At 36.5% G+C, this 144,179-nt stretch overlaps 3 protein-coding genes across 6 annotated transcripts; 1 reads left to right on the top strand and 2 right to left on the bottom strand.

Annotated features, from left to right (window-relative positions):
* Positions 1-29,081: 29,081 nt before the first annotated feature.
* On the bottom strand, positions 29,082-38,987 carry MAPK1IP1L (mitogen-activated protein kinase 1 interacting protein 1 like). 2 transcript variants are annotated; one of them, XM_063089784.1, is made up of 5 exons: positions 38,836-38,987; positions 32,903-32,924; positions 31,834-32,131; positions 31,427-31,635; positions 29,082-30,396 (listed from the first exon to the last, which is right to left on the bottom strand). In XM_063089784.1, exons 2-5 carry the CDS (start codon positions 32,918-32,920, stop codon positions 30,385-30,387), a joined length of 537 nt encoding a protein of 178 aa, XP_062945854.1. In that variant the 5' UTR covers positions 32,921-32,924; positions 38,836-38,987; the 3' UTR covers positions 29,082-30,384. The 2 variants fall into 2 exon arrangements, with proteins under 2 accessions (XP_062945854.1, XP_062945853.1); XM_063089783.1 differs by having other exon boundaries at positions 31,427-32,131.
* A 6,363-nt stretch (positions 38,988-45,350) lies between these two features.
* Positions 45,351-58,644, bottom strand: SOCS4 (suppressor of cytokine signaling 4). Of its 2 annotated transcripts, none has more exons than XM_063091220.1 (2): positions 58,393-58,644; positions 45,351-46,966 (listed from the first exon to the last, which is right to left on the bottom strand). In XM_063091220.1, the coding sequence occupies exon 2, from the start codon at positions 46,872-46,874 to the stop codon at positions 45,549-45,551; it is 1,326 nt and encodes a 441-aa protein (XP_062947290.1). In that variant the 5' UTR covers positions 46,875-46,966; positions 58,393-58,644; the 3' UTR covers positions 45,351-45,548. The 2 variants fall into 2 exon arrangements, with proteins under 2 accessions (XP_062947290.1, XP_062947291.1); XM_063091221.1 differs by lacking the exon at positions 58,393-58,644 and adding an exon at positions 47,337-47,383.
* Positions 58,645-58,761: 117 nt separating this feature from the next.
* Positions 58,762-113,970, top strand: WDHD1 (WD repeat and HMG-box DNA binding protein 1). 2 transcript variants are annotated; one of them, XM_063089899.1, is made up of 26 exons: positions 58,762-58,844; positions 59,067-59,159; positions 67,796-67,907; positions 70,481-70,632; positions 71,530-71,641; positions 71,811-71,861; positions 72,925-73,020; positions 75,976-76,068; positions 77,053-77,159; positions 77,392-77,533; positions 80,320-80,530; positions 83,060-83,247; positions 84,803-84,987; positions 87,198-87,439; positions 89,616-89,753; positions 91,423-91,579; positions 100,553-100,667; positions 101,325-101,456; positions 103,782-104,002; positions 104,100-104,236; positions 104,409-104,462; positions 106,625-106,662; positions 107,092-107,262; positions 107,842-107,972; positions 110,756-110,894; positions 113,230-113,970. In XM_063089899.1, the coding sequence occupies exons 2-26, from the start codon at positions 59,083-59,085 to the stop codon at positions 113,428-113,430; spliced, it is 3,402 nt and encodes a 1,133-aa protein (XP_062945969.1). In that variant the 5' UTR covers positions 58,762-58,844; positions 59,067-59,082; the 3' UTR covers positions 113,431-113,970. The 2 variants fall into 2 exon arrangements, with proteins under 2 accessions (XP_062945969.1, XP_062945968.1); XM_063089898.1 differs by having other exon boundaries at positions 106,619-106,662.
* The last annotated feature ends 30,209 nt before the right edge of the window (positions 113,971-144,179 follow it).

Raw genomic sequence — 144,179 nt, 5'->3', positions numbered from 1 at the left:
GCTCCTGATCATAGGTTTATTTATTTTGTTTTGTGTTGTTTTGGAGAGAATCGTTTAATTTGGTTTTTTGTTTGTTTGTTTGTTTGTTTGTTTAAAAAGATGACTGGTAAGGGGATCTTAACCCTTGACTTGGTGTTGTCAGCACCACGCTCTCCGAAGTGAGCTAACCAGCCATCCCTATATAGGGATTTGAACCCGTGGCCTTGGTGTTATCAGCACCACGTTCTCCCAAGTGAGCCACGGGCTGGCCCCGAGAATCGTTTAATTTGATATCATTTCAATCGGACAGAAGAATTGCACAAACAGCACGAGGAGCTCCTGTAACCCTTTATCCAGAGTCACCGATGGTTTGCATTTTTCCCTCATTTGCTTTTTCATTCTCACCCTCCACCCCACCCCTCCTACCCCAGAACCATCTAAGGATAAGTTGGAGACACGTTGTCCCCTTTACCCTTAAATACTTCAGTGTGCATTTTCAAAGAACAAAGACCTTCTCTGACATCCCCACAGTAGAATTAACACAATCAGGGAAGTACGCGCTGACACGGTACTACTAGCTATGTCATCATTTGCCCAAACAGTGTTCGGGCTCAGGATCAACTCCAAGATCACACACAGCATTTAGCTGCCAGGATCATTTATTTTCCTTTATTCTGAAACAGTTCCTCAGTCTTTCTTTGTGTTTATTGACCCTGACATTTTTAAAGAGTACAGGCTACTTATTTTGTAGAATATCTTTGTCTGGCTTAGCCTCATGTTTCCTCATGATTAGATTCGGGTTGTGCATTTTGGCAGGAATATCATAGCATTGATGGCATGCCCTTCTCCAAGCATCTTAATGGGAAGCACGTGATATTGGATATTGGTTTATACCAATATAGTGATGTTAGGTTTGATGACTTCATTAAGGTGGTATCTGGCACTGTGAAGTTATTATTTTTTCCTTTGTAGTTAATAAGTAACTTATGGGAGCATACTTTGAAATTCCGTAATTATTCCATTTCTTATCAAACTTTTACTTACCACTTTTAGCATCCATTGATAACTTTCTCCTCCCTCTTTCCTTCTATATTTATTAGTTGGCATTCTTCTGTAATGACGAGGTTTCCCTTCACCTCTGTTTATTTATTTATTAATTCATTTATTTATATCAGTATGGATTATTATTTTATTCAGTGGGGTATGATCCGTTGCAAACATTATTTATTTTAAGGCTTAAATTGTTGCCGATTTGGCCAGTGGGAGCCCCTTCAAGCTAGCTTCTGAGTCCTTTCAACGTATCCTTTTATTCTTTGAGTGCTTCCTTACTTTTTGGCACAAGATGTTTCAGAGTCATCCTCTACTTCACCTGCTCCAGCTGTGGAATAACTCATTCCTTAAAGATCCCTGGTTCCTTTAGTGGGGAATGGTATTTAAAAACCAAGATCTGGGCACTAAATATGCTGATTTCTACTAGTGTGTCTTGGCTTCTAGGTCCTCCCAGCAGACAGAATTAAGTAATACTGTATACACACACACCCGGAAGTAGATATATAGAGATGTATATATTAGAAAGCACAAATTCAGGCTGATAATGCCAGTTCCAATGCAAAAACATCCTTTCTATATTTTTAACTTATTTCTCCAGCAGTTAGAAATCTGGCTCTCATTAGCCTCAAGCTCAAGAATACACAAAATATAGTTTCAGAATTGCTAGTCCATAGCACTGCTAAAAGTAACTCAATTTGTTTACACTTTTTTAAAGGTAAAACTTACATACATTGAAATGTACAAATCCTAAGTATATAATTCAATGACTTTTTTTTTTTTTTTTTTTTTTTTTAAAAGATGACCGGTAAGGGGATCTTAACCCTTGACTTGGTGTTGTGAGCACCACGCTCAGCCAGTGAGCTAACCGGCCATCCGTATATGGGATCCGAACCCGGGGCCTTGGTGTTATCAGCACCGCACTCTCCCGAGTGAGCCACGGGCCGGCCCCATAATTCAATGACTTTTGACAAATAAATTTACCCTTGTAATGCATGCTTTTCTCAAGATAGAGGACATTTATTCTGCATGTTCTCAGAAAGACACCCTTGTGTTTCTTCCCAGTCAGTCCCCCCAACACCAGAGGCAACTGCTGTTCTACTATTGTGCTTACTCTATATATGTCAATCGACTCCCCAGTTTTGAACCCCCATCTTCATTTCATGCCCTACTTTGTGCTCCCTGCTCTGAGGCTCATCCCACCTCAGTGCCTGGCCTTATATTTTGTTTTGTCTGCTCTTCCCTGGCTTTCCCAGATTTGATGTCCAGTTCTGCCTCCACAGTCTTTTCCAATCCCTGCTGCCAACATGAGTCTGACCCTCCAGGCTAATTGTTGAGTTGGTTCCTGCGATAGTCTACCTTCCTCCACCCTCCTGAGCTTGGAACCCAGCTCCAAAGGATCTCTATCCTGGAATATGCTTCCAGTATAACATAATTTACTGAGGACAATTTCATAAAAAGGCATAACTCCTTATGATTTGGCAAATCTTGCCCTGTCTGGCCCTGCTTGATGCTTGGGTTCTGGCATACTCTTCTGCTCCTAAATCTTGCTTCTTTACTCCAGTTTGGTGATGGTGACAGTCCTCCTTTCTAGGGACAGTCTGAGCCAGGAGCTGGTGAGTTTTTCTCACAAGGGTAACCTTGTGAGTATGACTATGATAGACAGGAGCCATGTGTCTTGTGGGTGTTTAGTAAATGTGAAACCACTTAGCCCACCACCAAGACATGGCAAGTGACCAGAATTGGAAGGATAAGCAGAGAAATTGGGTGGGCCACTATGCACATTTAACTACTTATGAATAACTCCCTTTCAGTATTGCTAAGCTCTAGCAAGAACTATAATGGTATAGGGTAAGAAACTAAGGTGAGGCCTTGCAGCCAGGAAGTTATACTCATGTTAATATTTAGAAAATAGCAGGGTTGTAATAGCGTATTTTCCAGGCTCCCTAGTGAAAAGGGTTAGTGTGATTCAATCATGAGAGCTGAAAAGGCTCTTTGACATGGAGGCACTTAGCTCCATTCTTCATGGAGGCCCTTGAGTATATTAGCAGTCTAATAAGCAGTTGCTTGTTCTGTGTCCTTGCGTACTTGGATTGCCCCCAACAAGGCTAAAACCTCCTTGAAGGAGGTGTCGGTGTCATGCATTTTTCTGTTTTCCTCCTGTCTCAGCACTGGCTCCAGTAGATACTCCTGAATTGAATTGCATCTTCTCAATCACCTTTCTAAGTCTTGTTTCCATTGTATCTGAGTTCTTGTAAGCACTCAGATTGGCTGAATAAATAAACAAATTCCACTAAATTGTTGCTGAGTCAAAGTGTTATCCCTTCCAGGAGTCTGCATTTTAGAAGAAGACAACAATGAATGGGCAATGCTTAATAACCCAATGAAATTAACCTAATAGTGGAATTACAGGCAATAAGGAGCCTGATGAGAAGAACGTTTATGAGCAGGAGGCTCTTGGCATCCCACCAGTCACATCACCTATATTATTCCTCCCCTGAGGTCCTCAGAATACTGGGCCATGAAGGGATCATTATATTCTTCTGATGGGCCTCTTCTATTGTCTGCGTTTCCTAACTTTTTTCTTTCCTATTCAATTCTTGTTTGTTTCCTTTAGCCTAACAGCAAATTGGCTATAGCACCTTCTCTTCTAAGGAGCTCTTGAGATACCAGCATCTCTTATCAAGACATCTTAGTGGCAAGCCCTCTAACCTTTTGGCTTTTATGCCCTCCTAGTGAGATCGACTAGGCACCAGCAGGCAGGCAACCATGGGCTCTGTAGGGCTGGATCCCTTCCAAGACAGGTAAGGTACATCCCAGGATTTGGTTCCAACTTGTTAGCCTCCTTCATTTTCTCAGGTGCCCAGCTGCCTAGGTCCTGCCTCTGCCCGCCTTCCACTGCTGGCCTGACCCAATTCTAGCCCTCACTGCCTCTTACCTAGATTATCTTAACCATCTACTTCCCAGTAAGTCTACCTGCTGCTGGTTGTGGTAAGATGTAAAACTATTTGGCCATGATCCCAAATTTGTGGTCAGCCTTCTACTGGGGCCACCACCTGACCACCAATCCTAGAGAGATACATGCAGAGGACAAGGCCAGGGAAACAGATCCTTTATCCAAACCAGCTGGACTGGGCCACTGCTGAATTGGGAGGTCTCATTTGGATCCAAGGCTATTGGAATCTTCGCTTCCATTAGAATCATCTGGGTTGGGCCGGCCCGTGGCTCACTCGGGAGAGTGTGGTGCTGAGAACACCAAGGCCCCGGGTTCGGATCCCATATACGGATGGCCGGTTCGCTCACTGGCTGAGCGTGGTGCTCACAACACCAAGTCAAGGGTTAAGATCCCCTTACCGGTCATCTTTTAAAAAAAAAAAAAAAAAAGAATCATCTGGGGAACTTTAAAAAATACCAATGTCCAGTCTCTGACCCCTGAGCTTCTGACTTAGTTAGACTGGGATGAGGCCGGTGCATGTTTACTCTTTCCTCTAAAATGAACTTTTATATAAGTACAAAAGTACTTAAGTCCACAAAACGTTATAAATTCATTATCAGTACGCTTTTGCATATTATTATGAATTTCCATTACAATTTTAATTGTTGCAAAATGTTCCATAGGGTGAGCACACATATTTAACCATTCACCTGTCATTTGTTGAACATATAGTTTGTTTCCATTTTAGCTGTTATAAAAGGAACAATAATCAGAGCAATTATCATAAACATTTTCCTTATTTGAAGTTCTTTTATGTTTCATTAGGAAAAATTCTTAGAAGTTTTGTTGCTGGACAAAACAGTCTAAAAATATTTTAGACTCTTGATATTGTCAAATTTCTTTTCAAAAGGCTCTTAACCAATTTACACTCATTCCAGAATGGATGAAGTTTTCTATTTATCCAGCATTGGACATTTTCTAACATAAAACATTTATGCTATATTTCAGTGTATATGTCTATATTTGAGGCTTATATGTTTTTATCAGCACCATACTCTCCCGAGTGAGCCACGGGCCGGCCCAGGCTTATATGTTTTTAAAAAGCTTCCTGGGCAATTCTAAGGGAGGGTGAGAGGGTTGGGCGGGTTCGGGGGGTGGGACTGGCCAGTTTTCAGTTGGTTAGAGCACAGTGCTGATAACACCAAGGTCAAGGGTTTGGATCCCCCTACTGGCCAGCTGCCAAAAACGAAAACAAAGCAAGACAAAACAGAGTGTAAGGGGGAGTCTGGGTGGAAAGCGACAGTAGGCTGCACTGGAAGTCGGGGCCCCTTGAGATCTTTTGCTCTGATACCAAAAGGCCCAGGAAGAGAACCCCAAGGAAATGGGCACCAAGGGAGAAAGGGAGTTTCCTCCTAAGTCCCAATGTCACACTGGCCCAACCCATCCTCCCTGGGCCTTCCTAGGGAGGGGCTCTTCTTCTCCTGATGCCTAGGATTGAAATCACCAAAGGGAACCAAGAGCTCATGACTGAAAAGAGGGAAAACACATTTTAAAAAAGGACCTGTCACGTATGATTAGGAGCTGGGAGCTTCTCCCCCAGTTCTCAGAGTCTGCTTCCCAGCCGTTGGTCCTGACTCACAGAAGCCTCTGGCTGTGCTGACACCTGCAGCAAATGCGCCTCCTCCGTACCCCATCCCCATAGCCTTTGAGGGAAAGAACTACAGTGCATCATAAATAATAGAGAAATGAATAAAGCAAAACTGGAAAGTTCTCTCTCACCTCCCACTTCCACTCCCTTGCCCAGAGACAACCTGAAATAGTTTAGTTTGTAGCCTTCTAGACCTTCTTCTATCAGTTTATCAACTATAGCATGTGAGACTGTGCACGTGTGCATATTGTTTTAATCCGTAAGTGGAATCATGCTATATATAGTTTTCTCAAACCTGCCTTTATCATTTAATAATACAGCATAGACTTGTTTCCATGTTAGTTAATATACAGTTGACTCCTTCTTTTTCATGGCTACATGATAACCCGTGGTATAAGATGATATCATATCAGTTGACACTTCATGTTGGTGTGTTATTTCCCAACAAGAAGTGTTAAATATGTCCTGTTATTTAACACTTCAGTTATTTCCCATTTTTCTCTACGACAATGCTATAATGAACACCACTGTGCATATGTTTTTGTGCCATCTACCTGGCTTTAAGTATTGCCACTGTCAGAAACTCCTCATGTTGGCCTCCCGCTATGCAATCAGACCCCAGGGTATCTCAGGACTCCTTTAGACACTGGGAGAACAACAGTCTGGCTCAGTCCCAGCCTCTGCTCCCACTCTGTGGTCCTGCTGTTGTGGTTGCAGCATGCCTTAGGGCCCAGCCTGCCAGAGTTCTTATGACCCCACCATATCATAGAGGGGTGTAAAAAGCACAGGCTATGTCCCTCTGACCACTGAGAGGAAAGAAAGAGGGCCAACTCCTCCATATGCAATCTAGCTGGAGAAAGTGTGAAAGTGGACATCTACCCAGATGTTTTTCAGGATTCTTACTCTTGCCTTTGGGACAGGGTTGAAGCAGCAGTGGGTCATTGACATAGAAGATACTTGTACAGGGAGCTCAAAGGATGGCAAAAGCTCTCCAAAGCAGCAGAGGGAGCAAGAGAATGTGTGTGAGAGTATATGTGTGAGTGTGTGCGTGGTGTGTGTGGTGCATATAGCCCTGGACCAAATGTCTCTGGCCCATGTACAGAGATAGCCAACCCCTGATCTGATATGTTGTATTTTTATCCTTTAAGATTTTCAAGCACCCTGGTCCTGCAAGGAGCAATCAGGGCTAATGAGGAGCAGGTGTAATCTGGGCAACAGAAAATCTGGTTTCATTTATGACTTTACTAGGGCCTACCATGGGATTTTGAGCAGTTTTAGTTTGCTGCTCCGTGCCTCATGTCTGTCTTGTTTGGAGGTACCATCTGTACCTTTGGGATGCAGGAGTTGGGGTTCTTGCTTTTTCTGTAAAATAGTGCTAGTGCATTGGCTCTTAAAAATGGGACAGGCAGGGGAGCTTTGCCATTTGGTTGAGATGTTTTCTGCATTTGGCCTGTCCTGCTTGGATATTTCCTTCTAGGACTTTCTGGACATACAGAAAGAGCATATGTTTGCAGTATGGGAAACAGGGGATGAACTTCCTGTGTGGCAGCTCTCCTGAAATGTATTATTGCACTCACAAAAGCAAAGGCAGATGCTGACCTCCTCTCTCAACCCTTCATACGCTCTTCTGGGAATGGTGGTGTGGTCTCTGTCAGAGCAGAACAATAAACAAATCTACTGCTCCTTTAATCATGGATGAGCTAAGTTTGGGCAGTACTAAAGTTTTCTCATATAAAATAATTTATTTAGACAAATCAGGATTTTAAAAAACTTTTTATCGAAGTGTAACATATCTATAGAAAAGTGCATATATCGTTAGTGTACATCTTGGTGAGTTTTTACAAAGTGAACACACCTATGTTATACAAGTAACCACCACCTAGGTCAAAAAGTAGAATATTAACGGTACCCCAGAAGACCCCCTCACCTCCCTTTCAGTTACTAGTCCCGTGGGTATAACCACTAACCTGACTTCCAACACCTTATATTAATTTTGCCTGTTTTTGAACTTTATATACGATATATATGTGAGATTTATTCACATTGAACATAAATCTTGTTCATTTATTCTCATTACTATATGGTACTCCATTATAGAAAGAGACCACAATGTATTTATCCATTTAATGTTGCTGGAATTTGGGGTTGTCTTCAGTTTTGGCTATTACACATTATACTGCTAGAAACAATCTTGCTATGTCTTTTGGTGCTTGTGTGCATCATTTCTATTGGGCATACTCCTAAAAGTAGATTTTCTGGGTCGCAGTGTATGCAAACATTCAGCTTTAATAGACACTGGAAAGAGCAGTGTACGAGAGTTACAAATGTATTTTTGATAGCGGAAAGAGCACAGGCTAAGATAAATCAGGTCCCAGGCTTCTGGTCCCCTCCCAGACTGCTTACGGAGGAGCCAAAACAAACTACTTATCCTCTGTGTTTGCTCAACTATAAGTTGAAAATAATAAGTAGCCGCTCTATTACTTACTGTGGGATGGGAAAGCCCTCCGCAAAGACTCAACGCTGCATAAATGTAAGCTGTCATTAAAATAGAAGCAGAGGAGGGGGCTTTTAAAATTATTAATGAGAACTAATGAATAACTATACTTATGCAAGTTTCCATTTCCTATGAAGGATCCACAGATAAGATTAACTGCTCTGCTAGGTAGAGTCGTATAGCCAGAGGGGCCTGCAGTATTGGTCTGTCAAACCCAGGCACAGTGAGCCACCTCCCAAACCTGGGTCCCTCCTAGTTTCTTTTCTTGGTTGCCAAAAGCCCCAGCTTCCTCATTCCCCCGACATTAGCCTGAGTTTGCCTGACATGGACAAACTGTTTGATTGGGCACTGCCTGGTTGCACCAGCTATAATGCACCAGGAAAGCCAAAGGACGAAATCATTCACGTCTTCTTGCATTAATGAACGTAAAGTTTAAGTACTGTCAATGAGGTGCTTTGGTGCCACAGTAAAACTAAAAGCTTGCAGGCGTTTTTTTCTACGAAAGGTTGTGCTAAGCTAAACCAGGGGCTATAAAAAATAATAATTAATTGGAAGTAGTGTCAAAATCTCTGCCATCCTATTGGTTCCTGTGCAGACAGTTACATAAGTAGGAGGCAGTGCCCTCTTCTGGCCAATGTCACCCTTACATGGCTGTGGCTAAGGGATTGCCAACTCATGGGACTAGTCGGTTTTTCATCTGGGGCAGGCTCATCTGGGGGATACCACTCCGGAATAAATCACTTTTGGGAATCCATCCTCCCTTTTTTCTTCACAAAAGAAAAATCAAACTTGTGATGGTTAATTTTATGTGTCAACGTGGCTAGGTTATGGTACCCAGTTTTATTTGGTCAAACACCAATGTAAATGTTGCTGTGAAGATACTTTCTGAGATGTGATTAACATTTGAATCAGTAGACTTTGAGGAAAGCAGATTACCCTCCATAATGTGGGTTAGTCTCATTCAATCAGTCGATGGCCTTAAGAATAAACACTGTGATTTCCTAAAGAAGAATCAATTCTGCCTCAAGACTGCAATATAGAAAACCTCCCTGAGTTTCCAGGCTGCAGATTTTGGACTTAAGATGGCAACATTAACTCTTCCCTGAATTTCCAGCATGCTGGCCCGCTCTGCAGATTTCAGACTTACGTGCCCCCACAACTGGGTGAGCCAATTCCTTAAAATAAATGTGTGTGTGTGTGTGTGTGTGTGTGTGTGTGTGTGTGTGTGTGTGTGTACACCCCATTCAGTCTGTTTCTCTGGAGGACCCTGATTAATATAAAACCCAACTACTCCAAAACCTATTTTATATCAGTAACATGGTATTTAAATAAACATAAGGGGACATGCAGAATAGCAGTTGACCTTATGAGTTCTGGTTTAAGTCCCAGACCCACCCCACTTACTAGCTTCATGAATTTTACTTAATGATGCTTAGCCACAATTTCTTCATTTGTGTAAAGGAGAAAATAATAGTATATCAGCCATCAGTATCTGTGGGTTCCACATCAGTAGATTCAACCAAACACAGATCAAAAATATTTAGAAAAAAGAAAAAATGATAGAAAATAATATAGCAATAAAAAATAATACAAACTAAAAAATAAAGTATAACAACGATTTACACAGCATTTACATTGTATGAGGCATTATAAGTGATCTAGAGACGATTTAAAGTATACGGGAGGATGTGCGTAGGTTATATGAAAATACTGTGCTATTTTATATCAGAGACTTGAGCATTTGTGGATTTTGGTATCCATGGGGGTTCGTGGAACCAATTCCTCATAGATACTGAGGGACAATTGTATTTACTAAATAGGCTGTTGTGAAGATTAAATAAGAAAAAACATGCTTTGAATAGTATCATCTGGCTTGGAGTAAGTACTCCATAAATGTTAGTAGTTATTAAAGTTATTGGGGAAGCTGTCACAGAAGAGTAATTTATAGAGTGAAGATGGGTAGCTAGTTTAGTTCACTTTCCTCCCTCACCCCCACACCCCTTTCTCCCTCAAAACTCTCAAGCACAGGCAGTATTTGTTTTTCACCACAACCTGTTCCTGGGGGATGTTATAAAGCCATTTCTTGTAAAGTATCCTGTCTCTTCCCATAGGAACCAATCATGATTAAAAGTTGTGTTCCAAATTAAAGACTAAACCATAGATAAAACCATTATTATGTCACAAAAATAATGTTTAGTAAATCTTGGTAATCATTTCAAACAGTAAAATTATTCTTTAAGTATTAATGTGGGACTTTCATAAAATTTAATCCTCACTCCATAATACAACTTTATTTTTATATGGCACAATACAACTTTTTATCATCAATTTAATTAGCAGTTTTCTTTGCTTTCTAACAATTTAGAAAGACCTTTGTAAGATGATTTGCTTGGTCAAAACCTATTTTTAAAGCTAGCTAAGTGGAGGGATTTTGGTTCATTTCTATTTTCTTCCTTGATATTGTGTTTCATTCAGTGATTCACCAAAAGGACTCACAAGACTTAATAGTAGGTTATATACTCACTGCTAAGATTTATTATACCAAAATATACATAGCAAAAGCAGTAGGAAAACGATATGCATTAACTGGGTCTAGAGAGGTTCAACACAGGCTTTAAATGTCCTTCCTTGACTGAGGCCACACAGGAGTACTCTCTCTAGCACTTAACGACAGGGAAAGGTGTTGCATGTCTTTCCCCACAGAAGCCTGTTTAAGTCTCAGAGTCCAAGGCTTTTATGGGGAGCTGGTCACATAGGTATATGTTGCTATGCAACCAGCCATGGCAATCAAAACTCAGAACCCTAACAATGACACCAGGTGCACATCATTTATCTTGATGTGCACCTGGTGTCATTGGGTTGGGTTGCTTTGTGGACAGCAACCCAACAAAGCAGTGTGGCACGATCCATTGCTCCACGTATATATAACAAAATCATGAATCACTAGCACAAAGAACACTCTAAGGGCCACATTCCCAGAGGTCGGCCAAGGGTTAATCATGGATCCCTTGGAGACACGCAAGGTGTAAGCAACCCAACCTATTGTGTTAACTCTTTCCTCACAGTCAGTATTTTCTAAAATGTCTACGGTTAACTTGTTTTACTTTTATAATTAGAAAAGAAACTATTAATATAAAGCAACCAAAGTTAATGATTCTCTCACTTGGTTATTTAATGATGCTGGTGTGTAATCTCAGTACATTTCCCTGTAGTCAGCAGAGCTGCTGAGGGAAATAGTCACCCTAGACATTTCACAGATGACATTAGTCTTTGGAAAAATCATGAAAATAGAGCATGTGAGACCTAGGAGGAACCACAGTGATGGAGTTTGGATGTATTGTCCTCCCAGAACCCATGTGGAAATCTGATCCCCAATGTGGCAGTGTTGGAAGCTGTTTGAGTCATGGGGGTGGATCCCTCATGAACAGATCAGTGCTGTCCCTAGGTGGGGGAGTAATGAGTGAGTTCTCCCTCTATTAGTTCCCTTGAGAGCTGGTTGTTTAAAAGACCCTGGAAACCTCCCGTCTTGCATCCTCTGGCCATGTGATCTGCTTGTACCTGCCGGCTGCCTGCTGCTTTCCACCAGGAGTAAAAGCAGCCTGAGGCCTACGCCAGATGCAGCTGTCCCAGAATCATAAGCCAAATAAATCTCTGTTCTTTATAAATTACTCAGTCTTAGGTATTCTGTTATAGCAACACAAAACGGACTAACACACACAGCAACACGTAGTTCAACTTCCCCACCTTCAAGATGAGGAAATGGGAATACTGAGTAGTGAAAGAACTCACACAAGGCTCTAAACCTTAGGTTAATCAATTAAAAACTTCTCTTGGAATTGCTGAAATGTCTGTTCATTGTTTTTGAATGTCTTTACCATGGGCAGAAAAAAGAGCCTTGAGTGATGGAGTTACCTGAATCAAGTGTGCATAGCCTGATCTCTTTTATTCTAGGTGGAGATTTCCCTTTCTTCCCCTTCTCCAGCAGCCTGATGGAAGCACCAGGACTGCAGCTAGAGCACTGCCCATGCTATTGGAATCTAGCAAGAGGGTAGGTTCATCTTCACTACATTTTTCCTTCTCTCACCTTCATTTACTCTCTTGTAAGTTGGAGGGAGGAATCTATCTCTCTGCTGGACTGCAAATTCCATTAAGGGTTCCCAGAACCAGGTTATGAATGTGGGTAGTGAAGTCAAATGGTCCAGGGTGTGAATTCCAGCTTCGCACCTCATTGGCTAGTGCGGTTTGTGTGAGTTACTTGGGTAGGTTACTTAATGGAAATAAAAGTTACCTCCCTCATAAGGTTACCAGGAGGATGAAAGGAAATATTAACTCTCACCTAACATAGGTCTCGGCACATGTTCAATAAATATTGGCTATTATTTTAAAAATAGGTGTTCCATTTATTTTGGAAAACTCTATTGTCTGATTTTAAAAACAGTTTTAATGAATTAATTGACATACAACATAAACTGAACATGTTTAAAGTATACAATACTATATATTTTGACATGTACATACCTGTGAAATCATCTCCATAATCGAGTTAATGAACATATTCATCACCCCCAGAAGTTTTGATACCCTTTTAAAATCCTTTTCCTTGTCCTCAGGCAACTGCGATCTACTATCTGTTTCTACAGGTTAGCTTGCATTTTCTAAAATTTTATATAAATGGAATCATATAGTATGTACTCTTTTTTTGGCTTCTTTCATTCAATATTATTGTGATATTCACCCCTGTTGTTGAGTTTATCAATTACTAAATAATATTCCATTGTATGAATATATCATGAGTTTTTAATCCATTTACCTATTGATGGACATTTGGGATGTTTTCAGTTTTGGAACATTTGAAGTAAAACTTCTATGAACATTTGCGTACAAGTCTTTGTATGGACATATACTTCTATTTTTCCTGGGAGTAGAACAGGTGGGTCATAAGGCAGGAATATGTTTTTTAAGAAACTGCTAAATTGTTTTCTAAGTGGTTGTACCATTTTACATTCCTACCAGTAGTGTCTGAGAATCCAGTTGTTCTACATCCTCACCAACAGTTGGTATAGTCTGTTATTAATTTTAGACATTCTAATAAGTGTGTAGTGATATCTCTTTGTGATTTTAATTTGAATTTCCCTCACGATGCTCGTGATGTTGAGTGCTTTTAATGTGCTTATTTGCCATCAATATATCTTTTTGATTAAATGTCTGCTCAAATCATTTGTCCATTTTTTAACTGGGATTTTTTTTTTTTTTTTTTAAGATGACCAGTAAGGGGATCTTAACCCTTGACTTGGTGTTGTCAGCACCATGGTCTCCCAAGTGAGCCACGGGCTGGCCCAACTGGGATTGTTTTTTGTTGTTGAGTTTTGAGACTTCTTTATATATTCTATAGAAGTCCTTTATCAGTGATTTGCAAATACTTTCTCCCAGTCTGTAACTTGTCTATTCTCTTAACAGTGTCTTTTAAAGAAAAAAGAAATTCTTCATTGCAATGAAGTGCAGTTTATCAATTTTTTTTCTTTTATGGATTGTGCTTTTGGTACTCTAATCTAAGTTCACAAAGATTTTTTTCCTATGTTTTCTTCTAGAAGTTTTATAGTTTTAGGTTTTACATTAATGTTTATGTTAGTGAGAAAAAATACAAACAGCCAAAGTGCATTTTTCCTCTATTCTTACTCTGTAACAATCAACACAGAAGACAGACTTCTGTGACCACATGTGTGGGGATCTGTCCCCTCCAGCAAGCAAGCCAGCAATTCCACAGCAAACACCAGCTGGGTGCCCTCTGATTTAATTTGACACTATCTACCTGGAGATAGCATCGGATCCCACAGGTTGGGAGGCTCAGTCCTCAAGACTGCCCCCCGTGCCAATCACAAGCTATAGGTTGCTTTACCTGTGCTTCTGATCGACTGGTTATAAATTGGGGTTCCCACAACATTCTCCTAGGGTTTGATTAATTTTCTGAGCAGCTCTCAGAGCTCAGGGAAACACTTAATGTTTAGCCATTTATTATAAAGGATGTTACAAAGGATACAGATGAAGAGATGCACAGGAAGAAAGAGATATGAGGGAAGGGGAGCAGAGCTTCCATGCTGTCTTTGGGTGTACTGCCCTCTAGGAACCTCCATATGTTCAGCTATCAGGAACCCCCCTAGCCCTGTCCTTTGGGGTTTTTATGGAGGCTTCATTACGTAATGTCGACCTAAGGAGAAACTGAGGCCAAATACATATCGCAAGGATTTATCGAGCCAATATGATGATTGCAACCAGGGAAATGCATAGATCAGGTCACCCTGAGAAATGCATTTCAAAGAAGGCCAGCAGAACTTGGCATTTTATCACAGGGAGGGGGAGAAATCAAAGGAGAGAGGTAGGACAGCCCTCCTAATCACTGCATCAGTTTTTCTACTGGTTGCACATGACCTATAGATTTGGGATTGATCCTGCATGCAAGGATCTAGGGTAAGGATCATAAGAAGCATCTGAGGTTATTTTATGGCTTTCTGGTGCTATTATGGCTGCTTCTAAGTAAAATAGATGGTACTATCTTATGATAGCATTTTTTCAGGAAAGGTGCACATGACTGCTGGCTTATTCCAAATCTCCCAAGGAACTGTAATTTAGATGGCCTGGTCAGAGAAGATTGTTTTGTTATCAGTAGGCATGAGTGACTAAATCCCTGGCCATTGGCAATCAACTTAACCTTCAGTTTCTCTTCCATCCCTGGAGGTTGATGGAGTGGGACTGAAAGTCCTGCCTTGGTTTTTCCTGTGATCAGACCCCATTCTGAAGCTACTTTGGTGCTGCCAGCCATTAGTCAACTTATTAGCATACAAAAGGACAGCACTTTGGAGATTCTAAGAATTTTAGGAGTTGTATGCCAGGAGATGGGGAGAAAAACCAAATATGTACTTCTCAATATCACAGTCTATAATCCATTTTTAGTTAATTTTTGTATATGGTATAACGAATGGATCAAAGTTTGTTTTTATTGTTTTTTGTTTTTTGATTATAGGTAGTCACTATTTTAGCATTGTTAAAAAGACTATCCTGGGGCTGGTCAGTTAGCTCAGTTGGTCAGAGCAAAAAAAAAAAAAAAGACTATCCTTTCTCCACAAAGTCACTTTTACACCTCTTTTGAAAATCAATTTACCATATATATGTGGGTATATTTCCACACTACTGTTTCCAATGATTTATTTGTCTGTCTCCATGCCACTACTATATTGTCTTGATAACTGTAAACTTATAAGTTTTGAAATCAAGAAGTGTATCTCAAAACTTTTTCTTTTTCAATGTTGCTTAGCCCTTCTAGGTCTTGTACATTTCCCATTTTGAATTTTAGAATCAGCTTGTCAATTTTTACACTGAAAAACTGCTGAGGTTTCGATTAGGAGAGCATTGAATCCATATGTAAATTTGGGAAGAACAGACATTTTAACAATGTTGAGACTTACAGAATATCTGTTCATTTATTGAGGTCTTCTTTCATTTCTCACAGCTATGTTTTGTAGTTTTCAGTGTACAGGACTTCCACATTTTTTTTTAGTTTTATCACTACATATTTGACATTTTTGTCAAATAATTTCAATTTCCAATTGTTTGCTAGTATATAGAAATACAATTGATTTCTGTATATTAAATTGGTTTCCAACAATCTTGCTGAACTCACTTCTTAGTTCTAGTAGCTATTTCTGTACCTATACCGTGGGATTTTCTGCATAGACAATAATGTCATCTATGAATAGAAAGTTTTACTACTTCCTTTCCAATCTGGTTGTCTTTTATTTCTTTTCCTTGCCTTACTGCACTGGCTCAAACCGGTACAGTGTGGTATAGAACTGGTGAAAAGCAGACATCCTTGCCTTGTTACTGATTTTAGGGGGAAAGCATTCAATCTCTCACCACTGAGTGTGATGTTAACTATAGATGCCCTGTAACAGGTTGAAAAAGTTCTTTTCTTTTCCTAGTTTGCTATGAGGTTGTTGTTATTGTTGTTTTGTAAATCAGGAATCCATGTTGGATTTTTTTCCAAATGATTTTTTATATCTATTGAGATCATTGGTTAGTCTGTAATTGGTGAATTACATACATGCATTTAATAAAACTTTATTGGGATATAATTCATATAGCACAAAATTCACCCTTTTAAAGTGTACAACTTAGTGGCGTTTACAATATTCAGAGTTGTTCATCCATCACTACTATCAAATCCCATAACATTGTTATTACCCTGAAAAAAAACCCTGAACCCATTAAGAGTCATCCCCCATTTCTCTCTCACCCCTGGCCCTGGCAACCACCAACCTACTTTTGTGGATTTGCCTATTCTCAACAATTTATATAAATAGGATGGTACTATGTGTGGCCTTCCGTGACTGGCTTCTTTCATTTAGCATTATGTTTTCAAGGTACATCTACATATCAGAATTTCATTCTCTTTTATGACTGAATAATATTCCATTGTATGGATATATTACATTTTGGTTTTCCATTCATCAGTCGATGGACATTTGGGTTGTTTCCACTTTTTGGCTGTTATGAATAATGGTGCTATGAACATTCGTGTACAAGTGTTTGTGAGGACATCTATTTTCATTTCTCTAGGGTATATACCTAGGAGTAGAATTGCTGGTCATGTGGTAACTCTTATGTTTAACCTTTTGAGGGTCTTCCAGGTCAAAGGTGAGGTTCAAGCAAGGGGATGCTGACCCAATGATATCTGCTTGCTCTATTGGAGAGATGCAATTGGTTACAGCTGCAACTTGTCAATTAGTCTATTTAACAGCCATGGATTTTTGTTACTTGAGCAGAGGACACACGGAGCCAGACTAGGTATCACCAGTGGGTGGCTGAATTACAGGCTCATGAATATTGATATTTAATGTACCATTGAATATTTAGTGCCCAGGTATGCTCATATATGTTTATTACCACATGTACTCTTGGTTTTTGCAGCTCTTTTCATCTATGTTTAACCCACACACTCTCTACATATTAATTACTGATCTATACTTGATGTATTTTATAAGCTCAGCCTATTTTTTTCTTATCTTCTATAGTGAACCGGATATTTTAAAACTATATATTAAATGCCCATCAAACCCTCCCCCTCTGTTATTCCTTCATCTCTCTGTGACACACCTACTTTGCATAGTACTGAATAAATATAAATAAAAAATAAGCAATACCCTCAGGTAGTCTTGCCGTAGAAATATAGCTATTCAAACAAAGGGTTCCTGTGTGGTTAAGCACTTGTGAAATATTGGGGTTCTTTACTACAGGGCTTGCTAATGCCTTAATACACTTATCTACTGTGAGTGGATAGACTGTCCTCGAACTTGCTGACATATCGAACCCTTTACTCAAGTTGCATCTCTCAGAATTAGTGTTCTGCAGAACACACCTTGGGAAACACTGCCTTGGGAATTGCTCTGTGCAAGGCCTTAAAGGAGGCTGAGAGGGCCGGTCCCGTGGCTCACTCGGGAGAGTGCGGCGCTGGTAGCGCGGAGGCCACGGGTTCGGATCCTATATAGGGATGGCTGGTGCGCTCACTGGCTGAGAGTGGTGCAGACCACACCGTGCCAAGGGTTGCGATCCCCTTACCAGTCAAAAAGAAAAAGGAGGCTGAGAAGTGTAGATGTTTACTATAGCAGCCATAGTCAGAGCAGCTGAACTGAAATTCCCTTGTGTACCTTTTATAAGAGATAAACATTCTGATTTTCTGGGTTGGGGGGAAAAAAAAAACTATAACAAGAAGGAAGATAAGGAAATTGAAGTTACTCAGGGTATGAGGTGACCAAATTATTCAATCTTGAGTTTTCCTAATTTCCCCTTTGGGGTAAATCCAGGAATGATTTCCCATCCCCTAAACAGCATATTGCCGATACTGATTCTTCCACAAATGGCTTACAGACTGCCAAAATATTAAGATTATAAAAAGGAGACTTCCTATTCTACCAGGCTGGGAACATATGCCTAACAGAAGCCCAAGGGACCCAGATCTCTATGCAAAGGATCTCCCCGGTATGGTTACCTTTGAGGGCCAAGGGATTCTAAAGACTTGAAACTGAGTTTATTAGAGCCCTCTGTATTGTGGATGGGAGAACAGCTAACTTAATCTAGCAGAAAGAATATAGAAACAGAAATAGAGCCAATCATAGGTCTCCATCCCTACTGTGCTCCATTTCACAGCCTCTGCCCCAACATCAACGTGTAGGCAGATTCCCCACTCCTGACCCACACCTCCCTGCATGCAAGGATTGTCTCTTCTTTACCCCTCTTGCATTCTCTTTTGCCTAAATCCTGCCCATCCTTCGGATTGCTGCTTAGATGTCCTTTCCTCTGATAAGCTTTCCTTGACTTCCACATACTAGGTTATACATTTTTCCCCCATCATTAATCACAAGTGCAATTTATATTATTTAATGATTGTCTCTTCCACTAGCTTTTAAGCCACACTAGGGCAGAAACTGACTAGTTCACTATTGAATTCCCAGCAGATTGCACAGAGTGAGTGGTCAAAATATACTAGTTGAAAGACTGAAAAATCTAGGTGCTGAAATATTTTTGCTCATTTATCTTGGGGCTGTTCTGTCTTCCTTTGCCCTAGGTCAAAGTCTTCTCAACTCCTTTTGTCCAAGGCTAAGATACTCCTATACTCATTCCAAGAAATGCCTCTCCTGTCTATTCCTGGATCAGATTGATATTTGATATCACTGTACACAGGCTAAAGTCTCTCATGTAATCTGGAGCAAATGTGCCTGGGAAAAGTAGTGCTCTCCTGTAAAATATGAGGTGTTCAGAGTTCCTAGTGAGCCTCAGACTCCATAATGAATGATTCATGTGTATTTCCAAAACCCAGCCAGCAGGAAAGGTGCAGCTGTGGGCAGCTAAGAAACAAGCTGTGCTTGCAGGCATGCTGCTGATGTCATTGGGGATGACGCATGGAAAGCTGTTCCAGGGCAGAGCTGTTCTCTGGAATGCTAGGAACATGGCTACACAGAGGTGGAATTGTTACACTGGACTTGTATCCTCCCCAGGCAGAGCACTTGCCTGCTCCTCATCTCTCCCCAAACACACTCACATAACCAGGTCCTGGGCTTGCGAGTTCCCTAATCCATTCCCAAAGTTAACTGCTTTCAAACAGGTGTTATGAATTTGATTTTGAAAATATGGCCAGGGACAACGTAGCTTGAGGTGAGGACAGACTCTCACTTGGACTCTCTTTTTCCGAGAAAGGTCTTTTTCTGAAGTGTCTTGAAGCACTAGTGGTGCCCTGCCCCATAAAGGGAAAGAACACGGCTCTGCACCCCACAGGCTTGAATTTTACCCCTTGCTTGAAGTTGTTGTGAGGACTCAATAAGAATGTGATTAAAGCCCTTGGGAGACTGTCTGATACATTATAAGCGTTCAACAAATGGTAGCTGTTTAACTATTAGTGGCCCCTTGGGTGCCCTCAGAGTAATCTGTGCCTCCTGCATCAGTGACATCATACTGGACAAAAATGGCCTGTTTCCTTTTCTGTTTCCTCTGCTGGACTGTAACACTCTTGTAGGCCCAATACTGAGAAAAATGCCTTCCAGGTCCCGTGATAAGCTCACGTATTGTGTCAGGCACTAAATGCTTTACATGGGTTACATCATTTCATTCTCATAACCCAATGGAGTTAGGTATTATTATTTTTTTTGGTGGCTGGCTGGTACAGGGATCCAAACCAGTGACCTTGGTGTTACAATGCTGGCTCTAAGCAACTAAGCTAACTGGCCAGCCCTAGGTATTATTGTAATCCTCATTTTATAGCTGAATAAATGAAAGCACCAAAATATCATCCAGTGTGATATATATAGTAAGTGGTGGAGCTGGGATTTAAACATGGTTGGTCAGGTTCCATAATCCATGCTCTTGACCTCTATACCATACCATCTCAATCCTCACTCTGATTGTTTTTCTCATTTTTCTCCATGTACCCTCATATTACAATGAAAATATCACCCCTATTGTCTCCTGTGTTTGTGGGGCTGTATTTTTTCGGATTCTCTTTGTATTGGCCCAACATAATGACTCTTATAATCGAATGTTTTATAGTCGCCTCTTCATTTGTCCAGTGCTGGGTTTGGCATGCTGGGTTTATGACCCAATTATACTTCCATAAAAACAGCTCTTGGTGCCATTGTCAGCCTTGACACTAGACTGAGTGGGCCACCAGGAAGACCCTTTATGCTCTTGTGTTCTTAATGTCAACTGTTTCAATTGAGATTTTCAGCTATTAGCTTAAAGGAAAAATACTGATGCTAGGCATGGCCTCTTGCTATTGCTACATGCCTCAGGAATCTGTCATCACTGAGGATGCCTGTCTACCTTTCCCAAATAGTCTGAGTACTGGGGTTTCCTTTCAAGATTAGGTGCTCAGGTCCCATATACCTTTTTCTTTTATTTTTGGTGGCCGGTATGGAGATCTGAACCCTTCACCTTGATGTTAGAACACATGCTCCAACCAAATGAGCTAAACTGCCAGTCCCTCATATGATTTTAAAACACATGTACATTGTATACACAAGAGTATTACATACCTTTGGAGTTAAATAAATAGAATGAATACTCATGCTTGTATAGCCACCACATCACTCAATAGAATATTACCAGAATCTGTCAAGTCCTCTATGTACACTTCCCCTATTGCATCCCTCTCCCACCCATCCCCCAGCAATGCTGATATGCTTTTCATTATACAAAGAGCATGAATTGTTTGAGAGCAATACTTTTTCTGATGAATAAGTCAGATATGATTCCCAAGTGCTTTGTTATGAAAGGCGCTGGCAGCAAATGGATAGTCAAACTTGGAGTATCTTGAGGTTTCACTTTTTATGCAAACTGATGTTGTCAGTGAGCTGCTTCTGATTCTAACTTCACAACCTCTGTGCTGAAGCCTAATGGTGTGCTGAGAACAGATGTGTCGCTAAATTGTGGTCAATGTGCAAAATTAATTTTTGCCACAAACATGTTCTTTTGTGGCAGTGACTACCAGAATGCTAAGATGGTGCGAGCAACAGATGGTGAAGAGCAGGATGCAAAAGGCAGGAGTGAAGAGACAACTCTAACATGAAGCCAGAACCAGAGACAAACTGTTTCCTGCAGCATGCAAGAACTTTGCCGGGTGACTATGTGAGAGAACTTGGTCACGGCAGATGTTCTACTCAAACAGCCTAATGAATACTAGTGTGATAACCCCTGAGGCATTTAATCTGTACACAAGAGCCACAGGTGCTAGTATCCAAGTATGTGCCTCAAACACCAAAAAGTTGACAACTATCACTCCAGCCAACAGATATTTCTGAAGTGATTTAACAATTTTTTGCCGTTTACTTCTGCCACTAAAGTACTCTATGAGATCATTTCATTGTCCCCTCCCCTCTATGTTATTGTGAATTAGAAACACACATGTCAGCCCAGGGCTGGAGAAAATGAAATGAAATTCTACCACAGTTGTGGTAATGTTTGTATGCAGCAGCCAATGAGATCCTGAAAAAATTGGACTTAATTTTCAGTGCTACTCAGTTTGTGAGGGGATTAAGTTGGGAAAAACACTTGGAACTTTAAGGGAAACTGCATTTTGACTTGAGAAAGAAAAGACACAATCAAGGACATGAGGCACAAATCCTTGGACAGATGCCTAGAAAAGTAGAAAACTTTATTCCCATCCCTCCTTCTCTAACTAGCTTCTTTATCCTAAACAGGCATGGCTTCCTGTTTTAGGACTGGAATGTACTCCTTTCTTTTCATCGGGATTTATTCAAGATAATGTGGCTAAAATTAAGTGATTTGGATATTTTTCTTTCCTTTTTTTTTTTTAGTGGCTTAGCGGCTGGCCGGTACAGGGATCCAAACCAATGACCTTAGTGTTACGCTTTTACCAACTGAACCTGCCAGCGTTGGGTATTTTTCTTCACCTTAATAAGATGCAGTATGAGTAGCACCCTAAACAATATACGTGAATCAAGGGTTGACTTTTATGCTAAAACATGTTTTTCAGGACAAGATTTTTCTCTCAGTAAATAAACACAGAAAAGGTTCAGATTCCTGTACTAGCCAGCTGCAAAAACAAACAAAAACAGGAAATCTTCACTGATACTTTTTTGTTATATTTAGGATTAACTATATAGTTTATCCTTAAATCCAGGACACTTTTGCGAATATGGAAGGGGGGTTGATATTAATAATTATGTCTGGAAAATATAAACCAGAATTGTTCCAGGCAGAGATGTATGACCACTTATTTATAGTGCAACCTTGGTGTTTGACAAATATGATCACATTGTGTAACTTTTAACCCTCAAGCTTTACAATCTGAATTTTTTTTAAAAAAGTAACATAAATATAGACAAATTCTACACCAAATAGATCTCTTTGCTAGAGCAAAGGAAGAATGTTCCATTTCTTTCCTAATGGTACTTTGAACATTATTATGTTTTATAAGTAAGGTAAATGAACACAGGAAACTGATCAATTGCCCCAAATCACACTCCAGAGCTGAGCTCAAAGCTCAAATAAAAACTCTGCTCCATGAATCCCCAGCAATGTATTACTCACTGAACCACGAAGAATTCTAGAATTTGATCAGATTTCTATTATGGATCCACCAGAGGTGGAGACTTATCACCACCTTTCAGACAAGAAATCTCATGAAGTTTTGTAAAGCAGCTTTTCCTGGTTCACATTCACCACCTTCATCTCATTTCTATGAAAAGCCTGAGTAAGAGTCCTCATAATTAGTCATATAGTTTGGTCTTTTTTGGGGTACAGATTTCTCTGGGCATTTAAGAAGGGATTCAGGAATTCGTTAAGTTTAGTACTTGGAATTTTGTGTGCTGTAGTAACTAAGTAACAGTTAAGATGTTTTAACTTGGCATGTCCTGCATTGACAAGTTTTAAAAAAGAACTGTCAAGTCATACTTGGCAGTACCTTCCTCCGACTCTTCCACCCTCTGTCCAGTTCCTGTACATCTTGGCTACCCATCCACTGCTAACAGAGACCTCTTCTATCTCAAGTGCTGACAGCCTTGGCCTAGGCTTTACCACTGCTGGGCAGCTGGATACCCATTGTGTCTCCAATAAACTGGTAACTGCACGAAGGCTGGACTGGAAGTAGTGGTTTGGTCATCCAGTATCTTTTATAACAATTGTCACATCCACATCTTATACCTACTTTTTAACTGCTACATCTCCTACCATTATTTGCCTTTGTTTATGAAAATGCAACTCAAGTTCTAAATTAGCACTTTAATAACTGCGATTGTTCACCAAATTATGCATTCCAAACATAAATGCTTTTTTTCAGTGAATAGCCAACGAAATTCACTAAATAACAAAGGTGTGTGAAAGCTCCACTACGTTACGTTCAATGTGAGATGAATTTAACTTTCCAGGTATAGTTTTGGAAGCAGCACGATAGAACTGACGCAACCATGATAGGCACATGTAACACGGAGACCATATTTTTTGAAGAACAGCATTCTGTCAGGGCAAAAACTTTTATCAGTCACACCCAGGATTCTAATACCAGTTCCACATGAGCTATCTGATCTCTACAACCTCTTAGTCTTAGTTTCATCATCTACAAAATAAGGATAGGAACTGTGCTTGTTTTAAAGGTTTGTTGTGAGGCTTAAATGGGATAGTGCAAGTAAACTGTTTATTAGTGTCAACTAGATTTACTTATCTTTAAGTTCACTTATCTGTAAATTCTCCTAGATTGGATGTCTCTCAAAGGCAGGAGTGTTGAATGAGTAGCAGTATGGAAAAACATTCATAAGAGCTACCACCAGCTCCCAGGATATGAAGGTAGTTGAGTGGTATAATACATAAAGCTCAATTTACTCTGGCCTCTTCATCTAAAAAGTTAACCAGTTGAGTGTTATCTTAGAAGAGTTTTTCGTACCGGCCAGCTGCCCCCCAAAAAACCAAACGAGTTTTCTCATAGCTTTGCAACCTACTCAGGACAAGATCAAGTCTTATGGAAGAGAAAAGGTGAAGGTCAAGACTGGTCATCAAGGACTGAGTAAGTGGGTACTGAATACCTGAGTGAAATATAACCTAGTGGACTAACTCGAAGTCTTTATGACAGAAGAGCTGACTCCATCATTTAGGTGGTATGACCTTGGGAATTTACTTAACTTCTTTTAAACTTGGTTTCCTTATCTCTAAAAAAGGGCTATCTTTTTAATCTACCTATCTTTAAGGAATGCTAGTCTAAATGACCATTAAATAAAATGTGGTGTGACATAAAAAAATGACCACAGCAACCTTAACAAAATGTTCAGTTTCCTCTTTTCTTATGTGCTGCTAACACTTTAAGTATTGCTTGGAATCCTAGATGGCGTGAGATTCTATTATACCTGAAAATCTGTGATTATGATTTAAGCTAACCTCAACTAGCAGACATGGTTGTCTACAACAACAGTTTTTAAAATTTACAAGCAGCAAAACATTTTTCCTCCTAAACAACTTATCAGTCAGTAAAACACATAAAGTGTGAGAGTGGAATTGCTGTGGTGAAAGCACAGTGGCAGGGGGATGGGGGGAAGGAGACTAAGCCCTATTCACCTGATCCTCTAGCTCTGGAACCCCAGAGTGCTGCAAAACAGTCTGACAATAAATTGTTTAATTTGTCCAAATAAGAAAAAATGCTTAAATGCCATAGGAATAAACTCTATGGGATGGCCTAAATCCTCTTTTGGCATTAGAATTCTATTTCATGTCTTATCTGAAAGAAGTGAGCTACTAGTTAGGATTCTATTTTGCTTTAAAGATCTGTTGCAAAGGATTAAGAGTATTAATATGGTGGTGAAAATAAAGGACCTGCCTGGGTAGTGTATCCCAGGATAGAATGTATTTGTAAGAGCAATGCTGTTTCAAAATAGGAAAGAACAACGAAAAACTGACCCCAGATCTTTTTTTTTTTTTGACGGCTGGCCAGTATGGGGATCTGAACCCTTGTTATCAGTACCAACCCTAACCAAGTGAGCTAACCGGCCAGTCCTCCAGAATGATCTTATATTTCATTATCTATTTCATATTCCCATTTTGGGTGGGTACTTCCAGAGGATATGGAATAAGATATCAAAAACAATTAAAATATATATTTGCATTTGTTCAATTGTAAGGCAAAAAAGGAGAAATCCCTTCCTTAAAAGCTGAACATACTGCAAATTAGTCATTCATGCTTCACCCCACTCATACTGGAGTTCCACGGCAGGCTAACAAACACCCAGTGGAAAGGAAATGGTAAACTACACCAAGTTTAATAACGTGACCTTCACTAAATGCCTAGCAGTATGGCAAAAGTAGAACTGTCTTTCATAACAGAAAGCTGGAGTGGTGGCAGGAGGGGTGGTGGCAGGAGGGGTGGTGGCAGGAGGGGTGATGGCAGCAGGGGCGGTGGCAGCAGGGGCAGATAGGGAAGGTTCCCTGACTTCCCTATAAAGAGATAACATGGATACAAAGGATAGCATAGCCTTGAAGAGAAAAGAGGACACCATCACAATAGACATCATGTTGCTGAAAGAGGGTTTGCAGAGGAAGGGTTGCTTCCAGGCAGCCTATTTAAATTCCTTAGGGAATGCAGGTCACATACAAGGAAGTATCTCAGGCCTTTTCTCTGTCTTTATGACAACAAATTTGCAGTTAATTAGGCTCTCCACTTACTAAGGGAAGCCCAGAATTCGCTCTAAAGAATAAAATACATGGAAAACCTGTGAAACCATGAAAATACATTTTTTTAAAAAAGTTTTCAGGTGTAATACACAAAAGCAAACAAGTTTATGTTAAAAAATATCAAGTATCACATCCATAGCCTATTCCTAATTATAATTACTTCTTAAAGCAACATTTGTCTTTGTTTACAAATACAGCAGCAGGTGATAAAACTTAACATCTCTAACAGATTGCTAACAGTTCATAATACAAACAAATGTATATGTCTCAAATCACATTTTAGGCAGTTTAACTTAAAATGCATAGACAATTACATACACTAAATCTGTCATTATTAAGTCAATGAAAAAGTCACAATATCAAGAAAAAAATTTCAAAAAACCTTTATAGAGCACGCATCAGAAGTCAGGTTTACTTAATGGCAACAAATCAGTATCTGCTAATCAGTGACAGGCAGTGAAAGTGCCCTTATCCTGGGGAGAAGTGAAGAGAAAAAACATCCTACTACTTTGCACACTTGAATAATTGCACTGATCAACACAATTTTGAAAAACATTAACTTCTTAGTTAAAAAAAAAAAAAAAGCATACCATACTTTGCCCTTTAAAATGCCCAAATACTGGTCTATAATTCCCACCAGCAGCAATCCTAAAATATGTTTTTATAGGTAAACTAATAATAGGTGTACTAATGAATTCTTTAATTTTAGCCCTAGATTATGAGCCTCTCAAGGAAAGGGATTCTCTTTTATCTCTGTATCTCTGGCATCTGCCAAAGCACCTGGATCAGACACTTAAGCGTCTACTGAATAAACAGTCCTCAGATGTTTTCTATAGCCAGAGACCTGCATGACATTTTTTTTTGTGGCTGGCTGGTACAGGGATTGAACCCTGAACCTTGGTGTTATCAGCACCACACTCTAATCTGAGCTAACCATCCAGTCCCACTGCATGGCCTTTCTTTAATACCCATTTATTGGCAATTTTTGTTTTACTTGGCAGAATTCTGAAAATATAGTGTCTTCAATACTAAATATTGCTTCACTGAGTCTTCCCTGAAAGCCACCCACCACTTTCTATGCATAGTACAGTATGTCAGGTGCGATTCATCTGAATTTAGGCTTATGCTTTTCAAAAACCTAACACTTGAAGGTCTGTGTTCAAGTTTAATTTCTAGGGTTTATAATCCTGGCATTTGATAAAGCTAGCTCTATGTCATCTAGGGTGAAGTAGGAAGACATTGGCACAAATTGTTTAGAAGTGTAAGTAATTGACTGATATGCAAACTAGGCACAGTCTGTTAATGGAAAGTTTGAGAAGAGCTATTCTCATCTACACAATGTCAAAATCTATGCATTTGAATATAACAGGTAGCACTAATTACTTGTGAGGTAATATATCATGGGCAAACTGACTTTTCTAGAAAACATCCCAATATTCCATTGCAGAAGTGTAACTGAGGCCAGAAATTCACCCCTTTTCTTCTCTGTCCTATTATTCTTCTCTATTCAAGACATTCAAAAGTAAAATGGATAAAGAAGGAAGGAGGTGCTTTGGTAATTAAAAAATGTATTATCTATTCCTGAATAATCAGTATGTTATTTTACACAAAATAGGGCTGGAAGTCAGAGCTGTAAATAGTGTCTTCAAAATTATGAAAAGGGGCAGCCAAGTCTGGGACAAACAAGCCAAGGTATCCAAAGCACATAAGGAGCACTTGATTCTTGAGAACTGTGTAAATGAAGAACTAAGGTCTGTTTTAATTTTTCTTTATTTTTGGGTTCAACATTTCAAAACCTAAGATTCTAACTCTGGATACTATTCCTAAACACATCTCAACTATATCCCTCAAATTTATTTTAAAGTGCTTGCTCAAAGCCCAAATGTCAGCAAATTCCATAATTTCTATTCCCATAAGGCCAAACATACTTGCTAACAAGCAGTCTCTTCCACAAACTGATCTCAGCCTAGCATGACTTGTTATAAAAGCAACATTCCCTTGTAAAGAGGGAAAAAAAACCTTCCTAGATGCTCTTCCTCATTTCTCCACTGAAACTACTCCTGCTTTTCTTAATTCCACCCTGAAACTAAAAATACTTTTTGGCCTAGAGTGCCCACAAGAACTGAGACACTCCCCCGCCCCCGACTCCTGGCCAACTGGAGAAATGGTGCTCTATGTAAGTATAAAAAGAATATAAAAGTAAATTCTACTATCCCTTAGATTTCCATTCTTACATTAACAACAACAACAAAAAAACTCACCTCCCCAAAAGTCCTTGACAGCAAAGGGTCAAAATGGCAGTATCATCTAGGGCATACTGGGTAGTGTGGTGACTAGCAAAGTTATACTTATCAGTAGTAGCAAACCCAAATCTTGTGTGCATGGCCCTTCAAATCCTTTAGCAGATTTTCTCCCCTATCAATGGATTCCACAATAACAGAGTCCTAAATAAACTCCTATAGAGTCCTTGCTACCTCTTCTTCTTTTAGTCAACCTATATCCACTCTAGTATTACACTAATTACATCTAAAGCCAGAGTTGTCAACTTATCTCAATGTAGGACAGCCAAAATAACTATAAGGAAAGATATATTTGCTGCCATCTCACTTTTCCTATCATCTTATCCTTCCAGTTAACCAACATTTTGATACTGATAATTTAAGCTATGACACCTGTCTTGTAGATTGGAGGTTAGTCTGACAACAGATTCCAAGAGTATTCTAGATAGCTATCACCTGTCCTTGCAAAGAAGTGAAAGAGACCACTATTGTCACTACGTAAGAGGTGTCTAACATTTCCCAGTCTGAAAATACCTGAACAAAAATTTGTTTCCATCTGTCAATTCTGAAAGCTTGAATTTACCATCTACTTAAAATAAGGGAGGCTTAAACACTGAATGTTCCTCTCAAAGGTGACTGTCTTGCTTCTTCAGAGGAGGTAGCCATCAATCCATTAAACTGGAAGCATTTGGCATTCTTAACATCTTAATTACAGGAGAAATAAACTACCAAATATTTTATTTCTAAGCAAAAACAGCTCCAGCATAAATCTCTCCTATATCAGTCTGAGAAATTCACAATACATTTTAGAAACCGAATGGATGCATTTAAAATTGTAAAATGTTACTTGATAAATAACAGGGTCAGGTCTATCCCAAATCTAAGAATCTCATCAAAAGATAAGGTGCCAAAAAGCTACCCGGGCTGTTTTGGTGATTATAGCAATATTTAATATTTAATTAACACAGTCGCACTGCTTTAAACTCAGTTGCAGAAATCTACAATTTATTATTATTTTCAGAGTTAGAGCTAGAGGATAATTTTCTCAAAGTTGGCACCAAATTCTACTTATTTACCTGTCAACAAATACAGAACCAAACTGCTACCCATAAACACTTTACAGATTCAGGAAACTATGCAGGAGACAGTGACATAGCTTAACCAGACTCTGAAAGACAGATACATATTTTGATTCACACTTGTACAAAAAGAACAATCATGTCTGTATGACTTAAGGGTCTCTAAACAGTTAATTAATTGCTATGTTTTTATGATAGACCTCTAAAGTGTGCCAGTTTTCCGTATCAGGGAGGAATCAAGAGAGGTGCTCCTTCTAAAGAACTGAGGGTGTTGGGGTGTGGGGAGGCTACAGGGAATGGTCTGGGTAGAAGAGCTGCCTCAGACTTTGTAGGAATGAAACTGACTTGTTGAAATGAAGCAATTCCTAGGGTTTATCTAGTCTGTGGTTCAAAACAAGAGAGAGAATTATATACTTTCTTGAGCTTTTCCCAAAGCAATATGCACATCTTATAATGCATTCTAAAGCAATACAAAGAGATTATCAATTCTCTAAGAATATGATTTACATACATGTTGGCTTGGATTTAAGAAAATTAGTTTCCGTAGATGGCAGACTTTAGTGCTATATGATCCAAATAGCCAAAAATAAAACAAATCAAGTTTTTATTGAAAGCTCAAGGATAAAAATGAACACTGGCTGGCCAATAAACTCAACATCTGAGAATAACTACCGACAGTTTTAAAATGTATATTCAAAATATTATCTCAAGAGGACCAGGTTTATTTATCCTATAGATAGAACAGCTCAAAATGTTGAGAGATGTCATTTATTTAGATTATAATGTGATTGTTTTCAAAATTTATTTATCTTGGGGGAAAGTGATTATAGAAAAATACGTGGAATAATTTGCTAATGAAGTTGCAGATTCTAACAATAATCCACAAATCTTAGATTTTTAAACATGTCATTTCATAATTTAAACAAATTGTATCAAGGAACAATTCAATATACATAGTCACTTTAACTTTCCATAAAATCAAATAAAAGTCACATCTGAATGATTTACTTCTACATTTTTATGATTGTATCCATCTGATGTACTACACATCCAAGTACAAGAGGCAGATATCTTCTGTGAGAGGTGCAAGAGTTGTTCTTTCGTAAATGCCCTCTAAGAATAGTGAAACCAGCAATTTTTATATATGCAATCATGTGCACATATATGTACTTCAAAAGCAAAGCGTCATCTCTTCTTCCATTGTTAACTTAATGGTAAGACTGCAACAGAAAAAAGAAAAGGTCACCTTCTAGATTTTGTAAATGGAGTTTATTAACTCCTTGTTGTTGCTTAAAATAAATTTATTGCTTAATAAATCCAAACAGCAAGTCATCTAATTTAGTTACTTTGGCATACACTTTGCAAAAAAAATTTTTTTTAGAGAATATAGCAACAAGTTACGCTAATGAAAGGAAGAAGTTTTGGGGTCACTTTATTAAGATGTTTCCCCCCTTTACAGCTCAGGTGGACATTTCATTAGGCTAGCTGGAGATCTGATTAGTTATTCTGTATGCTGAGAGTTGACAGATGTTTTTTCCCCCTAAGGAAAATCGACTCTGTGTTTGGATATTCATTTGGCTTTACTCATGGGGGAAGTGAGGAGCTTTTCTATTGGTCATATGCCCAAGAAAGGCTCCTCAACTAAGATATCAACCAACCCTACTCCAGCCTTGCTGATAGGAAAGCTCAAAGCTTACATGTAACTGATAATAAAGAATAGCAGTATAATCTCGAGCTCAGTGATGCTAAGAATCTAACAAAACTGTAGCTGAGAAACACCACAGAGAACTGCCTGAAAGAAGAGCAATGTTATGTACTCATTACCATGGATTCTCAAAAAATCTACCTCTATAAAAAGCCACACAGGCAGAGATTGCTTTTACTGAACTTTGCTTTGGTGTGAGGCTGTAAGAGAATATTGAGAAATTAAAAAAAAAAGAAAAAAGCCCAGTGAGATGCACCTCAGAGTTTACCCCACTGATGCTGCTAAGGACATTGCCTACTACATTAAAGTCTTTGGGGATCTTTGGGAGATGCACTCTTTCTATTTTTAGAACCAGGAATACCTGTACTTTCATCCTTTTAAATGCATTACCTGAAATTTTGAAATTTACTCATTTTATATATATGCACCCTTTTAAAAAAAGTTTTAAAACTTTCTAATCTTCCATCCAAAGCTAAAGAGAAACAATCTTTCAGTTGTGCTTACGTGACTATTAGTGCATGTTAAATAACAAATTGAATACTCACATGGGGGCAACCAGGCATCGGTGGAGCACCAGAAGGTCCTGAAGGCACGTGAAAAGGATTATTGGGAGTAGGATACAGTCCTGGTGTGTGATACGATCCTGCAGGGGCAGGATATGGTGCCGGTGGTCCCCAGGCTCCTGGTGGAACAGTGCCCCATGGAACAGGTGGTGCTGTCCCTGGTGCTTGCGGAGGAGGAGCAGGATATGGCCCTGGAGATAGATATGGCATATTAGGGGTAGGATACTGCCCTCCCATTCCTGGTGCCCAAGGTCCAGAAGACATGGATCCCCATGGACCTAAAGCACCAGCTGCAGCTGGATCTGTGGGTGCACCATATGGTCTAGGTAGCTCTGGAAAGGGCATATTTGGCGTAGGATATGGCCCTGTGGGGCCAGACCCTGGCACACCTGGGGCTGGATAGGGACCACCAGGTGGGGGGCATGATGGTCCAGAAGGAGGAAAGGGTGCTGGGGGTCCTGGAGGTGGTCCAGTGGGAGGCACAGAGGGATACATTCCCGATGGTGCTGGTCCAAAAGGCACAGTGGAAGGTGTTGCACTTGGTGGGAGTCCAGATGGCACAGAAGGTGGAGCACTTGGGTTATTCCAAGGGTTGGAACCTGGCCAACTTTGGGGAGTTTGGCCAGATTTTGTACTGCTCACAGCAGAGTTTTTGGCAGGGGAGTGTTCAGGTAGAGCATCTGCCAACTGGAATACAAAACAGACATGTCTTAGCTATCTTAGCCAGGGACAAGTCACACCAACCATGAGTCTAAACCCATATAGAACAGTAAGCTATTGGGTTAAGGATTATAAACCTTAATAGCATCTTCAAAAGCTGAGCTATTCATGTTAAAAGCAATTCATTTAATATAAAACTTCAGGTGTTACCTTGAATCAAATCTTAACACAACTAATCATATTGTGCTTCATTTCCGTGCTACATTTATATAACAGAGTACAGTAATTTAGAGGATAGAATTTGGAATTACGACTTGGATGTGAATCACATTACCTCAGACAAGTCACATACCATCTCTGAGCTTCAGTATCCTCAATTTCCAAAGTTTCAGGGTTAACTTGAGGCTTACTTAACACAATGCCTGGTAAATAACTATTTTCAACGAAGGCTGCCTATTACTAATGTTATCATCAGGGTAAACGGGAACAGATGTAACAACTTAAATTTTTTTCATTTAAGGATTCATATGGTATATCTAAGTAAACTAAGGCAAATCACCCATCAAAATCTCTTTGCCAAAAAAATTCAAGAATCACAAAAAGCATCTCTTTTATCTTCTTTTGGGGGGGGCGGGGGGCCGGTAAAAGAATCAAAACCTGGACTTCAATGTTATCAGGATCTTACTCTAACCAACTGAGCTAACCAGCTAGCCCAAAAGCATCTCTTTTAAATTAAAAGACTAATATGGCCCAGTTAGGACCATGTTGTTTTTCTTAAGGATAAATGAATCAACTTACCGAAAATTCATCAGACATTTTCCTAAAAAAAGAAAGGAAATTCATCAGACATTTCCTTCTTCCAAAGGAAGAAAACACAGAAAATTTCAAAATCAAGTGTTTACCATTTCTTATATATTCCTTAAGGAACCTTCTATGCATACATTATTTTTACTTAAATGAAATCTCAATCACCTACGTAATGTTTCTCTTTACATAGGAAAATTTTCCGTAATAGTTTATGTAGTTCTATTAACTTTATCCCCTTTAATGGCTGCCCGTCATACAAAAATGATCCATAACTTAGTTTACACTCTCATTTTTGTGGTGGTTTAGATTGTTTTAAACAATAATATAGTCAACGTCTCTGAACACTCATCTCTGCTCATTGTGTGAGAATCTATCACCAAGAAAAAGCACCAGAACAGAGCCAACAGTTAAATTTATCTAACATCCATCTGAAAAGTCCCTTTTCTATAACTCCTCCTTTACCACTGGATATTATTAAATTTATAAGTCATTTTTAATTATGATAGATTAAAAATCAGCATCTTGTTTTAACTTGCATTTCTTTAAATGAATATGTCGTCGTCCTTGGACCACCTTTACCAATTTCTTTTTTTACTGAAGTCTAATAAAACACACAGATCCTAAGTGTTTAGGTTAACAAATTCCGACAATTGTATACGCCCCCATAACCACCCCAAACAAGATACAGAACATTTTTATCACTCCAGAAAGTTTATTCATGCTCCTTTCCCATCAACTGCACCCCTCCCCCACAATCACTTTTTGAGTTAATTTTGACTTCACATAAATAGAATAAGACAGCAGGTACTCTTTTTTGCCTTTGATCATTGTACTACTTAGTAGTACATCTTTTTTCTCCTCACTGCTTTGTAAGATACTACGGAAACTAGCTCTGTCATATACGAGACAAAAAATTTTCTCCCGAATTCCTTTTATCTGTAGATTTTTTAAATGATATTTTTTGGTACCACAAGTTTTAAATTTTGTGTAGTCAAATTTATCAATCTTTCCCAACATGTGGCTTCTAGATTTTGTGATGTATTTACAAAGGCCTTCTCTACCTTGAAATTTAAAAAAAAAAAAAAAATTGCTTTGCTTTCTGATAGTATTTTTACAATTTAACTTCTTGTTTAAAACCTTTCAGTTCCGATAATTACCAAATAATCTATCTTTTCTCAACTATCTGGACAAGCTACCTATAACACAGTCTACAGCTTCTGACAACTAGAATTTATTGGCCATTTACCACGGAACAGGAACTGTGTACCATCTCATTAAGTAGCTACAGAGCCCTAAGATACAAATTCTATTATCACCCCCAGTTTAAAGCTCGAGAAAAGGGAGCTAAGCAAAAGTTAACTTTTTTAAGGTCACAGAGCTGGTGAAAATTAGATAAGGGACTCAAAACCAGGTACAGTCTGATTCCAGAGCCTAGGTTCTTAACAAGCAGGCGACAGAGCCTCCATATTTCCCAAAGGTATTGTGGACTCTATCCTTTTCTCCTGATCTGTACCATACCATTCCATTTTAATTACAACAGCTTTATAATGTATTTTATGCAAATTTTAATGTCAGTCACCTTACCATTACTGTTTTCCCCCCCAGATTTTCCTGAATATTCTCACATTTTTTTCCAGACCATTTTGTAAAAAAATAAAATTAAAAAATCTGTTGGTATTCTGGTTGGAAATGCATTACATATTAGATTAATATAGGGGGCATCTGATATATTTAAAATGTCAAATCTTCTCATTCAAGAACAAGATATGTCTCTAATTCTTGTACTTGTCATTTATAGTAGTTTCTTTTTTTTTTTTTTTTAAAGATGACCGGTAAGGGGATCTTAACCCTTGGCTTGGTGTTGCCAGCACCACGCTCAGCCAGTGAGCAAACCGGCCATCCTTATATAGGATCCAAACCCGTGGCCTTGGTGTTATCAGCACCGCACTCTCCCAAGTGAGCCATGGTCGGCCCCTATAGTAGTTTATTTTCTCCATCAGGTCTTCTACACATTTCTTGAGAGGAAGATTTCTAACTGTTAAACTTTTTCCTTGTAAATAGAAAATATGATGGAAGAAAAAAGTCTAACTGGGTTGTTCATACAAGTTTTAGTGTAGTACTTTTGTAAGCAGCAACAGTACTGAATTATTTTACTCCTAGAAGTTTCTTGGCTGATTCTTTGGGGGTTCCAGGTAAAGAATTACACCATTTGCACAAAATAATTTTACTTTCTCTTTCCAATATTTATTCCTTTTTTCTCTTTTGTATCAGCTAGAACTTAAAAAATGAAATGTTAAATAGTGATAGTGAGCACAGTGATCTTATTTCTAACCCTCCTGGGAATGCTTCTAATGTATAATCCTTTTTTAGTTTAAGATTTTTGAAAATTACACTAAGAAAATTTTTATTTATGACTCTGTTACTAGGTTTATTTATTCCTATTTTGCTAGTTAATAGGCTGATTAATATTGAGCCATCCTTGCATTCTTAGTTTCATTTTTAATTATAATTTGGTTATCATGAGGAAAGATAAAGGAAAAGAACACGAAGCCTACTAAATCCCAACTGTTATATCCTTACTATTTATTCTGAATATCAAAAAACACATCTTCAACGTATAGCAAATACAATTATCCATTTATCCCCACATTAAGGTTTGTTTTACACTAAAACACATCACATATTAATATTTTTAGGACCTATGCTAAAAAAAAACTTTTTCAATGCATGGTAAGTTTAAAGTCTACCTAAGATTGACAATGTGTTTTCAAACAGGATGAGTCTGAAACAAGATGGTTCTGTATCAAAGTTCACATTAATTCTGGAACAGAGTCTAACAAAGTGACTCATTCAATTTCATATAGTCTTGCTGTTCAGGTTTTCAAAATTACTATTTTCTCAGTTTTTCAAAAACATACATACATGATAGGCAGTTAACTCTCGTAGAATTACATAAAATACATATTATTACATAAGTTAATAGTATCAAGCTGATTCACAACTCTGGCTTTAGTTTTCAAGTTCAAAATCAAAGTCTGGAAGATAGAGAAGGTGCTAAAATCTTATTATATAAAGAAGTTCTGACCAAAGGAATTAGAAACAGGTCACCTCCTATTCTATAGCACTATCTTAGTAAAGTGACTTGCTCTCCATGCCTAAAATAAACTGTTCATATTAACTGGAAGCATTTCAATGTGCTCTTTGGGTGATACTTTCATCTAAAAAAGGTAAAAAATACAGTTGGATATCAATGTTTCAATATGAAGAGAGCTTTCAGGATGTAAAAATATGTAGATTTTCTAAAATGCTATTCCAAAATATCTGAATTATACTATTAAGTAAAACATTACATTTCTTTAACTCCTACGGCCTTTTGAGTAAAATGACAATTTAATCACTGGGAGGTTTAAGTAAGTTGAACTCCATAATAACCAGTGACTGTTTACAAGGAATATTTCAGATGGCCATTAAATCGTGATGGAATGATAAACAGTATGGGACTACACAGCTGTGAAACAATCCTTTTGACTGAGTCTTTTGACAAAGGCAAGCTTCTTAACAAGAGACCATTTTCCCAACTGTAAAACAGTTATAATTCCTGGCTAACTCAAAGATAGTAACACAATAACCTATAAAATACTATACACATTTAAGATATTAAGAGAAACTAAGAAAAGTCAGGATTTCTGTATTGATTTGTTTAGATGTGGGGGCGCTGATGGTATGTATTAGCACTGAAAATATAAATTCTGAATTAGAATATATGCTCTAGTTTTTAGAATTGGTTCATTTATCACATTATGTTCTATTTTTTACATTTGGGCAACTTAAGAAACTGGGTTTTGAAAGTTTTTGAATATTTAAAATTTCCAGTAATATTTTTTACTTTTATTCCGATACTTATCAGAACACATGTGCCAGGCACAGTGTTGGGCTTTGGAGAAATTAGTATCGCATGGAAATTCCTGAGAAGTGGTATCTTTGCAGTCTAGAAGGAACAATATGCAAAGAGCTGGGAGTAGAGGGTGGTGGTGTGGGGCCTAGGGAAAGAACAGTTTGTGTAAAAGCTGGGAGTGAGGTGAAAAGAATCTGCAGGGAAGTATAAGCAGTTCAGATTGCTTGGAATACAGCAAGAAAAGGCAGGGATATGAAAGTCTTAGCAGAGAGACCTTAGACCAGGGTTTGACTCATTTCACTTGAGCAAGCTCACCTTAATGAACTTCCGTTTCTTCAACTATAAACAACAGGCCAGTAATGTGAGGGACTAAATGAGACTGTCCAACCAAGCCTCTAAAACAGTGCTTGGAAAATAGTGGGTGGGCAACAAATATCAAATTCTCTTGTCATCCTTTATATACTGACATGCAGCAGATGGTTAAAAGAGTGAACACTAAAGTATGACTGTCTGGATAAAACTGCAGCTCTTATTGACCAGCTGAACTCTGGACAAGTCCAACTCTACAAACCTCATAGGTAAAGGAAGATAGAAATAGTATCCACCTCATAGATTTGCTGTGAGGCATAAAATAAATAAACAAATCTCTTAGTCACTGTCTGGCACAGCAAAAACTCAACTGTTAGCTTTTACAATTGCTATCATAGGTCCATAAACCTTTATCTGCCATTTTCAATCCAGAAACATCGGAACATGAAAGAAAACTCTGGCACAAAACTTATTTGGTGGAAAAATCTGGCTTGAAGCTATTTATAGTTTTTATTAATTCCCATCCAGAATGAATATCTATTATTGCACAAATATTAATGTTGGAATTTGGAGTGCTGCCTCAGCCTCTGCTGGAGATGTTATCTGTTGCCTGTGTAACATACTATCTTTCTAAAATCCAAAGATTCCTGTATTCCAAAACACACTGGCTCCAAGGGTTTCGATTAAGAGACTGGGGAGGGGTATTAATTCCACATGGAAAGAGGAAAAAAACATTCTAATATAAGCAACTCAACCGTTTCTGAAGCAAACTAGTTTTGCATAGGGGTCTCAGAGACGCCAGCACCAAGAAAAATTTCTATTCTTCCTGTCCAAAGAACACTACTGAACAAAGAACTGCTGAAATACCCCTGAAGGCTACCCTTGCTTGTAATGAGGGCTCGTTTCCAAAGCAGGCCTTTACAACCACCAGGTGTATGAGTGTGTATTTTTCTAGTAAAGATGCTGTATTTTTCTTTTTCTGGTTTGATGCTTCAACATCAGAATCTTTATCTATTAAAAGCACTACTTGGTTTTCAAGGTAAAGAGGAAAACAGTTCAGCTATTTATCAGCTACTATGCATAATATGTCCTAAATGGTAAAAAACAACAACAAAAAGACACTACAGAACTCAGCACTTCTAGTAGTTTGTCATGGGTATTCATCAATGTATTAAGCAACTCTTCTAATAAGTAATAACCAGAACGTCGTCACACTGCGGATGATCTAAAACAAGCACCAGAGATTCTTATACGAATCCGTTCGGGCCTTTTTGTTAGGAATTAACGAAGAGGGGTTACGAGGGTGTCAGGGCCAAGGGGTGCAAGTTCGGCAGCCCCTTCGGGCCGAACGAACAAAGGAAGCCGTGATCAACCAGAGCGAACCGGCCTCCGAGCGGGTCGCGCCCGCCCGGGAAAGGGTGGGGGAGGGGTCGGCCGCTCCCGCTCCGGCCCCCGCGCCAGGCCTGACGTCACGCGCCGAGAGCCCCGAGGGGCGCGACGTCAGCGGCTTCCGACGCCTTCTGCCTGAGGGGCGATGGGGGCAGCCCGTGGCGCGAAGAAAGGTGACGAGAAAGCTGCTTGGCCCCAGCCCCCAAGGAGGCGACCACGGCCCAAGCACTGGAGGTACTCGACGCACCTCCGTTGCCAGCGCCCGCCTGCCCCGCAGCTTCAGCTCCCTCTTCCCCCTCCACGACCCCCCCTAGCGCCCAAGCAGCCTCACCCGGCGGGATCCGAAACCACAGCAGAGTCTAGAAGCGGCGATGGGTTCGAGGGAACTGGGTGCTGAAGGACCCTGTGCAGTCTGACTGGCGGCAGCGGCAGCGGCAGCAGCACTACCCGCCCCAGCAGCGCGCGGCTCCTCCTGCTGCCGGAACAGGAAGCGCCGACTGCACCGCCCCCGCCCGCGTTCCCCCCACCCCCTCGGGCCTGGCCGCGCGCGCCACCCGCAGGCCTCTGGCGGCGCGACTCCTCCTGGCGCCGGCTCCAGGCGGGCGGAAAACTCCCGGGTTTTCCGGAGTTCCGAGGAAACGCCGGTGGACTGTGATGTTCGAGGCAGCCCGGCGGGAATTGCTAACTTGTTGCATGGAGTGACTTGTGGGCAGATTCTTGAGTCCCTACGCACAGCGGTTTTACAGCCAGGCCCGGAAGCAGGCTGGGCATGGATGCCGTCGGATTACGGCCAGACTGGGGATCCAGACTCGCGGGCCAAAATTCGGGAGGCTAAAGGATCAATACGGGAAAGAGAAGACGTTTGGAAATTGCTTGACAAATTGATATTTTCTAAAGGAATACCTGTCTTTGCGGATTTTTCCTGCAAAAAATCTTCCCCACATGTTCATTTCTTAATAAACATTTAAGTAGCGTCAGGTTCAGATGACTGACACTTGGCACCAGCCGTCAAGGAATCTGCTACCTAGTCATGAAAATCTCGTAATTATATGGTGTGCAAAATATACATATATATAATATACATATGTGTATATTTTTTACACATAATATATATTAAAAGTATGTATATACTTACGTTTTGCTTCTTTGCGAAAGGCATTAGTGGGTCAGTGGGTGGACATTTGGGTATGCTCCACAGCGCACATAATTCTCGTACTGAAAAAAGGAGCAATAGAGGAACTTCAAATACCTAAGCTCACGACGACATATTTTTGGATGAGGGCACAGGTCTTCGGAAAATTGCACTAGTGTGGAGGACCTATGCTGCTCTCATAGGAGGCAGTGAACCAGCAGTGCCTTGTGGAGCCATATTGCAGCCTGAACAGGGAGTCAGTAATGTTCTGGTCTTGATTTAAAATTTTGCATTTTGCTCATCGATTTTTTTTTTTTTTTTTTTTGCATCAGTTCTGATTTTAGAACACTGCATCAAAATATTATCTTCCTTACTGAGTCTTATGGTCAAAAAAACTTTTGTGCCCAAGTGCCTCACTCATCTCACCCTGGTCCTGGCCCTGTGTATGAGAGCGATGGATAACCCTCAGCTTCTCCCTATCTGCAACCAATAACTGAGCATGGGGGTTCTAGAGCTAGACCATTCCTGTCCCATGTGGACTTGTCTACCGGTAACCTTTACTTGGGAACTAACTCCCCATGTAGTGCTCTTTCAGAACTGCACTGCGGTCTGAAGCTCACACTACCCAATCCTTCCTTCCAACCTTTCACAGGTGTCAGCCCTGCAATGTGGTATGGACTTCCTCACCTTCTCATGGTCCCTTCCCCTTTATCCTTCATAGGTGTTTCACCCCAAATAAATCTCTTGCACACCTAATTGCATCTTGGCATCTGCTTCTGGAAGACCCAAATGAATAAACTAAAGACGAAAAGGAGTGTTTTATAAGTTAGAAGAGCAGATTTTTTCATTTCTCTTTTTCAGATTCTAATTTGAATGTGTGAGGTAATGATATATGTTTTTTAAAACAAAACACAAAGCCTTTGGATTTTACATATGAAGTTTTAATTAAGACATGAAAATTTATTCAGATCAATTTATTTGAACTCATATCCAAAAAGAAACATTCAACTTCAGGATTAGAAATCAAAGTGGAAAAAGTGTGGATAATACAAGCCTGAATGACAAGAGAAATATCTTTGTGAAGTTACTACTTAAACTCTGTATATTCAAGTATACATCAAGTTCATACTTGGCTTATACAGAATTTATCCAACTCTAGCAAAGTCAGAATGATTTCAGTAAACCTCGAGTTTTACACCATGGCTCTCAAGTCTAAAAGCTTAGATTTGATTATAACCATGGCAAAAGTGATTATCTTTACTTCCTGAAAATGTAATCAACTTTTAAGTTAGGCAAACATCAGTTTTACATAGACCTTATAAAGAGTAGGAGGAAATTGCAATTGTTCATCTAATCGCAGAGTTTAAACTATAAATCCAAATTGTACCGTTATCTCTATTGTCAAGTCAAGCCAAGAAAGCCTATTACAGACTAAAAGAAATGAATGTGATTCTCTGCAGGCCCACTAAGGGAATATTTTGAAAACCTTTCATCACATTAGTACTTAACGGCTGTACAGTAATTATTTTCAAGGATGCTCCAAGAGTCACCCCTTACTGAAGAATTAACCTTCAGGAAGCTGAGACACAGTATAATTACTACATTTTATAGGAAATGAAGGCAAAGAAGATTTAGGACTGAGTAATCTATTCAAAATTTAAAAGTAAATAAAAAATAGACTTTGGCTTTATTTGAAATAGAAATCGTGTGCCCTAAATCCCTTCTCATTGGGTTATATCCATTAGTCCACATTTTTACTTAACAGCCAATCTATTTTAAAAAGCTACCTCCATTTTTTTGTCGAACATCTTAATATAGTAGAATCATATACAGACAAACTCTTGTAGCAATGCTTATTTTTAGTAGGTCATTAATAAAGAAAAACCTTTTGTGCTTTCTGTTCTTTCCCTAGAAATAAAAATGTAAAACTGGTTGTTAAAACAAAAATTGTACAGGCTTTTTTACCAAAGTAAAAACAATAATTTGCTTGACTTAAAATATTTTATTCATCTGGGCATTAAATTACCTAACATTACACAGGCTTTTTTATACCTAAAACATTGTTTTCCTTTTGTTATCTCCAGGAATGTCTTAAGTCTACTTTCCTGTGAAATATGCGCTACCAAAATCAATATTATAAGCTATTTATTAGATTCTGATTATAACTAAAAGTGATAAGAAATGTCTTAAATAAAAAGTTAAGAGTTTGTTAGATCTCAAGAGGAAGGAAGCTATTACATGGAGCCATAAAAATGATCCAAACTTTAGAGACAGGAAGCTGATAACTCTATCTTCTTAATGGCTTTGGCTCATGAATAAGTAATAATGGTTTATGTGCTTTTTTCTTATAAAAAGAAATGGGATTTGTATAGAGTCCTATTTGCCATATCTTTCCTACTTTTTAAAGGATTTCTAATTACTAACACATTCGTTATATTATTTATAATAAGAAATCAAAACTTTAACTGAAAGCTATTCTTTGACCACAGTTGGCCATTAGCTGAAATTTAGGAAAGAACACAGGTTTGATCACCAAATCAATAAATCTAGCCACAGGCTGACTAAAAGCTTCCTTTAATCTTCTTCCTGTTAGGTCTTCCTTTAAATTAAACCACTCCCTCTATGAATTATTTAAGTGAATGGCATGGTTACAGAAAAATCACATAGGACTCCATTAAAAAATGCTCAAGGAACCTAAAAAAAAACCAATCAGCATATTTCAGGAATTATAGTACTAATTAAGATGCTATGTTTAAGAAAAGTGGGGAGAGGGGATGTCCTGAAAATCTTCAGAGAAAAATAGCAAAGGCAAGTTTATTTCCTGGTTAGTGCAGTATGATTCCCAAAGCGCAGTTAAGTGTCTGGTCCAGACTAGCTATTAGCAATTAAGTAGTTCCCTTTCATTGTCAAGGCTTTTCCCTGAGGCAATGCCTGAATTCTTAATTTTAATATTTTATCTTGTTTCTTTTAGCTCTATCCTCTCTCACCAATAAACTCTACACATTTTCACCATGCTGAATGCTTTCTCAACTGTGGAATTTATACTTTTCAATTGTTCCCAATGTCCAACTTTGAGTTACGAAATTTGTATTTAGATATATTTATATTCCCCCACATTGTTCCTCTCATAATTTACAATAAAAAAATTTACTCATTTTAATCCAATAAATATATTTTTTGCATGTTTTATGAGTTAGTTTCTGAATACTGGATGTTCTCCGAAATGCATCCTCATAACGAAACAGAGAAAGGGGGTAACCTTTCTAAATTCCAATCTCAATGTTTAAAAAATTTATTACTCTTTTCTTTTCCCTTCATGGTAAACAATTCCCTTCTCAAGTCTTCATATCTCTACTTTCCAAATTTCTTTTCATCGTAGCAAATACCAAAGGAAAAACTACAAACCATTTCAGAATAAATGAGTCTCTTTCCTGTTCTCATTTATTAGATATTGTACTTCAGGGCTACATACATGGCAGTATTTTGAAAATGTTAACAGCTGTTAATACCTTAAAATTGAAAAAATAAAAAAGCCAGACATGTATCACAAGCAATCAGTTTGAATTATATGAAAAGCTACTTAGATCTTGACTTTCATATAAACACTAATTTTTACCACTATAAAAGACAACATAATTATATTTCATTATAAAACTACCCTTTAACAGAACATTTGTAAGCTAGTCAGTCATCCCTTAGGTTTTTCTGTACTGATAAAAAGTTATTTTAAAAGAAAAATATTTAAAATAATTGTTTCATAGAAACAGAAAGTATTATCAAATTCTGATAAAAAACTTAATCATGGGTAGAGTCTTACCACACTATTAATTTTCTTTCACCAAAGATGGACATTTAGTAAGTGTTATAAATTAGTTAATAATATAAGCTTCCCAGTGATCTACAAAAGCGCCACAATTAAGATGAGGTAGTATGAGACTTTCCTACCTTTGTAAAAGGTAAATATCTTTAGAAGAGATATTTATCTTGACATTGGTGTTATATCCTGAGCCTCATCACGGCTAAGAGAAGAGAGTTGCCATTTTAGTAGCTACCTCTCATTGAGACCAAGACAATCTTGAGATCACTGAAGAAGAAATGCTAGACGATAATGGTAATAGAGATTTTCCCAATTTAATTTTGTAATAAATACTAAAAATTTATTTCAAAACTATTACTGAAAAATGCCATATTTATGTTAACAGCAAAACTGCAACAAAGAGAAATGCTACTTCAACATAAAAGCAATGGCAATCAAGAAACATTTGTTCTAACTTGGAAATTTATGAGTCAAATTTCTTTCAATCCAGGTAGAAGAAGTTTCTAATATAACTAAGCTAGCATTACGAAATCAATTACTATGATATTATAAATGCCAGTTTGTACAAAGGGGTAAGCAGCTCACCAGAAGAAAAACTAGACAGTCTGTTTAGGAGATTATTCATTGATTCATTTAAAAAAGAAGAGTTAGGATATCAGTCCATTTATCTTTATTAGTTACATTGGGCTGATGATGTTTCTAAAAATGTTGCCTGCTCTTGGGAAAGTAAATTTAAAATATTACCCCTTTTGTCCAGTACTATTCACTATGGCATATGCCATGTAGCTGTGAGAAAGCTTTCCCTAAGGCTGGCCGGTTAGCTCTCTTGGTTAGAATGTGGTGCTGATAACACCAAGGTAAAGGGTTCGGAACCCTTTACTGGCCAGCTGCCCCCAAATTTTTTTAAAAAAGGCTTTCCTTTTTTGGAAGCCATGTTAAAGACATAAGTTAATTGTGAAGACAGTAATAATTATCTGCAACTTGAAGATCAAAAACAATATTAAGCTTCATAAATACTGAGCTCATCTTTATTTCTTGAATCTTTATTCAAGTTTAATTTAAAATAATGAAAAACTATTTAAGTACTCTTTGGTTACCAGTGAAAATTTGTGGCTGTTTGTAACTGTGGACTTTCCTCAAAGTAACAGGCTCAGAGTTTTTATAAAAGAACTACGTAGAAGCAACAGTTCGTAAGTTAATACAGAAAAGCCCCACAGTTGCTTTAGCACTTTAGTAACTATTAGCTACTAACAGAGTCATCATTATTTTTAAAGCTTCCAGTGAGAAAAGAACACAATTCACGTTCTGAAGATAGTTTAACTCTTCCAGGTTGAGAGAAAGTGTTATTCAAAAATAACAAATGAACAATCCTGCCACACTGTAGAAGAACAAATGCACCTCCAGAATGTCATGTTCTCATTGGACAAATTAATCAAATTTAGCAATCCTGCTTTAAGGTTAATATTTAAAATGAAAACATATCAAGTTTTACTTTAAACCATTTGGTTACCTTAACATCTTTATTAGTAAATTATAAAAGTCAATTATCAGATCCCTGTACTGGCCAGCCGCAAAAAAAAAAAAAAAAGTCAATTACATTAGTATGGGTGGTGAATTAAGACACTCAGCTTTGCAGACAAATTTTAAAACAACTCAATGAAAAGGGAGATGGGGAAACTATATTTTATATCTAGGAATACTGATGGCATGGATTAACAAAACATTTTACACATAGGAAAGAACATTAAGAATATTTTTAAAGAAAAGTATGAAATACAGAATATTCTAATGTGTTTGCAATGCCTACAAATTTCAAAAATGCCTGGATCGAATACAAATTAAGAAAAGAAAAAATTTAAGTATATAATCTATGTGGTAAAAACAAAAACCAAACACTGGTTAAAAATATCTATTAACCTCTAGTGCATAACCTTAAACAATTAGTGTAACATAAGAAAAATAAACTGATTTGGGAGTAAAATTTAACACAGAGGACTCCAACTGCCTTTGTAAAAAAATTTAAAGTGGCATCATAAAAAAAATAAAATATTAAATGAAAATATGCATATAATTGTTTCCATTTCCTGCCTTTTTTCTAGCATTGTTGTTCTGGTACATCAATCCTGAGTACTCTAACTTTTGATTTATAATGATATTCCTTCAGATATAATTTCATAGAAGAAGGAATTGGAAGGGCATCAATGCCATCATAAGTTGTACAGTTACAAATAACTGTTCTGCATATGTGCTGCAGGGAAAAGGGGAAAGTCCGAATTAAAGGAGTAGATAAAAGTGGTTCGAAGAACATACAGGCGCTTGGGTCCTTATAATGTTCCAGGAGCCCAGTAATGTCAGGAGAATGAAAGACACAAGGATCATGTGCATCAAAGCTGAAGTTGTGATTCCACTGCTCAATTCTAGCATGAAGAGAACGACTATAGCGTCTAAAACTAACAGAGAATAAATAGTCTTCCTGTGCTGAGTCTCGAAGTAAAAAGGTACCCTCTGGTTTTCCTTCTAGTAGAGCTTCAGCTGCATATTTATCCATAACTCCCCAGTAACATGGATTGTTATTGATCTGAAGGAGGTCTGGTACGAGACAATGGACATAATCAATCTGGGTGTGGTACTTAGGAGGTGTTTCCAACTGCAGGATTTCATCATCTATTTCCCATCTGGGTTTGTTTCTTTTTCTGGAACTTGTGCAAAGTGTTATAATTTCATCATCTGAATCCATATCACTATCTTCTATGCTGTTATTTGAAACCAGGTTCATCACAGAGCCAGTCATAGGACCACCTCTACATGAAGCATTGTTGGTAGTTATGACACAGGGTGGAACATTAGTATGTGAGAAACAGTTTACATTTTCTTCCATGTTTCTTCTTTGTTTTGGCTGACCTTCCCTCGACTCACTTTGAGACAAGTCTGTGCTTACCCACCCATCTGATTTGGGATTTATAGGAGCAGTATGTCGTTTAATAAAATGCCACCTAAAGGCTAAATCTGATCGAGGTGGGAATGGACACTTATCTAACATGAGTTCACTGATATGAATTTTTCTTTTAGATGGAAGCCCTGAAGAGTGCCGACTACTACAATTCTTTAATGGAAAACACTGCCCCACAGCATCTTGCAGTTTCTGCTTAAGAGATCGGCCTAAAAATCTATGTCCACAGGAATGATCTAAGTCCAACTCGATAGATGAACAGCTGTGCTTCCTTTCCTGGTTCCTTAAAGGAACTTCAGTTTTCTCTATTGCATTCACTGTTTCAGCATCTGAACAACTCTCACTCTTTTTTGACCAAGATAACTTCTTTCCACTCCACACATAACCATCCTTTCTGTCAGCACTTCTACTCCGAGTAGTTTTGGGCCTTACATCTACATTTTTACTATTATTTTCACTATTTTCTGCCATTTTTACGAATTATCCAGAAATTCCTGTGTTATAAGTACGGTTTTTTCAGTTTTTCTTGCAGGAAGTTTCTTCTGGACACTTTCTGGATGTATCTAAGAGAGAAAAAAAAAGTCATTAACCATTTGCTGTCCACTGTATAGTTTATATACTTAGCCCCAATTAGACACAAGATGAAAAAGCATAATTAATTCATGAAAATATGTACACAAATTAGTACATAAATTAGAGACTACTGGATATGTTGGAAGGCAGTCCTAAGATAGTTTGTTCTCACTTAAATAAAGTACTTTGCCATATACAAATAATTTCATGGTGCCATAGAGTCAAGAGTCTGAGTTCCTTTTCATAGCTAATATTCAATGTGGATCAGAAAAAGCGAAGTCTTCTATTTCAACCATAATATATGCTCGAATGTGAATACTTTCTAGTCTTAAAGTATATCTTATGCTGATCTTTCCTCACCTTATTTTTCTCATTTCACAGCAGACCAGTGAATTCATTGTTAAGAGACAGTCACAAATCTATGAGCTGGTGTTTCCGAACGACTACTCTGTATAGTTCCTTCTCTTTCCTCTCCTTGTTTCTTTTCCTACTAATTAAAATATGGACAATTTTAAGTTGTAAAGCGTAAGAATTTATTACATAAACAAGCACCACCAAATAGTAGGAATGCCAAGCAAACATTCCCAATGCAGTTTTGTTAACTCATTTCAAAAACTGGTCAACTTCACTATCAGTCAGGCAGTTTTTAGAAAATATGGAATTAGATAAAATTCCTATTAGACACTGCCTTTCCTATGAAGTTGGCTAGACATATTACAATTCACAACATACAATACTGGGTTTCATGAAGACTAATGGTAAAAATCTGTCACAGATAAAATTTACTTAAGTATTCTCATATGGAATAAGATTTTTTTAAAATTTTTATTTTTAATTTTATTTTGTCGATATACATTGTAGCTGATTATTGCTCCCCATCACCAAAACCTCCCTCCCTTCTCCCTCCCCCCCTCCCCCCCAACAATGTCCTTTCTGTTTGCTTGTTGTATCAACTTCAAATAATTGTGGTTGTTATATCTTCTTCCCCCCCCTCCCCGGTTTGTGTGTGTGTGTGTGTATGTGTGTGTGTGAATTTATATATTAATTTTTAGCTCCCTCCAATAAGTGAGAACATGTGGTATTTCTCTTGGAATAAGATTTAAGCCAGGAATTAGGGAGAAGGATTCTACAATTTCAAAAATTTTACAAATGAAGGCTGAATTTTGTGACTGAGAAAATCAGTCAAATTCGACATTCTGATTATGATTGTTTCTGATTATGTCAAAGAAACATTAAAAATCCCAACAGTCAAGTAAATGTCTATAGACACTTGATTCCATTTTTAAAGTAATAGGATTTGAAACAAGCATCTATTCCGGCAAATATGATTGGCAAGTACATAAAAGTGTGACCTCCTGATACAGACTTGCCATATAAAGTTATTCCATTTCTAAATACTGAATAGCATCTGGTGCTTATCCTTATTATTTTGATTTAGTCAGCTCACTGGTATATAACCACTTAAAATCCTTAGGAAAAAATATTTATCTGATTTTGAAAGAAAGAACATCACTTAGCACAGCCAAAATTATATCTAATGATACGCTTTGGCTGTTCGTTTTCTAAATTCCACTGAACAAAAATAAACAAGCAGAAACAATAAAGTAGGCTAAAGAATATGAAGACTGTTTGACTAAGGTTTGAAATGCCTGGTGCTTTTATTTACTAAATAAATACCAAAATAGCAGTTTATTAGCTGTATGACCAGCTTTACTCCACTGGGTGTGAGCTCCCTTGTCTTGCCTCCTTGCTACCTCTGAATTATGGCATTTTCTCCTTTATTTCCAGAGTTAAGTTCCTTACTTCTGTTCTTGATGACATTCCCACCTTTACTAGGGCCCTGCTTCAATCTCTTTTTATCTCTCTCTCAAACTTCTCGCTGCCTTCAAAAATAACCAAATCTCTTAGAAAAATCTTAACAGTAATTCTAATGCTTCCTCAGTTATAACTGTTTCTTTCCACTACTAAATTTTTTCATAAGTAGTCTAATTTGATTTCCCCTCAAGATGAAAATAGCTTTTTGGTTTTTTTCTGATTATAAAAGAAATAATTATCCGGTTTGAAAATGGCTGAGTGAAAATCTTTTTGCCCCATCCTTTTCTCAGAATTCAGCTCAAAACAACAAGGAAAAATAAGATACAAAATCAGAAACCTCATCTTTAATGAAACTAGCAAAGCTATAAGCTGAGTTACAGAAATATGAGGACAGAAAAGGAATGGAGGAGCAATAACTGACGCAGCAGCAGAGAGGCAGGTGACACCAGGCACAGACATGACACAGATAATAAGCAGCCAACAGAGCAGACAAAGTTCACAATGCTACAGAAAGTGCGACTAGAGAATAGAGTAGAAAATGGGGAGGTAGGTTGAAATTTTGCCTAGGATTACTTAGATTTCTCAGGTTCTTTCTCCCACACTTAGAGGAGATGGGACATTTATTGTTATTAAGAGAAACAGAACCAGAGAGGCTTAGGACTTTGGACACCAGAAGCAGCAGAGGGTAGAGGGGAGGCTTGGGACTAAAAATTGACTAAATGAAAGTTCCTTGGTCCATTCTTCCATCCAGCTCCCAGAAGTCCAGCAGACAGACTTATACCTCCCTAAGAGCACAGTGGAAGATATTTTGCTGCAGAATTTGAGTGGCCAAAGAGAAAAGACCTACATATGCTGACAGCTGGGAATCCTCCAATAAAAAGCTGGAAACCCAAGCATACAGCAAAGCTCACCTGTCCACAAGCCCTGTCTACTCACACACAGCTTCTAGGCAGTATAGGTGTGCACTCCAGAATATGAATGCTCATGGGTCATTTGACTTTTGAGGAAAGTTTCTAACATAAATGACAGACCAAAACATACAGAACTTGGAAAAAACAGTAACCATGGGAGGAGCAGAAAATAAAAATTCATTTCTTCCAAGTTAGATATTACCGCTGAATAAGTAAGATGCTATCAAAAGGGGGTGGGAAAAATCAGAGAATAAGGACGTTTTTGAAAATTAAAAACATGATTACTAAAATAAAATATTCAACAGAAAAGCTGGGGACAGAAAAAAGTTGGAAATAAGTTGAGAAAATAATACAAGAAATAGGGGAAAAATGGTTAACCACAAAGAAAACACAAGAAATTAGAGAATCAATAGAAATTTCATAGAAAACAACAAAATGGAGGGGAGACATTACCAAAGAAACTACATTATAAAATTTCCCAGAATAGAAGGACATGAATCTCCATACTGGAAACACCCACTGAACATCAAAGTACGTTATTCTGAAATTATTCAAAGTACGTTATTCAGAATCCTAGAGATAAAGAGGAAATATTAAAATCTTCCTGACAGGGAAAAAAGTACAATCAAAGGACTACAGTCAACAGCAACATTGGAAGCTGGAGGTTAGTTTCCTACCTTGAAGGGATAACAAGCCAAACTATCAATCAAATATGAGGACAAAATAAAGAAATTTTCAGATGTGCAAAGTACCAACAATTTTATCTCATATTGGATAATGTGCTCTTCTAAAATTAGGAAGTAAACTTCAAACGAAGGAAGAGATGAAACACAGGAAACAACATTCAACACAGGAAAGAAATGTGAATTCTGGGGAGGATGAAGGAGGGAAGTCTTAAGACAGAGGTATGGGTATCTGGAGCTGCTAGAGAGCAATCTGTCCATATAACCATACAAGGATGTAAGACTCCAAGGGAGAAGATCTTGAGGAAAAAAACAGAATTGACTTTTGGAAAACTCAACTGAAAGGATGAGAAAGCAAATGAAAAAAGAATTAGGTAATAATTCATTACAGAAAAATTCAAGTTATATAAAAAAGAAAAGAAAATTTTAAAATTACCTTTTCAGCAGTGAACGATATTTCCATATTCATCAAAATTGCGATATAATTTTAATAAGAGGATGGAGAAAGAGGAAAGAGGATAGAAGAGAGGTAAATTCTCATCCATCATGAGAGAAACTCAACAGTGTCTAAAAAGTTGATGAATCAAGAAAGAGAAGTATAAGCCCATTATTTAGAAATATGAAAGTAAATATCAGGAAAACAGTTAAAAGATTTGAAAACAGATGCTTTTGGTACTGGGTAGGAGAGGACTGTAGCATTTCTTATCTTATCTAAGCATGTCAGCTCAATTTAATTTTTAACCCAGGTGCATTTATCACTGATAAACATAAAAATAAAAGTAATCCATGCTCACCATGAAAAAATCAAACCAGGTATAATGTTATAAAGAAAAAAGTAGACTCTCCATAGTCCCACCAGCCACCACTAACCATTTTAACATTTTCAATATCTCTATACCCTTATATGGCAAGGAAGCAGTTCCACAGCACAGTGATGGCAGGCATTAGAAATATGGTTTGAGTCTAGTTTGTTTTGTATTAGCCCTATGACCTTGAACTCAGTTCATTCACCTGTAAAATGGAGGTATTTATGATATCTATTTCTTTGTTCTGCTAGGGATTAAATGAAATAATGCATGTAAAGTACTCAGCTCAGATCCTAAATGTATTAAGTACTCAATAAATGTTAACATATACCTTTCATGTATTTTTTCTTTTTTACAAAAACCCCATGAAGATTAGATACATTATTTTGTTAAAGCATCTAAGCCAGTTTTACAGAAATAGTTCATAATAAATTACAGAACACCTCTGTCCCTAGCCCAATGCTAACTACAAAGTAAAGAGATCTTTAGGAGCAAATATAATTTGCAGGGGGATAACTAATGTCCCAAAGTGAAAATAGATCAATAGGCCAGATACAGCTGAAACTCAACAGACCATGAAGCTACAGAACAATTTGACATTTTCCCTCAGAGAGTTACTTTTCAGCCTTCCTCTATACAAGTTCACATGCTAACAAAACAGGTTTACTTTGGCAAGGCTTACCAACTTGTATGTAATAGGTACCAATCAATCGTCTTTGGATTTTAGGTTAACTTTTCTTACATGTGATAATGCTGCAGGTGTCCATAAATTAAAGTAAAAATATCATTGCCCTAGATGAGTTTTCTACACATTAACCTATACTTAGAGAGTTAATGTAATGAAAATCTTCTTCTGATTGGTCATTGTTTTGTATCTATCTCAGAATTATAGCCTTATATCAATTTCAAATAGCTATTCTTTTGTGAGTTCACGCTCAAGAAGTCCCACTTTTGTAAAATGCATGTTTTGCCATATCAATTATGGTCCAGAATGTCATCTAATGCAGTAGTCTTCAAAGTAGGGAGAAAATTTAACTTCTATTTGTATTTGTCTAAAAATTAAAATGTATTAACATTGAATATATGGTTGCTAATGTTACCATCAGTCATTGTCAGATGGTTACTTGTCTCATGGTGTGCTGTTCCTGAGGACAGAGCGGGAGCTCCAAAAAGCTAAACATAAAAATAAAAGTAGTGACAAATTATGGTAGCCCTCTCCATTCCTTTATCCACTTTCAGTGTACTGCAACTGTTTGAGCATTATTGGAATGGGCTTGTGGACTGTATTATTTTAAAGAAGAGAAACTTTTCAATACTTTGTAATGAGACATGACCATGGAAGTTTTATAACACACACAGTTTGCTAATTATCTCAAGGCACAGCACTTAAATAAGCTGTTGAACTTTTAAGAGGAGTTATGCATTTTTCCTTTACAAAATGACGTGTTATAAATTTCATGACCGTCACTGAGATAACAAGTGGCCCTCAGAAGCTAGCTGGTAGAGAGATATATTTTAGTGATTGGCAGTTGACCAATCACTTCATGGTATAAGTAACATCTTAAAAGTAACTGCTTAAAAGAAGCTTATACTATGAAGAGATCTTATTAGACATCTTAAGATATTCAGAATTTCCTTCAATATTATTTGATTTTATTTCAAAAAGTGATAAAAATGAATCATGAACATAAATTCCCACATTTTTACACTTAAACATATGGAAACAGAATTTTCTAATCCAGCAGCTTCATTAAACAAAAATTCTTAAAAATAAAAAAATTCAATCACATTGCCCTTAATAAAAACAATAATTTTTAGCAAGAACAAAATTATTTTTATTTTTATTAAGACTAAAGATGAGTAAAATGGTAAGGTGGCTTTACCACCAATTTGTGTAAATAAATACAAGTACAGAAATCAAAATAATAATAATAATACAATAAATATAAGTACAGAAATCAAAAATGATACTTTGAAAGATGCTGACAAATTAAAGATCTTAGATGGTAGCTGCAAAGAAGCTTTTTTTTTTTAAGAGAGTGAAAGAATCACTTGGGAGAAGGCTGCTTTGGCTCTTGACTTAATAATTAATGTTTTATGAAGGCAGCTATGTTACACTGCCCTGGGGGGTACAGAGTGACATCTTTTTTTTTTTTTTTTTAAATCATTATTTCTTAATGAGCAAGAAGCAAATGTCAAAAAAGTTAGTTTATATAAAAGCCTTTTCAAGAAGGCAAGTTCACAGATTCTACAGCCATTTGGTCCCAGGTTCTACTGCCAATTGCAATGACAGCAATAACAGACTGAATGCTCATCGTGGCAATTTTCACTAACAAAAGATTTAAATAATATTTAGTTAGTTATATTGAATTAGGCTGGGAAGGTGATCTTAATTCTAGATTTCTATAGAAAACAATTAAAACCCAATAATTAAAGGGTCAAATTTCATTTATCTGGAAAATTCATTTGTTTTCTCTATGATGTTGGATAACAGAGGATTATTGTATATATTAATTATTCATTGAAGTACTTATGTCTACAATGCTGATTTATATCTAAGATGAGAATTCATGTAAATACTAAATTAAGATAAACTTGATCCTAAAAAGAATAATTCAAAATACTATATAAAGAATTCACAAATGAATTATTACTCTGGTAGTAACTCAGTCCTGGGACTTCACCTACCAAATCCATGATTCCAAAGTTTACCTGCCATCACGTGCCCAAGAACTCCTTGAAAGCATTCTGATCATAGTTTGTGATATTTGAGTTGAATTCTGTAGAAACATTTAGGCTCCACAGATGGAATTTTTTGGATAGCAGACAACAGATGAACTCCTTAAAATGTTAAGGAAAAAAATATGAAAACAGTTTTATTCATATGAGAAAAATCTCTGAACTAAAAAAAAATGTTTTCCTTATTACAAAAGCAACACAGGTACATTTTCTAGTAAATATTTTATTTTATTTTTTAAGAGATGACTGGTAAGGGGATCTTAACCTTTGACTTGGTGGTGTCAGCACCACACTCTCTGAAGTGAGCAAACCGGCCATCCCTATATGGGATCCGAACCCATGGCCTTGGTGTTATCAGCACCACACTCTCCCAAGTGAGCCACGAGCGGGCCTTTCCAGTAAATACTTTAAAGTATCCTTTTACATGCTACTGAGCCAGAGTTCATGAGACTTAACTGAATAGTAATTTAAAAAAAAAAAAAAGGAATCATCGATTTAGTACCACTATGCCCTCCTTCCCCTTTCTTCCCACGTTTTCTACTTTCTTTCTTAGTTATAGTTTGCTTATGCCAGTGTTTCCCAATCTGTACTCTTGGGGATATTGGTTCTGAAAAACATTTACATATTCTGGAGAAAAAGGGGTTTCCTTATCAAATAAGTTTGGGAAATGCTTTTCCTCTGGAAGATTACAATATATATTTAGTAAATGGTTCCAGGAGGTCCTTCAATAAAGAAACAGGCTGATGCCATAGCTGCCTGTATTTAATTTACCACAAATCCTTTTTCTGAACAAATTTTGGGAAAACGTTAATAGGCTAATGTTAAAGTAAGTGTATATCCCCTGAATTTACTAGCTAAAGATAAGGAGAAACGTCTAGGAACCTGTCTCTGAAGAAGGCTAATCTAGGATGAAGAAAGCAGAAAACTAAATGCTGGAAGTACATGGGCTTCTAAAAATGGACGGAAGATTAACAGAATCTTAGAAACCGGCCAGCTGCCAAAAAAACAAAAAACAAACAAAAAAGAAAGCAGAATATTTAAGATATACTATTGAAACACTTTATGGAATAAATTAACAGATAGTATTTTTTCCCTTCCAATTTGTAATCTTTTAATTATAAAAACAATATATGCTCATTATACAATATATGGAACATTCATAAAAGTTTACAAAGGAGGAAAAAAGCTGTAATTCCATTATCTAGAAGCAAACAATTTTGATATTTTGGCATATTTCCTCGAACTTTTTTCCTATCAGACCAATTTAGTCTAAAGAGAGATTTTAAAGTTTTAAAGACCCATAAATAATTAACAACCTACAGTTTGTTACTAACCCATATTTAAAAATAAGCATGCTGCAGATGAAATAGCGTAAGCTGCTAACTCATAAAACGTGGGATAAAATTCAGATTTGCCACTCACTGGGTATATTACTTGCTTTTAAAATCTTATTTAGATTGAGTTTCCCCATTGTAAAATCTGGATAATGCCAGCTATCTCATGTTTTTACTGCCAGGATTAAAATGTATGAAAACAACATATATTGAGCTTAATGAAAATAAGTGTTAGTTGCTTCTTAGTATTATTCAGAACTTTTCATGTAGAAGAAGCTAATTCTAAAAATGAGAAGTGGGAAAGTGGCAAAATTAAGAAAAAGGAAAGAGGAAACAAAGGCTACACCATAAGGCCAGGAAATCTGCACAAAAACATACCTTGAAAATCTGAAGTGAAGGAGCCTCCAGCATTTCTGAACTATCATAAACCACTTCATATTACTCTTGATATTAAATATGTTCTTTTAAAAAATTTTAAAGTTTTGAATTCTTTAAAAATGTATGGGTGTAATAACCAAACTTTAATGACAAAAAATTTGGAGTTTCTTGCAAGAAACTTATTGAATAAATAGACTTCAACAGAAATAGGAAAAGGTGACTCCAGACTTAAATAAAATTGCTTTCATGTCCTGATATGTTTTATTAAATTCTAAGTATTATGGAAACAGTTATAACTTGGAGAAGCAGTGTGTTAGACTACCTTGGATTAGGTAAAAGACCTGGGTTCTATTTCTAGCTCTGACATTTATAGGTATATGATTTTAGATAAATCACAACCTTTCTGAGTCTTATTTTTTCCATCTATAAAACATTGATTATATCTGTCTTGCTGTGGTAAGGATCTAGTGTCAATGTAACACAAGAATCAAATGTTGGCTGTCTTCAGCCAAGGGAACTGGACCGCTGAGAGTATGGGTAGGAGGGAGACTTATACTGTATGCCCTTTTATACCATATGGAGTTTACACAGGCGCAAGCATTATTTACCTAAAAAATAAATTAAATAGGCTAGTAAGTTTCAGGACACATTTGGATATATAAAATCTTCAGATTTCTATCCTGCCTTCAGTGCTGTTTTTTCAATACTTTGTTCTCCTCAGCAAATGTTATATTCTCTTCCAGCCTTATCATTCACAGGATTAATGATTTTTACATTAAGTACATATTTTATTGAAAAGGCATTTTTAAAACTCTTTCCACAAGGCAAATACTGATATAGACTCTTGGATAAACTATGTAAGACTATATGATATTATTTATATATGAGGGACCTTTAAAAAGTTCATGGAAAAAAATAATTAAAACATAATACAAATCCTTCCATGAACTTTTTGAAAACCCCTCTTACATAACACTACCATTGCTAGAATGATAATATACCCATGTTTTCCAACCCTATTGCCCTTGAGACCAACAATATTTGTGACCTAAGGGTAGTATGAGTGGTTACAAAAGAGCAAAGCTAACTAGCCTTCACTGCAATTGAATCTGTGAACTTGGCATCATTCCCAGTTAGTTCTTCAGCTACCCACACCTATAAGATATGCATTATTAATTACAAATAAATCCATGGTGAAAATTTTGACATCTATACATTGGTTTCTTCTTAAAATGCTGTTACCTTAATCAGACAATTTTGCTAATATTTAAGATACACATTTCATTACTGTACTATATCATCTTGCACATACTGTTTGAATGACTATTTCCCTCAATGAGATCATGAGCTCACTGAAGCCATTACAATTTGTAGGCTTTGACTGAAATAAATGGAATTATGAAAACATATTAGACTAGGAAAAACAAGAATACATCTTTTAATATTTGCAAATTTTTACTGGATAATAATTTAAACAAACCTCACTTTAAACGAAACCACTAAATACCACCGAAAATACCCCATTAATAACAATTAGTTTCATACATCCATAAGTGTCTCCTATGTACTCAATTTAATGGAGGAAGGCACCTCTCCATTTTGTAGATAAGGAATTCGACATTCAGGAAAGTAAAGAAGCATATCAAGGTCACACAATGTGTCAGAGTCAAAATTAAAATCTAGGACTGTTGGACTCTATGATCAGAGTTCATCTTGAACGCCATACTCTATCCAATGATATTAAGTTACTTTGACAAAAAAATTATAAACCAGTCTATCCAGAAAACGAATGATCTCCAAATAAAATTAAGTCACTCAGAAAGCACCATCTCAGGTACCTTTGCTTCTGTGGGAAATCAACAGTACGTTATTTTCCCATAAATCCCACGTTCTTTTTGAGCCAATCACTCTTCCTTTTCATTCATATACAGACCTCAGTCAGTGTCTAGCAAGCCTATTTGGAGCCCCAGAACTAAAAACAATTCCTCATACGATTCCACCATCATAAGAACACCACGGTTTGTCTAACTGCGCTTGCAACTTTTCACAAGGGAACTAGATTGGAAAACAATAGGGATATCTCTACATTGAAAAACGTCTAACTTAGGTCATAAAATAAGTCTGATTGAGACTGGAAGGTGAGTACCAGAAAACAAACAAACAAACAAACAAAAAACCCCAGAAAAATTCTCAAAGATAAATACCAGTGAAAGAGTATTATGATGAAGGTTTTTCTCAGAGATCGGTCTACCGACACAGAGAACGTGAAGACACAAGAAAGCATAGACTGAATGGCCAAGGCCTTAGCACAGATTGAAAGGACCAAATGAAATATTCAACCATATAGCTTAGTTTTAATTCTTCTTTTAGATCTAAACACGCAGTTCAGTGAACTTTAGGTGGGATTTGGATAGGGAAACAAATTACTTTCCTCTTCAGGGATATCTGGATAGATTAGCAATAAATAAGAATTAATGTATTCTCCATACCTCCAGGGACCGAGTGACTTAACTGGTAATGGAGGCTTTCCTCCTTTATTTCTGCAGAGGTGACAGAGGAGGGCACGAAGGATGCCAAGACTAAGGGCTCGAGAAGGTCTCGCCTTGTCTTTTCTCTAGAGAAGATGCCCAAAGATCTGTCTCCAACTGGGTCCGAAGAAGGGGATCCGGTTGCCTGGGAGGAGAGCCTCGAAGGCAGGAGCAAGACCCGGGCCTGCAAGGCCAGGCAGCGGCCACCCTTCCCCCGCTCACCTCCCGGATCGCAGCTTAGCTGGGGCTGTCCAAATAACTGCCGCCATCACCATCGCCATCACTCTTGAGCGCTCTCTGGAGTGGAGAAGGGAGGACCAGCCACTCCTGCACCTCGTACAGGTCCTACAGGGCGGATGCCTTTCTGCAACCCCCGCTGTCCCTCGGCGCTCGGTTCTCGCCTCGTAGGTCTCGGTCACCACCCCCGCCTGCTCCCCAGGGGCCGCCACCACTTCCGTGTTCAGCTCCCTCTGTCACTCCCCCAGCAACCAGCTTTTCTCATCGCAGCGGGCGCGCAGCTGACGCCACCAACCCGCGACCTCCGTCGAGACCTGTGCTGAGCGGGGGCGGGCCAGCGCACGCGCAGCGTGGCGAGCGCGCCCGAGCGCGGGAAGTGGCTCTGCGTGAGCGCTTGCTCTTCTCCTTTCTTCAGTCACCGAGGCTCGGTCGCCTGGGTGAGACTTCCCTCCCGCTGCCCGCGCCCACCGAGGAGAAGAGGGCCCCCTTCCTGGCTTATTATCTGACAGACCCTGCGATGTATCCTGCTGGTCCACTTGGGTGGGGGAAACTGGGCTGTGGAGAGCGTGCCCGGGAGGAGACTAACCTCTCTTCTTGCCCTTCAGCCTCCCGCTTCCCTCTCTTTTAAAATAATATTAGTTTTTATAAAACATTTTCAGGTAGGTAAAGGAAAAGATGCCAGCCACACAGAAGCCGATGAGATATGGACATACAGAGGGACACACGGATGTCTGTTTTGATGATTCTGGGAGGTAAGGTTTTTTGAGAAACGAAAAACGTTTCAGATGTTAATATTAAAACATTTATTCTCATACGTCATATATGCAGTCAGCCGAAATTGACTCAGGCAGACAGAGAGGAATAACGTTGAAATCTAAAATGGCACACATTTTCTTAGATTTATTGTTTGATTCGGATCGTCATGGTAGTTTAAAAAGCTAAAGTCTTACTTCCAGAAGAGTTGGAAAATGCGAGTTCCCCCTTACCCCCATGTTTTCCTTCTCTGCCTCTCACATTAATTTTGTCAGATCACTAGATACTGCCTACTTGTCAAATTACCTGCCCTAATATTTTGTATCATATCCTCCCTTGGCTATAATGATGCTATTTCCATTTTTGCTGTTTTTATTTTAACTTTCCGACAGCATTTTTTTAAAACTTACTTTCTTCTGCTTGATTCTTAGTCTGTGATATTTTCTTAGGATTATTCTGGTTTCTTTTATCTTTCTAAATCCCATTCTTATGCAGTCCAATTATATGGCTTCTGCTGTCACTGCTATGTTGATCTGTATACTCTGCCAGAGGCTAGAGATACAATATTGCAAACAAGGCACAATCTTTTCCTTCATTGACCTTAAGGTCTTTTTGGATTGATAGGCATTGAGCACAAGCTAATCAGAAAAATAACTACATTTGGAAATACTAAGTGATATATGCAGTGATAAGTGAATATGAGGGGAAACTGATGTAGTTCAAGGAGGCAGGCAAGGCTTCTCTGAGGAAGTGTTTTTTGAGATGAGATCTGAAGATTGGGTAGGTACTAAGAAGTATAAAGAGATAGGTGGTGGTGATAGTGGTCTGGTGATACTGGCGTTCTTAGCAGAAGGAACACTGTGTAAAGGCCCAGTGGGAGCAGGGACCATGGTATGCTCAAAGAACTGAAAGAAAGCTTGCTATGCTAAAATGTAGAGTGATGCAGAGTGTTTTAGTCCGTTTTGTGTTGCTATAACACAAATACCTGAGACTGGGTAATTTATAAAGGAAAGAGGCTTATTTGGCTTACGATTCTGGGACAGCTGCATCTGGCACGGGCCTCAGGCTGCTTCTACTCATGGCGGAAAAACAGCAGGCAGCCAGCGGGTACAAGCAGATCACATGGCAAGAGGAAGCAAGAGAGAGAGAGGAGGTGCCAGGGTCCTATAAACAAGCAGCTCTCGCGGGAACTAATAGAGCGAGAATTCACTCATTACTCTCCCCTCCCCCAGGGAGAGCATTAATCCATTCATAACGGATCCACCCCCATGACTCAATCAGTTTCCAACACTGCCACATTGGGGATCCATTTTCCACATGAGTTTTGGAGGGGACAACACATCCAAACTCCATCAGAGATTGATGAAAGATTAATCTGTGAAGGTAGGCAGTGGGTGCCCTATCCAAGGCCTTCTGGGCTTTATTAAGGAATCTTGTTTTTATCCTAAAAGAAATGGGAAGGTATTAAAATTTGAAGCAGAGAGGAGATGTGGTTGGACTCTCGTTTTGAGCAGGAGTGGATGCAGAGAGACTATTAGGAGTTATCTGTATTAGTTTGGTTGAGTGTGATGGAAGCTTGGACTAGAGTAGAAATGGGTGTGGAGAAAAGAGGATGCATTCAGGACATATTTAAAATGTAAAGTCAACAGGATGGATTATATATTAAGGATAAAGAGGTGTCAGGGGTAACATCTGTGTTTCTGGATGATCCAGTTGAGGAAATGAGGCTGCTGTTTTCAGGTATCAGAGACACCTAAAGAGGAGCATATTTCAGAGGTGGAGCAGTGGGTGGAGATTATGAGTTTGCATTGGGACATGGTTTGTGTAGGATTTCTTTGAGGTAATTCAACTAGAGATGTAAAGTACATAGTTGGATAAATGGGTCTCAAGCTCAGAGAAAAATGTGAGGTAGAGATAGAAATACACATCTTTAGCTGATGCCTCCTTGAGTTCAGAATTGAGGTCCTGGCTAGGAATCTGAATGTGGGAGTTGTTGATATGTAGATGGTATTTAATGCTGTGAACTTGGATGAAATCACCTAGGGAGAAGAGAGAATGTAGATGAGAAAAGAGGTCCAAGGGCTGGGCCCTGGGTCACTCCAAAATATTTGGAGATCAAGTTAGAGAAGGAGGATTTAGCCAAGGAGACTAAGAGAACCAAGAGACAAGAAAGATGTTTAGAAGCCAGATGAAGTAAGTGCTTTAAGGAGGAGAAAATAATAAGCTACGTCAAATGTTCCTGGTGGGGCAAGTTGCAGATTGAGAATTCACCATTAGATTTAGCAGTATGCAGGCTGTTGATGATCTGGAGCAAGTGTTATAGAGTGGTAAAAAAAAATAAATAAATAAAGTGAAATCTTTGTTGAAGTGGATTCAAGAGAATGGAAGGGGAGGAATTGGAGTTAGTGAGGATGACACTCCCACAGAATGAGGTAGTTAGATGAGAAAGTTGGGTCAGGAAAAAAAATTTTTTTTAAGATGAGAGAGATTACAGCATATATATGAGTGGAGATGATCCAACAGAGAAGAATAGGTTGATGTTATAGTAGAAAGAGGAGGAATTGCTAGAGTTATGTCCTTTAGAAAGCGAGAAGGGCTAGGATCTAGAACACAAGGGGGAAAGATTGGTTAAAGATTGGAGCATGGTCAAATTTATAAGTGGAGGAAAGGTGCATCTAGGAGGGATAGAGAGAACATGTAGACAATTTCTGCAGGTTGCTTCTGTTTTCTGAGTGAAACTGGAAGCAATGTATTAGTAGACAGTGGGGAAGGAGGTAGACATTTGAAGAAAGAGGAGTAGGTATGAGATGGATGGTTAGAAGAGAGGGCAAGTTGGGTGCACTAGGGAAATGTAGTTGGATTGCTGGGTATCACTAAGGGTGCACTTCGGGTGGTAATGAATTTACAGTGAGATCAGATAACCTGGTTGTATGTTCTTCAACCTTATATTGCTCTGGGAATGCAAACTAAATAATAGGCAGAGAGTTGGATTTGACAAGGATTGGAGTTTTGCCAGGTAAGTATGACAAAGTGATAGAGCGTCAGGGGGTTGAGTTTGATGCAAAAGAATGATGTTAATGACTGACTATGGAATCTAAACCATATTAAGAGAGATGTGAGAATTTGAAGGGAGTGAGAGACAGTGTAAAGGTAGTTTCAATGGATTGTGGGTCCTAATAGAATAAAAAAACTATTGGAATTAGGATGCTGAGGGAGGGTATAAGGGAAAAAGATAAGTGATTATGATGGTTGAAGTTGAGATTATGAAGCAGTTGCAGTGTTGGTAAAGACAAAGTCTAGGCTATAACCACGGAGTCTGAAGTAGAGGAAAAGATCGTTAGAGAGGCTAGAGTATCAGAAGGTTTCATCTACTTGGATATTGAAAATACCAAAAATTATGATAGGAATAGTGTTGTTGGAGAGAGAATAACAATGAGCCAAGTGCTAAAATGCTTAGGAAACATGGGGGATTTCTCTTTAGGAATCTGTAGCTGGCAGTTTTAAGGGTTTTTTTTGTTGTTGCTTTTAAAGTGAGAGTAGGGTGTGGCAAAGGAATGGAAATGGTAATGAAGTAGCAAGAATGCCCACCTCAAGAACCAGAGGGGTGTAGAAAAGAAATCAGCCACCCACTTAAGAGGGCTGAAGAGGAAACAATGAACTCAGAGGGATGATCAGAAAAAAAGCTGAGGATATAGAGATTTTGCTGGTGCCTGACCATGATCTCATGAGACTCTGGAAGGATTAGGGAGGGGTGGCCAGCTTGGGAACGAACAATGGCTCTGTGAGGATGGAAAGTCCAGGTGGTAAGACATGCCTTGGTAATCATTGGCTCCTTGTAGTTATGTCATAAAGAGGATGAAGGCATGATTGATTAGTCATAATGCTCAGAAATTTACAGTGGATTTTTTAATTTATCATGTAAACCAGGATACTGTTGAGAATGAGAAGGGGATTTGAAAAGAATTAAAATTATATATTTTTTGGAATATTTATTGACTAGCAAATTATTTTCTTTTGGTAGATCTATAGAATATTTCTAATAAAAATATTTCAAAACTTTTTTTCTAAAATACATGTTTGTGACATGAAAATATTTAAATATTTCTTTACATTTATTATCTAAACATTAAATGTGTAATCTAAACAACATAAATAGAATAATCATTCTTGGTACAAATTCATGTTTTTTTTTTTTTTTTTTTTTTTGTCCTTTTCATGACCGGCACTCAGCCAGTGAGTGCACCGGCCAGTTCTATATAGGATCCGAACCCGCGGCGGGAGCGTCGCAGCGCTCCCAGCGCCGCACTCTACCAAGTGCGCCACGGGCTCGGCCCCAAATTCATGTATTTTAATCAGTTTTTTAGTCGGTCTCTTCCATGGTATTGCTGATATTTTTCTGAAAAATGTATTTTTTTTAATATAGTGTTATTGTTATTTTTCTCATAAAATTGGCTGCATTCTTCCTAGTTGCATTTATGCTGAAAAAATTTGAAGTAAGATCTTCAATTAATTCTTTTCTTTAGACTCTAACATTTTTCAATGAGAAAATACTCTCTTTAGGTTCTAACATGCTTGGCAAGCTCAGAGCAAATCCTAGTGACTGAAAGAATCACAATTTTAAAAAATTAGTTTTAATTGAAATGGGTATTTCAGCCTCAATATTTTTTACTGGTTCTGTCTTTTTATCTACATTCGGAGTATCTTTCTTCAATAATAAGATCTTCAGTATTTTTAAAGACAAAGCTCATCAAATTGTCTATGATTATTTTGAATGTTTCATAGATGTTGAGCCTACTGTGTTTCAGTTCATAGAATGTAAATTTATCCAATTAAAAATAGGAGTTCCATCAAAAGATTCTTTCCACAAGTCAAGATATTGCAAAGTGCAGTTAGAGTATTTCAAAGTTAAATCATTCGCCATTTCAGCTTTTTATGTACAATTTGTTCAACTCTTATTTGCTTTTGTAGGGATAAATTTCAGTGTCTTCCTGTGCATAAGCTTCATTTTCATTAATTGCATTTCACTAAGAGCTTCAAAGTCTTCAGCTGAATGCTTTGATTAAAGATTTACTGTTTTGAACTAAATGCAATTTGGATTGAGAGGACTTGTTTCTAATAATAATGATAATAATACCATTGTTGAAGGATGCTTAGATTGTTTTATCAAGTTATTCTTCAAAGGCTCACAGATTTTGAAAATCTAATTGATAATGGACAGTGGAGAAAGAAAGCATGTCCTGCAGTGCTAGTACAGGGTATTTTCATATATTTGACATCAGTTTGATACAAAAATTTTGTTGTTTGGTTATTCTGGATATAAAGAAGATTATGTGAAAATTTGACAAGTATGGCTGCTTTTTTGATTAGTACATTATCACAACTCTTTTGAGCACAATTATGAATTATAATTCCAATTCCAAGTTCTTTTGTGTTTCATAGATTTCTTAATATCGTAAGAACATTGTTTTTTCTGCAGTGTTGTGGTCTACCAGTTTTTTGTTTTGTTTTGTTTTGATTTATAAAGAAATGAAATTTATTTCTTATAGTTTGGAGGGCTGGGAAGTCCAAGGTTCCAGGAGGCACCTCTGGTGAGGGCCTTCTTGGTGGGAGCTCTCTACAGAGTCCTGTGGTGACGCAGGCAATCACGTGATAAGAGCCAGAGCGTTCTACCAAACTTTGTATTTGTGCTACTGTAAAAATTAAGATTTTTATCTCTAGCATTGAACTTTTCAAATGAATTTAGATAGAATTCCCAATAATGTTAGATGTTTCACTTTCAACAGAATGAACTTCCAGAAGATTTATTTTGTTTACATGAATTGAAAGGAAAACTAAACTTTTATTGGAATTAATCTGACTGATTTTCTATTTAAAACCCCTGATGACATTGATATAAACCCAATATCATTTGACTGTTTGAGAAGTTATTTTGCTAATGGAGACAACACATTAACAGTCATTTTACTTTTCATACTTGCACTAGAAAACTTGGATGCACTAGAAAACTTGGAATGAAAAATGAGCAAAATTAGTTTAGAACAACTGACATTTGTTTTAATGCTGCACTGACCAATACAGTAGCCACTGCCCACATGTGGCTATTTAGATTTAAATTAATTAAAATTAACTAAATTAAAAATTCAGTTTCTCGCTGACAGTAGCCACATTTCAATTTTTTAATACCAGATATAAACTGTTTCCATCACCTCAGAAAGTTCTGTTAGTACAGAATTCTTATGAAGAATCATGCTTCACAAGATGTAAACTCACCTTCTGTAGCTGTAGAAGCCCCGTTTTCAGGCATCTTCACAAGATTACTAACTTTTGAAGTAGATACTGATACTTCATAAGGAGTTTTTCATCTTCTCACTTTCCTGTGATTGGTGTTATCGTTACAACCCTATGGTGTCGGGTCCGCCAGCCCTAGCCTCGTTGCTTTCGGTGGGTGAGTGAATGGGCCGGGATTCCTCTTTCCCTCCTGTCCCCTTTGGAAGGAGACGGGGGAAGAGAGCCGTGAAGAGAGGTGAGCACACCGCCTGCCCCAAACCAGCCCAGTTAAAGGACACTTGGACGCGGCGGGGGTTCTGTCGAGCAGTTCCGTGTATTATCACACAAGCACTTGCTTTTATAGGCAGATAGGGAGGGGAGGTTTTAACATAATCCAATCAGCTTAAAGGTCAAGGGCATGCATCCTGTCTCAATGACTAGCTATTGCAACCACGCAGTGTTCACAAGCGCAGAAGCACGTATTTGGCCAGTAAGGGCTAAGGCAAGGTTCCCGCAGACACCCCCACCCTACTTCCTCCTGGCGCCGTCTTAGGCTGCCACATTAATACGCCCTTGTGGGCCTATAATGGCGCCGCTTGCAATGTCACTTAAGGTGACATTGGTTAGTTTTTAAGGCCGGACACCATGGTAAATGTCAACTAACATTTTGTTCAAGTTACACTTCAATTATCAACTTTCCTGAGAAGCAAGAATTTAGTATTTAATTTTTTATTAAACATGTACCTGATGTATTTTCGTAGCTCATTGCTACTCAAAGGGTTGTGCATGAGTTTTTTTGTTTGTTTGTTTGTTTGTTTTTTGGCAAAATTCAAAAAGCATAGCCAAATAATAAAATTAATAAGTAGTTTAGTTATCGGATATAGTAAGTGACAAAACCACTGTAGAAAGAATGTTCGGGCTACTCTAAAAGCTGTTCCAGGACTGTGTAACTCTTATTTCTTGTCTGTATTTCTGATTAATTCCACTGTATTTCACACTGGCCCCACCAACCGGCACCTGCAACTTTGTACCTTTCCCTCAGTGCACCTGCTGATATATCACATAGTGCATAGGAACAGCAACATGAAATACTTTTCCGATAACCATTGGAGACTGAAAGAAGAAGCTATCCCTATGGGTTTATGCCTAAATTTATATTAGTTTTTATCAGTGACTGCCTCACATGTTCTTGAAAGGATATATTAGTTATGTTGCATCAAGAAAGGGTTGGAAAGGGGGAGATGGGTTGTCACTGATTGTTTTTCAGATTTAACCACATGTTAGAGTGAGACACATTGCATGTGTATTACACTACTAAACGACCATGGTAGAAGCTGGAAGTGCAAAGGAGAGGTCTGCCATACCCACCCCAGCCAATTTTGATGCAGGTAATACAAATATGTTTTAAAGTGAACAATTCATGACTAATGTCAAACCAACTGGATGTATAAATCAGGAGTATCCTGGGCAAACTGAACCTATGGTCTTTCTAATTCCTATAAAACAGCATCCAAACTCCCTACTCTGGTAATAAGGTTGTCTTAAACAGCATGAGCACAGTCTTAAACAGCACAAGCATGGTTTCATTTTCTTTCTTATTTCCTGGATTGTCTGCTCCAGGTAAATCCCCCATTCTTTACTAACTTCATGTTTTGGTTCATGTGGTGTCCTCTGTTTGGAACTGCCCTTGTCACCAGTCTCAGCATATCCAATTCTGCTTGTACTTTGACTTCTTAATGTAAATGCCACCCTTATGAACTCTTCTGATTTTCCCAGGTGAGAATTAATCTTTTTCTTTTGAACATCCACAGGTCTTTATATGGCTTCTTTTTTGCCATTTACTGTATGTTATTTTTGTATTTTATTTGCTTTTTTGTATGTATATAGATAGGACACATACTAAATGAATAAAAGCACTTGAAAGATGAGACGTTTAAAACAAGTTAAGACAGATACAGGTTGCCATTTGAATAATCACTTTTGGATAACTGAATTCGTACACCCATTTATTTTTTCATTCAGCAAACATATACTGATGTTTTTATGTGTCAGAATGCTTGGTGCTGCTGATGCACAAGGTAGATGTGGTTCCTGCTTTGGCAGAGATTATACACTCATCTTTCTTACATTACTATAAATAAATAATTTTATGCCAAGGAAGAATTGTAGAGAGCATTAAACTCACCTTTCATTTTACAGAATAGGAAATAAGCAGTCTTTGCTATTGAGATTTATGTGTATAAAATGAGAAAAAAATTTTGGCTGATAACTTGATTTATTAAAAAATGATAAATATATAGGTAGCATTTCAAAAAAATTGATATGTGTGAAACTGGGTGACTCTTTAATGTGTGTGTTTCCTTCATAGTTGTATTGTGACTTGTGGAAGTGATGGTGATGTGAGGATTTGGGAAGACTTGGATGATGATGATCCTAAGTCCATTAATGTTGGGGAGAAGGCATATTCATGTGCTTTGAAGGTAGTAAAAACAATTAGATCAGCTGATATGAAATGATACTGGCATGTGGTTTTTATGCTTGGGTGAAAAATATCTTTTATAGAGAAGTTTTGAATATAGATGTACCTTTTTGTTTCTCTTAAGAAATAGTATTCAAAAATGTATAATAATGCCATAACTTGCCCCAAAATTTTAATAGTAAAATCTGAATGGTTTATTAAAGGTCATTAGTGGATATTAATGGCAAGTCAATTAAAATATATGCAAGAAAATTATACTTTTAAGAAAAGTTTAAATGTTCCTTTTTTTTACTTTAAGGGAAAACTCAGTGTGTTTTTAGCTCACTGCTATAGTTTGAATATGTTGGAAACTTAATCCCCAACACAAAAGGGTTGAGGTAGGGCCTTATGAGAGGTGATTAGGCCTTGAGGGCTTTGACCTCATGAATGCATTAATGCCATTATCTCGAGTGATTCCTTTATAAAAGGGCAAGTTTGGTCCTATTGCCTTCTCTTTGCCCTTCTTCCATGGGATGACACAGCAAGAAGGCTCTCAACAGATGCTGGCCCCTTGATCTTGGACTTCCCATCCTCCAGAATTGTGAACTGATAAATTTCTGTTCATTATAAATTACCCAGTGTGTGGTATTCTGTTATAGCAGCACCCAACAGACTAAAACACTCACTAATTCAGATAACTTAAGGAATTGTTCTAGAAAAGAGGAATCTTTAACTTTTTCAGTACATGAAGATGCTTCAAAAAAAGTTCATGGAAAGATTTGTGTTATTTCTCATATACATATTTCATATGTTTCAAATCTCTCTTATATACCTACTTATATAAGTACTCTCTTATATACATAATTCATGTGTTTTTAATCTTTTATGTGAGGTAAATATGGGAATGAGATGTAGGTTACCTGGAGAGTGAAGACATGTTTTCAGAAGGACTTTGGAAATTAAGTATCTAAAAACCACTAAGTTTTTTTATTTGTGATGAGTTTTAACTTGAATGTATCTGGATTGAAAAAAATCTTTTCACAGAATTTGTATTTTCCAAACTCAAGCTCATTAAAGTAGATGAGAAGGTCTTTAGATACCTTAGTGAAATGATCAACATACATTAAATGTAAGCTAAATCTCACTAATAAGCAAAGTAGTACAAATTAAACAATTGGGTTTTGTGTTTTTTTTCCCTATAAGATTGGCAAGGATGAAAAATATTGCTAATCCCAGAGGGTTTGGAGCATTTGTCATACACAGTTGGTGGAAGTATAAGTAAGAAACTTTTTTAGAGGAAATTGATATCAAAATCAGAATGCACACAGACATTTCTAGCTATTTTCCCTGTGGGAATACACACTTTCAAGTTTATGTGGGCAAGGATACTAATAAAAGGACTGTTTGTTTTAGCAAAAGTTAGAACCAATTGAAGTGTCCCTCAATAGAGAAGTTGATTTATGTATTTTGAAGGTGGTTACCTTGAGTCTGGCGCCTTAGACCACTCGGCCATCCTGACACGCCGATTTATGTATTTTGAGATATATTTAGAGTCATATAATGGAATACTATGAAGCCTCTAAAAAATAGGTTAACTTTATATAACTTTATCTGAAAAGATGTTTACAGTAAGTTGAAAGAGAGTGAACTGCAGAGCAGTCTGTACGTATAGTGTAGTTTTATGTTTGTTAAAATAATAATATACAAATACATGTACATTCACATGCATATAGAAAAAAGTCAACAAATGGATATAGAAAAAAGTCAACACATGGGTGTTGATGGATATATAAGAGGGAAACTCACCCTCTGCTCAGGACACTTTCATATTATTTTTTTCTTCCTACAGTAATCATGTACTGCTTTTGTATATGAAAAAGACCATAAAGAAGAAAAATGTACAAGTGGTCTTGTGTTAGTTGGCTAGTGCTGCTGTAATAAATTACCACAAACTTGGTGGCTTAAAACAACAGAAAATTATTAATCTCACAGTTCAGAGGGCAAGAAGTCTGAAATGAAGGTGTCAGCAGAGTTGGCTCTTCCCAAGGCTTGGAGAGAGAATCTGTTCCATGCCTGTCTTCTAGGTTCTGGTGGTTCTGGTAATCCTCAGTGTTCCTTTACTTGTTGACACTTCAGTCCAGTCTCTGCCATGGATTCTGCATTTTCATTTTACTCTACTCCAAAAAGACATACAGAGATTTTATTGTGAAAATGTAAGGCAACAGTATAGTGGCCAGGCCTTCTGATGCCCTCTTTCCTCATTGAGACTAGCTGTTTTCTCTGAAAAGCTGTTCTGTTTTTATCACAGGTGGGATCCATAAAATACTTCTTGAATATTTTTCTTACCAGAAAGCAAAAGAAAAAACAGAGCCTAAAAGACTTGCTGGTGAAGGTAGAATTAAGTTTTCTAAAGTCAGCAAATTTTTCTTGCTAATGTATGTTTCAGGAAAGTTGTACATTGAGTGATCTTTTTTCTTTTGGCCTGAACTACATATATAACGTTTTTTAGTTTTTATAGTATTTTTAACTATGGTGAGATTCCCAATTGATTTGGATTTGCTGTGCTAATGTTTCTTACCTTTATTTTTCTTTTAGAATGGAAAATTGGTCACTGCAGTTTCTAACAATACTGTTCAAGTTCACACATTTCCTGAAGGAGTTCCAGATGGTATTCTGACTCGCTTCACTACAAATGCAAATCATGTGGTTTTTAATGGGGATGGCACTAAAATTGCTGCTGGATCTAGGTGAGGCTCTTCAACATCAGAAAAGGAAATAATGTTAAAACAAAAAGACATTACCCCATTCATTTTTTCAGGATATTATCTTCAGGACTCTGTCACTTCATTTTTTTGTTACTGTATTTTAATATTCAAGTCTTTTAGTTAGTTTTTGAGGACAAACTGCTTCTTTGTGAATTGAAATATTTTGCTTTGCAAACAGCCAATACAGTAAATGCTGAAAAAGATTGAGGAAAGGTGATAGCTTGATACAAAATCTAAAAAGTTATTTTAGGTGGAATCTGGACTGTACAATCAGGATTTTTGCAATTTGCCGTGATGCTTATCTGTCACAGGAAAAAAAAATGTAATTGGTTGAGTGGCTGAGGTGGAGTGAAAGGCATAGTACTTTTTAAAATGGTTGTGGCTAGGGCCGACCCCATGGCGCACTCGGGAGAGTGCGGTGCTGGGAGCACAGTAGCGCTCCCGCTGCAGGTTCGGATCCTATATAGGGATGGCTGCAGGTTCGGATCCTACATAGGGATGGCCGGTGCGGTGTGCTCACTGGCTGAGCGCGGTGCGGCCGGTCACAAAAAAAAGACAAAAAAAAATAAATAAATAAATAAAAATAATAATAAAATGGTTGTGGCTGTAATTATATCAGCAAATAATTGAAGCTTAAGATGTAACTAAAGAAGCCATTTAGGTTTGCATTTTAACGTAATGGGAAATCTTTGACTTGTGTTTTCACTGTCTTTATAGAGCAAAACTATAAAAGACAAGTCATTAAATTTGGGTGCCAAATATTACAAATTTTTACAAAGAAATTATATGATTTACTCTTGTGATTTTGAAATATTTAGGTCATAGCTTTTAGGAGAGGCTTTTGTATTGACATTGACTCACGTGCTTTATTGTTCATAGTGATTTTCTAGTCAAAATTGTGGATGTGATGGATAGTAGCCAACAGAAAACATTTCGAGGACATGATGCTCCTGTTTTAAGTCTTTCCTTTGATCCTAAGGACATATTTCTGGTAATTATTTTTTTTCTCTCTTGTGTTTTTCCTGAATATGTTTAGAATTGTAAGAGAATTAACAGAATTTCAGCCAGTTGGTAAAAGGCTATTTGATTTACTCAGTTGAATCAATTTCCATACAGAATTATGGCTGTAATTATAGAGAATCTATTGTTTATTCTTTCAGGCATCAGCTAGTTGTGATGGATCTGTCAGAGTGTGGCAAATTTCAGATCAGGTAAACTCATCATTTTGAATTTAAAACTTTTTGCCCATTTCTGTCATATATTGGGTATTACATATTGTGGGGTTTTTTTTGTTTGTTTGTTTTTTTGTGGCTGGCTGGTGTGGAGATATAAACCAGTGACCTTGGTGTTACCAGCACCACGCTGTCCCAAGTGAGCTAACTGGCCAGGTCTGGTTACATTTTGTGTTATTGGGCCAAGATAATAACAGTTTTCTTTAGTTTGTTTCTTTGAGTAGCATTAAATATTGTTTTTGTGTTCAAATGCTACTATAATCAAATGCAAATTAGTCAAAGACTAATTGCTTTTGTACTCAATCACAAGGGAAATGATAGATTTATATTTCATTTTAAGTTTTGTAAATTAAAGGGGGAGATTCTTCAATCACTGTGTACTTTACAAGTTAACTACCATGTACTGGGGCTTGTGTTAGATGTTGGGTATACAAAAATACCATAAGGCATGGGTCACATTGATCTGGAGAGTCACATATACAACTTATTCTTACCCGACCTGATAAAGGTTTTAAAGGAGGTATGAGGCAAGTGCTGTCCAGATTGGCAAAGGGAATAAATAAGTCTCCCAAGGCAATCAGAAACAACTTAGCATTTATAGTGATAATGTGTCTGATGAGAAAAATGTACCCACAGATATGCCTTTGCGGCTATAGTTCCTTCCCCTCGTTCTTGAACTATTTAGAAGGACTGACTTTGATACCTTAACGTTTTATAGTAGACCTTTCAAGTTTTATTTTTATAGGCACTTTAAGATTTTTGTGTGTGTACGTTTATTCCATGAGTATACTGTTTACTTATTTTACATAGGAAGTACTCTTATGTATTTTAATTATTTGATACTTATACTCTTTATACCCATGAAGGACTTAAAGCAATTTAGGTAAATCAGGTATTATTATAATTAAAGTACATTAAGTTGCTTTTTTTCTGAGATATGTATTCATTTGAAGAAACTGCCTATTAAATGTACTCAATTCTGCATATATTTTTTGGAGAAATTTTCATAAACGGAAATAAATTTTCTTTTTGTAAAAATCAGACATGTGCTATTAGTTGGCCACTGCTACAAAAATGCAATGATATGATAAATGCAAAATCAATCTGCAGACTTGCTTGGCAGCCAAAACATGGGAAGGTGAGTGGCTTTTATTTTCAACCTTTGTTTTAATTATTTATTTCATTCCTCATCAACTTTGAATATAAGAATAGGTTTTTAAATTACAACTGTTTCATTTGGATGATAAATTTTAGAGCCCCAAGCCAAATAATTAATATTGAAATGTTATAAAAAACATTTCAACTTTTTAAAGATTCTTTTTGAAGTGTACATTTTTCATGAATGACTTTTTCTTTATGTTCATACTTAATGGAACAACTCTGGAAACATTCTTGTTATGTCCACTCTCACCCCTAGCATTTAACACTTTGGACATATAATTTAACCAGTATAATTAAACAACAGAAAGATATGAGAAATTAGAAAGGAAAAAGGAGAATGTCTATTATTTGCTGGTGAAATGCTTAGATACAAGGAAATCCCAAGAAAATCAACCAGGGAAGAAAACTATAATAAGGAAATTTAGTAAGGTAACTGGAAGCAAAATTAATACACAAAACCAATAATAAGTCTATATACAAACAGTAGACATTTAGAAAATATTGTGAGATAAAATAATGCATTTACTGTTAAATCAGAAAAGATAAAGTAATTGGGGATAAATGTACCAAGAACTGTGAAAGATCTATATAAAGAAAACTAATATACTACTGAGGGGGGTAAAAGAAGATGAGGATAAATAGAAAAATATGTCCCATTCTTAGAAAGGTATTTTTGATATAAAGATGTCAGTTCTTCCCTAAATTATAGTTTTGACAACATTCTAATATAAAATAGCAATAAGATATTTGGGAGGACCAAATAGAGCTGATTCTAAAGTCCAAGTGGAAAATTAAAAATCTTGGAAAAGAAAAGTGATGAAAAGAGTCTAATCCAATCAGATATTAAGACATATTATAAAGCTATGGGAATTAAAAGTTTGCTACTAATTCATGAATAGACACATATCTATTAAACAAAAATAGACACGATATATATGGAATTTAGTGTATAGTAAAGGTGGAGAAAAGGAGATTTAGTAAATGTGTTGGTACAAGCACATGGATACTGAGAGGTGAGAATCATTGAGGACTGTCTTGGAGGCTTCCTTTCACATGATTTATCTCTATATAAAGGTATTTATTATATTCTTTCAGCTTCTCTGTATGCGTGAAATTTTTCAGAAAAGAAGATTAATAAACTTAACCATACAGAAAGTAAACATTTTTGCATGGTAAAAAATATTACAAACTCACAGGGCAAATGACTAACTGGGGAAAAAAATCTTGAAATAATATAACAAAGAGCTAATTTCCTTAATACACAAAGGGTTCTGACAAATTAATAAGAACCCAATTGAAAGATGGCAAAGACATGAGCAGACAACTGTACAGAAAAATAAATACAGATAGCTTTTAAACATGAAAATGTATGCAACCTTTTATGCTAAAATGCAAATTGTAATTATAGTGATAGCCTATTTTTCAATTGTCAGAGATGGTCAAGGTTCAAAAGTTCAATTATATACCTGTGGAAGAGGGTTTGGCAGTTTTTATCAGAATAAATGACTAGCAGTACTATCTTCTAGGCATATATCCTATAAGAATATTCATACATATGCACTACAGAGTATGTATAAGGAAAATGTTGTGCCACTGTAGCAGTAAAAGATTGGAAACATCTTAAATTTTCATTTATAGGGAACTGGTTAAATTGTGATATTCCTGAAAGTGATATTCTTTCCAGCTGTTAGAATGAGGTATATCTGTGTGTCTTCGTATGGAATAATCTTCAAGACACATTAATTAAAAAATATCAAGCTGGGGCCGGCCCTGTGGCGCACTCGGGAGAGTGCAGCGCTTGGGAGCACAGTGGCGCTCCCGCCGCGGGTTCGGATCCTATATAGGAATGGCCGGTGCTCTCACTGGCTGAGCGCGGTGCGGGCGACACCACGCCAAGGGTTGAGATCCCCTTACCGGTCACAAAAAGACAAAAAATAAATAAATAAATAAAATTAAAAAAAAAAAAAAATCAAGCTGTAGAGCAGTAGGTATAGATAGGATGCTACTGCTTATTAAGTTTTTAAAAAGTGGGAGTGTGTATGTGTGTATATATATATACTTATATACAAGGATATTTCAAAAAGTTCATGGAAAAATAGAATTAAAAGATAATAGAAACCTTTCAATGAACTTTTTGAAGGTACCTTGTTTATGTACATATGCATTCTTGTATATCTCTGCTTCTATTTGCTGTTGGGGAGTATAAATAGGATTTATAGATGGGAAGGAAACTTTCAATATATACCCTTTTGTGTCATGTGAACTTTTAAAAGCATGCATTCTGCATTAAAGTGATAGTTGAGCTCAAGAGAGTCTAGTATGCATTTTTTCTTTGTTTACGGAACATCAATTTAAAAATTAATAAAACTAGCCTAATTTTACTGTTTTTTAATACTTTGTTTTTGGCTACTGTATGGTACGGGGATCCAAACCCTTGGCCTTGGTGGTACCAGCACCACACTCTACCAAGTGAATTAATCAGCCGGCCCTAATGATGCTTTTTTTTGGATAAACATGGAAAGAATATACAGTTTTCATTTTTTCTTCTGATCTATTTTTTTGGAAGAATGGATAAGAAGTTAAAGTTTTCTTTTTTCTTAAGATATTCAAAGTATTCTGGCTTTATTTCCTTCTAGCAAATGAGATGACATTTTAAGATCCACAGAACATAGATTCTTTAAGAAGTAGTATTAAAAATACTATTAACTACAAGTTCTCCATTTTTCAGTGCAAGCATTAAAGTGATCACTCGTTTTTTGCTTATCAAAATTTTAAATTTTTCTGAATTTTATTAGTTGGCAATTATAATGAGAATTTTCTTTTATGTTTTATAAATTTATCTGGATGATTTTTCTGCCTTTTTTCCTCTTCCAATTGAATTGTAATGTAAACTTTTAAAAAATTATTTATCTTTCCTGGCAATTTTTAATAGTTACTGGCAATTCCTGTGGAAAAATCTGTGAAACTGTACAGAAGAGAAACTTGGACTAATCAATTTGATCTTTCAGATAATTTCATCTCTCAGGTAGGTTTTGTAAGTGACACTTTCAGTAGGCTGTAGGGAGTACTCAATGCAAACTTTGTCTAAAAATTGCAGTTAAACACTGTTGGAAGCGGAGAACAACTTCAGACTGTTGTGCGTGTGTCCATTTTCTGCCCACTCATTCTTTCTTCATTTGACCAATAACTGGACTCTAGATGGGTCTTTGCTAGGTCCTATCTGACCTTTCTCAACTTTGTGAGTTTTTTTTTTTTTTTTGCAGTAGGGGTGGGCAGCTGGCTACAATGGGTATTCAAACCCTTGACCTTCATGTTACAACACCATGCTTTAACCAAGTTAACTGGCCAGCCCAAATTTGTGAGATTTGATAAGAAAATCTTTTAATTTATAAGAAGTCAAATTTAACCCTAGTACGGTGTTTAAAAAGTTATTCTTAAATTATCAGTTATTAGCCTGATAATTACTGTTAAGTGAGTTTCAACTGAGCTTTGTGATCATAGACTTTGGAATTTTAGAGCAAGAAAGGTTGTTGGTCTATATTCTCTCTTACTTTCTCTGGAATTTTAGAGCAAGGTTGTTGATCTCTCTCTCTCTCTCTCTGTCTTTCACTCTAACACATAAACACGCACACCGACACTTTGTAATTAAGGAAACATAGGCCCAATAGATCAGCAATGACATGATAAGGTTCACTTTACTTTCTAGTTCTCTTCATCTTGATGGTGAATGCTAAGAGGATGCCTTGTTGTCTCTTTCCAGATAGATTTTGCTTTTAAAATTGTGCCTGAATAATTTTCCCATGGTAAACAAAGTAATAGCTGATAGTGGTAATTGAATGTTATTGAAAAAGAAAGTTAAAAAATAAGCAAATTTTGTCTTACCATTCCTCTATCAAATATAATAAGAAATGATATAGAATAGAGATATAAAAATTTGAATTTGGTAATAAATGAGTAGTTAGTTTCAAATTATACAAGATTATTATTTATTAATTGTTTTTCTTTTCAGACCCTCAATATAGTAACCTGGTCTCCCTGTGGGCGATATTTAGCTGCTGGCAGTATTAATGGTTTAATTATAGTCTGGCATGTGGAAACAAAAGACTGCATGGAAAGGTATGATTCAGTATATCTTTTGTTTCTTCTTTGCTTATTTCTATTAGGTTTTTTTTTGTTTGTTTTGTTATGAAACATTTCAGTTTGCAGTTATTAGTTTGTCAGAATGAAAGTACACAGCTATTACATTGTCAAAAGTCATTTAACCTTTTCTAACTAAAATTTACCTAAAGAAATGTACAGTTTATATTTTTCTTGACAGTATTTTAAGAACCCATTTTTTAATTTTTAGGGTGAAACATGAGAAAGGTTATGCGATTTGTGGTCTGGCATGGCATCCTACTTGTGATCAAATATCTTATACTGATGCAGAAGGAAACCTAGGGCTCCTGGAGAATGTTTGTGACCCGGGTGGAAAGACATCAAGCCATAAGGTAACAAGTAATATGGTAGAACAATTTCTTCACAGTGTTTCTGTGATCTTATGGATTTGGAAGACACCACAAACTACTGTATTTTCTTAGAGAATTATAGTTCATGTTACTACATATATTAGATGCTCAGTAATATTCTATAGTAAAGAAAACGGTTTAAACTTGTTCAGCCTAATGCTTCCCAAATATTAAGAAACTTTTTTGCCTCCATATAATGCCTTTCCAAGGAATACCCTCTGTGGAATACAATTTTAGTAGCCTAGTGTTCTGGGGATTGTTAGATAAATGTTTTGTGGCTAAAACTTAGAGACAATAATTGTAAGAGTTCTCGGTTTGGCCTGTAAACTTTTTCTGCTCTGAATTAGCCTTAACTCTTTGAGCTACTGATGCATCTTTCTGCTTAGGCATACAACCTTACTGAACTGCTTTAAACTGCCACCTTGTTTTATACCTTCTTGTTTTTGTTCATTATTCACCGTGCCTGGCAAACATACCTATTCATATTCTAGTCTTAGTTTAGACTTCCAATTAAAGATTGCAGACTTAATATGTGTGTTTATCTTTGTTCCTCCTGAAATCTCCACTAAAACTTTTCTAAAGGAAGTTTTCTAAATGCATAATCCCATAAGGTTAAAGAATGCAGTTGAAGTAATGATAACAGAATTATGGAGGCTGGAAAATAGAAGAATGTTTGGAAACTAATGTTAGCTTCTCAGAACAGTGAATCCTAAGGCTGCAGTTGGGGGAAGGTGAGGTGCAACTCAGTTTGCCTGATTGAATCCTCAAAGATTCAGAATTTGGTAGGAAGTGGGGCTGAAAACAGGAGAGTTGATTTAATAAGCAAAGAGATCCTTCCAGTCTCAATATCAGTGTACTCTCTTCCACCCTCACATACATTCTGGCAGAATATTGGAAATTTGTTCTCTGGAAAAGGTAAACAGAAGGTCATTGGTTTAGGGACACTGGGTACTGTTGAGTGGCATTGGGTGAAGGGGGAATACTGTATTGAAAAAGGAGGATTAGAGGAAAGTGTAGATGCTTGAAGGCTGAAATTCCTACCTCACTTCTCTTGGTTCCCAGAACATTGCCAGTCTTAATACTTTTTAGGCAGGAGATTGGAATAATCATCTTTGGGCAATTTGTCCAAGAGAAAAGACCTGAAGATAAAATTAAGATAGAAATAGTGTTTGCTGCTTAGGTTTATTGTAAGGATTAAATGAATTACTACATAAAGATAGAATAGTGCCTAGCACACACTTTCTAAGTGTTGGCTATTATTATTTTTATTCAGCCTAGAATAGCATTTAAATGATCATAATAACCTAAATACTATGTATTGATTGAACCGAAATGAGAATATATGTATCTGCATTGGGAGGATTAGGGTAGGAGAATAGTTTGTGTGCATATCTAGGGGTAGCGGTGGTTGTAAAAGGGCATCAAATTGTCATCTTCTAGAGAAGGAAGTTAATACGATCTATTAAATAGATAATGGTTAAAATTGAAAAATGAGATAATAGTACTAGAATATTATTTAAAAACATGGAAGAAAATATCAAAGAAACAACTAAAAGTTAGGAAGATTTACTCTGCAGAGAAGTGAGTTGGGGGCTGTGCAGAGAACTATTTCCATTTTCATAACAAACCTTGTAAAACTATTTGACTAACACATAAGTATGTGTAACATTGAAAACTTCACACTACATATTTCTGTCATACCACCTGTTAACATTTTATGGCCTCCCCATAAGTATAAGGTAAAAACCCCATTTTCCAATAAGAAAATCCAAAAAAAAGTTTTGGGCCAACTTGAGAATATAAACTTTTAGGTCTATAGGTGGAATGGTTAAATATCTTCTTATAGCATTTAGTTATTAATTTAATTCCTCATGTCAAATTATATATTTAAATATATGAATTTAGAAGTACTTTTTTTCTCTTCTGTCATTTTATTAAGCTTCAGTTTTTCAGAACACAGTCATATTTACTTCCATTTCAAAGTTTTATGATGTAGTCCTTTTTAATCTGTTAATGTTATCCTCATTAGAATTTTATACCAGACCATAAGTTTCATAAGTTTTCATTCATCCTGTAGAAGTAATTTGTGATCTCTGCAGTGTATCTGCTTACTGTTTCACTTCTTTTTTTTTTTTTTTTTGGCAGCTGGCCGGTATGGAATCTGAACCCTTAACCATGGTGTTATCAGTACCATGCTCTTCCAAGTGAGCTAACCGGCCAGCCCTACTGTTAAAGTGATCTAAAAATTTGTTTACAGTGATATTAACTCCTCTTATGGTATGTTCATATTCCTAGGAAATAATGATTAAATCTTTGTTGAACTTCTGTGCCTCCTCTGTTTTTCTATTGGTTCTATCACTTTATTTCTGTAAGCATCAAAAAAACTAACTTTGATATCATTTAAAGCAAGTATATCTTACCTAAGTAGTATCTCTTTCAAAATGAAAGTAAATGAGAGAATGTCTTATAATATGAGAGATGAAGTAGGGACTTGGTCATATTAATGCAAGGTGACTTCTGGGGAATGACTTGAGGAATAAAATCTTGCCTTTTATTTTGATATATACAGTATTTGTTTACATGCCTCTCCCTATACTCCTACCCCATCAATACAATTCTCATAAATACATTTACTAATTATTCTTATCTCCATTGCATTTGTGTACTTCGTAGATTTTATAGATGCATATTAAGAGGTTGTCTTTTGAGTAATTGAGTTTATTTGAATAGTTCACTAATACTTTCTTATTTATATTAATTTGTTCAAGGTATCTAGCAGAGTCGAAAAAGATTACAATGATCTTTTTGATGGAAATGATACGAGTAATGCTGGTGATTTTCTAAATGACAATGCAGTCGGGATCCCTTCTTTTTCAAAAGGGATTATAAATGATGAGGAGGATGATGATGACCTCATGCTGGCTTCAGGTCGTCCTAGACAGCGAAGTCACATACTAGAAGATGATGAAAACTCAGTTGGTATGAATTTGACTTGCTGCATGCATGTGATAATCCACCCTGTTGATTAGCATTCTCAGTTTTTTATTAAAGTTATTATTTAAAGTCATTATTGAATTTGTAGAATATAGCTGAAGCAGTGCTTAGAGGGAAGTTTATAGCTTTACATGCTTATGTGACAAAAAGGTTTCAAGTCAGTGATCTGAGCTTTGGATTTTGCAAACTGAAAAAGAAAAAATTAAACGCCAAGCAAGTGAAAGAAAGGAAATAATAAAGAGCAGAATTCAATGGAATCAACAACAGAAAAAGGGTAGATAAAGTCAATGAAACCAAAAGCTGGTTCTTTGAAAAGAGGAATAAAATTGATAAATCTCTGTCCTGATTGATCAAGAAAGAGAAGACACAAATTACTGATATAAGGAATGAAAAGAAGGGTCATTGCTATAAATGCTATAGACCTGTGCTGCCCAGTATGGTAGTCACTAGCCACGTGTGGCTTCTGAGCACTTGAAATGTGGCTGGTCCAATTTGAGATGTGTTGTAAGTGTAAAATGCAACCAGATTTTAGTAAATTTTCTATATTGAGTACATGTTGAAATGATAATATTTTAAATGCAGTATATTATTATTATTTTTGTTTTTTTGTTTTTTTGTGACTGGTAAGGGGATCATGACCCTTGGCTTGGTGTCGCCCGCACCACGCTCAGCCAGTGAGCTCACTGGCCATCCCTATATAGGATCTGAACCCGCGGCCTCAGCGCTCCCAGCGCCGCACTCTCCCGAGTGAGCCACGGGGTTGGCCCTAAATGCAGTATATTATTAAAATTAGTTTCACTTGTTTCTTTTTACTTTTTTTAATATGGCTACTAGAAAATTTAAAATTACATGTAATTCATTGTATTTCTGTAAGACAGCACCACTTCTGATATCAAAAGGATAACAGGAGGATATTATGAACAACTTTGTGCCAATAAATTCAACAATGTATATGAAATGGACAAATTCTTTGAAAGATACAAACAAGCAAGCTAACTCAAGAAGAAATAGATAACCTGAATAGTATTGTAACTATTAAAGTAATTGAAATTGTAATTTAAAACCTTCAAATAAAGATCCTATTGCAACAACCTATATGCTAAAATAACACATTTGAACATTTTCAAGTAAAATGCCAATATGCTGTGGTAAATTGTGCTGCATTTAAATCACGTAGATTTTATAGAACAGCAGTTTTCAAATGTTTTGGTCTCAGGAGCCCTTTATACTCTAAAAAAAAGTTGAGGACCCTCAAAGAACATTTGTTTATGGAGTTATTTACCATATTTTAAATTGAAACAGACATTTAAAAATATTCACTTAAAAATAACATTAATAAACTTGTAAACATGAATAATTTTTTTATCAAAAATAAAAAAAAATTAAGAGTGGCATTACAATCTTCATAATGTCTGGCATAGAAGGCTGCTGGATTTTCTCATCTGGATTAAGTTTATTGCCATATAATATCTTTGTTTGAAATATATGAAGAAAATTTGGCTTCACACAAATATGTAGTGAACGGGAGGAGTGTTTTGATAGCCTTTTCAAATAACTGTGGATATTCTTTGATACTGCACCAAAACTCAGCAGATGATAGTTTCTTAAAGATTATTTACAAAGTGGAATCTGAAAACTTCAGTGAACTTTTTCAACACTATGACATTAAAATCTATTGGTCTAACTGGAACTTTGAATGGGTTTTTTTTTACCATGTTTGATTTTGTAACATATGCATTGGTAATTTGGAAAATACTGATTCACTGAGGTTTACGTACCTTCCTAATATTGACACATTTCATTATCTAATATAAATTATATTTATTAAGTATCATCACCAATCTCATCAGAACCTTTTAAATATTAGAAAGTAGTCAAGCTCATGGTGGCAAATACAAATTTTCCAGTATTCTAATTTTTGCTTAAAAGCTTAAGTTTTATCATCGGCAACAAAGTGTTTCAGTTATTTTTTAAAAACTGATAGGCTCACTTCATTCATTTCCAAGAATCTGTTTTCCACATACCCAAGTCTGTATAACCGTAGTTTATATGCTATTTACTTTTTCAGGTAAAAGTGGTGTTCCATGAAAAAATCACTTAGTTTAGCTTACAAGTCAAGCAATTGCACAAGTGCTTTTTTGCGAGAGAACCATTGTGCTTCTTTATGACCACTTCCCATTTCAGCACACAGAACTTTTTTTAAATGACAAAATCTATGCAAGGATCAAGATTTAATAAAACTAATATTTTTATTTCAGGTGAGTGGGGGTTAACAATGCAGTGACTACCAATACAGCCTGGTGCCATTGCCTTTATTCATGTTAAGGCACCAGCAGTTTTACCCACCATTGCTTTTGCATCATCACTGCATCTCTTTAACACAGTGAAAGAGGCAAATTAGCATGTCCGTATCATTATGTACAAATGGAAAAGATTATTAGATTCCATAATGCTTTTCTTTTTCTATGTCGTTGGTATTTATAATTCTCTTAATTATAATCCTTTTAATTGTAGATGTTGCATTGCTAAAGACTGGTTCTAGTCTTCTCAAAGAGGAGGAGGAAGATGATCAGGCAGACAACATTCACAGACTACCACTTGTAACATCCCAAAGGCCATTTTATGATGGGCCCATGCCAACTCCCCGGCAAAAGCCTTTCCAGTCAGGTTCTACACCTTTGCATCTCACTCACAGATTCATGGTAAGCTTTGGATCTACACTTAACTTTTAAGTAGTTTTTCAGCATTTTTTCTCACTATAATTTTCTCACTATAGTTAATAAAAATACTTTTAAAAACCTCGAATAAGTGGATTTTGGTTGATTATAGTTTATATATACATATTATATAATTATAATTTAGTGGTTGATTTATTTCATGGTTAACTCAGTTTTAATCTTATTTCAGCCTTATTATTGAAAATTGGGTTAAAATTAAGCTTTGCAAAATAACATGTAATGAACATAAGTAAATATGACTGTATATCTTGCAATACCTTTTGGCTATACTTCTAAACCTTACTTTCTCATATATTTGTTTTTATACAGAAGATTATACTGATTCCAAAACACTAGTTAGAAGATGTTTTTTAGAATGCAACTCCTAGTATAATATATTAGAAGGTGATAAGTACTATGGAAAAAAAACTCTCTGCTTTTTTTCCTCACCCCACTGCACTGAAATACAACCTCCATATGAGTAGATATTTTTCTGTTGTCTTTACTGATATATGATTAGCATTTAGAACAAGGTATGGCATAATTGACATTAAATTCGTATTTCTTAAATGTATGAATGACTATATTAGCTTTTTGCCTTATGTTTGAGAGTTTTAAAAAGTTAGTATTTCTACTTGTTGGTTATGGGCTGACCAATTAGCTCGTTTGATTAGCGCATCGAGTTCTAACACCAAGGTCAAGGATTCAGGTCCCCGTACTGGCCAGCCACCAAAAAAGAAAAAAAAGGACATTCTATTTGTTGGTTATTTATCCACTCTGAGGATTTTGCCTGTTGTCTTTTTTGAAAGGTACACACTTGGCATAAATTTTTATGTAAATATTAAGGATGATGTTTAATATTAAAACTTTTTATTGTCATCAGTAAACATCAAGTAATAGGTCTTAATATTTTTATTAGTGTCAATAGTTCACTAAATAAATTTATTTATTTCAATAAATATTTTTATTTATTTTATTTATATTGACACTAATTTTATTAGAAACACTAGGGCCTTGTGTGAGCCTGCAGTGTACATCAGTGGAAGATAAGTTTTCCAAATGGTGTCAAATTATGTTGACTTAAAATGTGTATATTTATCCTATAATATAGACCAGTTAGTTGGAACACAAAAAAAATCTATTGTCATTTTGCATCTATATTTGTAAATAAACTAAAGTTTTGAATTTTTTTTTTTTTGAGGAATTTAATGGTTTAGTTGTTCAAAGGCTATTTGTAATGTAGTTTTCAAATGACAATCATAATTTATTTTTGAATATTAAATTAAATACACCATTTCATTTGCTAATAAATAAGTATATACGTACCTTCTCATGAAGAAAGGAATAATTAGTAATTGTAGCTCTGATATTAACTACTGCTATCTGAAACTATTTAGAGTTAAATGAGTATGGTAGCTCCCATAATGTAAACCTTGATATAGATCGAATTATAATATTTGTTAATTCAAACTACTGTAGCCTACTGATTCTAGGAGCTTCAGTTTTTCTCAGACTTGTGTTTAATTTTACATGTTTGTAGGTGTGGAACTCTATTGGAATTATTCGCTGCTATAATGATGAGCAAGACAATGCCATAGATGTGGAGTTCCATGATACCTCCATACACCATGCAACACACTTATCAAACACTTTGAATTATACAGTAGCAGATCTTTCCCATGAAGCTATTTTGTTGGCGTGTGAAAGCACTGATGAACTAGCAAGGTAAATTCAAGATTATTAGGAAGAACTTGGCACTGTTGAACTGTTAGATAAAAGTTTTGAAAGTAAAGACAAAAAGTTAATAAAACAAAATTTTATCTTTTATAGTATGAAATTTCAGGAAGAAAAGTTTGGTACAAACACCAGCACACCGGTAATACCTCAGAACATGTGTCTGTTTTTACCCTAATTGTCTCTTCATTACATTTTCTAACTACATATCAAAATGACATGACATGGTTTGTAATGCAAGAGATGAGATTATTTTTTATATTGTTAGTGTTTGTTTTTTGTTACTGTTATAAGAGTAATGTACATTTATTGTTAAAAAAAGACAGTACAGGGGCTGAGCCCGTGGCGCACTCGGTAGAGTGTGGCGCTGGGAGCGCGGCGACGCTCCCGCCGCAGGTTCGGATCCTATATAGGAATGACTGGTGCACTCACTGGCTGAGTGCCGGTCACGAAAAACGACAAACAAACAAAAAAGACAGTACAGAATTTTTAGAAAATGGAAGTTCCTCCTAGAATTCTAATCTCAGTTGTAATGACTGTTAACAATTTGATGTGTATGTTTCTAGATCTCGTTCTATATGAACCCCCCTTGCTTTAATTTACTTTATTGAGATATAACTTATATACAATAAAATGCACTCATTTTAGGTGTACAGTTTGAGTTGACAGATGTTTATATACGCAGGCAACCACTGCCACAATCAAAATATAGAATATTTATCATCCAAAAATGTTTCATTATGTCCATTTGCAATCAGTGCAGTCCTAGCCTTGGCCAGCTATTGATCTGATTGGTCACCAAAGATTAGATTTGAAACCTCTCTTTAAAAAGAAAAGAAAAAGGGAAAAACACACCTAAAAATCTACTGTTCATCAATTTGTTTTTATACTCAATATACTTTAGATTTCTTTACATGTTTTGATAGGTAGGTAGGTAGGTAGATGTAGAGAAAAAAATTATAATAAAAAGGCAATGGAGGCAGAATGCATTTTTTTTCCCAAAGAAAAGAAAGTATTTTTCTCATCTTTTTGTTTTACAGCCAGATTGCCCTCTCTTGATCCCTTTTCTTCAGTTGATTATAATATTGATACACTTGATGGATTTTACTATATCCCAGGTGATTTGAAATTACAATCCTTCTGATTGGATATGTTTACTCTTTGCTGCTCAAAGTGTGTTCCACAAACAAGGGCGGGGTCATCTAGGAGCTTGTTGAGAATGCAGAATCTCAGACCACCCCAGACCTCCTAAATCAGAATCTGCATTTTAACAAGATCCTCAGGTGATAGAGTACATATTAAAGTCTGAGAAATACTATATTAGGTCATTGTGCTATTTTAATTGGTCTCCTAATTTACATATTATAAAATCAATTCAGTACTTCATTATTGAATTAAATCAGTTTATTAAAATAAATCACTATTGACTCAGTGTCTCTAACTCAGAATATCTGCATAATTAGAATATTTATTTCCATGTGCAATTTTGATTTCAGATATCCTTCTCTTTGTTTTACTTAGATATATACAATGTTACTTTTTCATTTTAATATTGAATATTAAAATTATTGTTCAGAAAGTCATTACTGCTTCTGATTCCAAATACTTATGATATCCGCATTCCAAAGAATTTGTGTTTAACAATAATTTACATGTATATATATATGTGCAAAGAAAAAAGACTGGCAACATGTATCAACTTTTTAGCAGTGGTTGGTAATCTCGCTGGCGGATTTATGTGTGATTTCCTTTTTTTCTCTTTTTGTTGTTCCATATTAACTTTTTTTTTACAGTGAGAACACCGTTGCTTAACATTTTGATGCTTCCTTCCTTTTTTAAAACTTAGTTGTGATTTTTGTGTGCATTTACAACATAGAATCACACTTGATAATTTTTAGTCTGCCTTTTTTTCATTTGACATTATGTTGTGAGCATATTCCTGTATTTTTAAATATTCTTTAAAAACAGGACTGTTTTAATATAATTTTTAATATAATTAATATTTAATATAATTAATGGTTTTAATATAATTCATTTTGAGGATATTTCATAGTTACTTTCTTAAAGTATTAAAGTATAAGTATTTTATAATTATTTTCTTGTACTAGTAGCGTATAATAGAAAAATATCTGGTTTTGTTACTGGTTATCATGATTAGTCATAAGAAAGTTTGATTGTTTGTGTCTTTTTTTAATTTTTAGCAAGCTTCACTGCCTGCACTTTAGTTCTTGGGATTCAAGCAAAGAGTGGATAGTAGACATGCCTCAGAATGAGGATATTGAAGCCGTATGTCTTGGTCAGGGATGGGCTGCTGCTGCCACTAGTGCCTTTCTCCTTCGATTGTTTACTATTGGAGGTGTTCAAAAAGAGGTCTTCAGCCTTCCTGGGCCTGTGGTGTCAATGGCAGGACATGGAGAACAGCTTTTCATTGTTTATCACAGAGGTAGATTTTTTTCTAGTCTTCTATAATTTTACTATGAGCAGAAGTGTAATGAAAAGTACTTTAGCTTTTTTGTTGTCGTTACTCTGTTTTTCTTTTGGAATACATACCTCTGTTTGCATTTATCTTATATTGGCATCAATGTAATTTTTGAATGTAGAAAATTTGTTGTATTCACTGATAGTGAAAATTAAAGCATTTTATTTATAGAAGAACTGTATTACAGAGAAAATTCCAAGGTAGAGTTTGGTTAATTACTTCCGTTTCTAAATCTTAACTTTTGGCGAGCACAACCAACGAACTTTCAGAGTTTTTAAAATACCTCAAAAATTAACTAACTTGTAATGTGAAGGACTAAAACAAGTTTGAATGTGGCTTTTAAGAAGTTGCTGCCTCTGTTTCCTTACCTCATGTCTGTCTGTAGTCCCCACCACTGTGCTAAAACTGGTCTTATCAAGGTTACTGATGATCTCTTTATGCTTTTTTAAAAAATAATTCCATCAGAAATACTTTCTTCTCTTGACTTCTCTGACATCACTCCCCTGATATTCTTCCTCACTGGCACTTTTTTCCCCACCTCTTGTTTGCTCCTTCTCCTCTGCTGACCTTTTAGCTGGAGTGTAGCCCTCTTTTCTCTAGTACTCCTCTCTAGGTCAGGGGCTTTCAGTCTTTTGACTGCTTAGCCACAATAAGAAATAGATTGTGGTAAGTAATAGAGCATTGCTGTTCTGTACATATCTGCAAATGTAACTGAAATAAAAGTCTCATGGACAATATTTACTCTTTGGTTTCATTTTTCTTTAATGCTGGTTGCAGCTCTAAATTGATTTCATGATTCATAGGTCAAAAAATGTGGTTTGAGAAACTGCCCTGGGGAATCTTATCAAGACCCATGGCTTTATATACATCTCTATGTCCATGACTTCTAAATTGATATCACCAGCCCTACCTGCTCCTTGTGCTTCCAGACTAACATATCCAGTTGCCCACTTGAAATCTCTATGTAGAGTTTTGGCAGGCATCTCAAACTTACCTTGGTCACAATAACGCCTTTAACTTTCTTTTTCCTTTTAAACCTGCTTCTTAGGTAGTTTCTCCATCTCAGTAAATGGCATACTATCAATCTAGTTCCTCAAGCCAAAAATCTAAAATTTATCCTTGATTCTTCTCTTTCCCTCACCTCCCATATCAACTCCAACAATAAAGTTATATCATCATGTCAGTTCTATAGTATAACACATGTTAGATCTGTCTCTTTTCATTTTCTTCACTATCACCTTGGTCTAAATGTCATCCCTTATACTGTTGTAGTAGCCTCCTAACTAGTCTTTCAGCTTTAAGTCACATCTTCCACAGTCCATTCTTCACACAGCAGCCTAGGTGATATTTTAAAAACAAACCAGATCGCATCCTTCTTCTCAAATATCTCTCTTTGCTTTTAAAATAAAAAATCAAACTTCTTATTATTGCTGGCAAGGTGATCTACTGATCCTACATAATGTGACCTTTGCCTGCTTCTTCAACCTCAATTCTTACCGCTGTTTCTCTTATTACCATGTTCTGACCATACTGGCCTCTTTGTGTTCTCTGAACTCTCCAAGTTTGTCCCTACCTTTGGCCTTTTCATTAGCTGTTCCAGCTGTCTACTACAAGTGTTTCTTCCACTAACAGTTTGCCTGGCAGGCTGCAACTTGCAATTTATAGCTCAGCTTAAATTTTCCTTTCTCAGAGAGGCCACCTCTGACTATCCGATCAAAAGTAACCACTCAGTCTGGCACTCTGTATCACATTATTATTTTAACTTTGTGATAACATTTTTTGTTCTTGTGTTTTTTAACTTGTCTTTCTTCTACCTAATTATGAATTTCATGAGAACAGTGACTTTGTTTACCATTGTAGCCTCAATGCCTAGGCCAGTACTTGTCATATAGTAAGCTCTCCGAGAATATTTCTTGAGTGAATGCATGACCACTTACACCCACTTTATATAAATAGTTTATGAAACATGTTATTCTGTTTCTAATAACTGAATGATGCTTCATTTAGTTGGGTTATCCATGAAAAATAGTTCTAGTTGGTCAAGAATTTATCACAAAATCAATTCACAGAACATAAATGGAGTCTGCATTATAGCTGAATAACCTTTGATGCCTGATTTATATTTACATTTTCTCACTAGGTACAGGATTTGATGGGGATCAGTGCCTTGGAGTTCAACTGCTAGAGCTAGGGAAGAAGAAAAAACAAATTTTTCATGGTGATCCTCTTCCTCTTACAAGGAAGTCCTACCTTGCATGGGTTGGATTTTCAGCTGAAGGCAAGATGAATTTATTTCTTTATATTAAAGACATTTTCAAGAAGAAAATTGTTTCATTGTTTTATTCCTAATTAGTTTCTTTAATGATAAATTGTCTGTATTTTATGTTTGAATGTGTTGGCAGAACTGGAAACAGAAATTGTTAGGCAAGGTAGCCATTGTTTTATGTATAAGATCTTTTTTCATGAGAATTCTGATTAAAAATGTATGAAGATGGAAATATATTTTTCTGAAAGTTTATTAGACAGCAAGGAAGAGATACAAATCAATGGTAAGGTTGTGTCTTTTTCAGCAGATTTTACACAAACATTAGGAATTTTCTAGAATTCTTCTATCCACTGTGGTAACTACTGGCCATATGTGGCTATTGAGTGCTTGAAATGTTGCTAATCTGAATTGAGATGTGCTGTGAGAATAAAATATTCTCTGGGGCTGGCCAGTTAGCTCACTTGAGAGTGTGGTATTGGTAACACCAAGGTCAAAGGTTTGGATCCCTGTACCAGCTAGCTGTGCCACCACCCCCCCACCACCCCCAAAAAATTCTCTGAATTTTGAAGTCTTAGCATGAATAGAAGAATGTAAAAAATCTTAATTTTTCACATTGACTACATGTTAAATGGTAATATTTTGGATATATTGGATTAAATAAAGTATTAAAATTCACCCCTTTTAAAAAAATGTGGCACTAGGAAATTAAAAATTACATTTGTAGCTCATGTGATGTTTCTGGTGAGTAGTGCTATTGTAGGCTCATGCACAGTGGTTAATGACAGATAATTTGGAGGACACTGAGGTGTACCTTATTTTAAATCATCTGTCAACCGTGTCCCAAGGACTTAAATATTTCTGTTATTCGAGATTCATGTCCTCCATTTACCTAACTGGAAACTCCAGTTTGTCTTTAAAAATATTAGCCATTTCTGGATGTGTTTTCTATTGGGATGTTATCAGTCATTTATGCTTTAGTAATGTGACCATTAATAACTTGCTTTGGTATAGCTTTTTTTTGCCCCAAGTACTAATCACATCCAGACTCTGAGGAAACTGATTTTTGCTGAGTAAGAAGGGTGCGAAGCCACAGATAAGAAAAGGAGTAATTAGATAATTTGCCATGTACTTTGTGAGGTAGGAACAGAGTAGGTGGGAAACTATTTGTCTATTTTGCTAGGTAAGCACTTCTTACCTAGGAGTTGGGAACAGAACAGTGACAAGGCCAACAAAGAGAAGAGGGAGGAAGAATACCAAAGATAAATTTCTTTACATCATCACATTGTATCAGGTTCTGGTTATTTTTCCAAATCTCTCTTGACCAGGAGCCTTCAGATTCATGTTTACATTTTTTTTTTTTTTTTTTTTTTTTTTTACTGAAACTGGCTTAAAAAGTATTATTGTTATATTCCAGCAGGTGGCATAGTTTTCACTGAAAACTGTCACATCTTTTTCTCTTTATTTGGTTAAATTTTAATCATATCACAAGCAATTTTTTTTTCCTTCGCTAGTTAACTATATGTGGTTAATGAATTATAATCTTGGATTATTTGCCTTTTTTCCTTTGCTTTTTGTTTTTGGAAATGAAAGTTGAATCCTTAGTATATATTTCTGAAACAAGGTTTATTTAACAAATATGTTATTATGTCTCCAAGTGATTTCTTTTCTTTTTGGTGTACAGGTACACCCTGTTACGTGGATTCAGAAGGCATTGTTCGAATGCTTAATAGAGAGCTTGCTAATACATGGACTCCTATATGTAACACAAGAGAACACTGCAAAGGAAAATCTGATCACTACTGGGTGGTTGGTATACATGAAAATCCCCAGCAACTAAGGTGGGTTAGTACAAAATATGTAGTTGACCCTTTTTAAAAAATACTGTGAATTTTTTTTGTATGAACCTTTTAAATTATACTTGTTTGTCTTTCATCTTTGTCCACTTACTTGCTTTTCATAGTCACTAAATTAGGAACTTGTTTGTATTCACTTTGAAGTTCTGAGCCAGTTAACTTTACTTGAAACTTATTGAAAAAAATAGAAGTTAAGTTTATGTAATCTTAGCATCATTTCAGCTAGACAAGGAAAGGAGTTCTTGTTAAACATGGCATTTCACTTTTTATTATAGTCTTTTATCTTAAACTGCAATTTAGAATTAAATGATTATAATTCAGTTAAACTTTTGGAGATTTTTTTTGCTTAATTATTATAATAGGGGAGATGGCTAGTAGAAATTTAATTGTTGGCTGCACATGTAGAATTCTAAGTCCGTATAGTCTCGATTCAATATTGTGCTGAATATTTTCCTCTTTCTTGACACTTGATATCTTCTTGGTCTAAAAGATTGCCAGTAACATTGCATAGGTACTTGGTGGACAAAAAGGTCTCTGCTTTCATGGAGTTTATAGTCTAATTGGAGAGACAGATAACAGAAACAAATAAATTATTTATTATTACTTGAGATAAATTCTTCTAATTAATCTGACCAGACCAACCAGGGATAATAACAAAAGGGCATATTCTAGGTGGGGTAATCACAGAAGACTTTTAACAGTGGTAGCATTTAAAATGAGACCTTGAGGCCAAGGAGTCTAGATATGAAAGAATGGAGTGAAAAGCAATCCATGCAGCGTAAACAGCATGTACAAAGACCTTGAGGTCAGAAAGGACTTTGTGTGTTTGAGGGATTAAAAGAATATAAACATGGTACAAGAAGCAACGGGTGGTGGGGGGCATAATTCCAAGATGATATAAGAAAGTTAGACGCAAGCTGCATTATAGGCCATAGTAGAGAAGTTTGAATTTATTTGAAGTATATTGGGAAGACATTCAGGGTTTTGTCCAGGAGAATGATGTAATCTGATTTATGAAGTAAAAAGAAAATATATGGGTGGTAAATGTATTGAAAGGGTTTAGACTGAAAGTGGGAAGATCCATTTTTAACCAGAGGATTCATCCCTTCCTTGGGGGATGTTTGGAAATGTGGAGTATTGGTTTTAGATATCAAAATGACCAGGGGCCAGGGTTGTTAAACATACTGCAGTGTTCAGGATGGTCCTACTCAACTATAGATTGTCCCCCAAATGCTATCTGTGCATTCATCTACCTGAGCTATGGCTATGTCTTAGAATATTGTGGGGGCAGTAGAAATGAAGAGAAGCAGATTCAAGATCGAAAAAGTGCACACTTGCTAGTACTCATAGATTGGGGGTTGGGAGTGAGAAAGAATAATCAATAATGACACCCATGTTTTTAGTTTAAATAACTAGATGGATAGTCATACCATTTATAGGAATAAGGGAGGAAAGGACTTCCCTCTAGGTGTTAAAGTTTGAAATGCCAGTGAAGTATCCAAATTGATATATCAAGAAAGTATTAGGAAAAAAAGAAAATGGAAACAGAAAAGGTATAAGAATATAGGATTTGAATTCAGAGGAAAAGTTTTAGCTGGAGATACAAATTTGGGAGTCACCAGAATATAGAAGGTATTTAAAATCTTAATAATAAATGAGATCACTTAGAGGAAAGGGAAGAAAATGATTTTAAAAACCAACTCTAAGAAGTGCCGACATTTACAGGTCAGATATTGTAGTAGGAGCTTCTAAATTAGAAAAAGAAGGGTAAGCTAATGCACATTAGAGAAAAATCACCTGAAGTGGTGTATCACAGCAACTGTAAGTGGAGACAATTTCAAGAAGGAGGCAGGAGTTAAAAAGGGAAATACAAATGGCCCTCAAATATATGAAGATAATCAGTATCACTCAAGATAAATACAAATCAAAACTAAAAAGAATTTTTTTACCTATCACATTACAAAAATCTGAAAGTTTGATAACACTGTTGGTTGGTGAGGCTTTGGGAAAATAATCACATTTATACATGGCTGATGGGAGTATAAATAAATTGGTACAATCCCTGTGGAGGGCCATTTGTCAAGAACTACCAGAATTAGAAATACACATACCCTTTGACCCATTCATTCTGCTTTTAGAATTTGTCCTACAGATATGGTAGTACTTGCTACTTAAAAGTATGATCCATGGTGGCAGCAGCAGCAACAGCATCACCAGGTAACTTGTTAGAAATGCTGAATCTCAGGCATCATGTCAGACCTACTGAATCAGAACCTGCATTTTAACAAGATCACAAGTATTCATATGGACATTAAAGTTTGGGATGTACTGCTGCTAGCACAAATGAGAAGTGATACATGTAAAAGGAATCCTACTACAGAATTGTTTATATTAGCAAAAGATTGGAAACCTAAATTTCCATATAATCTGTACATTAGAATACTATGTTGCTTTTTAGAAGAGTGAAGCAAATCATATATTTGATAAGAGACTTGTATCCAGAGTACATAAAGAACTCTTACAACTCAAAAAAAGAAAAAAAAGAAAAAAAAAAAAAAGAAAACTAAAAAATGCACAAAGGATTTGAATAGACATTTCTCCAAAGAAGATATACACTGGTCAATAAATACTTGAAAAGATATTTAGCATTATTAGTCATTAGGGAAATACAAATCAAAACCACAAAGAGATAGTACTTCACACCCACAAGGATGACTGAAATCAGAAAGATCGACAATAGGATGTGGAGAAATTGGAACCCACCAACATTACTGATGAGGATGTAAAATGGTACACTCTGGCAGTTCCTCAAAAGGCTAAACATAGAGTTACCATGTGACCCAGCTGTTTCACTCCTAGGTACACAGCCAAGAGAATTGAAAATATGTCCATACAAAAACTTGCACTTGAATATTCATAGTAGATTTATTCATAATAGATAAAAAATGGAAACAATGCAAATGTCCATGAACTGATGAATAAGTAAAAATAGTATATCTATTGGTTAAAGCGTAGTCTTATAACACCAAGGTCATGGATTTGGTTCCCAATACCAGCCAACGGCCAAAAAAAAAAAAAAGTTAAAAATAGTATATCTATACAATGGAATATTATTGGGCTATAAAAAGGAATGACATACTCATATATGCTACAACATGGATGAACCTTGAAAATGTTATGCTAAGTCAAAGAAGCCTGATGCAAAAGGCCACGTATTTTATGATCCATTTATATGAAATGTCCAGAATAGGCTATCTTTAGAGAAAAAAAGTAGATTAGTGATTGCCAAGGGCTGGTGAGGGGGAGAGGGGAGCAGAGAATAGGGAGTAACTATTAATGGGTATGGGATTTCTTTTTGTAGTGATGAAAATGTTCTAGAATTAGATAGCAGTAGTAGATGCACAACTCTGAATATATTAAAAACTATTGGATTGTATACTCTATGGTACAATGTGACTGTGGTACATTCTGTGTGAACTCTATGGTATGTGAATTATATCTCAATAAAGCTTTTATTAAAAAGGGTGAGGACACTATGTAGTGATATAGAAAAACCTGCAAGATGTGTTAAGTGAAACAAATACCATTTATATAAAATGGGGGAGAGAATAGGAAATCATAATTGTATTTGCTTATATATGCAAAAGAATTCCTGGAAGAGTAAGAAGGAAATTAACAGCAATAGTTATCTGGTAGAGAGGAACTCTACGGACAGTATAGGAGACTTTTCTCTGTATTCCTTCTTACACTTTTTGAGCATGGGAATGTATTATTGTCCCTCGGTATCTGGGGGATTGGTTCTAGGACCTCTGCAGATGCTCAAGTCCCATAGTCAGCCCTGCATAACCTGTGGATACAGAGGGACGACTATGCTTGTTCAAAAATTAAATAAATTGAATTTTTTAAAAATGAGAGCAACAATCCAAAAACAATCAGATAAGGCTGAAAGTCAAGTTCAGGAAGACTTCTTAATTTGGCTACATGGAGGGTATTGGTGACACTTAATAAAAATGTTTTAGTGGAATAAAATGTTAAATTCTAGGTTGGTGAGCATGGAAGGTAAAGAACTGAAAGTAGAATATATAGACAACTCTTCTCAAGAAGTATGGCTATGAAGAGGAGCAGAGATTTGGGATGGTTCCTAAAGGAGGAAGAGAAGTTAAGGAAGTGATTCTTCAGCTTGGGTTATTCTACAGCATTTTTGTGATCTTTTGGTAGTGGATTTAGTAATAAGAGGGTAAGATTGACAATATAAAAAAGGAACTAACTAAAGGAATGAAATCCTCAAAAAAAAGTGATAGGTTTTAAACCACCTGTCTAAAATAGGAAGATAGACATTTTATCAGTTATATAAGAGGAAAGAAGATAGGCACAAATGAGGATAGATTTGGTAGTTGACAGGTGACAGAAATTTCTATCTTCTGTTCCTGACTTATGTTTTGTTAACAAATTATGTAGCAAGATCAGGAGTATTTTTGGAGACAGTGGTTGGCATTATGAGATGTTTGAGAAGAGAAGACATAGTCTTAGAGAATGCAAAATTGAACGTAGTAGAGAACCATAGAGGAATTGCTGGTTATTTCTGCATCTTTTGTCTTTACAAAATCTCCAGATATTCCATTTTTGACATTCTTAGTGTCAGAAGGAGTATATTTGTTAACTATTTTTAATAGTTCTGATGGTGTAGGTTATTCTCAGGAATTTCTTGCATGTCCATTTCCAGGAATCAAGTTATTTAGTAATTTGAATTAAAGAATTCATGTTCTCTCTTAATAGGTGTTTAAGGTTTTAACCTATAAAGATTTTTACTATTCTGCCTAATGCTTATTCAAGTAAGATGATTTATATTGTTAGTGAATGTCATTATCTTAAGGAGGTATGTGAAATTATTCATTTACAAGGAATAATTTTTTAATTTAATTTAATATTATATGTATTTTATCAATCTCAATTTTTACACTGCTAGTAATTCATAATTGTATAACCAGTGTTTCTAACCTGCTTTTCAGTTAAGATCTGCAGAGTTTTAACTCTCATTAAAAGCCATGATAATTACAGCTGGTAACATTTAACTGTTACATTCAATATGGGATAAAAAAACAATGGACTCTAAATTATAGCATTTAGATTTGGAAGAATTTTGGAAATTATGCCAGTGGCTTCTGACATTTTCAGATATGAACCCTTTTTAATGTAGAACATTTTATGACCTTCAAATGATAGTAGCTGTACATTTAGTATAAGTTGATAGAAAAAATTTATAATAACAGAAGCTTTTTTATACATGAAAATTATATTTTAATATAAATTTATATTACAAGTAACAGTACCTACATACATGTGAAAATTCTAGTACATAAAGTGGAAACTTTTTTTTATTCCGTCTACAGACAGAATTCATAGGCCTTTTACAATAGCTCAGCAGCCCTACAGGGATAAAAGAATGAGGACTCCTGGGTTCTATTGGTCCAGTTCCTGTACTTCCTGATTACACCCCCAGTACTTCTCCCCAATTTTTACACATGAGAAAACTGAGGTCCAAGAAAGATTAAGCAACTTGTTTGAGATCATACAGGTCGTTAGTGGCAGAAAAACTTATTGTATTTTCTGTATTAAAATATAGGAACAATGGGAGTTGAGTTGATAAATGGATTGAAAGAATAAACACTTCTCCTTTAAGGACCAGCTTGTTATAGGAGAATAATTGAATTTCTGAAGGGAGTCTTATATAGCAGGCAGTTGAAACACTGAGATTTGCTAAAAAGTCTGTTCATAAAAATGTGTTTATTTACATACACTGTGATAAATTGATTGACTACAGAATGTTTTCATATTTTCCGGGCTTTATTCTGGAAGAATAAACTTGATATGAATATTTTTCAAAGATTGGAAGCTATGCTTCTCAGTATGGCTTACTGCACCTTTTATGCCAGCTTTGCTTATATTTAAACACATTCAGAGATGATTAATTTTCTTCCTATGGATAGAGATAAATGAAAGTCCAGGGAAGAAAATTTTACAACCACCTTTAGTAGCCTGCTGCTGTGTTCAATGAGACTTACCAATCCTTGCTTTCAAGAAATTTATCCTGTGTTTATTTAAATGTCTAATGGTGCTGTTTGGTCTCATCGTGTTAAAGATAACAAACCTCCTCTGGAAAGGCAGTGTTGCCTAGTGGTCCAAAGCTTGAGTCAGAATATAACCATTTCACAGAATTGTGATGGTGAAGTGAGTTTGTGTATAGAATATACTTAGAATAGTGCCTGATACTTAGTAATTATTGAATATTAGCTATTAATAATAACAGTAGTTTTTTTTTATCATCCTTACTAAAAGGTATTTATCCTTACTGAACCTTGTATTTCATGGTTAATGGTACCTGTTTCTTTATTCTTTTTATTTTAAATGCATTTTCTAGCCTAATTCAGCAGTATTTATGCTTTCTTTTTCTTCAGGGATCCTTTAAAAAGGAATACATTTTGTTAAAAGTTATTTTTTAAAAATTCATTTGAGTGAGTACAAAATACCTTCCTTTAATTATGAATACTGTATAAGAAATTACTGATCTGTAGATCTGTCACTCCCTACCCTCTTTTGAGTCAAACCTTAGTTTAACAAAAACTGCCTTTATTATTTCCTCTAAAGGTTTTTTCATGATCACTGATGGTTAATTCATAACTGAGAGTTAAACTAGTTTTGCTGTGCTATCATCTGATTTGCTGTATGTAAACAGCAATCTTCCTTTTTTCTTTCGTTTTTAAAAACTCTTTAGAGTTATTTAATGTGCTTGAAAACTAGATTTTTTTTTCTAATTGTGTTCATTTAATAAGCATTTGTTATAGTACTGACTATATGTGCTATACTGCACAAAGATAAATGAGGTTTGTGTCCTGGAAGAGGTAGGCTTGTAAAATCATCATGCTACTGTTGAATAAGTGCTTTTAAAGAGATGTGAACAAAGTCCTCTCAAATGCAGAAGAGCACTTTGTGCCATCCAACACAAAAGAGAAAGCAAAACTTGCTGACTTACGGCAAGGTTAGTCTGGATGGACATTGGCCCCAATTTTCTACAGTTTGGTATTTTTTAACTTCCCCTTTGATGTAATAAGAAAACAGATTTTGTGATCAATTTGAAAGGAAATTGAGGTAATTTTGTCTCCTTAGTGAACTGTGGTTTATTTCACCTTTCCTCCTCCAAATAGTTTGTGCACATAGTTTCCGGGAAACTCATTCAGAGAAGGCAAACCCCACCAAATTAGCAGTTAAAATGTGTTTGTTTTTTCTTCTAATTCCTGCTTGAAAGGGATATTTAACAGAAACATCTTTTGAGTTCAAATCTTTAAAGCAAGGAAGAGATAAAAAATATGAATTGGTACTCTGATATAAATGTGGATTAGAAAGTGACTATTAATAAAATTCTAGTCAATGTTTCCTTTTCCTTTATGATAATTGCTTACTGTGTCTAAATAAAGTGAGCTGTAAAATGTTTTTAAATAAGAGTACAGTATAAGAGTATAAGTCACATTATAGAAGAAAGAATGTTTAGGCAATTAACATTATTCCCAATATTTCTCCTAATTTTGTTAAAGTACATATATATTTATATAATTGGACTCATCATTTGTGAATGTACATGTTCTGTCTTTTCATTTTGCATGACTAGTATACCAGTGGTTTTTGTGAATAGGTTCATGACAGAATTGCCTTAAGAGATTTTTCAAACTCAAGATATTCACACTGCCATCTCATACTCTATGGTAAAAACTACTGATTTCTATAAAATCCTAAAAGGGGAGGAGGAAGAAAGAAAATGAAACTGTATGTTCAAAAAAATTGGAACTCTAAAAACGTGTTTGTGGTTTTATTGTATAGTCACAAAAAGGAGAAAAGATATTTGAATCTCACAAGGAAGAGGCCCATGTAGTTTGAAAAAGAGTATTGTGTCTTGCCACTTACTTATTTTTTAATTACTCCAGTGGGCATTTGATAATACTAGAAGGTATATATGAAAAAAAATTTAAACTCAAGGGCCTAACTTTTACTTAGTATTTCCCTTCAAGAATGTCCTGACTTAAAGCTCTGACTAAAAGGCTGTACTACAAATTAAATGGATGATTATTAAGCATCAAGCAAGGTACTGTATTTTTAAAAATTACTTTATGAAAATAGAAGATTTATCCATTGTATTTACAGTGTGCAATCATGGTCTTCCAGTGGTTTTCTCATATATAATTTGGAGGACATAAGAGTGTTGTGTGTATATAAATCATTGTATGATTAGTGAATTTTTTAATTAATAAATTGCATTTGTGCTCCTCATGGTGGGTAACTTTGAATGCCTTATATATTCTAGTCAGAAAAGGTTTAGATAATGCCCTTGCCAACTGAGTTATTACCTTTAATAACTTTGATTTAGCAGAGCAGGTATAGATTATAACCTTTTAAATGATCTTGAATGTTCTGCTCCACTCTCATAAATATTTAATAAACACTTACATGTATTGAACAAAAATACCAGGTATTCCCAAACTGATGAATGAAAGTGGATATGCTTCATCAGCATTTTATCTTAGAGTAATAACATGGATCTCATGACAAGTGTTTATGGCACAGTTTCTGTATTTTAAAAGTGGGCAGTTTGCTGAGGAAAATATGAAGAGAACTGATTTCACTTTCAGCGATTATTATTATTATTTTATTATTATTATTTTGGGTGGCTGGCCGATTCTGAAGAGAGAAGGGATTTTTTTTTTTAATTCTTGAAATGCATGGAGGGATAGTTTTTACACCTAATAAGGCCTAAAACACTGTTTTAAAAAGAGGAATTTGTTATATATTATTAAGCCAGCTATTGTAATAATACTTCTATTCCAAGTTGCTAACTTTTGAAAATTTTTTATTTTAGCAGTCATGGCATTTTAGCAAGTTCTTATGATGAGCCTTTTTCTTTACTGACAGGTGCATTCCTTGTAAAGGTTCTCGGTTTCCTCCCACTCTTCCACGCCCTGCTTTGGCTATATTATCCTTTAAGCTTCCTTACTGTCAGATTGCAACAGAGAAAGGACAAATGGAGGTATGTGGAAGTCTTACCTTGACACTCTGAGTTTGATAATACAAATATACTACCTATGATACAAATACTTAAAAAATTATCATGATGACCAATGTTGAGTATTCATTACTCTATGATTAAATAAACAGTGGTTGCAGGGAGGAAGGGGGACTGCTTATGATCACCAGGCCATCTGGTTGCCATCACTGCTTCCAGGGACTTTGTCTACAGGGTAAATGGGTATGACTGTCAAGGCCTCACCTAGGGTAAGGCCTTTACTCTCAAGGTCAGGCAAGTCCCTGAGTGGCAATCCCTCCACATATTTTGTGCCATAGTAAGTTGTCTTGCCTCACCTTAGTCCTAGTCCTTATCATCAAAAGTCATTTGAAGTCTTGCAATTAGTTATTCTAAATAAGAAGAAAATCAGCTTCTAAAAAACTAGTTTACTAAATTAACTATGACCTAAGAAACTGTTTAAAACGCTATTCCCCAGCCCCCACCCCTGCCTTCCTAAAGGATAGGTGATAAAGTCAAGAATTTGAATTGTAAAATAAACTTATAGAAAGGACGATTTTAGAAAATATTTTATTCAAAAACTAGTATCTTAAGGTAAATATTTAACACTTGCCTGGTATTAAGGTGGTAATTGGCTTTAAGCAATTTTATCCACTTTTCTAGGAACAATTTTGGCGTTCAGTTTTATTTCACAGCCACCTTGATTATTTAGCTAAAAATGGTTATGAATATGAAGAGAGCACTAAAAATCAAGCAACAAAAGAACAACAGGAACTTTTAATGAAAATGCTTGCGGTGAGTAAAATAAATATACTGAAAAATTAAAGTTAAATGCTTTTCTATAGGTTGAATTTTTTTTTAATTCAAAATATTTTAACATTTACTTGTACATATTTGTGGTGTTATTTCTTTTTTTTTTTTTTTTTTTAAGATGACCAGTAAGGGGATCTTATCCCTTGACTTGGTGTTGTCAGCACCACGCTCTCCCAAGTGAGCTAACCGGCCATCCCTATGTAGGGATGCGAACCAGTGGCCCTGGTGTTATCAGCACTGCACTCTCCCAAGTGAGCCACGGGCCATCCTTAGGGTGTTATTTCAATACAAGTATATACTGCACAATTATTACTTGGGTCGATAGCATGGTTTTGTACCCGTTAGTTCACCACTTTTCCTCCCTGCCCCGCTGCCCTCCCTCCTCCTCCCACCCTCTGGTAACCATAATTCTGCTCTCTACTTCAATGAGAACCACTTTTTTTTTTTTTGACTCCACATATGAATGGGATTCTGCAGTATTTATCTTACTCTGCCTGGCTTACTTCACTTAACATTATGGTTGCCAGTTCCATCCATGTTGCTGCAAATGATAGGATTTCATTTCTTTTTATACCTGAATAGTATTCCATTGTGAGCATATACCACAGTTTTTTTAAATCCATTCGTCTGTTGATGGGACATTCATGTTGATTCTATCACTTGGTTATTGTGAATAGTGTTGTAATGAACACGGGAGTGCAGGTGTCTTTTTGATATATTGGTTTCATTTCTTTTGAGTATATACCCAATAGTGGAATTACTGGGTCATAAGGTAAATCTATTTTTAGTTCTCTGAGGAACCTCCATATTGTTTTCAACAATAGCTGTACCAACTTATATTTCCACCAACAATGTAGAGAATTCCTTTTTCTCTGCATCCTTGCCAGCTCTTGTTTTCTGTCTTGTTGATAACAGCCATTTTAACTGGAGTTAAGATGATATCTCATTGTGGTTTTAATATGCATTTCCCTGATGATTAGTGATGTTGAACATTTTTTCATGTGTCTCTTGGCCATTTGTATGTCTTTTGAGAAATGTCTGTTCAGTTCCTTGCCCATTTTTTAATTGGGTGGTTGTTTTGCTGTTGAGTTCCTTATATATTGTGTATATTATTTAGCCCTTTGTCTGATGTGTAGTATGCAAACATTTTCTCCCATTCTGTAGGTTGTCTCTTTACCTCGTTGATAGTGTCCCTTGCTGTGCAGAAGATTTTAGTTTGATGTAGTATCATTTGTCTATTTTTGCTTTACTTGCCTGTGCCTTTGTAGTCTTCTTCAATAAAGATGCAGCCCATTCCTATTTTGTGTAGTATTTCCTTTATGTTTTCTTCTAGTAGTTTCATACTTTTGAGTCTTAAATTTAGGTCTTTAATCCATTTTGAGTTGATTCTTGTGTATGGTGACAGATAGGGTCTTGTTTCAATCTTCTGCACATGGATATCCAATTTTCCAGCACTACTTAATTGAGGAGACTGTCCTTTCAGAGGTGTGTATTCTTGGCAGCTTTATTGAAAATTAGGTGGCTGTAAATAGTGCATTGGTTTATTCCTGGGCTCTCTATTCTGTTCCATTGATCTGTTTGTCTTTATGCTAGTATCATGCTGTTTTGGTTACTATAGGTTTATAGCATATTTTGAAGTCAAGTAGTGTAATGCCTCCAACTTTGTTCTTTTTGTTCAAGATTGCTTTAGTTCACTTGGTTAGAGTGCAGTGTTATAAAACCAAGGTCAAGGGTTTGGAATCCTATATTGGCCAGCTGCCAAAAAATTTTTTTTTCTTTAGTTATACAGAGTCTTTAATGGTTCCATACAAATTTTAAGATCGTTTTTGCTATTTCTGCAAAGAATGTCATTGGTGTTTTTGATAGGGATTACATCAAATGTGTACATTGTTTTGGGTAATATGGACATTTTGATGATGTTAATTCTCCATCCCACAAAGGGGGTATCTTTCCATATATTTGTGTTGTCTTCAGTTTCTTTCACCAGTGTGTTATAGTTTTCATTGTAGAGGTGTTTCACCTCCTTGGTTAAATTTACTCCTAAGTATTTCATATTTTTGGTAGCTATTATGAATGGGATTACTTTCTTCAGCTGTTTTGTTATTGGCATATAGGAACACTATTGGTTTTTGTGTGTTGATCCTGTGTCCTGCCACTATACTGAATTAATTCATTTATTAGTTCTCTCAGTTTTGCTAGTAGTGTCAGTGTTTATAGAAAGTTTTCCTTAAAAAAATAAAAAAAAAAAAAAAGAAAGTTTTCCTTAATGTGATTTTATTTTGTTTTATTTTTTTCTTTTTGGGTTAGCTTTCTTGTAAACTGGAACGGGAATTTCGCTGTGTGGAGCTTGCTGATCTAATGACTCAAAATGCTGTGAACTTAGCCATTAAATATGCTTCTCGCTCTCGGAAATTAATATTAGCCCAAAGACTTAGTGAACTGGCTGTAGAGAAGGCAGCTGAATTGGCAGCAACCCAATGGGAAGGGGAGGAAGAAGAAGAAGATTTCAGAAAAAAGCTGAATGCTGGGTAAGAAATATTTAGGAGTTTGAATTTTCCTTTACCATCCTGAATATTAAGTTGGACTTTGGAGAGCTCTTTATTGAATGATACTGTTGCCTTTTAGTTACAGCAGCACTGCTACAGAGTGGAGCCAGCCAGCACTCAGAAATCAAGTTGAAGAAGATGCTGAGGACCGTGAAGAAGCAGATGACATAGAAGAAAAAACAGAAATACATACGCATGATGAGATACATATTCAAGGTAATAAAAGATGAGAAATGTCATGAGTATGGCTTTTCCCATTTTACTTGTCTGAGGCAAATTGAATACCCATACTTTTTTTGAGACATCTTTACTGTCTGATTGTTGAATATCAAGGATGACTTTATTTTCCCCATTTACATTGTATTGTTTTATCTTAATTATTCTATAGGGCAGAATTCATTTTCCAAAAGTGCAAATTCCTCTGATGTTCCAGCTAAGTCAGGTGAGAAATATTTGTATGTTTGTAATATCAAGGGAATTTTGCAAGTAGGATGTTAAGTGATATATCTACTCAAACACACCTTAGTCTTTAGGGCCTGTTTTTGTTGTTATTTATCAGAGATGATGTTTGTGAAACTGTGGTCATTTAACAACTATTTATTAAATGCCCATTGTGTCTCAGGCATTTTACTACATGGGAGATAACAGAAGTCAAGCAGGCATAAATGGTTCATTTCTAACTTAATGCTGTTTCAGCCCAGCTGGGAAGACAGATTTGGGTATCACTAAGAAAACATGCAGGATGCTGGAGAAACAGTAAAAAGTAGTTGCCTTTGAGGAGTGGGACTTGGGATGAATGTTGGAGCAGGGGACTGCTGATTTTTTTTTTTTTTTTTAGCATGAATTTAATAGTACCATTTGACTTTTTAAACTATGTATATTTATTACTTTGATAAAAAATTAGCTTTAAAAATGTGTAGAGTATTAAAAGGGCACATAACAGGTAGCTGTAATATTGTCAGTGGTAGAGGATGGGTGGGGACCACAAGAAAGACCTCATAGAGTGTTTAAAGCAGAGACCTGAAGGGTGAGTAAGAGTCAGCTAGGCAAAGGTGGATGGGAGCAGGAGCAGAGGACAAACATTTGGGCTTAAGCAACAGCATGCGTGAAGACTATCAAAGGGTGGCGGGAAGAGCACAGAAAGCAAAGAGAAAGTGGTGCTAAAAGGTTTTGGAGTGATGGGCAGGAGCTAAATCATGCAGATCTATGTAGGCCATATTGGAGGATTTTGGTCTTTATTCTAGGCTGTTGCAAAGTTTTAAGTAGGGGCATAGCATGGCACACTGTGCTGAGGAGGAATGAATGTAAAGAGACTACTGAGGCAGTCCAAGTGAGATTGAAGAGAGGCTTGGGCTAGGGTGATGATGGTGGTTATGGTGGTGATATAACGAATGGGTGAAATTGAAGAGGTGTCTCTGAAGATGATGTAGAGAATATAGGACTTCAGGGTATGAAAAATGACTCAGTTTCTGACTTGAGTACTTCAGTTGAATGATGGTGCCACTTACTGAATCAGGAAACACGAGGGAAAAGCAGAGTTAGATGGGAAAATGATGAATTACTATGAGATAAGTAGAATGTCAAGTAGACAGTTGGATATTTGGGTCAGGAGCTCAGGAAAATAGTCTGGCCTGGAGATATAAAGTGAAAATCATAGGCCAGAAGCATAGCAGTTTAAGCCAGGGAATGGTTGAGCAGGCATTGGGAGAGTATGTAAAGCAAGAAGAAAAATGAGCTTAGGCCTAGGGAATCTCCAACATTTAAGCATCAGGTAAAGAAGGAAGAGGAACATTGAAAGAGAATGAGACCACTGGTCTGGAGAAAAAGGAGGTAAGGCAGAGAATGCAGTATCTCAGAAGTCAAGGGAAGAGAAAAAAGGGAGCAGTCAGCTATGTGGAATGTTGTTTAGAGGTCTTATTTGACTGAAAAGTATCCACTGGATTTGACCACATAGAGATTATTGGGAGTGTTGGCAAGAGGAGATTCTGTAGGATAACAGGGCTGGAAACTGTATTGTATTATATGGAGGAATGTAAGGGCAGTGCGGACATGGGAATAGTAGTGCTGACAGCTCTTGAAAAATTTGGCTGGATAGGGGTGGTGAGAAAAAAGAAAATGGTGTCTGGAATGAATGTGGGGTAGAGAACGGTTGTTCTTTTTTGTTTGTTTGTTTGTTTTTATGTTGGGGAACTTGAGGAACCAAGAAAGAGTGAAAGTCAAAGATAGGGGAGGAGGCATTGATAGGTCATTTCTTGACAAAGCAGGAGAGGGTGGGATCCAGAGCACAAGTAAAGCAATTACTAACCTTAGCTAAAATAAGGTATCTTTATTTTATGGTAACAGGAGAAAAGGATAGATCTTATTGGGTGTGTTTCATAGTGGCAAGTTAGGATAATGCCCATCTAAGAGCTTTTATTTTGTTTTGGAAATAGGAAAGAGGTCATCTATAGTTGTCAATAGTTTTAAAGTTGCCAAGTACATTTTTTTTCATATAATATACAGATTAAGATATTCCATCTAGTATTACAGAAGTCAAAAGTGACCTTTTTTTTTTTTTTTTTTAACCACTATTAAGCAAGGATTTCTTTCTTGTGAAAGGTGCAGTTATCTCTAGCAACCAAGGACGAGTAAACCCCTTCAAGGTAAACTGTTTCCAGTGATATTTTCTATTATTTAAATACATTTCCATACAAAGAAATATTTCCAAATGACCAGATGACCTCCCCAGACTGGAAAACTTTAAAGACTTGAAGGCATCAAAGACTGATCTTTGTGAAAACAGAGACGAAAGCAGCACTGGTTCACACTTGGGCTGAGTCATATTTTCTACTTACCTTCCAAGTACCTATGGTCTTGAAAGATACACGCTGTTTTTCTTGAAAATGTGGTATTTGGGAATATATGCATTAGTCTTAATTGGGATCATACCAAATTTCATTTCCAAAAATGAGACAGCGATACAAACTTAACAGAAATTTAAAGCAAAAATAAATCTCTTGGAATTAGTTTTCTTCTTTAAATTTAAAATGCTAACACTCTTTAAGTTATCTGTTTTTGTTTATGTCCTTTAGGTATCAGCCAGTTCCAAAGAGCCAGCCATGACAGTGAATTCAGCACGTTCAATTAATATTTTAGACAATATGAACAAATTATCTAAGAAATCCACTGCACTTAATAGAACTGCAAATAATGAAAAGTCTCCAGTTATAAAGCCTCTGATTCCAAAGCCAAAGTCTAAGCAGGTACTATTTCAGCTATCCACATCTGCAATAAACAACATGTGATCTTGTCTTAAGTTTTGTTCACTGTTTCAGTTATAGGATAGGAGGTTTCAGTTGTTTATAATTTATTGACTAGCTAGGGAAGTGGGTTCAATTCTGGTTTTGCCTCAGAATCGCTTTTTAAAGATACGTGTACCCAGGCCCAAGGGACTCAGGCATATATTTTTTTAAAAACCTCCCACATGCTTCTGATGCATGTCTTTGTTTAATATTGACTGGTATAGTACATGGCCCTACTCTTTCCTTGTTCTGTATTCTGATTTTGTCCACCCTCGTAAGTATTTTATCCCAGATTTGTCATCAGCAATAGATCTATTGCTTATCTTTTCCTTTTCATATATTGTATTCATTTAGAAGACATGAAATTTGAAGTATAATCTTTTTGGTTTTATGTGTATGCGTGTTTATTTTCAACTGAGAACTCAAGACTTCATATGTTGAATTCTATATAATTATAAATGTTTCACATTCTTCAGAACTTGCTCATAATATATAATATACTAAATTTTGTTGCAGCGTTCATAATGTTTGTTTTTACAGACATCTGCAGCATCCTATTTCCAGAAAAGAACTCCTCAAGCCAATAAGACTGAGGAAATGAAAGAAGAAAATCCTAAAAATTTATCATCTGAAACCCCAGCCATATGTCCTCAAAACAGTGAAAACCAAAGGTCAGTACATAGAGAAATTTAGTATTCTCAAGGTGCAGTGTCCCAGTAAAAAGCATACAGTAGCAGCAGTACAAAACTATGTAACTCTGTTATCATACATTGGCACTGGTGGTTGGCATTCTGAACACTTGTGACCATAAGGAGGTCACAAATATTGATACATGTTTATTTGTGTTACTTATTAAAATATGCTTTAATAAATTGTATATTCGTTTTAAATTTTAGGTTCATTTTATTGAACACTATATTTTATCGTTTATTTTTTATTTGTTTTTAAATAATATAGTTACATGGGGGAAAACAGCAAAAGATAACAAAAAGGTATTTGATGAAAATTAAATCTCTTCTATCCACCAATTTTCTCTTTCCAAAAACAATCACTACAACAAGTTTCTCATGTAGCCTTCCAAAATTATTCCATGCATGTATGAACCGATACATATACTTGTCTCTTTTTTTAGTTTTACACTGATGGTAGCATATACATTATTCTGTACCTTGCTTTTTTCACTTAACAGTAGCTTTTGCAGATCATTTCATATTACTACATAAAGAGCTTCTTTAGTCTTTTTATATCCATTGATTAGATATGTCATAATTCATTTAGTTCTCTACTTATGGACAAAAAGGTGGTTGTTGGTCTTTTGCTAGTACAAATAGTACTGCAGTGGTTAATTTTATGTGAATGTCATTTCTCACATATGCAAATATAGCTATGAGATGGATTCTTACGGTTCAAGTTAAAGTACACTCGTAATTCTGATAGCCAGGTTGTTCTGCAATGATGTTATAATTTTATATATCCCAGCAATATCCTATTCCTATTTGTCCACCAACTTATCACCAAATTTCCTCATCTCTGCCATGTTAGATTTTTTTTAAATGCATTAGTTAAATTGAAAAAGGTATTTTTTCATTTTTAGCATTGAGTATCTCATATTCTTAGTAACTTTATGTTAACCAGTTTAATTCTGGGGAATAGCTGTGGCTTTTATATTTTCTATTTTGCTCTGAATTTGATTTAGATCTTAAACAGTGAAAATTTTACTTAAAAAGATTGATAGGGGCTGGCTGGTTGGCTTCAGTTGGTTAGAGTGCTGCCTTGTAACTCCAAGGTCAAGGATTCAGATCCCCTTATGGGCCAGCTGCCCCTAAAATAAAATAAAATAAAATGCACTTTTAAAAAAAGAATAAATTTTTTAAAAGATCAATAATTCAACTTTTCATATTATCAACTGGCTATAAAGAAAACTTACTTTCTGAAATCTCATTAAGGAATTATCACTATTTAACCAAATATTTTGTCACAGATGTTGACATACTAAATCAAAAATGTTCACTTTTGTTTTTCTTTTTAAAAACTGCTGTTTAGAGACAAGAGATTGTATACTATTAGGTAGACTTGTGATATTACCCCAAGTTTGATTAAAATGGGTCTTTATTAATTTCTGGAAATTTAAGAATCTTTGTTTAGCATTGATTTTTGTTTGTTTGGGATTGTTCTACTATTTTTCTGGAAATAGTATTACATTAAGAAGATTACTTGAAATCTGTATATTCTCAGAGATTGGGCAAGTGTTTATAGTCATACTATGATATTTTTATAATTTGTTTTTCTAAAAATCAAAAAGTTCAGATGAACAAAAGTCACTCAGTCACTCATTTATAGAGATAATTCTTTCCTTCTAATTCTTTTTAGTAAATTTTAGCTTTTATACTTAATGGGGTATGTATTAGAGATACAATTATATCCTGTGTTTTTGTTTCCATTTAAATTTTTATCATAAACATTTTCCCCTGGTATTTTTGCTGTGTATTTATTTATTTATTTGTTTTTTTGTGGCTGGCCGATAAGGGGATCTGAACCCTTGACCTTGGTGTTATAACACTGCACTCTAACCAACCAAGCTAATCAGCCAGTGCTTCTGTGTATTTAAACTCATCGTTTAGGAACCATTTAGCCTCAGCATAGTGCGAGGCAGTACAGCTGGTGGGCTAAATGCAGGGACTCTGTAGTGTAACTGCCTGGCTGTTGAATCCCAGGTCTGACTCTTACTTTCTGTAACTTGTGGTAAGTTATTTCACCTCTCTGAGCCTCAATTTCCTCATCAATGGGATGGAGATGCTAATTATATCTACCTCATGGGATTATTGCCATTTAAATGAGGTAATATTTGAACACATAAAGCATGTAGAACAGTGCCTAGCAGATAGTAAGTGCTCAGAAAATATTAATTATTTGCATTAAGCCTTCATTTGTGACCCAAAGACAATTTGTGTCAAAAGTAGAAATGTGCTGAGTCCATGCTTTATATAATGATGATACAGAGAGGGATCCAGGTCAGCTGTGAGATAAAGAGTGAGTTGATGGGAAAGGGGCTTGAGAGAAGTCATGAGGATTTTAAATAGCTGGTCTGGGAAATGAAGAACAGTCTACAAAGGACATGTGGAAGAATTTTACCAGGCCAGAGGGGCTAAGTGAGGTTGGAGACCTTGAGCCTATCAACATTCAGAAAAGAGTTGAAAGTGCAGAGTTCATAGTTGCTGCACTTGGAAAATACAGATGTGAGTAATCCTTCTGAATTGACCTTATGCAGGATTTTCCAGTTCATTAATCCTGTATTGGGCAGTTTAATGTAATATGAATATTAACAAGTATAGTTGGTCTCCCTTACTTTATGTAGTTATGCAAAGACTAATGGTTAATTACTAACTTGAAAAATCATAAGGCACTTTAAATTGTGTCTTAAGTATAAAATTTTTTCACATAATTGCTATTTTAGGCCAAAGACTGGGTTCCAGATGTGGCTGGAAGAAAATAGAAGTAATATTTTGTGTGACAATCCTGACTTTTCAGATGAAGCAGACATAATAAAAGAAGGAATGATTCGATTTAGAGTGTTGTCAGCTGAAGAAAGGAAGGTAAGGACGGTGGTGCTGAGATTGAAATCTTAATTCCCGAGTTAAAAAAATTCTTATAGAAATGCCCTTTTCTGATTTTTGTAATTGAATATATCCAGTAAACTCTTGGTGGAGAGGAAATTAAGTAAATGTGAAATATCAGCTTCGAGCAAGTAGATATGAGGTAGTAATTATTTAGTGTTGATGGTTAATTTTTTGGCAGTTAACTATTTACATTTGTATAAGTTCCTGTATGTTTTAAAGTGGGGAATACCCTGAGAAAAGGTGCATTCGTTATAAATCAAAAGCAAAAAAGAGTAATAAGTAAAAATGAAGTTAATTTACATTTTTGGACTACTACTTTAGGATTCTTGCAAGTAGAACTTTAGAAAATGCTATCTACTTATACATCGTATACTAAATGAGAATACTCCTTTTGAGGGGAAAAAAAAAGCTGGTGTTCTGTTCCAGCCTTTCATATGGAAATTAGCACAGGTGGCTTGCTCCTTATGTGAATTTCTGCCATGCGAGGGAAGGAAGGAGCAGACTTCTGTTGCAAGGAGAAGGAATGTGTGTAGTGTACCAATTAAATCCTCAGACTTCACTTCCCCAAGGATGGTAGTGTCAGCATGGGCACCTAGTGACAAAGATACTTGCTTTGATAAATTGGGTTTTATGAATAAAGGTGTAAAAGCCACACGACTACACCACTTGTTGGGTTACAGCAATAGCTAAGTGGCTTCGCCAGTTGTATTGTTAAAGCCATTCATAACTAAAGCCAAAACATTTCATTATTGTCAGGGCCAGGGCTCAGACTCTTCAAACCCATTGTACAGACTGAGTCACCAGACCCCTCACATGCAGGTCCACGCTAGGTAATTGGGAAAAGATCCTGGAAGCTGTGGCAGATGACACGAGCTCAGTCCTCAGCAATAGCAGTGGCAGTGGCCTCTCAGAGGGTCCCAGGGACCCTGGCAGCAACAGCAGTGGCTACCCCATATCCCCCCCGGGGGGGGCATCCCAGGGGTGGGGCGCTCTGTGGATCAGAGCCGCTTGTCCTTTATACTTAAGTCCATAACCCAGGACACCTGGCTGCCTATTATCTAATTACATCCTTGGTTATTACATTAGATAACCAAGGAACACCTGGGTGCACATGGATATTTACATCAAGTGCTCGGCAAGATTCTGAACATCTGAGGGGCCCTGACCCTTTTTCTATATTTTCCCAACAAAAGGTATTACATAACGAAGAAGCTAGGAACTGGTCTAACCACCTGTAGCCTCACTTAGAACCTCATTAGCAATTTTGTTTTTCTCATTTTTTTAAGTGTTAATAAAGGGATAAAAATTCCAAAGAATTAGGTAAAACGGCATCTGAATGAACAAGACCTTACACTGCCAAAGAAGAGTCTTGGCAGAAGTTGTGATTGTGTTTTTGAATGTTTAAAAATGTAATCAGTATTTTAAAGGTAAACCCTAAACATTTACTTAAATTCAGTCTGTTAATGTGGGGAAATTCTATAGCTTGAAGGGCCCCTTTTCTTCAATAAATAAATTTTCAGGAAATAAAGTAGGATGGAAAGGAACTATTATAGATTAAAGGAGATTTAAGGGACAGATGAAATGCTGAATGAATAAAAATCAATCCCAAAATACATACATACATATATATATATACACACACACACATATATATGACATTCTTGAAATGACAATGTGATATGGATGGAAAATAGAGTAGTGGTTGCCAGGGGTTGGGGCCTGGGTGGGAGTCTTGGGGACTGGGCAACATGAGGGATGCTTATGGTGATGGAACTGTTCTGTATTTTGACTGTGGCAATAAATACACAAACCTACAATAAAATTAAATACATACACACAAATGAGTAGAAGTAGAAGGGGATTGTATCAGTGTCAGTACCCTGATCGTGATAGTTGCAAGTTACAGTTTCACAAGATATTACCACTGGGGAAAACTGAGTAAAATCTACGCAGGATTTTCCTGTATTATTTCCCACAACTGTATGTGGATCTACAATTATCTCAAAATAAAAGAAGTTTCATTTTTTAAAAAGTACCTGCAGTTGTAGTATTTTGTTCTTAATGTAAATACAGCAGAGTTTAGACTGAAATATTATAGAAGTAGAATGTAAATTTTTCATGTGCCCTGCAATTAAGTAAGAAAAGATTCGTTAACAATGAGAACCCTTAATAATTTGCTTAAAAATTCAAGTGCTAATTATTCTGTTTTATACACAAGAATGTTCCCTGGAAAAGTAAAGAAATTATTTCCTTCCTATTTTTTTGTTATTGCCTAAAAATCTTTTCTCTTCACCCCCAATATTTTTAAAAGGCATGGGCTAACAAGGCCAAAGGAGAAACTGCAAGTGATGGAGCTGAAGCAAGGAAGCGAAAACATGTGGTCGATGAAAGTGATGAAACAGAAACTCAGAAAGAAAAAGCAAAGGATAATCTGAATTTTCCTAAAAAGCAAAAACCTTTAGATCTCTCTACAAATCAGAAACTGTCAGCTTTTGCATTTAAGCAGGAATAAAGGAAGAAAGTGACCTTAGGAAAGTAATGGATTTTTTTACTTGTCTTCCATGAATCTGGACTTTTTTTTTTTTTTAATCTGTAGGAAACTCATTGTTATATAAATTTTTAAAGAGTTTAAAGACAATTGTTTGTCTTTATGATGTAGTAATTATATTGGTGTAGATAACAGGGCATGTGTAAAAATTATCATCTTTGCAGATTACTCTGTCCCCAAATGGAGGGCCATTCACAGGTATTGTGACTGTGATTACTGACTTGAGGCCACCACCATGTTCCAATAAAAACTAATTTGATTTTGTTTTTGCCTTCAAAAATCATCAAAGCCAAGTTCTTAAAACCTCTGCACACTGAAGTACCTTTCAAGAATTTCATCATTTGGTTTATGTAATATACTGGGAAGTACCACAGTGGTCCCCTTCCCAAGTGTGTTATCATGGACTGTTCTCTATGTCTGTACTAGACATAAGGAACCATGTTTTTAAATATGGGCCCTAAACATGTAAATAATCTTTTAGGTGATAGTTAAATTTTTTCATATGTGGCTTTCAGTTGTTTGTATAGCCTGATTTTTTTTAGATAAATAAAACTTTCTCATTTCTGTGTTTGGCTTGATATGGTCTTTACATTGTACTTCCATGAAATGGAAATGTTCCTAGAAAATATATTACATATTTACCATCATAATTTTCACCACCAGCCCCATCTTGCTTTCCGTTATGCACACAGTAGAGAACTGAAATACATTGCCATGTTAGCTTTGCAGCAAGGTCAGAATATGCTCCTGGTAGTATACTCTGGTTATCAGCATCGGCAGTACTTTTCTAAGCAAGTCTTTGAAGGCTTGATAAGAGACTAGTTAGAGTTGTGGAAAGTGTTTAACTTCTCTTTTATTTTTAACAAACAAGGTTTAATTATTTCATACATTTCTGGTTATTCTAAACAGAGACTTATACAAAGTACTGAGAATAGTTGTAAAATAAAATCAGGAAGAGAATAGTAGTGAAATAAAATCAGGTGGTTCAAAACTGAAGATAGGTTATAGGTTGAAAAGAAGAAAATATATTGAAAATTTAGACATACAGGAGCCAAAGGATGTTTCTTATCCTGTGTTGATTAAGGTTAAGAAGGCATGTATTTTTCATTTTAATTAGTAGGTAGTATTGAGACATTGTATAGCACAGTAGGTGGGAGCACAGAATCCAAAGCCAGACTGCCCAGATTTAAAGACCCACTCCACTACCTACTAGCTGAGTAAACTTGGTGAAATTCTAGCCTTTGTCCACTCATCTGTAAAATGGGTCCAATAATAGTACCTACTTCATATGATTGTTATGAGAATTAAATGAAATAAAAGCACTTAGTTCCTACAGCATAGTAATGTTTTATACAAATGTTACCTATTATTATTGTGCTATTGGCTGTTTTATCTTGCTTTGTCATTAGGTTTGATTTTGAATACTGCATGAACTAATTTTCATTTCAACATCCTGAAGTAAAAGTTAGTTTATAACACTTTGAAAAGCATATTTGTAGACATGTATTTTGTTTCTATTTTCTCAACTTGCTTATTGTACATAGAGTATAATACTTAAGGATATAATCCTTGAGTACTATATTTCAGATTCATAGGAACCTGATAACACCAAGGATTTACAAAAGGGTTTTTTTAATTCTCTACTTTTATTTGGTTGAAGGAAGATTTTTGTGTTGACTTGGTTTAACTTACAAGTCAGAACTTTGAAAACAAAAAACCTTATCCTCATTTCTTTGTTATATAAGAGTAAACCTCTTTTTTCCCCATGTTTTTTCAGAGAATTGGGACTTAGGAAAATGGAAATGGAAATAAATTGATACATTAATCACCATCATGATATCGATTATATTGCCTATTCTGAACTTATTGCATACCCTAGAAAGTTGTCATATACTTAATTTCATCCTCCAAAAGCAAAAAAAACTTCTCAAAGGAGGTTATTTTACAGCTGTACGCTCATTAAAAGGGCATCATATAATTATTCCAAAGAGCAAGTTTATGAGCACTGGGGTTATGCACAGCAACACTGGGGACTGTGGTAATCTGTAGCTTCTCAGATCTGTGCAGCAGCCTGTGGTGAGTTGCTGTCACTTAAAGTGGAACAGATGTTAGGTGATCCCTTTGGACAGAAGCATGAGACCCATCCATAAAGAAAGCATCTTAATCAGTGACTGGTTGTCGTATGGGCCTTTTTTGTTTTCCAATTGTTTTATTATAAGAGTATATTATTTCCCCCCAGGCTTTTATTTGTAATTTTTCAAACCTACAGGAAATTTGAAATTGTATAGTAAATACCCATACAGCGTTCATCTAGACTGATTCACTGTTGACGTTTTACCATATGTGCTTTATAGACAGGGTTTTTCCTGAACCATTTGAAATTTGCATCAACACTTAATCCCTCAATACTTCAGCATGTGTCCTCTAAGAACAAAGGTAGCCTACATAATCACAATACCATTATTACACCAAAGAAATTTAATAGATACAACATTATTACCTAATCTGTATTTCATAATAATGTTTCCCTCAAAGTGAGTGCCTTTTGGCTGTTTTTCCCCCCAATCTAGGTTCCAACCAAGAATCAAGCATTGCATTTAATTGTTCAAAGTTCATACTTTTTAACACAGAAAAGAATGAGGGAAAAATCACCCCCATTCCTAATACCCAGATTTAACCAGTTAATATTTTGGTGTATGTCATTAAGGCTTTTTCTCTGTGTATATGTTGTTTTTTTCATTTCATATATTTTAGGAATTTTCCTTATAAGTTAATACAGACCTCCAGCATTATGCTGGTCACTTTGCATGTTCATCTATATTCTTTCTAATACCTATCATACTCCTTTTTACAAGCAACCCTTGTTTTTTCATATATCTAGGTTTTATACAACCAGCATTTTCTTACGTTACAAATTTACTCCTACCCTTCTACTCCTTATCTTTTGTGTGCCTTTCACACTTCAGCTGACAGACTAACATTTTGAACTGCCAACCTAATAGTTCAATTTGAGCAGCCTTGGTATCTTAGTTTGCATAACATTATTGGGATAATTGCCCAAATGCAAGGGTAGATTTTTTTTCCCTAAAATCATTACTCATAATTGAGAGCGTTTATATTCAAGACCACTGGAAGACCAGTCTGGAGCACCCTCAATAACTATTTGAATTACAGAGTACTGTTCAGTGAAAATATAAAAGTTTAAAATGACCTCGAACAATGCTAGTATTGGCCACCTGATGGAATGAGTAAAATAGTGGATAAAACACAGATTTAGTCATTTTGTCTGGGGTTCATTGCAAGTATAGGACATCTTTATAAACAAACCTTTTAAAGAATACTTTTAAAAAGTAAACTGGCCTTAGTTTTCGGCATGGTGGACTCGGTATGCTAACCTACTCTCATGTTGAAAATGCTTGGTAAAATAATTAAAACTTTTGTGCTTCAAAGAACGTTATCAAAGTGAAAAAAGTTGGGCCGGCCCGTGGCTCACTCGGGAGAGTGTGGTGCTGATAACACCAAGGCCACGGGTTCGGATCCCATATAGGGATGGCCGGTTGCTCACTGGGTGAGCGTGGTGCTGACAACACCAAGTCAAGGGTTAAGATCCCCTTACCGGTCATCTTTTAAAAGAAAAAAAAAAAAAAAAAGTGAAAAAAGTTTAGAGTGTAGTGCTAACACCAAGGTCCAGGGTTTGATCCCTGTACCAGCCAGCTGCCAAAAAAAAAAAAAAGTGAAAAAGGAATACACAGAACAGGAAAAAGTTTTTTGCACATCGTATATCTGATAAGGGACTTTTATCTAGAATATATAAAAAACTCTTACAAATCAAAAATAAAAAGACAACAATTTAAAAATAGGACTTAAATAGACATTTCTCCAAAGAAGATATACAAATGGCCAGTATGCACTTGAAAAGATGCTCATGTGTTTAGTCATCAAGAAAAATGCAAATCAAAACCATGAGAGATGATACTTCATACCCACTAGGATGGCTATAATAAGAAAGATGGACAATAATAAGTGTTGATGAGGATGTGGAGAAATAGGAACAATCATATTGCTGGTAGGAATGTAAAATGGTACTGTTTGCCAGTTCCTCAAAAGGTTAAGCCGAGATAACCAGCAATTCCATAGGTAGGTATAAATCTGGGAGTAATGAAAAGATATCCACGCAAAAACTTGTACATTAATATTTATAGCACCATTTTTCCTAATAGCCAAAAAGTAGAAACAATCCAAATGTCCATCAACTGATGAATGGACAAATCAAAGTGGCATATCCATAGAATGGAATGTTATTTAGCAATAAAAAGAAATGAAGTACTCATACATGTTACAGCATGGATGAACCATGAAAACATGGTAAGTGAAAGAAGCCAGTCACAGAAGACCACATCTTTAACGATTCCACTTATATAAAATGTCTAGAATAGGCAAATCTGTTTTAGACTCTTTGTTGCCTAGGGCTGAGGGTTAGGGAGAAAAGGGGAATGACTGATAAAGGGTACAGGGTTTCTTTTTGGAGCGATGCAAAGTTTCTGGAATCTATTTTTAGATAGTGGTGGTGGTTGCTCAATTCTGTGACTTCTTAAAAACCAATGAATTGTACGTTTTATTTATTTTTTGGGCAGCTGGTTGGTATGGGGATCTGAATCATTGACCTTGGTGTTATCAGCACCTTGCTCTACCAAGTGAGCGAACCAACCAGCCCTGAACTGTACATTTTGAATGAGTGAAGGTATGGTATGTGAACTATGCCTCGACACACTTGTTATAAAAGAACCGATTCAAGAAAAAATAGAAAATCTGAATAGTCTACAACCAATTTTAAAAGTTAGTCCATATTTAGAATTCTCAAAAAGATGACACCAGGCTGGATGAATTTAGTCAAGTTTTATCAGTCAAGTAAAAATTACAGTCATACAAATTATTGAGGATAGTGGCTGTTATAATTTTGATATCAAAACCTAACAGGGAAAATTATAAACCAATCCCGTTCATGAACATAGATGAAAAATCTTAAGTAACATTTTAGTAGACAAGATAAAACAATGTACAAAAAAGATACTCTTTAGTTACCCCATTGGCTTAATTCTAAGAATACAAAGTTGGTTTAACATTAGAAAGTCAGTTAATGTTCATTAAAGGAAAAAATTAGTGTTCCTACATAAAAGTTATGTATCTTGTTCAAAGGGATTTGTGCCATTCTATTTTTTCTCTGTCACTTTATGGAATTAACTTTGTATGTCACTAGCCCATTTTACACAAAGGCTCATAAACACACTGAAGTATTTTTATGAGGAGGATAACAATACAGGCATAAATTTAAACTACTGCAAGTGTTGTTCAAAAGAGAATGCTGTTGTTCTTTTACTTGTATTGAATTTAATAGATTTCTGTCTTCTGAGTTTTCCTTGCATATTTCTGTCACAATTTGTGTGTCTCTTTTGTAATTGAGAATACTTGTTTATCTCATCATGAGAACCTGGTTTTTGAGGTCAGGACCATGTTGGTGGCATGATTGTCGTAGTCCATACAGTACAAGCTTTGGAGCTGTGTGGCTCTGGGGGACCACTTAACCTCTCCGACTTTCCATTCCTTATTATCCTTATAATAAAAATGTCAGTTAATTTCCTGTTCAGACCTCCTTCTCAGACAACCTGCGCATCCCCAGGAGGAGAGCTCACATATCACCTGCCATCACTTCCCCAGCTACAGCTGTGCTAAGAGTGCACAATTGATCCCAATATCAGGAGGCCCAATATCCCTCCCAGGTATCTGGAATTTGGATACAGAAGCAGAATCAGTTGATCTGAAGAACTAAATTGCGTGGTCATGTAGCAGCGCTGCCACAGCGACAGCAGGGAAAAGCTAAAGTTGTGGGGAAGCAAAGAAATCATCAGTAAGCAGGGAAAAGCAATCTAGTGAAAGTGGAAAAGGAGGAAAAAATTAAAAATAAAGATGGTCACATCAACATCATTGCAGCTGCTTTTGGGGCACCGATAACAAAAAACCCATAGAAAGAAGGATGAAGAGCTGGCATGCTAATTGTTGAAGAATAGTGTGGAGCAGATTAGTGACAAATGTACCGTTTTGCCCCAGGTTGTAACTGGCCCCCCACAGAGAACGTTTCTCTCTGAAGACAGCTGGATTGGAATTGATATAAATGGTTATTCTAAAGAGGGAGGAATATTAATGTGGTTCAGTGAGATAGAGACTCTTCATGACATCATTTCCCCCTCAAATGTTATAGCAGCTGATTAAAAATAGTAGCTGGGTGTATCTAGAATATATTCATATAAAGAACCTTCAAACTCATCATCAAAAACGAAAAACCAAAAACATACAATCCAATTAGAAATCAAGCAAAAGACATGCACAGATATTCACTAAGAGGAGACATACATATGGCAAATAAGCACATGAAAAGGTGTTCAATATTAGTAGCCATTACAGAAATGCAAATTAAAGCTGCAATGAGATATCGCTACACACCTATCAAAATAACCAAAAATGAAAAATAGTGATAACAAGAAGTGCTAGTGAGGATGTAGAGAAACTGGATCACTCATACATTGGTGGTAGGAATGTAATATTGTACAGACACTCTAGGAAATACTCTGGCAGTTTCTTTCAAAACTAGAATGAACTTATGACTAGCAATTGCCCTCTTAGGTATTTATCCCAGAGAAGTGAAAAGTTATTTTCACACAGGGACTTGTACATTACTGTTCATATCAGCTTTACTTGTAATTCCAACCTGAAAACTACCCAAATGTCCCCCAGTGGGTGTATGGTTAGACTATGGTACATCCATACCATGGTATACTACTCAGCAATAAAAAGGAATAAACTAGATATACTCAATAACTTAGATTAAACTCAAGGAAATTATGCTGAGGGAAAAATGCTAGTCTCAAAAGGATATATACTACATCATTCTGTTCATATAACATTCATGAAATAACATAATTATTGAGATGGAGAACAGATTAGTGGTTATCAGAGTAACAGATGTACAGGGGAGGGATGTGGCTGTAAAGGGGTGGCAAGAAGGGAGTCTTCTAATGATGGTGCAGCTGAGTGTCTTGGTTATGGTGGCGGTTTCACACACAAGGCTATATATGTGATAAAATTTTATAGAGCTACACACACACACATGAGTCTGTACTGGTAAAATCTGAACAAGTCCTATGGATTGTACGAGTGTCAATTTCTTAGTTCTGATATTGTATTATAGTTGTGTAAGATATTAACATTGGGAGAGGCTTGGGGAAAATAGTAGCTGAGGATATTCTACAACTGTCAATGAAAAACCCTAATGTGGCATTTGTAGCTAATGGGAGAGAATTTACATTCCTGACACCCCAGGAAGGTTATAAACTCTTCAGGAACAGATTCTTTTTTTCTTATTTGTATCTTCAGGGTCTATCACAGTGCTTATCCTAACCAAGGTGATCAATATATTTTTCTTGTTGATAAAGGATTCTGAGTCCACAACTGGTAATCTGAGTGATTTTTGTCAGTACACCAGTAAAAACAGTCATCACCATTTTATAGTCATTTTATGTTTAGTTTTCAGAAGAATAAACGGATGGTAAAAAAAACTTTATTAGAAAGGTTAACAAGAATTTAAATATAGCAAACCTCTTTGTTTCCAGTAAACATTGGTGCACACACATTTTTTAAAAAAGATTAAAGACTATGTATTTAGCAAAAACAGATGATCCAGAATCTTGTTCCAAAATATTGCATGATGAAGTACTTTATGTTGAACAACTAACTAGATGGAAAATAATTTTTGTTTTTTTTTTTTTTTGTCCTTAGAAATATACAGATCACTTATTTATTCTTGAGTTTGACAAAATTCATTTAGGACATTATCAACTGAAAATTTATAATCTGAGATTTTACTTATATGATCAAGTCTATCATCATCATGAGTCAGGAATGTGCTGTCTGTCTCTTTGCATTTATCTTCTGATTCATCTGATAATTTTGAAATGTATTCCCTGTCAATTGTCCTCTCTTTACCACTGGGGATGGAAAATGAAAAATTCTATATTCTTGACTAGTTCTATGAACTGTTAAAGCAAACTATAAAGATTGTTTCTCCAGTCTTCTTTTACACTTTCTTGAAAAATGCTGTAATACTTTGGGCAACGCAATAAGAAAACTCAAGGATAGCAATTTACTTTTATTTTTATTTTTCACCATTGTATCATTCTTTTAGTGATTCCATCATTTTTCCATTTTCTTATAATCTTATTAAAAATATAGCTGGGAAAAATCAGAGAGTATGATAAAAGAATTTCTTAAATAATGAAATATCAAAATGTGAATTAGGAAAAATAAGATAAGTAAGATCTCATAATGTATCATGGATTTATAAAAGTATCAATGGACCCTTAAGGTAATTGCAAGATAGAATTAATTTTATTCTTTCTTTCTTCCCTCTTCTTTGCCCTTATCAATATATATATATATATATATATATATATATATATATATATATATATATATATATATATTTTTTTTTTTTTTTTTTTTAAGTAAAGTTTCTTTTTGTTTTTTGGAAGACTTCTAAGAAAGAATTAAGAGTCCTGAAATAGTAGTCCTTACAAATAGAACTGCTCCATAGCTGCAGACAGGGTAGTCAAAAAAGAAACAAAGAAACAAGTAAAGAACAACAACAAAATAGAACTGCTCCAAAAAACAAAACAAAACCAGAAACAAAACTAAAATTGGATTTGATGGAACCTGATGGTTGATGATGAGTGTTTGCTCACTTGTTTTGGATAACAAGGTTACAGAGACAGACACCATTGGTTGCCCACATAACAGCCACTCTCCTCTTCTTACTTTATTTTTTTGTTTTGTTTTTTGAAGGCTGCCTGGAACGGATTCTTAGTAAGTGTAATGGAACCTTCATTTTATTTTTTAACAGCAACAAGATGTCTGGCTAGGGCAATTGTTAGAATCCTGCTGATGTAGCCAATTGTACTGTCGGGTTAGGGCTCGGGCCCACAGACCCTTCAAACCTGTTTTACAGAGTGGGCCACAGACCCCTCACATGCCAGGCCCAGTTACCAGACCCCTCATATGCCTGGCTGGGTCACCAGACCCCTCACATGCAGGTCCACACTCTAGGTAATTGGGAAAGATCCCGGGAGCGGTTGGCAGACTACATGAGCTCAGTCCTCAGCTTCCTCAGCAGCAGCAGCTTATAGATCCAGCAGCTGCCGCCTCCGCCTCCGCCTCCTCCGCCTCCTCCGCCTCCTCCGCCTCCTCCTCCTCCTCCTCCTCCTCCTCCTCCTCCCCCCCCCAGGGGATCCCAGGGGCCCTCCAGCAGCAGTAGCAGCCTCCCCATGATCCCCCTCCCCCCACCAGCATCCTGGGGGCCAGGCGCTGTGGATCAGCACCACTCATCCTTTATACTTAAGGACCATAACCCAGGACACCTGGGTGCAAGTCAGACAACCCAGGAACACCTGGATGCACATGCACAATTACATTAGACAACCAAGGAACACCAGGCCACACATGCATATTTACATCAAATGCTCCACAAGATTCCGAACATTGGAGGGAGCCCTGACCATTTCCCTTTTCATTTTCCCTACACAAGGTAATTGACATAAGCCACTTATGGCAATCTCGTTCCTCTTTGCCAGCATTCAATCTATGGGGGGGTCATGTTCTAGCTACAAAAATAAGGAGAAATCTCCCGAGAGCGTCCAAGAAAGTTTCCCTTGCTGACAAAAAAGATAAGTATGAGGAGAAAGTGTTTTTAATCTCATTTTTCCTGCTGTATTTGAACTGTTAATCTTGCCACAGCAGCCATCTGGGTCTGAGAGTGGAGGCACTGACAACAGCCTGAGAGTGGTAAGAACTCTGCAGCCCTTGACGTTACTGCATGCCAGAGCCACACCTACAATGTGCCTCCAGACGTGAGGTGAAGTGTAGCGCTAAGTTCCTGCATTGATTAAGCCAGTGCTTCTCAGCCTTGGCTGTGCACAAGAATCACACCTAATATCCAAAACCAATGAAATCAGATCTCACCAGGTGGGAGCCAGGCTTCCCAGGTGATTCCAATGTACAGCCAATTTTAAGACCAACCAGTTTAAGCCACTTTCAGTTAGGTATTCAGTTTCTAGCAGGAAAATAAAATCTTACATGATAGTTGCTGATTGAAAACATATTTATTTTCAGCCAAATAAAACGCACGAGCCCCCAAATGGTGAAAAGATCAGAACCAGTTTGTTTTCTCATCAGCTTTGGTTCATCCATCTGTGAAACATTCATAACATTGCAGTTAATTTCCACAAAAACTTGGATGATTGGCTGGAACAAATGTACAGTAGCAGTTGTGATGCTAAAAATAAAAATGTAGCCAGAACAAAGAAACATGGTTTGTACCTCTCTGCTCAGCTTTCCATTCCCTTTGTCTTTATTGTAATTTCCAATTTGCTTTTTTAATGCTGTTATTTCTGGCAGAATGGTGGCTGCTGGTCTTACAGGCAGCAGCATTTCTGAGTTTTCCAGGTGTAAAGTAATCAACCAAAGGGCATCAGGAAACTCCTGTATAAGAAATTGCTCAGTTAAGATCATAAGCATTTGTCATCCCCTCTCACATCAGTGTTATTGAGAGCAGAGCTGCAAAATACAAACAAGCAAGCAAAGCAAAACAAAAACAGGGCGTGGTAACATTTTCTGTAACTCTAGTGTTTTAAGACCTATCTCTGAAAACTGGCCAATGACTTGTTGAATTACTGACTACAACCATTTTTTCCTTTGCCTCCCTAGAGATCTCATTAAATAATGGAAAATAAATGAAAATTAAAGTAAATAAATCCACAAAATCAATAATGAAGTGAAAGGGGAGGTAGACATCCATGCATCAGAGAATTCAGTAGATTTAGAAAGACAAAAAAAAGAAGGATGCCCAGTGAAGTAAGGCAGAGAAGCTACAGCCTAAACCAGTCTCAAACGTTAATGGGCATACGAATCACCTGGGGCTCTTAAAACAGCTGAGTATGATTCGGTAGGTCCAGGTGGGGCATGAAATCCTGCATTTCTAACAATATCCCATTCCGTGGACCACATATTGAGTAGGGGAGAATACATAAGGAGGGGCTACAGCCAAGGAAAAGCAGTCTGTCCTGTGGAACTAGAAAGGGGCTTTGTCGGACTGAGGGCAGGGATGGGACATGGGGCTGGAGCTGAGGAGATTCATTTCAGGGGTTGAAAACCCTTTACCTGCAGGGTCTAGACAAGTCAGAGAGGAGAGCTGATACAGTTGCACCCCAGCCTCTTGCCGTAGAATTTGAGTCCAGAGTTACCCAACCTTAAAATTTTTAGAAAGAAGACAGAAATCTAGAATTTATGTGAAATATCCTGATTTTGTTTTATTCTTGGCAACCAATTAAAATGGAAGGTTTCTTGAGCTGGCCAGTTAGCTCAGCTGGTTAGAGTGTGGTGTTGATTACACCAAGGTCCAGGGTTTGATTCCTGTACCAGCCAGCTGCCAAAACCAAAAAATCAAACAAAGATATGGAAGGCTTCTGCTCTGAAGAAAATTAGCAAATTTTCTCAGGAGAACCAGAGCAGCACATTCAGGCATTTCAGGGCTTCCCGTGTACTCACAAAGCCTTGACAAGGAGGGAGCAAGCCAAGGAGACACAGATGCCAGGACAATGCCTGATCAGGTAGTACTGAAAATTCAGGAAAAGCCACAAAGATTTGATTAAGGGAGGAGGATGGAGGTGAGGGGTAGAATCCCCATTTCAATTTCACACAAGGAACATTCTCCACTGAGTGACATGTGATCATGATCCTGACTCGGGAGAGTAGGAATCCTAGCATGCTGCCTGCTCTCAGTGACCCAGGGTCACATAGCTATGGAAATGTAAATTCTTCATGTTAGTTTTCCATGTTGCAAGATGAATGAATTATGGACATTTCAATTTTGGTTATAGAACAGAATGAAAATGTTATAAATTGACAATGTAAAAATAAAGGGTCTGTTGGTTAGACTGTGGTGTTGATAGCACCAAGTTCAAGGGTTTGGATCCTCATACTGGTCAGCTGCCAAAAAAATGGGGGGTGGGGGGGCAGCCATTAGAAGAAGGGAAGAGGGTAAGGAAATTAGAATGCTGATGTCCTCTGCTTACAAAGTGGGAGGTCTATGCGCTTTCTATAGTGGCTGGAAGAAAAGTTGAGACATAAGTATATTTATTGAAGATACAGAGGTGACCAGCAGTAAGTTAAAACTAAACATCCAAAGTTGAGTAGTAAGAAATAGCAGTAGAAACATTATTTAGAGATGTGGTGGTCACCATGGGAATATCCCAAAGCAAAAATGTCTGGTGTATTAGTACGTTTCTGTTGCTTATAACAAAATACCTGAAACTGGGTGATTTACAAAGAAAGCAAAATTTATTGCTTATAGTTTTGGAAGCTGGGAAGTCCAAAGTTCAGGGAACACATCTGGTGGTGGTGACAGTGACCTACGGGTCTCACGTTGCAAGACAGTGGAAGCAGAGAGACTAACCTCCTCATGTGCTATCCTTTCAAAACCCTCAGAACCACACCCCTGATCACCATTATTAATCCATCCACTAAGGCACAGTCCTACAATCTAATCACCTCTTCAAGGCCAGGCCCCACCTTTCAATTACCATAATAGGATTTCCCACCCTCTTACCACTGTAGTAGTGGGGGTCAAGTTTTCAGGGGATGCTCAATCCAAGGCAGCTAGTTAAAAGATATTGCCTGTGAAGAGCAGAGCTGGGGGTGGAAATATGACTTTTCATTATAAACTCATTTTTTCCTTTTTTTTTTAACCATATGTGTGTATCACTTTAATTATATATGTGTGTGTATGCATATATATTTTAAAGCTTATGTGGGGTTGTAAATTACAGGAATCTAGTACAATAGAGAGCACCCCAGTTCACATGAAGAAGTGGTTGTAAAGAAAACATGATCTCAAACACAGTATTGATTGACCTAAAACAGTGAAAGAGTGAATGAATGATAAAGCAAGCATTAATATTCAGGGGATCTGGTTAAATGATATATGGGAATTCTTTGGCTATTTTTGCAATTTAAGAAAAATTCTGAAATTATAAAGTGTTTTTTAAAAAAACTGAAAAATCTAGTAGTTTTTCTTCCCCTTCTGCACTAGGCATTTCAGCATCTTTGAAAAATAGCTTACAGTAAATTAAAAATGTGGGATCCATTACAAAATTTTGTTTGGAATAACATTTAGACATTTGAGAGCTAAAGAAAAATAAAATGTCCTGCTCTTTGTAGGAAAGTATCTGTGTGTTGTCTGATAGAGCTTTGAGATTTGCTGAGCGACTGAAAGGTGTGGGCTAGCTGAACTCGCCTGGGGGGCGCAGAGCTGACCAAGGCTGGCTGCAGTGTCGTCTGTCTGTGGCTCTGCCAGAGAGAGGCTGGCAGGTCCTGACAAAGGCAAACTTGGCACTGCTGGATCAGGAGATAACATTTTCCACTCATTGTACATGAAATATTTCTTTAGGCTGCCCCTACTCATTGCCAAGAGTATAACCTAATTTAATAAAGTCTATTGGTGTTGTATCCTGTAGGTATAACACCAAGGTTAAGGGTTCAGATCTCCATACTAGCCAGCTGCCAAAAATAAAATAAAATAATGTCTGTTGGTAAAAATTCAACACTTCCTTTTTCATTCGTTTTTACTGGAAATGAATCTTGTTTAAAACATATGAGGGTACTTCAAAAAATTCATGGAAAGATTGATATTATCCTTTAATTCTATTTTCCACTAACTTTTTGAAGTACCCTCGTATACTTTATTTATTAATAGCATTTACCGATTGCTTAGCCTATGAGAGGCACAGATCTCAGATTTTCTTGAACTAGGTTCTGTTACATCCTCATTTTACAGATAAAGAAGCTGAGTTTAGAGAGACTAAATAATTTACAGAAGGTCACATGCTTGTGATATCCCTATACCTTAGATTTTTATCTATGTACAGAATAAGTAAAAGTATAATAAAAACAAAGAGTAATTTGCTTATCTATAGCTGGTACAAATTTGAGACCCCAAGGAAGGTCAACTTAGTGATTATCTTTGAGTGATAGTCAATGTTGTTTATAAGTGATTTTATCAAATTAACTGGATAGTAAAAAGCCATTTTAGTGGCTATAAAAATTTTGTTGTAACATGGAAAAATTCATATAGTAGTAATATAGTAAAAAAAAAAGGTTACCAATGTAATGTAACAATGTAAAGTAAAACACAATTGTTTTTACATAGGAAAACTGATTAAAAATAAGCAAAATGTAACATTGTGGTATGATTATGGGAGACTTTAATCCTATTAAATAATTATTATTTTTCAAATTAAAAATGTATATTATTATTAAAAAATATGATAAGCTTGCTTAACAATCACAAAAACCTACTTAATGAATATCAAAGTAAATGTCCTGCCTGTAGAGATTCAAACAACATAATTTTTTTTTTTTAAAGTCAGTCTTGGAAGGATAAAGGGAATTTAAAATGAAGAATATTTATTCTAAAAACATGGAAAATTCATACACTATTTGCTAAATGATTTGGCATTAAGTTGATGGTCATTTTGCCTTAAAGGTGCTTGCTAGTCTGCTCCCTGTGGGAAGAAAGAGAAAATGTCAGGGTAGACCCTTATGCAGGAAAATCAGATTGTTTCCTGGGTCTTTCTTGACCGTTAATAATGATTACTGAGTACTCACGAAGGGACTACTCCTTTTCCTTAGGATCAGAAAACTCTGGGAATAAATTTATTCTTCTGCTCTGTTTGTATGGTACAAAAATCACCCAGCAGACTTCAAAGAGACAGAGGCAGACTCAGCTGGTGGCTCTTTGCCCAGCATTATAAAATCCCAAGAGAAAGACAGTATATAAACATGACGTTTGCTTATTTCCCTTAAGCAGGCATAATACTAATGTTTATGGAAGCTTGCAAAGAGCCTCTTGATGCAGGAGCCAGGTGACCATAAATGACAGAGGAAATTCACCTGAATTGGCTCAAGATGTGTGTTGCCAGGAAACTATGTCCAGGGGCAAATAATCATATCGATTCCTGGGAAATGGTGACAACACTAAGTGAACAGACAGGTGCAGCCGCACAAACACCATTTAGCCTTTTTTTTTTTTTTTTTTTCCTTAGATGAGAGGCTTGTTCTTGTTTTGTATTAAAGCTGATGGAAGATTTTGAGGAGAGAACAATAAGGGATGATTATTTACAATGATCATAATAATTTTCACTTAGGTACATTTACCAGGGTCTTTTGCGTACATCATTTCTAATTTTTGTAACAACTTTTCCCTTCTTGCAGGTGGAAATTGCAGCCAAGGGAGGTTATTTCCCCAAGGTCACAAAGTAAAGGGCAGAGCTATGATTTGGAACCAACATCTGTCAGACTTCAGCCTGGGCTCTTTTGGTGAAATTCAGCTGCCTTGTGGTCAGAGGAATATATTAAAATAAACAGCAACAAGAAATTCTTTGTGAGGACAGAAGGATGCTGAACATAGCTTTAGATTCCATTTTTAGGAACTGGATATATGTTTATCATTGAAAACTTTTTCTGGTGTTTTCTTAAAACATAATAGGGGAAAATATTTTGAGTCCCAGTTGGATTTTGAGTGTGTAGAGCTTAGGGCCACATCTCTGTTGTGTCCATGATGCCTATTGGAAAACAGGAGCAGATGGGACTAATAAGGCTTCTCGTGTGTCACTTGAAAGCTGTATGACCTTGGAGGAGTCATTTAGGCTATATGAACTTCATCTGTTTATGGGGTTCAGACACCCATGTTGCAGAGGTGTTTAAGGGGTATGAATGTTATTCCACAATCCTGGAGGTAAGAGTCACATTATTTTTCTAAATCAAATTTAATCTGACTTCAACCCCTATTTGTCAGGGTGAGGCAATCTTTTCCTTGAGGACTATACCAGAATGGGGAGTTGGGGGGCTGCTTTTGGGGTATATTCAGTCCATGGGACTGCCACATTATCCAGCCAGGTCCCCATAAGGCAGGTGGTTCCATCTTCCTGAAGCTCAGATCCCACTCTGCCTCACAGCTGCTCCCAAGGCCATGGATCTTGGTGGCCAGGGATAGCACTGCCCAGGAGTGGGCCAAGAGCTTCTACCACCCAGGGAAATTCCCCCTGAACCCCTCTTCCTCAGTTCAGGGCAGGTTTTCCCAATGCATGTTAGGCCTGTTAACACAATATGTTTTCAGAGGTATACTGAGACAGACTTCTTTTATTTTAAGAAGTATATATTTAATGTATATTAACAATCTGGGTTAACATATTAAGCCCATGATCTATAGATTCCTTTTAAAATAACTTTAAAAATAAGTCAATATTAAGTGAATAGTAATAATACCATCAGTAATAGCAGATATTGTTTAAAAAAAATATCTTGAAGGACAAAGATTCCTGAGGTCTGGAAGACATTTGTCTAGTCACAGTACTATTCAATAGAAGTATCATGTGAGCTACAAATGCAAGCCACCTATGTAATTTTAAATGTTCTAGTAGCCATATTAAAAAAGAAAGAGGCAAAGAAACAGAGCATGTGCAGAGCCCTAGGCAGGATCCAAGGGCAGCCCTCTCTGCCTGGAAGCAGGCAAGAAACAGAGCATGCCTAGGGTCCTAGGCAGAAGCTGAAGACAGCATCCTCCACCTGGAAACAGGTACAGAGAATGCCAAAAACACCACTTCCATGCAGGTGGCCCACTACAACCACCACCACATGCATGGGTGCCACAAAAGCAGATCAATGCCACAGCAGTAGCCACAGCTGCAATGCAGGCAGCCTGCCAGACACTCTACTGCAGTGACACAGGGTGAGTCACCAGCAGACCAGAAAAAGAAGAGGACATCCATCTCCTCAAAGCCCACTCCAGAATAATAAAAGAAGCACTACTCTACCAGATAAACAGACATCAACATAGAGATACTAGAAATACAAAAATCCAAGAAAATGTCACACTACCAAAAGAATACAGTAATTCTCAAATACCAGACCCAGAGCAGGAAATCCTTGAAATGACTGAAAAGGAATTCTGAGCAACAATCTTAAGGAAACTCACTGAAATATGAGAAAGCTCTGGTAGACACCATAATGAAATGAGAAAAAAACTCTAGAATATGAAGGAGGAAATTTACAAAGAGATTAACTACTTAAAAAATAACGTAGCAGAACTCATGGAACTGAAAGTTTCACTCAACAAAATAAAAAACACAACTGAGAGCTTAATCAGCAGGCTAGAATGAGCAGAAGAAAGAATTTCTGATCTTGAAGGTAGTCTTCTTGAAATAACCCAGGGAGACAAAAAAAAAGGAAAAAAGAATTTAAAAATATGAAGAAAATCTAAGAGAGCTAGCAGACAACCTTAAGCACACAGACATTCAAATGATGGGTGTTCCAGAAGGGGAGGAGAAAGGAAAAGGCATGGAAAACCTATTCAATGAAATAATAATGGAAAACTTCCCAGGTATAGGGAGAGACATGGACATTCAGATCCAGGATGATCAAAGATCCCCAAACAGATTCAACCGCCAAAATGTGTCTCTGAGACACATTATAGTTAAACTGGCAAAGTTCAAAGACAAAGAGTGAATCTTAAAAGAAGCAAGAGAATAGCATCAAGTCACCTATAAGGGAGCCCCCATCAGACTAACAGCAGACTTCTCAGCAGAAACTCTACAGGCCAGAAGAAAATGGAATAATATATTCAAAATACTAAAAAGAAAAAACTGCCAGCCAAGAATACTATACCCAGCAAGGCTATCCTTCAGAAAAGAGGGTGCTGGTGTGGGGAGCAGCATCCCAAGGTGGCCCTGGACAATGAGCCCATGGAGGGCACCTCAGGCCTGTTCCCCAAGACCATTCTGTCTCCCTAGGCCTTTGGGCCTGAAATGGAAGGATAGACCCCAGAGGCTTCTGCAATGCCTTCAGGGCCTTTTCCCTCTTCTCTTGATAATGCCTTTCTTTTGTACCAATCTTCTTAGTACCCTTGAATTTTTCTCCTGAAAATTCTCTTTGCTTCTCTACCACTTGGCCAGGCTGCAGATTTTCCAAATCTTTACACTCTGCTTCCCTTTTAACGTCTGGCTTTGCATCATGCCTTTGCCACCATAATTCAGCGTAGGCTGTTACAAGTAGCCATGTGACTTCCTTAATTCTTTGCTACTCTGCCAAATACTCTGGTACAAATACAACTCCTAAGTTCCAACTTCCACAAAGTCCTAGGGCATGGACACAATGCAGCCAAGTTTCTTGCCAGTTCATAGGAAGGGTGATCTTTGCCCCAGTTTCCACAAAGCTCCTTCTCATTTACATCTGAGATCTTCTGAGAATGGCCTTTACTGTCCATATTTTTGTCAGCATTCTGCTCACCACCATTTAACCAGTTTCTGAGAAGTTCCAAACTTTACCTGGTTTTCTTATCTTCTGAACTCCCACCAGCAGCTAGGCTTTTTCTAGCCTGGTCCTCCAAATTCTTCCAGCCTTTTCTCAACACCCAGTTCCAAAGCCATGTCCACATTTTCAAGTATTTGTTATAAGCAACAACCCACTCTTGGTGCCAATTTTCTGTAGTAGTCTGTTTCTGTTGCTTATAATAAAATACATGGAACTGGGTAATTTATAAAGAAAACAAAATTTATTGCTTACCGTTTCTGAGGCTGGGAAGTCTAAAGTCCAGGTGAGAGCCTTGGCAGTGGCAACCATGATGGCAGAGTATTACATTGCAAAAATGGTAGAGCAGAGAGAGGGACAGAACCATTTTGTGCCCCTTTTAAAGCCCTCAGAACCACGCCCCTAACCACCATTATTACTCCATTTACTACGGCATGGTCCTACAATCTAATCACCTCTTCAAGGCCCCACCTTTCAATTACCATAATAGGAATTCCCACCCTCAACAATTACAGTGGGGATTAAGCCTCAATGAGGTTGGGTCAGGAGAGCATCCAATCTACAGAACCTGCTCTTGTATAACTCTGTATAGATTTCAATAAAACATTTTCTTTATATGCATGTATGAGTGTACTTCAAAAAGTTCATGGAAAGATCTGTACTACTTTTTTTTTCTGGTGGCTGGCTGGTACAGGGACCAATCCCCTGGACCTTGGTGTTTTCAGCACCGAGCTAACTGGCCAGCTCTGTGTTACTTATAATTCTATTTTCCCACAAACTTTTTGAATTATCCTCATATATAAAAGCTCACCAGTTTGGAAGTATGTTTTATTTCTTTAAATGATAATGAATATTATGTATACAATAAAAGTGAGAAGAGCAGATTTTGGTAGGTGTGAAAGAAGCCAAAAGAAGGAAACATGTCAAGTAAAACCAGGGAATTAAGAGCAAGAAAATGAGGTAGACTTGGAGCAGTAAATTTACACAATTTTCCTTTTAGATTCTTGACAACTTTGCAAATATACAGAACCACAAGATGCTATTTCCCAAGACCCAGGACTTACTGCTGTTGCTGGGATATACCTGTTTTTCTAGTTCCATAGAAGCCTCTCCCATCTCCCCCACACTTTATTGTACATGGAAGCCAAAGCCAGCTCTGTTCACAGGCTGAACGGAGACTTCTTATATGTTGAAAACTGAGAGGCACTGAGGCTTTCCTGCTCAAAAATACCTCCCTACCATCATAAAATTCAAACATTTTTGTCTCTAGTGTTCCCCATGACAATGTAAATCTGATACCTGAACAGGACTGCACATGAACTGAGAATTATTTCCTGGAACAAGATGGGTATAAACAAGCACATATAACATTAGTATTACTTATCATATTCCTTAGACTTAGAGAAGCAATTTGTACTATGCAGATAGAATATGGAGAAATTGTTAAGGCTTTAGATAAACTCAATCCATACAATTTTGGTCAGTAGTTTCCCTTGTGAGCCAAGCTTTTCCTTGGATATTAAATGATATAGAACTTCAACAAATAGGTAAAAGTTGATTGAGGAATCTTCAAGATTTTGAGGTAACATATGTAGTAGAGGGAAAAAGTTAATTTGAGTTAATACAGAATTCTTAAGGGAGAGAATTGTTTCGATAAGCAAAGTATCTTTTGGTGGTGGAAAGTACGTGATAATCAGGGCTTAGCTAGGCTGGGGTTGTAGTGATAGATAAACAAATTTACATAATAAGTGGACAGGAATGTGGTGGTTGAGGTGGTGGAAGGATGAGGCAAACAGGGCTGACCTTGAGAGGAGGGGATTGAACAGAGAGGAATGCAGCGTTAGGTGAGAGACAGGAACCCAAGTGGGGCTGGAGTGGAATATGACCCAAGGTTGTCTGATGTTTAATTTTCAATTATTTACAGTGATGTCAGTGTATTTTGTACTATGTCAGGGAATTCTTACTCAAACTGTCATGTAGTTTTGAGTGTATGATTGATAATACTGTAGAATTACCACTAAAATCTTGACTAGCTAATTATATCCATTCTGATTAGGTTTAACTTCATTTTGTGTCCGTTACTGATTGTGTTTGGCTGCTAATGACAGGGATTCAAACACAATGACTAAATAAATTGTTTATTTATTTATTTTTTCAAGTAATGGGAATTCCGGAGAGAGGTGGCCCAGGCTGGAATGGAGGCTTAGTTGTTCATCAGGGACTCAGGATCTCTCTATATTTCTGCTCAGTCTTCCTGAACAAGTGCTCATGACCTCCTGGGCACAAGGTGGCTAATTCATTTGTAGCATGGCCTCTGCACTCCTGGCAAGAATGTGAAGGGCATAGGTGACCTATTAGCTGAGCACTATCTTCCCCCTTTTAAAGGCCTTTCTCACCCAGCAACTTCTATCAATTAAGTAGTAGTTATTTTGGGAGGATGCCTAATTTATCCAGAGCAGAGGGTTTGTTTTCTAGTCAACAGATGCTTTCAAGCAGTAATTTAACTGTCAATGAAAAATAAATAGAAGGTATAGCAAACTAATTGAATAGAACTATGTCATATAGCCTTTTTAGCAGCAGGGAACTTGGAAAACGTGTTTTTTTTTAGCCAAGTTCAGGCATATTGCCTCTCTGAACTAAGCTGGAGATCTTTTAGTAAAAGAAGGGGAGAAAGGATACTGGGGTAGGCATCTAGCAGTGACTTCCAGAAACAATGGTCCATCCAGTACAGGGCTTTATTTTGCCATATGGCATCCCCTGGTGAGCCATCATGGCTGGTGTCTAAGATGCTCTTCCACAAAAGACCAATCACAGTCCTGAAAACACCAGATCATTACAGATTCACATGTCTCTTCCTAGACACTTCTGGTACTAAAGATACCTTCAATTTATAAACGATACTTTCTCCAGTTATTTAACAAGTTAGTGGGATTTAAAAATGTATTAAAATTGCTTCAGATCCATCACTGTCATAAATGATGTTAGGAAATATTTGCCAGAAGCCAAACATTTGAACAGCTTTAACCATGGCATCAGAAAAACTACAATTACATTCCGGAAAGTACTGCGTGATGTGTGACATTTAAATGCAGTTCCCCAGGCAACTGTGAGAAAGATACATTCAATAACATCAGAGCTTCCATGAATTGCTAAAATCTTACAGAATATGCAACACCTTTTATTTATTTTTCATTGACAGTTAAATTACTGTTGAAAGCATCTGTTAAGTAGAAAACAAATCCTCTGCTCTGGATAAACTAGGCATCCTCCCAAAATAACTGCCACCAAATTGATAGAGAAGATCAGGGAGAAGGGGTGAGCGGTGGAAATGTACTGATGGGATGGACAGCCCTGCTTTCATACACTGTTGTGTTGGAGATCATGCTCTTTACAGATTTATGCAGACACATCCAGATCATCCTTGTCCCAGATGATAGTGTGCTGCCCCAGTGCTCTCATCATACATAAGTTTGACAACCTTTCTTGTTGAATTGTGCTATTTCACAATGCCTCGCTAGGAACTCAGTGTATGGGCATTTAATAGTAAATGTTATCCCGTAAAATGCATCTTCTTTTTCAGAACCTTTTTTCTGTTTTATTAAAGCCTTCCACATTTTCTTTTTTAATGAGATCCATTTCATATGCAACAGCTGTTTCTGTTCCATAATTGTCAGTCCTGGAAACAAATGAAATACTAATAAGAATTCATAACAATGTAGTTTTGTTGGTTTTATTTAATGTCCCATGGGAAGGAGAGATGTAAATTAATTAAAAACTTTTTAATTTAGTTCCATCTAATAAGTAAAAAGTTCTCTACTTCAACCAAAGATGAGAAATGACAGTGTCACCACAATTCTACAATATGGTTTGTAATAAATATATTTTTTAGAAAGGCCAACAGACACTGTTTCATCATCAATTCAGTGATATGATATTGTACTGGATATATGGGGGCAAAATTCTCAAGCCATAGTAAATACTGGCCTTTATTTATACAGAACATTGCCATCTAACGAGGCTCTTTCCTGGTTCTGCACCCTGGCTATACATTAAAATCACACAGGAACTTTCTTAAACGTGTTGATCACAAAGCCCCAGCACATACCTATTAAATCAGACCCTCTTGGGGTAGGGCTGGGCATCTGTTTTGTTTGTTGGTTGGTTTGTTTAAGCTTCCCAGGAATTGTACTGTGCATCCAGAGTTGATTCTTGACATATATTATCTACTTATTCCTCATGATGTCTCTGTGCAGTAAATAGAGATTATTAATTGTCCCTCATTGTGGAGGGAAATGCATCTTCTCAGGTATAATTCTGTACTTGCACAATTAGGTGTTGCACCAAGTGCTTTAAAAAAAAAAATACCAGGCTGGGCCAGAGGTAGTGAGGTCTCTCGGTTGATTGTTCACAGTCAGAGACTGGACTCCTTGCTTCACTCTCTCCCTGTTTCTTACTGGTCACTTGACTAGTCAAAAAACAAACAAAACAAAAAATACCAAACTCAGTATTTACAATACAGTTTTACCTCACTTAATACAATCTATTACTAAAAATCTTGAAACAAATCATACTCTATTGACTTACATTATAATCTCAGAAATGTTTTATTTCACCTTCTGATTAATTTTTAGTTAATGATAAAAAAGCATTTTAAGCTTCTGTCTATACTTAGACTCTCTTAAGCAAATCAGCACTTAAATACTCATTTTTCCAAGGGATCTTTCTAGAATTAAAATATTCCTTTTGTATTATAAAACTCTTGATACTAATAATGGCTAAAGGCCTGGCTGGATAGCTCAGTTGGTTAGAGGACAGCTTTGTAACCCCAAGGTCAAGGGTTTGGATCTCGATTCCTCTACCAGCCAGCTGCCAAAAAAAAAAAAAAAAAAAAAAAAAAAGTCGTAATAATAATGGCTAGCACTTATCACTCAATTTTTATGTGTCTAGTACTGTTGCATTCTAAAACTCTCAAAACAAGCCTATGAGGAAGATCCTCCTATCATAATACTCATTTTACAGATGAGGAAACCAGGCTTAAAGAAATCAGAAAACTTCCCATGGTCAACAAAGATAATTGAAGGAGCTGGGGCATGAACCCAGACACCACATGATATGGCTCTTATTTTTTCCAATATGTGAGGTTACACAGTTTTATTTTCTTTTTTAAGTCGCAGTTAAGTCTATAGACTTTTTCCAAGATCAGTTGGGGGGAAAAGGGAGGGGAAGCACCTATACTTAGAGGTAGGTAGCAACATCAAAGAATGTGATGAATGAATGAATGTAAGCTCTTTGGGGGTAGGGATTTTTTATTTCTTTTTGTTTACTGCTGTATCACCTGTGCCTGGAATAGAGCCTGGTACATAGTTGATGTTCACTAAATGTTTGTTTAATGAATGAATGACAGCTGATTCTGATGGCATCATGGGGGCCAATCCTCTTCCTCAGCAATGGAACCCCTCTCTGAAGTGTATTAACTCTGCCAGGGCAGATTACATGCTTAATTTTGTTAATCTCTAAAAACCACAAATATTTTGCACACTGTAGGTTATAGAACAAAAAAGTCCTCTAAACATACACTTGACTCTCAGGAATTGACTGAAATCCTAGAGAGTATCAGCTCAAAGTGAAAGCATTTTGATGCCTGTACCGGCTAGCCGCCAAAAAAAAAAAAAAAAAAAAAAAAAAAGGTGAAAGCATTTGAACAAATACACAGATCTTTAAATTTCTCCTTCCTGGCTTGGATTCTCAACCTCAAGGTTCACATCTGATTTCTTTTTTTCTTTCTTTTTTTTTTGGCAGCTGTCTGGTACGGGGATCAAACCTGTGACCTTGGTGTTATCAGCACCACACTCTAACCAAAATCTGGCCAGCCCCTAATTTTTTTTTTTTTTCACATCTGATTTTACATCTAGTGTAGAATAGAGGAAGTTGTTTTTAGGGTCTTGTATGTGTGCCTACTGACATGGACAGGGTTAGACAGGAATAATACCGTGCAGTATTATTCTAATATAAATGTCCAGTTCTTCCTAAAAGCTGGTTGAAACCCTATGCCAAATGGCATCCTACCTGTCTTAGTTCATTCAGGTTGCTTTAACAAAATATCTTAGACTGGGTAGTTTATAAACAACAGAAATTTATTGCCCACAGTTCTGGAGGCTGGGAAGTCCAAGATCAAGGCACCAGCAGATTCTGTGTCTGGTGAGGGCTTGCTCTTCTGCTTCATAGATGGTGCATTCTTACTGTGTCCTGACGTGGTAAAAGCAGCAAAGGAGCTCCCAATCCCACTCATGAAAGCTCCACCCTCATGACCTACTCACCTACAGAAGGCCCTACCTCTTAATACAATCACCTTGGGGGTTAGAATTTCAACATATGAATTTTGGTAGGACACAAATATTCAGGCCATAGCACTATCATAAATGCTCTTTTTTATAGAAACACATTCATCTTACTTGAATTTAGTAAGGAAAAAGGACCTGAAGCAAATCTGGATTGATTTTGAAGTACTGTTTTTTTTTTTACCACAAGTAATAATTCTTTAGCAATCTCTCTAAAATTAAAAATAAAATTAAAAAATTAAAGGAAGAGGTTTGAGTCATTGATTTTTTATGACTGTTTTAGTTTAAATAATATTGTCGCTTGGGAGAGCATGGTGCTGGTAACACCAAGGTCACACATTCGGATCCTTGTACTGGACAGCCACCAAAAACAACCCCCAAAAACAAAAGAACAAAGAAAAAAATATTATTTACTCCTTTTTATAAAGATTGAAGACTGTGCCTGTCTCCCTTTCCCCAGTTCTTGGTTTTGGTTAGTTGTGTTATTTTTCTTATATTGTCCAGGTTCATATTGTTCATGTTCTATTTTGTAGCAATGATTTCCAAAGTTATTCAGTATTGGTTTTATACTTAATATCATTTTTATATTTGAATATTTTTTTTTTTTTTTTTTTTAAAGATGACCGGTAAGGGGATCTTAACCCTTGACTTGGTGTTGTCAGCACCACGCTCAGCCAGTGAGCGAACCGGCCATCTGTATATGGGATCCGAACCCGGGGCCTTGGTGTTATCAGCACCGCACTCTCCCGAGTGAGCCACGGGCCGGCCCTATATTTGAATATTTTTAATTGGTTTTATATTTAAGCATTAAATGTTTACATCTTCATTCCTGAATTTTTTATTTTTTATTATCTCTTAACTAGCAGGATATCAGGTCAAATGGTTTTCTTAACAAGGATTTACAGGAGTTGTGTTTTCTCAGATTGTGCATGTTTGAGACAGTTTACCGGTGGCCTTTATACTTAAATGCTTTCTCGAGTGGGTATAACTTACTTTCCTTAAGGCTTTATAGACTGGCAATGAATGTTATACTGTGGAAAAATTGGAGGCTAGCCTATGTCCTCACACCCAAACCCTTGTAGGTAATTTGCTTTCTTTCCTTCTTTTTCTTTCTTTCTTTCTTTCTTTTTTTTTTTTTTTTGGTCACTGGCTGGTACAGGAATTGAATCCTGGACTTTGGTGTTATAGGCACCACACTCTAACCAACTGAGCTAACCAGCCAGCCTTTTTTTTCATTTTCTTTTTTTGCCTGGTTGCTTGAAAAACTCTTTATTCTTGAAGCTTATCTGGCTTGGTGTTAAGCGTTCTGTCTCAAATTTTTGTAGAACTTATTGTTCAGAAAACTGTATATCTTTGTAAACTTTTGCAAACTGTATTTTTGATTTTTAAGAGAAATATTCTTTTTATTAAGACATAATTCACAAAGAACATTTATCCTTTTAAAGTGTACAATTCAATAGTTCTTAGTATATTTACAAAGTTGTGCAACAAACACCACTATCTAATTCCAAAAAAATTTTACTGCCCCCAAAAGAAACCCCTTATCTATTAGCAGTCACTTCCCATTCCCTATTCTCCCTGGCAACCACCAATCTATTTTCTTTCTCTGTGCATTTGCTTATTCTAGACATTTCATTTAATAGAATCATACAACATGTTGCCTTTGGTATCTGGCTTTTTGCCCCCCTTAGTATGTTTTCAAGGTTCATTCATATTGTAGGATGTATCAGTATTTCACTCATTTTTATGGCCCTATAATATTCCAATGTACATACATATATACCATGCTTTTTTTTATCCATTCATTAATTGATGGATCCAGTAATTAAATGATTACTCAGCTATTATGAGTAACCATGCTGTGAACATTCATGTACAAGTTTTTGTGTGAACATATATTTTTATTACTGTTAGGTTTATACCTAACTGTGGAATTGCAGGGACATCCAGGAACTCTATGTTTAAACTTTTGAGGAACTGCCAGACTGTTTTCTAAAGCAGCTGCACTATTTTATGTTCCCACCAGCAGTGTATGAAGATTCTTCACATCTTCAGCAACATTTGTTATTACCTGTCTTTTTGAATATAGCTATCCTAGTGGGTATGAGGTAGTTTACACTGTGGTTTTGATTTGCATTTCCCTCATGGCTAATGTTGCTGAGCATCTTTTTATGTGCTTATTGGCCACATGTATATCTTCTCTGGTAAAATATCTATTCACATTTTTTGCCCATTTTTAAATTGAGTTAGCAATCTTTTTATTATTGAGTTGTAAGTGTTCTTTATATATTCTGGATACTAGTCCCCTATCAGATATATGATTAGCAAATATTTTATCCAATTCTGTGGGCTGTCTATTCCCTTTCCTGATAGTGTCCTTTGAAACACAAAAGTCTGTAATTTTGGTGAAGCTTAATTTATTTTTTTCTTTTATTGCTATTCTTTTGGTGTAATTTCTAAGAAATCTAATCACCTAATCCAAGGTCATGAAGATTTATGCCTATGTTTTCTTCTAAGAGTTTTATAATTTTACCTCCGACACTTAAGTCTCTGATCTAATTTGAGTTAATTTTTGTATAAGTTGTGATATAGAGGTCCAACTTCTTTCTTTTGCATGTAGATATCCAGTTGTCCCAGTACCATTTGTTGAAAATATCTTTCTTCCCCCCATTGATTGTCTTGGCACTCTTGTTGAAAATGAATTGAACATAAATGTAAGGTTTTATTTCTGGTACAGAAATATGCTTAATTGATTATATTCCTTCCACTGTTTGAGTTATCTACCTAATAGACCCTAATTATCCTCATGCTGGATCACCTTTGTCTTCCCTAATAACCTTCATCTTTGTCTTTTATTCTGCATTCATTCTCATCCCTTTCCTCATGTCAGTAATTAAGTTTTCAAGTGTCTATTTTGTACATGGTTCTTTCTAATTAATTCCATAATAATGATGGTCTTCGATTTATTTCCTTAGATCTGCAGCTCCCTTTTCAATTCTATTATTTTATTATCTTGGGTTTTGTGTTATTGAATTCATGTTTTTATTAAGTTGTTCTGTAGCATAAAACATCTGTGAAGAATTTTCTTCTGTTGCATGAACTTTGCTTTCTTCTCAGTTGCATTCTTTCTCTTTATGTCTTCTACATGCTATATGATTTTCGACCTTTATTTAGTTTTGTTTTGTTTGGCTGTTGCATGTTTGCACAGCTGCCAAGCTGTTTCTCTGCTTCCTGCCCATACTTGGGTGGCTATTTCCAGATATTCTATTTCTCTGATATTGTTGAGGATGACTTCATGTTTTGCATCATAAAGGAAGCCTGTTTTCCTGAATCAGCTACAGCTTGGGGCTGGAGGAGTCTGTGTTACACCCCTACTTCTGTGAGGAACTGAGAAGGTTGGGACAGAGTTCAGCTACAGTAGGGTACACTCTCCATTACCACCCTTCCTTCCTAGCATCTGTTTGTTCTTCTAAGATGGTATTAAAGATCCTCTGACAGGGACATGTGACTGTTTGATGTACGTCTACTCTTCCCTTATGAGGTAACTTTAGGCTTTGGATAGTTCTCTAAAATCAGCATGGAGCCCTTAAGATCTCCCTTCGATCTCAGAGAGTCAGCTTAGTGTTCATATTCTCTCATTTTCTCTCCAAAAGTTGTTCCATTCCTCCTCAGGAAGAAGAGAAAAAAGGTGAGAGCCCCCATGCAACTGCTTCTCCCTTTATTTGATGAATTTAGTGAGTCATCTCAGGATTCTATTGACTCCATAGTCCTGTTTGTGGGAGTTAGTGGTGGGATAGGAACACTTTCCTTGTGTACTTTTCTACCTTGATCCAGAATCTCCTCCAAAGCTTGAATTTCAAATATAGAACCTCCATCAAGTTCACTTAAAGCAATTTGCTTTTTTTCCAGTTACCATTGTCAAATGCCTAATGTTAGTTTATCTATTACCTTGGCTAGTGACTTTTGGTACATTTCTATAGCCCTAAGGTGTTCAGTTTTTGACACTGTGTGTCTCACTCATCTGTCTCTGTTCTGTTACTGCCTTAGGAATGGGCGAATTTTTAAAAATTCCTTGGCTTTTTGGTAGAAACTCCCAGTCTGGGTTCAATATGAAGATGGGTCCCTTACTGGGTTAGAAACATGGATGCTCTTATAATTCTTGGCTGCAAATGCTCAGTTTCACTGTTGAACCATTTCATGCTAATAAATTCTATGGGACATACTCCTCCTTTTTTAGTTTATTCCTCTTTTTTCTACTGTTGCAACTTATAACTGTTGCAAGCTAACATGACTGACTCCATCTTTGTCCCAGTTGTAAAAACAGCTAAATGCATTTCTGCACTCTGTAGCTCTGTGGTCACAAGCCTGTTCCTGTGTTAGCAAGAAAACCATAGACTGTCAGCTCTTTCCTGTGTAGATGAGAAACAGAGTTGCTCTTTAAATCAGACCCCTCCTCAAGTAATCACAGTTCCTGCCCTTGCACTCAGGTGTGATAAAGACCCTTACCCAAAAAGCTTGTTTACCTTGTTTTAACTCACAACCACAGTAACCTAGTTAACCATTTGTTAGAAGACCCCTGATTTAGGAAACTCTGCTTGAAGACAGGTAGAGGAGCCAATAAAAATGGCTTAACCTGCTTTTTTGGCCTCTGTAAACCAGCTTGCTTGCTCTTGCAGAACATCCTGTATGCTAAACAGGATGCAGTTTTTGTTTTTAATAAACCTTTCTCTAAGGAGGCTGGGGGCTGTTCTCTAGCCAGGCTTTCTGGGGAGACAGCTGGCCAGCTGAGAAGTAAAATCCCTAATTCCTGACTTTAACAGTGTCTGTCGTTATTCACTCGGGGCACCCCTGCCAACTATTTACAATTGCTATTAAACTGTTTACACAATGTTGGTGATTTTAAAGCTTTCTTGTATTACCTTTGGACATTTGGCTAAAAGGCACTGCCTCCATTTTACAAGTAAATATATGATAGCATGAATCCAGAGACCTTGTACTGGTAATTGACAACAAAAGTACTGATGCCTCAGTGGAAATATATACAAGAAAATGTTAATTTCTAGGGTAAAAATTTCATTAGAAATTGTCTTTGGGGAATACAATATTAGTTAATATTTACAAATGTTTTTAAAGGAAGGCAAAAGACTGTCATTAAAAAGAAATTCTTATTGAAAGCATATCCTTTCAATCCCTCTATTTTTAAAGTACCTTGCTTGGTATCTTTGTTAAATGCAAAGCCATACTTTAATTCTGTCTTCAACTATGATTGGAATAGTTTGAGACCCAGTAGATAATTCTGACCAGGAGGTATCAGTAGAGAGCTAGAGGGAGAAAATGTTAAAACAGTACAGTTAGAGGGAGAAAATGTTACATGGCCTTGCCAATAACAAAATAAAAAATGACAATAAAAAGGATAGTGACAATGAGCCTTTCCATGGGATGTTTATACTTCTTGATTTATGTAATTTGGTATTTAATTTACATAGAAATTCAATGACTATCTTAGCTCCCCTCCCCCCCGATATAAATATTTCTTCTGTTTTAGACTAAAGGTGCCTACAAGACCAGGCAGTGGCCACATTTCTTTCCTGAATGTTTAGAACAGGGCTATGTATAAAGCAAACATCTAGTAAATACTAATATAATGACCTAGTTTATTAGTATAGAATAATTTCACAGGCTTTCCTATTGGTTTTTCTGATCCTAAGACTAATAATACCTGCTTACATGTCAGAAAATCAGCTTTAGAAACTTTTTTGAAGCAAATAATAAGATATTACTTGGATATATGTTTTAAAACTCACCTTTGGCATTGAGATAACAATCCCTTAAGCAAGGAAAAAAGTCCATTTTTTAATCTCAACCCCCCCAACAAAAAAAAAAGTCAAAGAAGTTAAGAGTCCAGTTGAT

This window comes from Cynocephalus volans, chromosome 3, assembly GCF_027409185.1.
Source record: "Cynocephalus volans isolate mCynVol1 chromosome 3, mCynVol1.pri, whole genome shotgun sequence".
In the NCBI taxonomy this organism is placed as follows: Eukaryota; Metazoa; Chordata; class Mammalia; order Dermoptera; family Cynocephalidae; genus Cynocephalus; species Cynocephalus volans.
This window is presented reverse-complemented; position numbering and strand designations above follow the sequence as displayed.

Excerpts from the sequence above, each read along its gene's own strand:
- SOCS4 (XM_063091220.1), bottom strand. The coding sequence starts at position 46,874 with ATGGCAGAAAATAGTGAAAATAATAGTAAAAATGTAGATGTAAGGCCC.
- WDHD1 (XM_063089898.1), top strand. The coding sequence starts at position 59,083 with ATGCCAGCCACACAGAAGCCGATGAGATATGGACATACAGAGGGACAC. Across the intron at positions 71,642-71,810 it reads ATCCTAAGGACATATTTCTG|GCATCAGCTAGTTGTGATGG; the intron begins GTAATTATTTTT and ends TTATTCTTTCAG. Across the intron at positions 80,531-83,059 it reads AGATGATGAAAACTCAGTTG|ATGTTGCATTGCTAAAGACT; the intron begins GTATGAATTTGA and ends TTTTAATTGTAG.